Below are 144,179 nucleotides of genomic sequence, written 5' to 3'. Positions count from 1 at the left end.
TCTTTTTAGCTGCATTGAGCACCCTGTCGCGTGCTGACCTGCTTGCAAACTTGACCACGACATTCGGCTTGCCTTTATTTTTAGAGCGAACTCTATACACAATGTCAATATCGGTTTCGGCAATCTCAAGGCCCAGGGAAGTAGCCAGTTTCTGTACAGCATTTCGAAGGTTCTCACCCTGAATAACTGGGAGCCCCCTGATATCGAGGCTTGAGTTCCGACTGAACTGTTTCAATTCGACGATTTCTTTCTTAGCTTCCTGCAGTTCTGTGCGGAGCAGTGCATTTGTGTTTTGACACTGAACATTTTGCGCTTTTACCTCAGCAAGCTCACGACGAAAGGTTTTAACATAAAGACCGTCAGGTGATACAAAAGCAGTCTTCTCGCGGTCGAGATTGTCCACGCAATGTGCCAGTAGCCGGAGCGAAGGTCAATAGAGGAGAAATAGCGAGCACTGTGAAGGCAGTCAAGGGCGTCATGAATCCGAGGTAGGGGATACACATACTTTTTGGTAACAGTGTTAAGGTGCCGATAGCCACGCAAAAGTGCCATGAGCCATCCTTCTCGTTTACCAGTACAACAGGTGACGCCCATGGACTAAATGACGGTTCAATAATGTTCTTGGCAAGCATTTTGCGAACTTCTGCGTGAATAACTTGACACTCAGCTGGTGACACTAGATACGGGCGGCGATGAATAGGAGGGGCATCGCCGGTATTAATGCGATGTTTAACAGCTGTAGTTTGGGCCAAAGGACGATCGTTAAAGTTAAAATTATCGTGGTAGGAAAACAGAACGCTGTAGAGCTCAAGAGCGTGCTCGGACGGCATGTCGGGCGCAATCATTTTCTGTAAGTCGGCGATGGTACAAGTTGCCAACTGCGATGGTAGAGGAGGATTGGTTGAGTTGTCGTCTACTGCAATAGATGCTACTGAGTCATCCTCGAATGAGCAAAGCTGCGCAAGAGACATTCCACCTGGCAGCACTTGTGTCGTCAAGCCAAAATTGACAACTGGCAGGCAGACGCAATTCGCCATAATAGATAAAACTGTATGAGATGCGGTGATCCCGTGTGTAAGTAGGACGTCTTGCATAGGAGCCGGGATGTAGTGACCGTCGGGCACTGGTGGGGATGACACTAAATCAACGTAAGTAGTGCCGAAGGTGGCAAGTGAACGAAGTTGACGGAACTGAGGCGAGTAGCGTCTGGTTCAGTGGGATCCAGAACAGGCAGGTCAAGGCGAAGAGTACTGGCAGAACAATCGACGAGAGCAGAATGTGCGGAGAGGAACTCTAAGCCGAGGATAATGTCGTAGGGACAGTGGGCGATGACTGTGAATAGCACGATAGTGGAGCAATCGGCGAAGGAGACGCGGGCGGCACACATACCAATTATGGGGCTGTTCTGCCATCGGCGACACGGCAAGCAGGCGTCGTGGCGGGCGTGATTATTTTCTTCGGGCGGTTACGAAAGTCAGCGCTCATTACCGACAATTGCGCCCCAGTGTCTATCAGAGCAGATGGAGAAACACCGTCGCCTTGCACGTCACGAAGGTTCAAATGAGTGGGCAACGTCAGTAGAGGATTTGGCGGCATAGGGAGCAATGCAGCGTCACCTCGAGGTGCTGCACCGTCTAGTTTTCTGGCTGGGAGCTGCGTCCGAAGGGAGTCGGCGAAAAGGAGCGACGGGGCTGGGGAGAGAGAGATTGTCGTCGTGCGGTCGAAGGCGAACGAGAATAGGGGTGGTTAAGCGCAGTAGAATCAATGGCGACATTATCGGAGCGTACGGCAGAGGGACGAGAAGGGCCACCTGGCGGGCGAGAGTAGGCAGTATAAGTAGACCGGGCCGGTAACTCCAGCGACTGCAACAGCGCCGAGAAATGTGCCCGATTCGACGGAAGGGAAAACAAATGGTCTTGTCGTCAGCAGTGCGCCATTCAGATGGGTCGTGGAAATGTGGTGGCTAATAAGATGCGGGACGGGGCGGAATCGAAGAAGCCGGGTGGGTATTAGGGCGATGGACCAAGCAGATGGTGTGAAGACCCACGTTTGCGAACTGCTGGCGGACAACTGCCTGGATCAGGGAAACCGTGATTGCAGGTGCGTTGGAGGAGCTGGAGTCGAAGACAGCCGGATAGGCGGCCTCGATCTCATGCCGGACGATCCTGGTAACATCGCCAGTGTTGTTGGGATGAGGAGCGTCGGTACAGGAAGATGTGGCTAGGGTGTTGGGCAGACGGACAAATTGCTGCTTGATACGTTGGCTTTTAGCGAGTTCCAGGCGGCGGCACTCTTCTCTAACTACATCCACCGTCACCACGTTATTGAAAATGAGCAAGTTGACGGCGTCATCGGCAATGCCTTTGAGTATGTAGGAAACCTTGTCGGACTCAGTCTTCTGTGCGTCAACTTTGCGGCATAGAGCCAAGACATCCTGAATGTACGTGATGTAGGGCTGTGTTCACGTCTGCACACAGCCGGATAACGCCTTCTGCGCGGCAAGTTGGTGACCGTAGGGGTTGCCGAACAAGTCTCGGAGCTTTTGCTTAAGTGGATCCCAACTGGTGAGCTCATCGTCGTGCGTCCGAAACCAAACTCGAGGTGTGCCACCGAGGTAAAAGACTACGTTGGCGAGCATGATAGTAGGGTCCCACCGGTTATTGCGGCTGACCTGTTCGTACAGGCTGATCCAGTCGTCGACGTTTTCCCTATTTTTGCCAGAGAATACGCCAGGATCACAGCGAGCGGAGAGAGCAATGTAGGTCGTCGATGTGGCAGCAGGTGTCGGAGGCGGCTTAGTCGAGTTGTCGTCGCCGGGAACCATGAAGGAAGGCTCGACGTACCGTCCACTGCGAAGCTCCCTGACGAAGTACAGAAAACGTCCACCTCCACCAGATATGTTACGTAGAAAGACGCAGACGAAAAGCTATATACAAGTCTATTTACAAAGAAATACACCGCACTTGGCCAAGAGGCAACAGCCCGCGGTAGCCTCCTGTCGTCGTCATTGTCTCCACACTGCTGGCCTCTTCGTCATCGCAAATACTGTTCCGTAGCAATATTAATGCATCTTTAACGCGTACACGTCACTTTGACGCGGTGAAATTTTGCGGTTTCCTGACGTCGCGTGACAGGCAGGTGATGTGGGTGCAGCCCGAAAACTTCTGGCCAATAGACGAGGGCTATTGCCGAAAAGGCGTCGAATCAGAAATAACCATTTTTCATTTGTTTGGTCATATCATATCAGATGGGGAGCTATCGCGGTTTTGTGACGTCGCGCGACAGGCAGTTGAAGTGGGGGGGGTGGCTCAAAAAAATGTTTTACCAATCGCAGAGCGCTGATTGCTGAACTGGAATAGAAAACTTTGGAATAGTTTTACGTTATAGCGCCCGAAGTCTCACAATGACAACTACAGATTATCATAAACGTGTTTTCCGCAATACGTTTTGTAGCTACGTTGCATGAGTGGTAATCACCTTACTGTCAAAAGTAATTTTTGTTATGCATTTTGCCGGAACGTTCAGTAATCTTAACATCCTTTATTAAAAGATAAGGAACAAAAAATAATTCAGTTAAGCCAAGGGCTCTGAACCTACTTTCGCAGAGGTAACTACACATGTTCTCTCTTAGTTTGCGTCAGAATTATTTTCTAAAAGGGAATAATACTCTATCCACGTTTTTTTATAACTACTTTCTCGGTTATTTGTTTGGAACTCAGAAATGCAGGCGCCTTTTGTAAAGCTCTTTGGACACCCAGAGATGAGAAAAGCGCACTTAACTTCTTATCAAGCGGTGTATTCTGACCGAAAGTTTTACGGGGGAAACATAAAAAGTCCACGTGGTATTTCGCAGAGAAGCAACTGTCAGTGTGGTAGACGAGAACACGTCCGACAGCACAATAGGGTTTGTCGTAAGAAAGGGTACATAAACAATAGGAAGTCATCCGAAAATACAGACGGTTTCACCCATTAGCGGCATTTACCTAACAGTCCACTCGTGACATGCTCTCCGCATGAACCACTAACGTTTCGTGACACGTGGGTCATAAACATCTTAACAATGTGAGATCTAAAATGTTAAGCTCACAGTTCGAAAAGCGCTGCCAGGCTTTGCCTTGGTTGTGTGTCTTGTGTGTACGTGTTGATGAAAAATGCGAAAATATATGTACTAGACGCTTTATAACTTACAATTTGAGTTACGCCTGCTCGGCAATATATATATATATATATATATATATATATATATATATATATATATATATATTGCATAAAATGCTCTGACGGCCTTCATCGTTATCGTCTGTTGACACGATGCTCTAATAAGGTGTGTTCAAATGCCATATATATATCCTTGGGTCATTCCGTCGAAACTGTACCAGGTGTGTTTTCGAGCATCTCATATTTTCCTGGAAGAAGCACGTCATGCTATGAAGGTGGTGCTTTCTGAAATTTATTTGATGATCGTGTGAGGGCGCTTAGAATTTTGCGTACTGAAATGAAACTAGGTGGTTCAAAAATATTTACGCAAAATTATTCCTGTATAGCAGTGAGTATATATTTTTCTTTCCTCCTAAAGAAAATTATGTATCACCTGTATAACTCGAGCCCTGAGGTGCAAGAACGCTTAAGAATGCTACAAATGGCTTCATTCCGAATGCGTCAAATACGTAAGTAGAGACTCCTTGGTGGCATTTTAATATAGTGATTGGAGTTATGAGGTGCCTGTAATCACCCCAATAACAATTCCTATTAATGCAAAAGCATTATATGGCCCATTCCGCGAAACTGCATCCGCGTGACCTAAAGACGCTACCAAAAATTGCCGACTCAGCAAAGAGCAACAACATGCCACAAAATGCTCTGATTAGTGTCACATTGCTACAGTAGGTTCTTATGACCAAAGCAAGTTATTGGCTTTGAAAAAAAAATTTTGTAAATTTCCATCTTGGTGGCAATCGCATCTGGACCTCCGGGATACGAGGTGAGCACGTTATCCCTACGCCACGGTGGCTGCACGGCTTGAGCGCGTTGAGGCGCTTGGTGCGTTTTGATTTGTCCTTACCGAGGCACAATTAGAATGCAAGTGAGAACTTGCGCGAATAAGGAAAGCGCAGGTAAAGAACATTTCACCAAAGGGACCATAATCTTTCGAATTCCCACACGTAAGCCCTCTTAAGCGTCTCTCTCAAATTTTTCTGTCTTTATCTTCCTCTCTCTTCGTATAACTAGGTCGCGGATCTATTGTTTTGTAAATAAGAGAGTAAAGAACTGAAATGACCTCTACTTCGAAATAGCGTATACATAGAAATACTGAAAAGTTACCGTGGTCCTTTGTGGAAATTAAGGAAGTGCTAAAACGCTTACGACCTCCTTCGTACATTAAAAGTACATTAAAGCCTCCTTGGTGCCTCAACATACATTCAGACAAGATTTTCCCAGTATATATGGCATGGGTTCAACTCCCTCCAGCCCCGGTCTAATTAAAACGTTCGGCAGTCATTCCGCTCTGTGAAAGTGGATTGCCAGCAAAGCTGTATAAATGGTTTATTGTACAACACACATATACATAAGTATTTTGTGATGTTCATTATTTTACGCAAGTCACTATAGCTTTGTGGTCGCTATAGTAGACGGCCTTCAAGCAGCAACTGCAAGGCTAATCCCACCAGCAGCCTACAACCACTCAACTCAACTCAATAGTAGACGTCCCAGGGTTCGGTGACGACGATTCACAGGTTTTTGGCGAAGGATAAGTCAAAAAACGAGCGCCTCGTGGTTATTGTCAACTTGCGATCGGTGTAGCACTGTAGCGCAAACCATTCCACCGTAAACGAGGGCAGCCAATAGCCATATGGCCGTGACACGTTAACTTTGAACTCGCCAACGATGAGAACTGGAGTTTGATCGTCATCGGCCGGATCGAACAGCCATCCAAATTAATCGCACATAAAGTCTTCTACATCGCTCTTGAAAGAGGCAAGTCGAACGTACACGCTGGTAACGACCGTACTGTTGGCGTTCTTCACCGCAAAGACGTCGGCACAAAACGCCGTGCCTTCTAGTTCTTCCATGGTGGTCGAAACGTGGTACGGCCCGACAGCGCCGGCTACGCCGTTCTTCACGCATATAGCAACAATACCAGCAGAGTCGATTCGACGAGCGCACGCGACGCCGGTGTAGCCGTCGACTTGAACGAATAAATCGGACCATGCCTCGGAGAGACACAAGAGGGATACCCGTCGGAGTAGGGCGTCGTGGACCCCCGTCCGCCGCGTGCGGGCGTAGTAGCCTGACGTTGAGAGTCGCCAGGTATATTGCGGGTCGTCTAGCCTAGGCGCACACACATTGGTGACGGTGGAAAGGTGGTGATTGTCCAGTCACCGAAACACGTCCAGCAGGTCGCGGTCTAGGTTCGCGCGTGTTGTTGTTGTTGATGATGATGATGATGATGATGATGATGATGATGATGATGATGATGATGACGACGACGACGACGACGACAATTTCCTCTAGCTAATGAATGGCTCAGACCCCCTTAAGCAATGAACGGCGACGCAGCCAGCTGTGGAAGGAGACGACGACGACGAACGCGTGAGCAGCGGCAGGAGCGGGTTCACGCGTTTGCGCCAACTTGCTAGTTCGCGGGTTGTTCGCGAACGATGGACGATGGAAATAACCTAAGCGTAGACAGCTTCTCTGTAATAAATCATTTTTTCTCATTGATGAGTGGCACATACTCAACGACACATACACAGTGGCCCAAGATAGCGTGAAACAGGCTCATTGAAGAGCGGTAAATACAGACTGGGTACATACGCGGTGACCCAAGTTGGCGTTAAGGAGGTTCATTGAAGAGCGGCCCATAACCTGTGAAAAATACCCAGCGACACAGGTTTGCCTCAAAGAACTACATTGAGGAGTGATACATACCTTGTGACCCAAGTTTATCCGACGGGCGATTTCGAGGCTGGTTTCCTCGGTGTAGGAGCCCCAATACAACAGCACTACACCATAACAATCTAGTGAAACAAGTAAGCGTGAAAGAGTATACGGACAAATGGGCAAACTGTCAGGCAGCCAAACATATCGCAAAGTAGGTGAAGTTCCAGTATAATGCTAACTGCATTATTCTTAAATAAATCTTACGATGGGACACACGCGAAACAAACCATGTGAAGAAATGTTCGGATAAAAAAGATCACACGGAATCTTGTCCGGTAGTTACTGCACACGGTCTTTTCTACCGCAAAGTGCGTGAACCAACTAGCCCAAAGAAACAAGCAATATCCCATAGAATATACCTATGCAAAAAAAATCTTGGCTGCCGTTGTGAATACGAAGTTCGTGAGAACGTGCACGCATGCGACATCATTTTAATCTGAGTAGCATCTCTTGGGATCTTCAATCAGGTTGTGGCATCTGTATCAGCCTGTCTACTCGTGTCTCACCTCTCTCACCGAAAATTTGGACAACTAGGTAGTGTATGGTCTAGTTGGCAGAACAATAGTTCTGAGAGAATCGAACTCAATATCAACTGTTCGACCAACTTGATTCACTTCAGTGACTCAGCTGAGTTGTCGTATCATGTACCTACAACGGCGGATTCGCAATGAATTGGGTGGGTTAATTAGGCGGTTTTAGTAGATTGAGTAGACGCCGCTCTTCAGTCGACCACTTTTACAGCAAAAAGGGCTTCTTTGTCCACTATTGTGTCCGCGTGTAGAAAAAAAATTCCAAAAATGGTCCGATCCCGGGCCTACCCGCGGCGGAGGTGAAGCATGCGTTAAGCCCTTTCTATACGTGGGCCGATAGTACAATGCCGGGCCGACCCACGGCGGAAGTGAAGCAGCTGCTGAATACTCCCCTGTGTGAGCCGATCCCAAAGATAATGCAACGCCGGACCTAACCACGACGGCGGTGAAGCACGCGTTAAGCACTCATCATGCGTGGGCCGAACGTGAAGGTACTACAATACTGGGCCGACCCACGGCAGGAGCGAAACAGGCGTTAAGCACTCCCCATACTTGTACCATTCCGAAAGATACTGCAATGCCGGGCCGACACGCGACGGAGGTGCTGTACGCCATGAAAGGGCCCACATACACAGCTTCGCTGCTCATCCTTCTTCAGGGAGTGGAAGGGCACTGAGGTTTTATTCCAACTCTGGTAAATGGCTACGCCCCACTGCATAGGTGCCAATCTTCAGTCAACCTGTTTCACGCCAAATGGCGTCACTAGGTATGTGCCACTATGTATGAACCACCTGTTCAATGACCAAATGACTTTTAAAGCAAAATGATAATGTGGCTCAGGAGTAGGGAAATTCGCCGTTGTCGGCGTTGGCATGACCACAGGATAGTCCAAGAAGGCTTCGAACACTCGACCTTCGGTTGCAGCCTAACCCACGACATTTGTTGTTAAGGCTATGGTAAGCGAGACACAGTTAACATAGAGTTAATTAGGCCATACTAACCCACGACCTGTGGTGTTAAAACGAATTAAGGCACAGGTAATAAGGATAGAGTTAATGCACACAAACCCAGGACCTTTCTTGCGGGTCACACCCATGACCTCCTGTAGTGTGCACTTTGGGACGCACACCATTGGGCACGCGACGTCGCTGCGCTACTGCTGATGTGGCCGCAATGCTTTCATATTGTAGTGTAGTAGTGACGGTGAAGACAGCAGCAAAACTGTAAATGAAGAAACTGGCGTGTTATTGGGCGAACCTGTGCCCTTAGTATAGGCTACACTCAAAGAACGATAGCGGCGAACACAGCCGCCGATCGTCGAAACCCCGATCAGTGCGTCAAGCGCATCGGCTTTTATGCAAGTCATCGACGGTTCGAGAACAATCACTAGTGCCCGCGTGTTTTCCAGAAAGCACTACAGAATTCTTGTTGCGCATACATGCTATCAGATTACACAAAGTTCGGTGACTACAGGTACCGGATACAAACATCGATAACGCTCGAGAAATTTCCGATACCTGCAGGCGCGCCCTGAGCTGAGCATTTGTTAACAGTGAGACGCGGTCACCAGATAAAGATAAACAAGTACACGTGTGAGCATACATCCACGTAGGGATAAGTGCCCCTTGATTTCCTTAAATTTTTACGTCACTGGCTGGACTCAAGCTCGCGACATGTACATTCGTACGATTCGAATGCGTTAGCATTGTTATCGCACGTCACGAACAAAGCAACAAATAAATTGAAAGAAGCAATTCACTGGGCAAACCGATGGGCATAGAGGAAGATACGGGGAGTAATCTGTCACTCCACGTGGAGTGATCTGTTGCTCCACGTGGAGATACGTGGAGTAATCTGTCACAGGGCCAGGTACTATCCTCTGACTAATATTTAGTAGTTCACTAGTGAAACGTACGTTTAGCCATAGCGCCCATTTGTCTTTCACGCACATACCCAGTGGGACTTACTCATTCACCCAAGTTGTCTGCAATGCGACAGAGGAGCAAGTTGTATATTCGCACACTGGTACAACTCCGCACTTGGCGGCGGCAACGTCGTGCCGGTAACAACGAGGTGGCAGTACCATAGAATGTCATACAATAATTCCTAGATAGTACTCTGGTGCTAGTGTACACGGGAGCTCCAATAGAGGTGTCTCCACCGGCATGGGTAATGTGATAATTACATGGATTTGCCTAAACTTCGTCCTTATGGCTTCACACGGCTTCGTGACTTTGTATCTCATAATTTTCAACAAAGCGCTGCGCAATAAATAATTAAAGACGCATTACTAAACTGAGGCGACAGCAGGATTCGAACACAGGTGCCTCATATTAGAACCATTGCGCCACAGACGCATGCACCGACAAGAGCAACAGAACGTCCTTATAAATTTCTAGCGGACAAGGCAGCGCGTTGAGACGCTTAGTGCGCTTCGGTTTGGCCACCTCGAAAGGCTTAACTACTGCAATCAGTAGTGATTGTGTGTGTTCGCCGAGTCTTCTGCACTTCGAAAAGTATTAGGTCATTGAGGGCAAATAAAGCGTAATAAACTAAGCTGCAAGAACCTCTGAAGACACAAGCAGGAAGATCAGACAAATCCGTATACTTCCAATCATTCCCATGGTGACAGAACGATCGCAGCGCCCGAGTTATCTCTATTAATTATGGTAGGAAGCTCTATGGGTGGCAGGATGCAGAAGATCCAAGCTCATTCACTCGAGCATTTATGGAAAATACAAAGGGGAGAGGTAGAAATAAGAAAAGAAAGGGCGAGTGCGTGCGTGCTTAATTGAGGTGTCAGCTGTGCCCGCGAACTCTGCATTGCAGAATTTCTTCACGCTTGGTAGCCTTAGCTCTCGACACGCTTCCTTGGTCGTGCGGAATGTCGTAGTTCTGGTACAGTACTTATCGTAGTACAGAGGGTGTGGGACACATCGGGGCTGCCGTTCCCTTATTAGTTGCGATACCGGTGCGCCGGGTTCGGTATAGGTCTTCAACTGATGTGGCACGATCTGGGCTCTGCTTGCACACTTGATCTAAATGTCGGTGTACAACCCGATCCGCTGTCATCACATCCATGAGACGAGCCTCAGAAGTTGCTTTGACATTACCTGGAGTCCACTTGACCCCAGCGTCACAATTTTGCACCCATACGACTTTACTGGGTGCAGAGCCCTAGGCCGAGGCGTCGCTAGATTTGGCAGGATCGGTCCCGGATGGATGAGGCAAGTCAAATAGGTTCGCAAGCGATAACCCAATAGCATCTTTGACGCGGAATGACCAGCTTGCAGTGGCGTGCTTCGATAGTTGCGGAAAACCCATGGCAACGACGTCGTTAGGCAAGCTCTTCGTGTCCGTACAGCCTTCTCTGCTGGTCTGTTACTATGCGGATGATACAGAGATGTTTGAAAATGTGCGATTTCGTTGCGCAGCACGAACTGCTCAATATCCCACGCCATGAATGACGTCCCGTTGTCGGACACCAGAGTGCGTGGTACACCAAAGCGGCTATTCATTATTCCATTAACATTGATTGTACTATGGAAGTTCACCTATGACAAAATAATCACCTCGATCTACAACGTATCGGAATCTACAGCTACTAATATCATCTTGCCTTTAATTGGTCCGGCATAATCAGTGTGTATGCGCAACCGTCTTTATCCGCGTTTCGGCCAATTTATCGGTTCTTGTACGTGGGACTTGAGGTATTGCTTATGCTTCCACTCATGCGTTGCATGTTTCCGCAATGCCCTTGATGTCCTACTCTTAGCCGGTCCATCCAAAGAAGGACCTTGCTTTTACCTTCATAGGGGATACCTCTTGGTGGGCTTCGTGCAGAAGCATGAGCAGACCCACCCCGGTTGCTTAGCGTTTATGGTGTTGGGCTGCTAGACATGACCTCGCAGGATCCGCATCGCGGCGACCACATTTCGATGGGAACGAAATGCGAAAACACTCGTGTACTTATATTTAGCGGCACGTTAAAGAACCGTAGGTGGTCCAAATTTCCGGAGTCCACCACTACGGTGTGCCTCATCATTAGATTGTGGTTTTCACTCGTAAAAACGCATAATTTAGTTTCAATTTTCCTCATGAGCACCTTCCCTTGCACACGTGTGGGCACCACCAAGTGGTGACCTCAGTACAGCAGTTAGTCCGTAACGGACAGCTCATTCCGCGTTTCCGTAGTCATCAGCCATTTTAATTTCATTGGTACCGAAATTGCGCGGCCAGCCATGGCGTGTGTACTTGCGTACCTGCGAGAGCTGCTCATCTGCCACAAGTTTCTCAAGTTCTTTAATCGGCTCGGTTGGCTGACCACACTGGTATAGGGTCAGTACGGATTGTGTCAGGTCTTTAATGTCCGTTTCTATGTCTGAAATGGTTGCGGCAAGATGCTTAAGCGCATTTTCATTGCACATAAATTTGTCAGGCTTATGTTCCAGACAATATCGGTATGCTCCAAGTATGATGACCCACTGCTTAATTCGGACAGCAGCTAGAGCCGGCGTTCCGGTCCGGTCTTAGTAGAACCAACAAAGGCTGATAATATGTTAGAATTATAAACTTTTTGCCCAGAAGGTAATCTTGCAACTGTGCAACGCCGCAAGCGGCACCAAGGTCTTTGGCTCGATCCGTGCATAGCTATTTTCTGCGGCAGAATTTTCCGAGCTCTGAATTCTAGTGGCCAATACTACTTTCATCTGTTCGTTAAAAAGAGCTCCTTCCACATCATAAGGGGAAGCGTTACATTCCAGAAATAGTTCTCTTGCAGGCTCGAAGTGAGTTAACGATGACGCGGAAAACAAAGCGTATTTAACCATATGGGGCGCTATAACGTAAAGCTATTCCAACCTTTTCTATTGCAATTCTGCAATCAGCCCTCTGCGATTCGTAAAACTTTCTTTGAGCCACCCCCCACTTAAACTGCCTGTCAGGCGACGTCACAAAACCGCGATAGCTCCCCATCTGATATGAAATAACCGAACAAATGAAAAATGGTTATTTCTGATTCGACGCCTGCAATTCGACTTTCCTGGACCACCCCCACTTCACCTGTCTGTCACGCGACGTCAGGAAAACCGCGATAGCTCTTCATCTGGTATGACGTGCCCACACTGATTATGCATGATTGGACCAAACAAAAGAAAAAGAATACTTATTTTTGATCCCACGCCTTTTCGTTATTTGACCTCGGCTATTGAAGAAAAGCTCCACGGCTGCACCGACTTCACCTGCCTGTCCCAAAACCGCAAAAACTCACCTCGTCAAAGTGACGTGCTAGCGTTAAAGATGCATTGATATGCCGAACAAAACTGAATATTTTTTTTTCTGAATAGCCGCAGGCAGCCCCGTTCCGAAGGGAATAAAATATGGCTGTCGCCAATGGCTCAGGCACTGGCTACCCGCACCTACCGGAGAGCATGGGTTTATTTGCCTACTATAAACTGTTTTGCGTGGCCGTATAACGTTTTCGAGGACTTTCAGCACGTTTATAAACTCGCTTTGCCAACTATTCTTTGCTGCGGTTCCGTTTTAGCGGCAAAGAGAACCAATCGTAGAGGCCGGCTCCACCCTCTTTATTCGGTCATTGACTTTCAGTACACTGGCTCGGCCCCATCGAACCCCTCTCCACATGAGCGCGCTCTTCGCCTCTTGTCAGCCAATTAGATCGGACAAGCCGCTCAATGTAGGGAATGTTATTCGTTTTTAAAACAAATATAAGTGACCTGCATAAATGAGGAGAACATTTGCTTGATCTATTCAGACATCGGGTGGCAATCCGCAGGGTTACCGCCCGTTCCTTGCGTTGGCGGTTACGCAAGTTTGACGTCCGGCGATCGGAATAGAAACATATTGGAATAGCTTTACGTTATAGGGCACCTGGAATGCGCCATATTCACGGCCCCTCCAGGACCATTTTCAGTTATTTTCTTGTAGATGACACAGGAGGTTCCGGAGTGTGAATACATTTGGCAAGAATTCGTTTAAAATGGCAACATGTTGAAGAAAGACCACAGCTCTGTGACATTCCGGGGAGCCAGAGCCAGTCTAATTGCTTCCACATTCTCTGTATGGTGCGAACCTGCCACGTCAGTTTTCTGACCTGTAGGGGTGGTGGTAAACTTTATTGAAAGGGGGAAGGGGAAAGTAGAATGTGGCTCAGGTATCGGTAATCAAGTAAGGTACTGGGCCTGCTTGGCCTTCTCCGCCTAGCCCATCAGCTCAAGCTGTCGGTCGACGTCCCTCGAACTGAGCCAGGCTGTCCAGTCAGTCATGCTGCTGACGGGGAGATGAGAAAACGGGAGCAAGTTGCATTCCCACATTACGTGTGTGAGTGTCCCTGTTTGTGAACAGAGCCTACATAGGTCGCTTTCCTTGCCCCCTGTGGTTTTGTTAATGTACTTTGTGTGTGGGAGGTATTTGTCTGGAGTCGCCTAAACGCGACCGCCTGCGTATTATCGAGTTGCTTGGTCGGTGGTGGGAGCTCGCGACGCCTAAGCGATACCTATGGGCTATTTCGTGCTGAGTCTCGCAGGGTTCCTCGTGTCGCTCCTCCTCGTTCGCACAGTCCGCATCCGCGGACGAGGCATGGCGCGCGAGATCTCGAGCCAAACTGTGGACCGACGCATTGCCGGCACAGCCGCGTGAGCGGGGGTCCACACTAGGGTTTTCAAGCTGGTTAGGGTGCGCCACGTGAGGACATGGTTCCTAGATACAGAACCAACGTAACCACTGCTTCGCCTAATCGGCCCTTTTCTGAGCGGAACTCTGGGCAGTTTTGCCTATAAAGCACCGCAGGACCACAAGCCGGTTAGCATCAGGCTTATCTTTCCTTTCATCTTTCAGCACTTTCAACAGCTTACGACACTGAAAGGCATTGCAGACGTACTCAATGCCTCCCGGAAAATCGGAGGTACCGACGCAAATCCGAACGGCAGTCGGTTATAAATGCATTTCCCCGTTCCCAGTTCAATTTCGAACACTGGGTTCAGGACTAGGATAAGGTCTCCACAGAAGCGAAATGGATCATCGCATTTTAACACTGGAACAACCGGTGTTGCCTGTTCTGCGTAGGAGACTGGCGATATATTTCCTGCGTGCACGTGTCTGTCTAACTCGACGGAGACCTTATCTATCAGTGCGAATGGCATATTCCTTTCCTGACGGAACCTTGGTGTTCCTCCGTATTTGATGTGCAGCGGTGTGGGCGGCCCCTTGATGAGCCTCAGGACATCCGCGAACTGAAGAAGGTACTGTTCCCTCACTGCTGCAACTCATCGATGCTACGAGCGCTCCATGAGTGACTGTGAAGCGATGTGGAGAAGTGGCGCTCCTTGAGTCGCAAGCATCTGCAACAGGCTAGTAGGGCGTCCACAGTCCAACACCGTGAGATTACAATCAGCATTTAACTACTTATCGGAAGCTTGTATTTGCAGAGCCTCAAGCACGGGTACCTTTCCAAGATAGCATGAAAGCTCTACGATAGCTTGAAAAGGTGGACTTAGAGAAATAAATTCAACAAGAGGGGACACTAGGCGAAAACTAGCAACAGGAAAGACGTCACGGCTACGTTAACTCTCATCCGTTAGTTGACGTGAGCGTCGCAAAAAGAAAAGAAAATGAACTTACAGACAACGTTTGCTTTTTTTTATTCTTTCCCGCTAAAGCTAAAGAGTTCTACGTATAAATGAACTTTGCGATTAAATATACTTTTCGACTTATTTTTCTTGTGCACCTAGCAACAAGCTAACGGCACGCAAGGCGCGACAGGTGCAAGCGTCATACGCCAGACACGCCACCGCCGCCGGTGAGGCCGGTTGCGCATGTGAAGTTCGCCTGTTCGGTGACCCGTCTCTTTTGGATGTAGCCTGTCGGACTCCCGGCTCATTCTTGCGTTTCTTCTGCACTTCGACACGGCACAACTGCACTATTGGACTACGGCAAGGTCAGAAATATTGTTTGACAGTCTGCGACGCACTTGAAGCAATCTTGGCTCTAATGGCGCGGAACCGATACTTGTCACGCAGTTAGCGAAAAAGAGCTCAGCCTTCCTGGTGTAGATAATCTGCGTTACTGACTCGTACTGTTTGCGAAGCTTTCTATGAGCCCCAACATTATTGTAACTTATTTCGCTAGTTTTTGGGCACGCTCGCCGCATACGACTTTGTGACGTAGTTAGGGAAAAGCAGCTCGGCAGTGTGACGTAGTTTCGCGGGTACTGCAACACACCGGGGCAAATTCTCGCACTTTTGCTGGCCCCGAACATTATTGTAACTAATTTCGTTGCTTTCTGGGGTACATGTTAAGAGCAGTGGCCATGCCCGGCGTTGTGACACAGTTAGCCAAATGCAGCTCTACTATGCGCCACATTTAGTTTTGCGTGTACTGAATCTTACTGGGACAAGTTCGTGACGTATTATCTGACTCCCAACGTTAATCTGAACAATTTTGTAACATTTACGACACTTTTGAGGCCTGTTCGCCACGCGTGGGGTTCTGAAGCAGTTGGCGAAAAAGCAAGCTGGCCGTGGTGACAGTTACTTTGGCTTGTACTGAAGCTTAGTGTGACAACATTGTGACCCTTTTTATGGCCCCGCAACGTATACCTTCTTGCGTTACTCCTATTTGTCGAGGACGCGACGAGCGATTGTCAAGAGTCATAACACTGGAGTGTGTTGCTTGCGCTGGCAGAACGCGCTAACGCCGAGGAGCTCCAAAACCAAGAACTCATAAGTTCTGTCTTTTGAAAAGAGGCTTTTCTCCCACGCAGTGCTCGTCATTGCGAGTGGGACACATTCTTCGAGTGTCTAGCATGGTCTGGCTCAGAACCTGTGTTGAGGCCACCTTTGTGTATATAGCGTACTTTCGCGTCGGTCGAGGCCAAGCTGTTTTGGAAACGCGAAGTCGCCCGTGCATTTCTGCTCTTGAAGTGCAAAAATGCTTGGAAATAAGATGTTTTCTTCATAATTTACAGTACGGCTTGGAATGACGCGGATATTTTTGATGCCACGTATGTAAAAGCGAATTGCTTTTGTTTGTAAAGTCGCCCATTCACCACTTTCGCAGGTTTCCACTTTGCACGCAGTATTCCCATAAAGGCTAAGTGCCAAAATAACACATGCTTGTAATTTACTTATTTAAGCTGATGCTGTCGGGTGAAGCTTCGTACGGGACCTACTCCTGCTTAACTGGTGCCACAAAGCTAGATGAACGCACAAAAATCCCGGAACTAGCATTTATGTAGAGCGAAATAAACAGACAGAGAGAGAGAGAGAGAGAACTCATTAATGAACGACAGATTTCACAGGCCGGCGTGCAGACATCGCTGACATGGTACTCTGTGTTGGGAAGGGAATAAGGAAGAGAAAGAGAGGAGAGAGGCGCAAAAAAAGGAATAAGTAAAAAAATGGGCAGTCAGCTTTTTTTACTCCTGGGCAACGGCGTGCTACGGTGAAGTCCTTCAATGTATGTACCGTCCCTCAATGAGGTGACAGAATTCGCTGCGTGAATGGTACATGAGGGTGACAGAGGAGAACTAAAGTTTGTCGAGTTGGTCAATGTGTTCTAAGCATGTGAATAAAAAGTTTGTCGCACGCCTCTGTTGTGTGAGGCAGTCAAAAGGGCCTAAGACACAGACAAATGACAAAGGTATCTGTGTAATCGAACGCACGCAATGTTCATAAAGCGCACGCTCGTCGGCATACACTCGACACTCAAACAGGATATGCTCCTCCGTTTCAATTGAGCCACAGTTGTTGCAGTGTGGACTTGTCACTGGACCGAAGCGGTACCGCAAGCCGTTTGCCTAGGATGTGTTAAGGCGAAGACGCTGACATAATTTCAAGATGGCAAAAAATGTTGGATTGGAGTCTATTATGCAAAAAAGAAGTGAGGCGTGCAGAGAGGACACAAGAGTAGAGAAGTGGACACTTCTCTACTTTCTACTCTATTTCTCTACGTGTTGTCCACTTCTCTACTCTTGTGTCCTGTCTGCACGCCTCACTTCTTTTTTTTTGCAATATGAATCCTTACCAACTAGCTCAGCTTTCTGTCATACGAGTCTAGATCTGAGATTTGGGCTGATTGAGTAAAGGAAAGGGTAATGATGGGTCGGCGAGCTCCACAGCCGGTCCTTTTCTTCAGAAGCAAATCTTTTAGCTAGTTGGAATGCATCAGATCCGGTGAAATAAATCCGCTCATGGTTTTTGCGTGCCGCTTCTTTGTGTGCCGCTTCATCTGCTTCTTTGTTGGCCAGAATACCACAATAAACAGGTATTCAATCAAGTTTGATACAGTGGCCTGATGCAATGGCCAACTGATGAAAGTACGCAATGTCGAAAGAGACAGGGTGATGATTGTTTTTTTAACAGTCTGTACAATGTTTGTGTGGCTCCTTTAGAGTCAGCGAAAATCGTCCATTTATCAGGCGATTGGCGCAGCAAATTTACAAGGTCTTCAGCGTCTACTTTATGAAATCGCACTTGGCACAGATTCGATAGAGGCTTGTAAAGCTCGTTCGCACTCATTTTAATTAAATAAACGATTGCGCATGAAGACCGCGCGCCGTTGAGCAGTAAAAGCAAGAAAAAAAAACGCTGAGTAGCGCAGCCGGCATAGCGCATGCGAACTAGCGTTCATAGCGCGCACGCCCAAAAGCGAAACCAGAAGAAGTTAATCCCAGCCGCTTGGTGCGCTACAGTCAATTCTGCCACTGGGCTCTACGGGAGTGTCCGCTCTTGCTGAATATCTTTGTCTATGGGGTGGCGGTCACTGATCACCACATGCCCTGTATGTCGCTCTTGGCACTACGCACACAGGTGTTGAACTTCTAGCGAGTGACAGTTCCACTTCAATTCCGTTCCACGTGACATCTTATTTTGTATCTGGAACAATGGGTTTATTCATTTACCGGCAATGCTTGAATGTGCGGCTGCCGATATCTTCCGCTTCATCTGACCAATCAGCTGCTTTGCGCTAAGGCTCGGTCGGTCATAGTGATCCGAGAATATACGCGTGCCAAGTATTCTGCCTCCCGCATTTGTAACACCGCCTCCTTCGCTGCGAGCAACTGAAAGATTTATGACCATGTCTACTACCGCAGTTCGATTGTTGCGCGAAGTGACTCTGTTCATTCCTGATATCACAGCGCTCATATTTCCACATGACCTTGAGGATACTCACTGCATGATTCTGTTTTTCATCTCTTGCTAACCAAGTTCCACCCGTTGTGTTGCCACGGCAAGTGTTTCGGCTTCCGAAATGGTCGCGTTCTTCTTGGCTAGCAGCTGTTACAGCAAATTTTTCGACACCACACAGCAAACGATGCCATCCCGGAGCATTATTCCTAACTTAGCAGTTAGGGGTTAGCCCTCGTACCTCGACCGTAAACACCGGCACAAATACTTCTTCCGGTTGGTTTTGACGAAAAAGCCCACAACTTTCGGACGTCTCGTTCAGTGATGGATCATATTGCTCATTCAGTAATGACATTCCTTCATGATACGTTAGCGAGTCGGTCTTTTTGGTGCAACTCTGCAGCATAGAACTTCAGCAGTCCTGCATCCTAAAACTACGACCGACAAGGACCTCTTCTAGGCATCATAAACGACATCGTTTCCTTCAAAATATGCGTCAACTTTTACGAGGTATGCTTACCACTTCAACATCATCACCAGCCAATTTTTAAGTCCACTGCAGGGCGAAGGCCTCTACCTGCGATCTCCAATTACCTCTGTCTTGCGCTAGCTGTTTCCGACTTGAATCAGCAAACCGAGATATATGTTATGCTCGATATTTACCCATCTCTCATTATAAATACCACGCAACCATGTCTTTTTAGTTAAAAGGTCATGACTCAAGGTGGGCCTCTGGGCAGATAATTCCCGTTACTGGCATCCAGAAGCAGCTGCATCTCGGTTGGAATACTCATCGTCACTGTTACAAACCTGGATTGGGGGTGGCAATGCCGTGCCAGTAGTAACTACACAATGGTACGATGCAGAAGATCCAGGTTTATTCACCGCGAAGGCTAGAGGGCACAGGGAATAAATAAGAAAAGAAAATGACAGTGTTCACGTGTGTACTTGGAATATTGACTGTTACAACAAACTCGCCGTTTCGACAGGCGCATACGCAGCGGCCCATATTTTTGTTGAGCACGACAGCAGCAGGTATTCACATAGTCACCAAGTTGACTCTCCTCCTGGTTTCTAAAACGAAGGTTTCTTTGGCTCTTCCTTTTTGTTTCCTACAGCTGGTGCTGGCTGCTATTTTGGCGAATGCGTCGGTTATACTGGAAGTAATGCTATCGTGATGCGGTTGTGAATAATGTGATCCCTGCTTGTTACTGACCACGTTCCTGAATAATTCGCCGGTGCAAGACATAGTGCAAACAAGCACCAGGTATGCCGCATAATCGAGGCAGCCAGCCGCGTCAGGTCATAAGTGCGGACGTGAGCTCCAAGACCGACACACCATTCTTGTGACGCCATCCTCACCATTCCTGCCATATCATTGTTAATCTTTCCTTTTCGCTCAGTCACTGTCACTGCATTTTCATATCGTCGTCTTCACACTAACATCTTCCAGCCTTTGTTGTCATACCGCAATCCTCATTTCGTCAGCTTCAGTTTGTCGTCGTCATTACATTGTCGCCATCGTGTTGTCAGCACAGAGTCGCAGTCATGCCGTCGTGGTTATTCCATCGTCGTCCTTTTTCCGTAGTGGCGCCACGTCGTAATGGCGTCATCTTTTCACAATCTTTTCACCTTGTCATCATGTCATTAACGACACGCCGTCCTCATGAGGTATGACCATACCACTGTAATCATTTTATCATTGGCATCCAATTGTCATCATACCGTCGTCATCATTCCAGCTCTATCATTCCCTTCGTCAAACCGCCGCTATTATGCCGTCATTGTCATACCATTATCATCATTTCACAGTAGGCAAAACGTTCTCGTCAGGCCTTCGTCGTGACGCCCAAGTTGTCAGACGTCATCGTCATGCCATAGTAATGGCTCCATCGTCGGTCTTCTATGGCCGTTATGCATTCGCCATCATGCCGTCATGCTCGTTCAATTGTCGTGATTTTGCGGCAGTGATGCCACGGTGCTCATGCCATCGTCGTCATTCATTCTTGTCCTCTGTCTTCGTCGCAGGGTCATCTTTGTGGCGTCGTGGTGATTCAATCATCGTCAATACTTTGTTGTCAAACGTGTCATGTGCATAACTGTCGTGAATGACGAAGAATGTGCGTTCTGCCAATACGACAACTTGTGGATGCATGGATCAAAGAAGAAAACGAGACAATTCAACGTACATACGAACGCGCGGGATTGGGTCCCTTGTGCGCGTACGTGCTCCAATGACGGACGTGAAAACGCAGGCAACAAAGTACAGCCACAGGGGCCACCGTGATTGGGCAACGTATGCGCTGGAGTGGTCTGGCTCAATAAGGGCCACTTCGTAGCACGTCAATGGCGCGTTGCGTAACGATTGGACCTCGTATGCAGAAAGTGTGCAAAGAAAGATAACTGATATTTGGGCAAGTTGAGTACGCTTATTCTTATGCACAGCACAAAAACACGGGCGGGAACAAAGATGAGAGGACGGGCGCTGTACCGTCATCTTCGCTTCAGTTCGTGTGTTCGGCGCTGCACATAAGTTGATGCCCTAAAGGAGGTTGTGGCGAGAAAAACAGGAGAGAAAGAAGTAGGTTGGAGAAGGAACTACGGAGAACCGACGTGGCGGACGTCCGTGGAGACCCAGCAGGCCGAAGCCAGTGACGAAGACAGCCAGTCGGGACCACTGAGCATGATGGGGGAACGAGGCTGCCTGGCGTTCCGGTGTTACAAGAGACCTACTGCTAAGACCGATGGTCGCTCCGCGATAGAAGAGTGCTATGCAATAGGCCCGGTCATGCGTGGCTTCCTGGGACAACCGCTAGGCTGTGCTGACCCGCGGCCCCGTACTAGTCGACGCCTCCCCTGTCTCCATCATCCGCTAGCATCACCACATCGACCCGTCTGAAGCCACTAACAAGCAGATCCTGCCGAACCAGACACGCCACATATACTGTAACCAGTCAACGTGACTGACTTATCCAGAGAGCGTCGCACTTTCCGTTGACTTGCAGTCGCGCCAACTAAACTAAATGCTACCGGTTTACGCAGGAACGCGTGGAACTCCTTAACATTGTACAACGCCCTCTAACACTTTCCTGGTAGCCGCGAGCTCTATTTGCTCCTTGTGATTTGTGTCTGCATGTTTTTCTTAGTTCTTGTCCCGGGTTCTTGTAAATACATTTAATTGTGTTTTACCATTAGTTCCCCGAACCTCTCTTCTGTCCTCTCCTCGATACAGCACAGGTCGGCCGGCGTGATGAACGTCGGCTTGAGTGTAACTTGCCTTACATTCATCTGGTGTCAGCGACACTTCGGAAATTTCATGTCGGAAAGACTTTTACTCTTGTTTCACTTGCCACCACCTCTTTTTGAGCAAATGGTCCACATTGTGGGCATAGGCCAGCGGCAGAAACAGCCTCCTAAACCCACGTTTCTCGTGTCGATCAAGATCATGTTGCTGGCGGTGCGCGGCTTGTCTTCCTTTATTTGTCAGTGAGTAGGCGCAGGATGATATACGCTTTCACCAATGATGTCTTTCACGGAAACCAAACAGCGCTGTCATCTCCGCTCGTCATAGTAGCCGTAGAAGCTGAGAAGTTGCGCAGGTTGCCTCAGCAGCTTCCTTCGTTGGATGCACCTGCGGCAACTGCTTGGCAATGTTCGATCATGGCACGTGAACTCTCGTTGGTGTGTGCCTCCTCCGGTGTTTCCCGGTTGATCGATAGTTCCATCAGTTCCCGCCAAGTACAGATGTTACAGAGATTCTTCGCGTGACTTCAGTATGCATGGCCGAGCGGCAGAAATGAAGTCTCCTAAAAAAGCCGTTCCTTTTGTTCATCCAGCTTGGTAATTCCGATTCCTGCTCTTGAAAAAAGTCGCAGAATGTATTGCTTCTGCGCGCCCCATGCCCCGCTACTCTGCATGTAATAACCAAAGAATGTTTCGATATGGCAAAATTGTTGCTAATTTGAGGTGATGTGGAGCGCCCTAGTACGATTGACAGTGCTACCAACCTACCTGAAGAACTCCTTAACGTTGTAAAAGCAAATAATGCGCATGCGGATGCGCGCCACAAAGTAATCAAATGAATGCTTGTAGATATCAAGTCAAGAGAGGCAGCGCGGGAAAAAACAGTTGCTGATATTAACACGATGCAAGCGGCAGTCGAGATCCGATTAAACATTCTGAATCAGAGTCAGGTAACTAAATTTCAACAAGTTGTGGCTGAGGCGTTTCGACAAGAAAAGGCTGAGCTACGAGCACGACCTAATGATTTCGAAGATAGGTCGCGACGCGACAATTGTATGTTTTATCCTCTAGCTGACGTCGAACAGGAATATTGGGCTCAGTCCGAAGAAAGAATCCGGTCGCTTGTCGCCACCTGACTTGGTGTTCATATATGAACAGATGAATCTTCTCGGGCACATAGGATAGGTAACTATGACATTAAGAAGTGTCGTCCTGTATTTCTTAAGTTTACCTCCTTCAAAATTAGAGACGGCATTCTTGCAGAAAAAGGCAAGCCTAAAGGCACTGTTGGGGCTGTAGGCGAAGACTTCCTCAACGAAACACGCAGTTCTCGCAAAAAGCCTCTTGATTTCCCAAAATCGAGTGGAGATCCCTATACCTTTGCGTCACAATAACCCTTTCATTAAGAAAAAGATTTATAAGTCGCACATCATTCGGAGCGCGCAACGAATTCTTGTGTATGAACCACACTTCTAATCTTTGGCTAAATGGTAACTAACGTTTCGTCAGTGAAATGGGACGGTGATTTCTCGCTGAACCGCTTATAGGCATTGTTCTGTTCATGACTTAACACAGCTAATAAAAGCACCTACACGGATACAAAATTGCAATCAATTTTTGATCTGTTTCTTTTAAGCCACAGTATGCTTGACTGCGACCCAAACGTTGATAAATGCCAAGGAATCTCAGACCATAAATTACTGTGTTTTAATCTGGAAGTCAAGTTCCAATTGAGGCTGGCAAAAAAAAAAGAATATGTTGATCTTGTGTCCTCGCTTGCTAGTGACACTCTGTAGAGTGGAGGCTTTAGACTATTCATTTTGTTTCTTTAACTCATTGTATAAATCGCATGCATATTGAGTTGAATATATGTCATGTCTTTTTATTAATATTGTCTTAACTTGTGCAAAAGCTTTGCTCCACACAAATGCAAATTACAGCTTACACATATTCCAGGGATGAGGAAAGAGATCCCGCGCCAACGACGCAAACTAAACAACGTAAGAACACAGTTCGGATTGCATCCGTGTTCCAGTGGTTCAGATAAGATGTCGGAGCTACGGGAGCAACTAAATGATACCAATGACAAGGCCAAAGACTCCAACAAAAACCAACGCCAAAAAATTTACTTATGTCGTCACCAGATAATTTTTGGCGGCACATTTCGCCAAAAAAGAAATCTGCCCTCCCTCATTCCGTCATTGGTATCCCACTAACGGCAAAGTAATTTCCGGCGCGCCTAATGCTTATTTTGCTTCTGTATTTTCTCTCGATGGCGGCCGCATGCCAAAATTTTGGAAGTTTTATGACGTAGAAGCTATCAATGATTTATATATCTCAGAAAAAGGCATGCTTGCGCTGTAGTTAAAAGTAGACGTCGAGAATTTGCCAGGTATGGTTGGCATACCTAATGTATTTCTAATGCGTTATGCAGAATGGTGCTCGAATTGCTCGAAATATTTACGTTTAATATTTAAGAAATCGCTGTGTAATGTGGAACTTCCAAGCGACTCGGAATGAGGGAAACTCACCCCAATTCGTAAAACAAGAGTGCCTTCACAGGCATCCTACAGAATCATTTCGTTATTATGCACATGTACAAAGCTCTTAGAGCGCATAGTTTTTAAACCCATATCCGCTTTTCTTGAACATGAAAGCCTAATAGGTTCCTTCCTGCATGGTTTTCGCCATGTTTATTTGACAATAACTCAGCCCATCGAGACTGTCCATGATACAGCAGGTGCCTGAGAGCGGCACAGCCAAGTTGACATTATGTTACTAGGTCTTCCACCTAAATTACGTTGGGACACCAGGACCCCAACGTGATAAATGTCTAGATATGTACATGTCACAAAGTTCGTGTACCGAGCTCGGACGCCCGAGTCGACACGCCGCAGGGAAGCCTTCGTGTCCAGCAGCTCTCAGAAATCCCGTCGGGACTCTTTTTTTTTTATCGCGTTTAATCTTTCATTTATTTTTTCATCCCGTGTTCGTTTTTCTCCGTTCTGTTAGTGTAGAGTTTGGGGCGTTTATTTTCGTGTGTATTTTTCATTTGTGTCGGGAACATTTTTATTTTTTCGCGAGTAATGGAGGTTGCCACGTGGTGGGCTTTGTTGTGCGAGTTGCGCCAGAGTTTTGTTGTAGTGACTTTCATTGCAGTTTGTGTCGGGTGCAGTACTGGGTTTATTTTTTACTTGTCACGTAGTATCTTTATATTAATAATTCTTAACGGCCGTACTTCCACGAGGTCGGCCTATATGGGTCCCGGAAAATTTAACGTAGTGGAGGCTAACCCCTCTCCGACCGACTAAGCTTGCCTCGTTGGTGTATACTGACTGAATTGTGTCTTCATATTCGCTGGTTCGATTTTGGGTTTAATTAAACACTTTGTTCTTCCCCGGCCACCTCTCGACTTGTGTCCGCGGTCGATGGGGCGTGGGCGTTATCGCCGGTCAGCCAGTCGAACCACCTGTAAACACACGCGGTGTGGGACGGTTGTAACCCTGTTCCATCCGGAACAGTGAGTGCGGCAGTTTAACCGCCAAACCTTCACAGTACGTCAACGCTGTGCAACGTGATATCGTCGAGTTGCACAAGACCCGTGTTCCTTGCCGACCAAATCTGACGAAGGCAGAAAAAGCAGCGCTAGAACAATTAGGCAATAAGCATGACATCGTTATTAAACCTGCTCACACAGGGAAAGGAAATGTTCTCCTTAATAAGCAGGGTTATATAGAGGAAGCTACCGTGCAACTCTCGGGCTGCCAGTTCCTTCGAAGCACTTCCGAACAACCCAACCGATATGTTTAAGGCCATTTCGAAGCACACGCTTATGGCACTAGTAAAAGACAAAAAGCTAGATTTAAAAAGTTGTTCGGTTACTTATATCACTCAGTCCTGCGGCTAGATTGTACTTGCTCCCGAAGATTGAGAAACCAGGTAACCCAGTCCACCCAATTATTTCCGGCGTAAGCACGGCTACTAAGAAATTATCACCCGACGTAGACTTTTTTTCTCAACCAGTTTCCCGGAACGTTTCCGTCATTTATAAAGGATACGAATATTTTCTTCACGATATATGAAATCTTGCCACTGCACATAACGCACGCATTTTAACGCTCGACGTCACCTCACTCCATACTATCATACCACATGCGGATAGAATCGCAGGAGTCCTTAAGACCTATGAACATTCTCGTTTACAGAAACCTGTTGATAAAGAAACCCTGGGATTGCTGTTAAAGCTTATTCTTAAGCTAAAGTGTTACGTCAATGGGGACTCAACTAGGCCCGAAATAGGTTAATATCTTCATGAGTTTTCTGCAAAATGATTTTCTATCCATAACTAACCTACATTCTTTCTTTTGTAGGTTCTTTATGGACGATATCTTCTTTATTTGTCTGGGGAGGCTAGCCTGGTAATGTTCATAGAAAGGTATAATTACTTTAACCCTTCAATCAAATTTCCGCGCAATTACTAGTTATCTTCGACCAACTTTCTGGACGTCACAGTTACGCAATGCAAGGCAGACTGCTGCCAAAACTTTATCGCAAGGCTACTAATAAAAACGAGCTCTGAATTTTCAGTTGTCAAGTGCGATATCGCGAAACTGGTAGCGATTGTGTTCCGATCGCAAAGATGTTATTTCTAATTGCGAACAACTTAAAGGTATATCGTTAAAAGGCAATATCTATACAAATTAATTCACGACTCTATATGCCGAGCAAACCTAATAGAGGCTATATTCTTAGCGGAAACCCGTTATTCGAAACATGCATCAATACCAATCTTGTACTAATGTTCTTAGCATCAGCGCAAAATGTTTTTTTTTTCTATATAGAAACGCAAGCACAATATTCTTGCCCAAAGTGAATATCTTATCGATATCTTTCCGGAACCGCCTCGCGTCGTGTACCGACGGGGTAAAAACATTCGCGTTATGTTAATATCCTCAAAATAAATGAGTGCAACAAAACATCTTCTGGCTGCGTCTCATGCAGAAAAGCACGTTGCAACGTGTATGTGCATATGAAATGTACACAGAAACTGATAAGGACGTTTTCAGGCTTTGCCTTAAATATTCGCGGATCCTTTAATTGCTAGACCTCGAACGTTATATACATGCTTCAATGCACGGCACGGTCTGCAGAAAACAATATATTGCCCAAACGGAAACCTCGTTCGAATACGCTTTGATAACCACAGATCGCATGCTAATACGCTTGCAATCTACATATACGCTTCGATTCAACAGGAGATATTCGCTTACCAGATATTCTTTAATAATACCCATGGCCACTATACTTGCAATCAGGCTCTCATTCCCATCACGATCGAGAAGTTCGCAAGTCTTACCTAATCTACAAGTTTAACACCTTGTCATCTGGCATTAACGAAAGCACATACACACTAACTAGCGTCCCTACTAAACATCCTTGGCATCAGCCATGACTCCCTCGGTACGGCATCAGACGCTTTATTTTCAAGAACCTTCCCCATTTAGAGTAGTTACGTCAGTTATATGTCACTAATGTCCATAGCCTCTGCACGATACAGCATTTATTCCACCGCACAGATGCCAATAAATACCCGTATCATTCATCCTGCTCACTATGGCGGTTACTGAGCAGTGCGTATCACTTGTATTGTGGCTGTACTGTCGCGTGGCGCTTTATTATCCTCACGTTTTTTTATTGGTATTGAATGGTTTGCATTGCAATGGTTAGTACAGTAATGATTCATTCTATGATTTCTGCCACATAGGTACTGTGCTGCCACTCCAGCTTATATTACTTGGTTAGCTCTGGCCGGAACGTGTCTATATATAGTGTAGTTGAAAAGGTATTTCTGTTTTTGTCACGTGCAATCTTGCTATATGTCGCGAGTGTGTCATTATTTCGCATGTATATGTCTGAATGTATGTGAACTGTCTGTAATCTTCAATTTACCGATAACGTACACCGACCAAATAAAACTTATTAAAATACAAGACGGAGACGCCATGCCGAGTTTACGCACGAAGTCAAACTTCTCAGACTCTTGGGCACAGCCAAACCCCATCGTCCGCAAGGGGTGACTGCAGCGGTACATAATCTGTCTTCCCACAAACTTGATCCTGCTGGGGCCTCCGTTCTTGAGCTAGGCAGCATCAACTTCAATGTTGGTCCTGCCCTGAACGTGAGAAAGTGGTTTGCGCTGTGGAGCACGCCGTTAGTCAAGTTCATCAGTCCCACCGGGATGAGGCCCGCACCCGCGTTACCCGTGTCCTCTCTTTGCTGCATCAGCGAAAATTCGCTTCACTGCTTTCTGCTAAGGAACGCAGGTTTACGGCCATGTACAAAAGAAAAATGCTGAACCTGCTTGATGACCAGGACAGTAACGTTCGCCTCACCCATGACCCTGCTTTGAAGGTACAGAAAAAAAGTACGGAAACTCCTAGCAGAGGTGGTCCACTTTGTTTCTCCTGAGAACAAGTACTTATACTACTCGCTTCTTTTCCATAATTGGGCGCCCTCGGCGCTTTATGGCTTACCGAACATTCATAAACCAAATGTCCCTTTGAGACCCACTGTGTATTTTAACCGTTCCCCCTTTGTACAAGCTATCCGGCTATGTGTACAAAGTTTCGTCCCCTCTCGTTTGAAAAAATATAGCGTATGTGTGGAACTCCCAGAATTTCGTTGACAAAGTTCGGCATCTCATCCTCGACGTCTACAAGGTGATGCTTTCTTTTGACGTTGTGTCTCTGTTTACTTCCACATCTAATGACATGGCCGTTCAAGTGTGCTCTGCTATTCAAACGGCAACTGGAAAGCTCGCCGTTTGGTGTCTCCTACTCGAAGAGTCTCCTCAATTTTTGCCTGGGCAACACCTGCTTCTGTTTTAATAAAATCATCAACAAGCAAGTCAACGGCACACAAATGGGTGCCTCCGTCTCGGTGACCGCTGCGAATCTGACAATGAAATGGCTGGAGATGCACGTGCTCGCTTCTTTCAGCCCATTTCCAATAATCTGTCTACGCTACGCTGACTGTTGGGTTTGTGTAGTAAAGCGCTGTGCTTTGAAAGTTTTCACCACGTGTCGAAAGAATCAAGCAGATTACATCCAGTTCACGGTGGAGATGGAAACAAACCAGAAACTGTTTTCTTTTTCGATGTGTTGGTGAAAAGACCCAATAGTGCATTTTTAGCGTATTCAAAAAGAGTACGCACAGAGGCCGCTACCTGAATTTCTTCTCTGTGCACCCTGAGGCTCAAAAAAGGTCATTGGTTGCCTCCCTGTTGGGCCGTGCGAGGCGCATTTGCATGACACCCGAAGACCTAAATTCCAATGTGCAGAAAACCCGGAGAGATCTTTCGACGAGCGGTTAGCCACCTGCATTCGTGCACGCTGTAGAACACCGTTTGTTGAAGCTGGGAAGCTGGCTTTCCAAGCTGGCAGTGCCCATCCCAATAAACGCGCTTTCATTCTTTGCGTGCCCTCAATAAGCGATACCTTATCACAAGTGCTGCGCAAATGGGTAGGTGGCTCACGTTCCTGTACGCTAACTGAGGCATGCACTCGTTAGCGGGAAGGACAAGCTGTCGAAGGCAGCCTTTCCTGGCGTTGTTTACAAGATCCCCTGTGTGGATTGCTATTGTGCCTTCAAGGGGGAGAAGGGAAAGTTTAAACAGCGTCTGCGCCAACTTCAAAACCATGTAGATAAGAAAAGAGTGGCTGCAAATGCAGCGGCTCAGCACGCAGCAACGACTATGCACAATATTGACTGGACGAAGTCAAGTCTAACCAGCCAGGAATGAAACGAAGTCACGGCTGTGCCTGGAGACCCTCCAGATACAATCAAGAGCACACACGCTCAATCGAAACGAACGAATTCTCCCTCCATCTTACGCGTGGTGCTTACGCCCACATGCTGAAACCTATCTAAAAAGTCACTTCCACCTTTTTCGCCCCATGGTCCACAAAGCTTTCGTAAGGAAGTGGAAACGTCTTCTCTTTTAATAAGTTTCACTCGATGGGTGTACGTGTTTCTTGGCCATCTCTCATCCCGGGTAGACGGGCTTCCGTCGAAATCTCGACTACACAATCTCATGTATAGCGTATTTATAGGGAAACCCAATGGAATGTGCTTGCTACTTGGCAAGGACTGGTTCACCAGGCGAAACGTTGCAGAATACACTGTGAAAATCTTGTGCACTCTTTTTCTTCATTATTATACTACACTCTAAAAACTGTTTGCACCCTTTGGGGTGCATATTTGTCCCACAACAATAATCGTCATCTGCGTTGCTTGCGTTTCCTTTCTTGAAAACTCGGCGCTCGCTACTTTCCTGTCGAGAAAGCTGCGTAACACTGATAACGCGCATGCCGTTCGTGACTGGGGAGTACCGGGCTCGCAGCTTTAAAGAAAGGAAACGCGGGCAAGACAGATGACGATTATTGTTGTGGGACAAAAAAAAACACCCCAAAGGGTGCAACTGTTTTTAGAGTGTACCGGGGCCAGCGTGATTTCCTTCGCCACAATAATAAAGGGTACTCCAGCGAACATTTGCCAGAGTTTAAAAATATTGTCACAGTCGATAATGTGGGAAAAGGAGGACGATGATGGTAGCCTTGGAGACGACGAAGAAGTAGACAAGAACGAGAAGCGTTCAGCGTTCCACTTGCTCGCTGACGAAGCTCTCACTGTCGGTATTGGCCAAGGATTGAGTGGCTGTTTTCTTTTTTATCTATTTTGTCGCTTATCAACAGTTTTTCTGGTCTCACTATTGTTTGGCTAGTCGGACCACGCAGATGTCCTTTTCTTCGCCGGGGCCGGGGGCCTTCCCCTGGTCCGCTTCTGTTGCTCCGCAGGAGTTACCTGTGGATCTGTTTCTACGCAACGGCATCACATCAGTTCCTGTGGCTCTAGTTCCAATCAATAACGCAGTCATACGGATGAAGAATCCGAAAGCGATTCAGGCGGAATTGCGATCGGCGACGGCCCAGTTCCAGACCATCACTGAGGTCCGCCAGTTTGGCAGAGGTGGAATCCTCTGCTTTTCGGCAGACCAGTCCTGTGTACAAGACCTGTTAAAGTGTTCGCTGTTTGCCGCCAATCCGGTGAGCGCATTTATTCCTCCCCACTTGGCATGTGTGAAAGGGCTTGTCCGCGGCGTCGACGTGAACATGACACCGACAGAGGTATTAGAGATGCTTTGACCCGCGGGTGTAATTTCAGTTTATCGATGTGGACGTGTGGTCGAGAAAAACAGGGTCCCTACTGAGTCGATCATAGCCACATTCGCAGGGATAATTCGACCCTCAGAGATAAAGGCATGGCCTCTAATCTACAGAGTGGAACCTCTGTCCCCTCGTCCCCTGCAATGTGTGAAATGCTGGCGCTACGGACACACGTTAAAAGGATGTAGATCTGCTTCCAGATGCCGAATTTGTGGTGAAGAGCACAATGCTAGCGAATGCAAAAGCAAGGAAGAAAGATGCTGCCTCTGCAATGACGCGCACTCTGCAGATTATTCTAATTGCTCAGCAAAGACACGGGAAATTGAAATTCTGGAAATAGTTGAACGAAGACGTTGTTCGCGTAGAGAAGCCGTAGCGGAAATTCATTCTAGGACACAGGGATACGCCGGCGTCACAGCCCGCCAGGTGACAGCAACGGATGCGTCTCTTTCAATTTCTATTGCTAATGCCATCGAAAGGGCAATGGAAAAGTCTATGGAGCGTCTAGCTGGAAACCTTTGTGAGTCCCTGACACAAATTCTAACTAGCCAGATGGCCCAGATATTCGCAACAACAACAGCAGTTGGTATAACTTCGCGAACTACTGAGTGTCCACGTACTTCAAATGAGGAAGTAACCGCCAATTGCACGTCGCAAGATGCCCAAATTGTAATCCCACCAGTCGATGCTAACCAGACCCAATGCACAGGCTCCAACGATAACACAGAGGGCGCAGATGAAATGGACATGGATCCTCGATCATTAAAACGATGTAGGTCCCCTTTGTCTAGTAAAGCTACGACTCTAACTCAGGCAAAGACAAAAAAGTATCAGAAAGACAGCCTTACAAAGGAAGATTTCTTAAAGGAAAACATTTTAGGTAAAGCAGTTACTGAGTCCATACATACGCAACCATAGGTCTCCTTAAAGTTATTCATTGGAATTGCCGATCAATTTACTCTGCAGCAACAGATTTATTGTATCTATCCTCGAAATTCTCCCCGGATATCATTGCTTTGCTAACATGGTTGCTAACATGGTTGCTATCATTGCTAACATGGCTTTCAGTACATCAATGTTTTCAATTGACGAACTATCGATCTTTCCGACTGGACCGTCCATCGAAGGGCGGAGGTTTAGCTTTCTTTATCAATAACAGAATCAGCCTTAAGGCAAAGATTTCATATAAACTTATGTCCCCCGAAAATGAAATTCTCGCATTAGATATAACTATACCAGGATGTCCACCTTTCTCGTTAGTAAACGTATACTTTCCGGCGGGTGTACAGAACACTCGATGTTTGAATTCTGCAGTGACTTCATGGTGTAAGGACAAAATTGTGGTTGGAGATTTCAACTCACATCACACGGGCTGGGGCTTTCGGACTGACCAATGTGGAAAACGCTTGTGGGATTGGACAATAGATAATAATCTGACTTGCCTGAACTCTAGAATTCCCACATATATTCCCACACAGTCCCGCTCCGCATTGGATTTAAGTTTCGTAAGTTCGTCCTTCACTAACTCATCCTGGACAGCCTTGGACTGTGCAACCAACAGTGACCACTTAACAATAATGGTTGAAATTGCTTGCCCGATTAGGCCATCGTGCTGCCAGGTACACGTATTTGTAGATTATAATAAATTTAAATCCGATCTTAAGGTACATTTGGCTTCTCATTCCGAAGAGCAGGAAGACACCAAGGCTATGAAACTTTGTGCGGTAATTAAAAGAACATACAAAAAGGCTGAATTCAGTGTTACATCTGCAAAGCAATCATCTTATAACCCTTGGTGGAATACAGACTGCACGCGAGACCACCGACGCCGACAGGCAGCTTGGAAGCAGCTCCTCTACAACCAGTGCCCCAAAAATTGGTCTGATTACAAGTTTCATGCTGCTGTCTTTAAACATACAGTTGCTAAAGCCAAAGAGGATTATGATAGGAAACACTATGATTTCCTTTCCAAATCTAAAAACAAAAAACCGTTGTTTAGATATATGAGATATCGGAAAATTCTGCCATCGCCAGCTAATATTGATTATGTCAATCTGTCTCCCGATGAAATGAGAAAATCTCTTGAACTCCTTGCTAAAGGCTTGGAGAGTAGATTCTCGTCATCGATGTCGTATAATTTGCAAAAAGTTGCCCCATCCTTAGTGTACACTGAAGTTACATTGCCTGAATTATCTGAAGTGATTCGAAACTTACCTTTGTCAGCCCCTGGTCCTGATGGAATTACCGTTCACATGATAACTAGGCGTAACTAGGCTGATGATGATGATGATGATGATGATGATGATGATGATGATGATGATGATGATGATGGTGATGATGATGATAAAAATTTTATTTTATCTATCTCCTGGAGATCTTCTAAACATTATAAACTATTCCTTACACAAAGCCTGGATACCTTACGATTGGAAAGTAGCAAAAGTAATCCCGATACCTAAAAAACAAGGACTAGGTTATAACATAGAAAACATCAGACCTATTGCTCTTACTTCTAATATGGTCAAACTCATAGAGAGGGTATTACACTGCCGAATTACTGTCTGGATGACAGATAATTTAATATTAAGTCCAAATCAAATAGGCTTTAGAGCTAATTGCTCAATATGGTGTGCCCATGCTGATTTAGAGAGCCGCATCCAACTTGCCCGGAAAAGGAGAGAATATTCTGCTTTGATGAAATTAGATATAGCTAAAGCTTATGACAGCGTCGAACATCCAATTCTACTGGATATTCTGCAGCGTCGTAATTTCCCCAATTATATAACCGCGTGGGTGGCAGAATTTTTGCGATCAAGAGAATTTTATTGCTTCAAGGACGGATGTTCTTCGTCTAAATTCAGACAAACTCGCGGAGTTCCCCAAGGATCTGTCCTATCCCCAATATTATTTAATATATTAATGAGCTCTATCCCAACTTGTCAGGACGTGCACGTTTACGTGTATGCAGATGACATTGCATTCTTTTCTGCCGACACTGACATTAACACATTATACCAAAAATTACAAAGATACATGAGCATGCTAGAGGTATGGCTTCAGACAATTTGTATGTCCTTAAACGTAAGCAAAAGCGCCCTTTTAGTGTTCTCGGTCATGGACCCGGTTTCAATTTCTCTAACTTATAAGCAAGAACCCATCCCACAGGTTGAGTCTCTAAAATATTTGGGAATCACATATAATGGCAAACTCAACTGGAGTCCGCACATAGAGAGTGTAGCGGGTAAGGCACAACGTGCTTTAGGTATTCTGCGCAGAATGAGTAACCGAAAATATGGACTACGTAGGGATTCACTGTTGATGATTTATAAAATGTATATGCGCCCCATATTGGAATTTGGGTGTGTCTTGTTCTCAGGCGGCCCTGCTTATAAAATAAAGCCTCTGGTTCTTTTGGAGCGTGAGGCCCTACGCCTGTGTCTGGGACTCCCCAGGTTTCTGGCTATTAATGTTATCTACCAAGAAGCACGCCTTCCAACATTGCCCTGCAGATTTCGCATCTTGACAGTTCAAACATTTCTGAAATTTTACAGCTTGCAGCTTAGACGATCTGAATACGCATTCATTAATGATCCAAATTCCTTCTTCCTTGCTCACTGGCCTCGATTTCACACTCCACAGATCATATTTGTTCAAAAACAATTAGATAGCCTGAATGTGAACATTCGAGAGGTAATTCCGTCAACCGAATCACATCAGAATATTAAGATAGATTTTGATGACATTTTCCCCCCCAACTCCAAGTTTCAATCTGCCACTTTTTTAAATAACCTGTTGCAAGATTACCTAGCACACGTGCAAACAAATAACATAATAGCTACAGACGCTTCAGTGAACAACGAAAAGGCGGGCGTAGGCATCTTCTCGCTTCCGCTTGGCTGGTCATTCTCCTTGAGACTGCCAGACTTCACACCTGTCTTTGAAGCCGAGCTCTTAGCAATTCTTTTAGCGCTTCGGAAACTCCCGTCGAACTCAATAAGTGCGGTTATTATGACAGATTCCCTTTCGGTCTGTACTTCGCTTACGGCTTCACCCAATTCGCCACCACTAAAGACGTTTCTAACATTAGTTCCTCCACAGTTGAATTCTCTAAAACTATTATGGGTACCTGGACATTGTGGCTTACATTCAAATGAAATGGCAGACGCATTAGCGCGAGCATCCCTGAGTGGACCTGTAATGCCCGTTCTTCCTTTGGTGGCTCACATAACAGCAATCAGATATAGAAAATATTCATTTCATAGAGATATCATTGAATCAATAACAACATGGACAGAATATCAGCACCTCAAATTTCCGTGGAAAATCCAGTGGTGTCCATCAAGACAATCAGAAGTAGCAATCACGAGATTACGCTGCCGTGTCCCTCCATTAAACCTATATTTACACAGGACTGGTCTGACGCTATCACCTCTGTGTCCATACTGCCAAGAAACAGAATCACTAGATCATTATTTTTTGGTATGTCGACGATACAAATTGTTAAGAAAAAGACATCTAGAACTTCCGTTCGCAAAATTAGGGTTAATATTATCAACAGAAATTATACTATCTTTCGGTGCGTCAGTTATAGGGGGCAGCCACAGGGACGTTTTTGATGCCGTTTGCAGTTACATCCAGTCAACAAAACGAATAACTTTTTAACTTTGTCTTGTATTTTGTTTGTTTTTGTATGTTTTCTTCTCTCTTTCGTTAAATTTTTTTTTCTCATCGAATAAGTGGCACTTCAAAAGAATAGGTGAACGTTTCAGCACCCAATTCTTGGCCAATCCCCCAGTGTGGGTATGAGCCATAACATGAGGCCATCATCATCATCATCATCATCATCGCTGCTCTACGCTTGCTGGCTCAGCCATTAAAAGCCATCTGTAAATAGACGCACGCTTCTTCTTTCCCGTAACATCGTTGGTGGGCGTGCGGGTTAATCACTTGCGCAATACGGAGCTCCGCAGCCGACGTAACCTGGCCGCCATGTCATCCGAAGGAGAGAGTTCAACCACGGCCCCATCGTCGCCACCGACAGTCATCTTGGCCCAGCTACACGACCCTGGCATGTTTTCCGGGATCGACAACGTTGACGTCGATGAGTGGTTGCAGAATTACGAACGGGTCAGCGTACACAGCAGGTAGGATAACACGCTTATGCTGGCCAATATAATGTTCTACCTCAAGAAAACGGCACGGGTCTGGTTCGAAACACACGAAGGAGAGATTACGAGTTGGGACCAGTGCAAGCAGAAGCTTAGAGATTTGTTCGGCAAGCCCGTCGGCCGCCAGCGTGCTGCGGAGAAGGACCTTGGTACCCGTGTACCGACGTCCACTGAATCTTACGTGGCGTATATCCAGGACGTCCTCGCCCTTCGCCGCAAAGTGGATAACAATATGGCAGAGGCAGACAAGGTCATCCACGTTTTAAAAGGCATCGCGAACGAGGTGTTTAACCTGATTGTTTACAAGAACGTAACAACGGTCAATGAAATCATTAACGAATGTCACCGCTTTGAAGACGCGAAGAGTCGCCGCATAGTTCAACAGTTTGCGCATCTACCTAATGCCGCAGCTTCATCGACGTGCGAAGACGTTTGTCCACCGCGTGAGCCCACCTCCTGCGAGAACGTCGTACGTATCGTTCGGCGATAAATCGAAGTAGCGTCTCCTGCCACGCCAGTGACGCAGTGCTTTGACGATTCCCGGCCTCTTGTGTCTCTCATTCAGTCGGTAATTCGCCCGGAACATGCCAATGTGGGCCTTCCGTCCACCTCCTCCGCCAGCCGTCCTGACTTTGCTTCATCTGCTGCCTCTGCCCCTGTTCATCGGTGCCAATACGGTCCATATTCGCGCTATCGCAACCCCGCCGAATGGCGCACACATGACGATAGACCCATCTGCTTTTACTGTGGACGTGTGGGCCACATCTCTCGCCACTGTCGAAGTTCCTGGCCATACCACTCTCGACCAAGCTTTCCCGCCTACCGCCGCTCCCCACTGAATCCTCGCCCGCCATCGCCCTCCACCGAGGTTGAAGACGCTCCTGACAACGCTCGAGTCACCGCGACCAGCCGCTCGCCATCACCACATAGTCGCCGCTCCCGTTCACCCCAGCTGCGTCGCTCTCCATCCCCAGCTTACCGTCGCCGCTCTCCAACGGAAAACTAAATGGGCTAAACGCTGCTCTAGAACCCCGGCCTGAAATTCCTCTGCTGACCCTGCCTACTAATCGAAACCTTCTGGACGTGGACGTGGATGGTTTGCCCATTACAGCACTCATCGACACTAGAGCCCAAATTTCCAACATGAGTGCGGAGCTTCGAACGCGCTTGAAGAAAGTACTGACTCCTGCTCCGACTCGACTGCTCCAGGTCGCCGACGCTAGAACTCCGGCTGTACTTGGAATGTGTATTGTTCGTGTCAGTGTCGCCGGTCACCACACGTCCATTTTGTTTAGTGTGATCGAACGTCGCCCTCACAAGGTAATCCTCGGACTCGACTTTTTGGCCGCCTATTCTGCTCTGATTGACTGTCCCGCCGGCGTTGTACAACTTGACCTACCACTACCTGTCCCCGTTGACCTTCCTGCTCAAGCTCTAACTCAGCTTTGTTCCCCGGATTTTATACGCCGGTCATCTCTTGCCGCAACCTGCATCCCAGTCTTAGCCTGCCCACCTGTACCTGACGGAGACTATGTCCTTACTCCTGCGACTTCAGTCCTGCTTTCCCACAATGTCTTCTTCCCGCACGCCATCGTTTCTGCTGCGGACAATCAGACATGTCTTGCCATCCTAAATTTCGGACAGTGCCCACAAGTGCTTCCTCGAGGCATGTCTCTAGCCACATTGTCACCGACGCACGAGTGCCACAAATCCGCTCTATCTCTTGCGCCGTCTGCGACCAATGCTCATTCTGCGCCTTCTGCATCAGCCCCGACCGACGACTTTACAAAGATGATTGCACCAGACCTCTCAACCCAACAAGCCGCAGAGCTCGGTGGCCTCCTCGAGTCCTACTCCGACATTTTCGACCTGAACGATCGCCCTTTGCGTCAAACTACGGTCGTGGAGCATCGTAGAAATACCGGTGATGAAGCACCTGTTCGCCGACGCCCATACCGGGTGTCGCCTTCTGAACGACAAGTTATCCAAAGCGAGGTTGACAAGATGCTTGCCAAAGGGATTATTGAACACCCTTCAAGCACGTGTGTGTCCCCTCTTGTTCTCGTCAAAAAAAGGATAACAGCTGGCGATTCTGCGTTCACTATCGTCATCTAAACACGACCAATTAGAAAGATGTATATCCACTTCCCCGCATGGACGATGCTCTGGATTGTCTCCACGGTGCCACTTATTTTTCGTCTATAGACCTTCGCTCTGGATATTGACATATTGCCGTGGATGAAACGGACCGTGAGAAGACCGCACTCATCACACCAGACGGCCTATATCAGTTCCGCGTAATGCTTTTGGCTTGTGCAATGCCCCGGCAACCTTTGAACGGATGATGGACATGCTCTTACGTGGTTTGAAATGGTCCATCTGTTTGTACTACTTTGAATAACATCATCGTATTCTCTTCAGCTTTTGGACGCATCTTGAAAGACTTTCATCTATTCTTTCTGTTTTTTGCACCGCTGCCTTACAGCTCAACTTGTCCAAGTGCCACTTCGGTCACCGCCAAATAACCATGCTCGGACACCTCGTCGATTTGTCAGGCATTCGCCCCGACCCCGCTACAGTTCATGCTGTGCAGAATTTCCCCGTACCAACTTGTGCTAAAGATGTTCGCAGCATTATTGGCCTTTGCTCGTACTTCCAGAGGTTTGTGGAAAATTTCGCCCATGTTGCCCGTCCCCTGACTGACCTGAAGAAAGATGTTCCTTTCTCATGGGACTCTGAACAGGCGTCTCCTTTCTCGCAGCTCATCACGCTGCTCACCACACCTCCTGCTTTCGCCCATTTTGACGCCACTGCTCTGACAGAAATCCCCACTGACGCCAGTGGCTACGGCATCGGCGCAGTTTTAGCTCAACGCCAATGTGGGCACGACCGCGTCATCGCCTACGCCAGCCGCCTCCTCTCTCCCGCAGAGCGCAATTACTCGATTACTGAGCGCGAGTGTCTCGCCCTCATTTGGGTGGTGGGCAAGTTCCGACCTTACATATATGGTCGACCATTTACAGTTACAACCGACCACCACGCCCATTGTTGGCTTTCCTCCCTCAAGGATCCCACAGGTCGCCTCGGTCGCTGGGCCCTACGGCTACAGGAATACACATACACTATGGTCTACAAGTCGGGTCGTCTACATCAGGACGTCGACTGCCTGTCTCGTCATCCCGCCGATGTACCGGACTATTTAGTGGATGTCGCACCGATCTGCGTTCTTTCGCTCTCTGCCTAGCAAGACATTGGCGCTGAATAACGACGCGATGAGTCGTTACGCCCCATTATCGAACGTCTGCTCTCTGATCTGTCTGACCCATCCCTTCACATGTTCGTACTACAAAATGGCGTCCTGTATCGACGCAAGATGCACCCCGATGGGCCCGAGCTCATAACCATCATTCCGTCTCATCTGCGACAGATTGTACTGCAGCAATTGCACGACATTCCAACCGCTGGACACCTTGGCGTCACGCGGACGTATGACCGATTTCGGCGACGGATTTTCTGGCCCCGTCTCAACCACTCCGTCCGGCGCTATGTTGCCGCGTGTGAGTCATGTCAACGCCGGAAAAGACCAGCTGTGCCTCCCGCCGGACTGCTGCAGCCTTTGGATATACTGGCCGACCTTTTTTTTCGCGTTGGCGTTGATCTTCTCGGACCGCAAATGGGACATTGCTCTACCATTTGTCACGTTCGCCTACAATTCCTTGCGCCACGACACAGCTGCATATTCACCCTTCTATCTCCTCTTCGGCCATGAGCCGACTTTGCCTTTCGAGACTCTCCTTTCGACCACACTCGACTCGCCGACAGAGTACACTCGGTATGTCATAGCCACAGCGACCCAAGCACGCCAGATTGCCCGCATTCGTCTTTCTGCTTCGCAGACACGCCAGAAGTGCCGTTACGACCAGCGCCATCACGACGTGCACTACGAACCAGGTGCTCTGGTTCTAGTTTGGTATCCAACTCGGCGTGTTGGTCTTTCGGAGAAATTCCTCGCGCGGTACTATGGCCCTTACCGCATCCTTCGCCAGGTGACCCCTGTCACATATGAAGTGTCTCCGCTGGATGCCACGGTGCCTTCAGATCTCTCTGACAACATCCACGTCAGCTGCCTTAAACCCTACCTTTCTCAGACCGATGAGCCGCACCAATACGGTGCTTTTTCCGACGGGGGTGATGTCACAGTCGGTAATGTGAGAAAAGGAGGACGATGATGGTGGCGTTGGAGACGTTGAAGAAGAGTGTAGCATTATCGCTGCTCTACGCATGCTGGCCCAGCCATTAAAAGCCATCTGTAAATAGACGCACGCTTCTTCCTTCTCGTAACAATATGCAAATGCCACGTAGCTGGACAAACCAAAGGTAATGTTGTTTGCCGTCGTTTGGCGATACTCATACTATTTTCTTCATTCCCCCTACTAAATCATTATTCTGAAATAATTATTCAGCTTCTCAAATATAATAATTACATGAGAAATGTTAATGAGAAAATTCTAGTGCAACATGAAAAACCACCAAACACCTTTTGTTGCCTAATACGTGCTACATAAATGTGCATTTCCGAAACTGAAAGTAAAACCGCGAACACACGCAAAGTGCCTCGAGCGACCAGTCGCGCAGCAATGTTTCTTGCATTTGCGGTGCTCTTTCACGCTCGGAAAAACACTTTTATGTAGCAGCACGTATTGAGCAACAGAAAGCTGTATTTGGAGTTTTTCATGTCATTATACAATTATTTAATTGTAGGTTAAGTGAGCGACCACCTTTCCCCTGGCACGTTATGAGGACGAGGAGAGAGGGAGGGCGAGCCAGAAGCGCAGCGCGCGTCACCGTCACCTGGCATTTGGCACCTGGCGTCGCCGTCACGACTTATCTGAAACAGCCTCTGTCGTTGTTAGCTGTAATTTTTTATGATGCCCCATGAATTATTTCGGTACCCTATTCGCATTTTATCTACTGCAGTTAATTCAGGAAGGTGACAATGATCTGATGGTGTAAAAAGCTTAGCGGCATGAATAGAAAGCTCATATGTCACCAATTCAAGGGTGTGAAAACAAAATGTTCAAGATATTTTTTCCTTCCTATCTCAGAATCATCCTGAATAACTGCTTTTAATAACATCTGGTGCATTGTCTGTGAGAATCAACAGCTCATAAATTAAGAATTTCATCAGAAATTCATCATCATCGTCATCATCATTATCATCATCAGCCTATTCTTTGTCCACTGAAGGACAAAGGCATTTCTCTAGGATCTTCAATTACCCCTGTCCTGCGCCAACCGATTCCAACTTAGCACACTCAAATTTCCTAATTTCGTCTCCCCCCCCTATTCTTCTGCCGACTTCTACTGCGCTTCCCTTCTCTTAGTAACTATTGTGTCACCCTAATGGTCCAACGGTGATATTGTTACGTGTAGCTGAAGCTGAACGCTACTTACTATTAATTTACAAGGAAGCTAACGGAGGCCAAAATGTCGACGCTATATCAAGCCGGCACACACGTCGTCTTCTTTCTCCTCAGTGCAGCCACACTGTGGCGGCTGTTCCGTAGCAATATAATCCGCGCATTCCATGATCCGCCCAATGCCATTTTTTTCTCTTAATAACAATTACTATATCGTCTATGCCCGTTTGCTCTCTGATCCAAACCGCTCTTTCTGTCTTTTAATGCTGTGCTTAGCATTATTCCTACCATCGCTCTTTGCGCGGTCCATAACTTGTTCTCAAGCTTCTTTGTCAGTCTCCAAGTCTCTGCCCCATGTGTCAGCACCGGTAAAACACACTAATTGTATTGCTTTTTTTTCAATGGTAACGTTGAGCTTCTAGTCAGGAGCTCACGATGTCTGTCGTATGCGATCCAACCCATTCTTATTCTTCTTTGAATTTTCTCCTCATGGTCAGGGTTCCCTGTGATTAGTTGATCTAGGTAAACATACTCCATTATACAGTCTAGAGACTTACTTGCGATCCTGAACTCTGGTTCTCTTGCCCGGTTATTCATTATTATCTTTGCCTTCTGCATATTAATCTTCAACCCCGCTCTTACACTCTCCCTGTTCAAGTCCTCAATCATTTGTTGTAACTCGCTTGCACTTTTACTGAATAAAACAATGTCATCGGCAAACCAAACGTTGCTGAAGTGTTCGCCGTTGAGCCTTACTCTTAAACATTCCCAGTTTAATAGCTTGGATACTCCTTCCAAGGACGTACTAAATAGCATTCGAGAGATTGTCTCCTTGTCTGACCCCTTTCTTTATGGGTATCTTCCTACTTTTATAGTGTAGAATTAAGCTGGCTGTGGAATCTCTGCAGATATATTCCAGGGCATTTACCAAAGCGGTCTGTACTCCTTGATTACGTGATGCCTCTGTGATTGCTGGTATCTCTACTGCATGTAATGCTTTTTCCTAATCTATGAAAGCCATATAGAGAAGCTTATTGTACTCTGTCGATTTCTCGGTAACCTCATTAATGACGTGTAAGTGATCATCCCTTCCTGAAGCCAGCCTGTTCCCTTGGCTGACTAAAGTCCAGTGTTGCTCCTATTCTTTTGGAGATTATTTTGGTAAGTACTTTAAATAATAATGGGAGTAAGCTAATGGGCCTATATTTCTTTCAGTTCTTTAACGTCTCCCTTTCTGTGCATTAGTATAAAGTTTGCATTCTTCCAGTTTTCTGGGATCCTTGCAGTTGATAGACACTACGTATAGAGAGCCGCCAGTTTTTCTAGCATTATGTCTCTTCCATCTTTGAATAAATCGACTGTTCTTCCATCTTCTGCCTTTTTTCCCCGTTTCATGTCTTGCAAAGCCCTCCTGACTTCAACTCATGTTATAGCCGGAGTTTGTTTATCCTGTTCATTATTGTATCGAATGGAGTACTCGTGAGTCCTCTGGGTACAGTACAGGTCATTATAGAGTTTTTTTTTGCTGCTTTTATTATATCTTCGAAAATGCTGATGATATTACCCTGCTTATCCTTCAGTGCATACATCTTAGTTTGTCCTATGCCAAGTCTCCTTCTCACTGATTTCATGCTGCGTCCATTTTTTACGGCTTTTTCAGTCTTTCTCGTGTTATAATTTTGAATATCACTTATTTTCGTCTTGTTGATCAGCTTTGACAGTTCCGCAAATTCTATCTTATCTATTCAGTTGCAGACTTTCATTCTTTGTCGTTTCTTTATTAGGTCCTTTGTAACTTGGGAGAGCTTTCCAATCGGTTGCCTTTGTGTCTTACCTCCCACTTCAATTTCTGCCTCTGAAGCCAGCCTCGTTAGGGTTTCATTCATTACCTCGATGTCATCATCATCATCACTCTGTTGTAAGGCTGCACATTTAATATTACATTTCCCCAAGGCTGTGCGTTTCAGTGGCCAATGATGAAGGAACTTATCTAGCGTGCTCCGCAGAGAAGTCCGAGCTCCTGAGAGTTTGGAGAGGAAAGCAAAACCGCACAGTCCCCACCAGCGATGAGTTAAAGCTCAACGCCTACCTTGAGGGGAAGCTGATATCGGAAAAGACGCTCATCAGAATCCTGGGGATGTGGATACACTCAGACCAACGCTGCACCCACACCGTCGCCCTACTCAAGGCATCCACCTTACAAGTGGCCCACATGATCACGCGCGTCTCACACAGACGCCACGGCATGCGAGAGGACACACTCAAGCTGGTCAGAAGCCTGGTGGTCAGCCGAGTTCCATACAGCCTCCCATACTACAATCCCATCAAGAGTGAGGTACAACAGGCGGACCCGATTCTACGCAAATCCTACAAAACCGCACCTGCCCCTCCACCTGCCCCACAACACCTCAACCGAAAAGCTCCTTAGGGCTACATAACACCTTCGAGGAATTGAAAGAGGCGCAACTAGTCTCCCAACAGTGCAGACTATAGCAGACCCCATCTGGCAGGGAGCTCCTGAAGAAACTAGGCTGCGCCGATCAACTTCAAGAGATACAGAGGACCGAAACAATTCAGGACGAGTATCGCAACACACTAAAGTAGCACCCATAGCCCGGAACATGGATCCCAACCTACACAAAGCACACACAGAGGCGAGGGCTGAATACCTACAAAAGACACCAGCACCTAAAGAAACGACGGTATATGTGGACGCAGCCACATACGCCAGAGCAGCGCGGCAGAGCAGCAGTAACGGGGTAGCAACGGTGATTGATTCGAACCTACGCGAGTTCACCAGCGCATCACTACAAGGTTGTACGATAGTCGACGCTGAAGAAGCGGCCGTCGCTCTAGCGGCAGCGGAGCGATATCGGTCTAAACGGTCTCTAACAATCCTTACAAACTCACAAGCGGCGTGCCGCAACTACCTACGCTGCAGAATAGGGCACGACGCGCTCCGCATACTCCGCTCCGGAGACCACATAACACAACGACAACCAAAAGAAGAACCAATTAGGGATATGATAGTATGGACGCCGTGACACACGGGAGTGAAAGGGAACCAAGAGGTGGACAGGATAGCTCGAGGGTACACTTATTACCGAGCATCCAACGTAGGCGACCTCGAGGGGACTGAGACTAACACAATTCGGCGATGCTAAATCACTACAAGGACTGCAGAAAGCGGTATCCACCACCGCGCAACTCCCTTAGCAGAGAGAACTTTGTCGCGTGGAGGCAGCTACAAGCTGGCTCGTACCCGAACCTAAACGTACTCAACAAAATGTATCCCATACAATACAATGACAAATGCCCCTGGTGCCACGAAACACCCACGCTGTATCACATGACGTGCGCATGCCAGAAGATGGACGTGGTACCCGTTATACCAAACCCGAGTGCGGAGCAATGGGAGGGAGTGCTCTCCAGCGATCGCCGGGTCGACCAAGAAGGTCTCATTCGGCGAGCACAACTGGCAGCAGCATCCAACGGACCCCTGGACTAAGGGCAACCGGTAATTGCGCAAGAAGATGGACGAAGCCATCTGAAGACCGCAGAAGACCAGCGAATCTAGAGCTAATAAAGTTTTTCACTCACTCACTCACTCACTCACTAAGTGAATATCGAGCTGTCCTAATTGTCATCCGTCGAGGCCGTAGCGCGTACGTTCTTACTAAGGTATGCTCATCATCTATGTATAGAGAATGTGGTCAGCTCTTGTATATCATTGCATCAAGTATTTAGCAGCCAGTGCATTCCACAGCGCTTATGGGATGAAGACTTGGGCGTAGGCTACCATGGTAGAAATATATCGCCGCTAAGCAAGGCTTGCTCATTGAAGAAAGTTAAAGGACCATGTTTATATTTCGGAGAAAGTGCAATGTCAGTCATCAGGGCAATCACGGCACAAGGAAAAGGATGCATCTTTAGCCATCATTGACTCAGCTGTCCCAAAAGGGGTGGCCAGCGAATGCAATACTAGTGGATTCTCTAGGGGCGCATCATATATATTTTCGGTCAACAGCGGCATAACAAAAATTTCTTGGTTGTCAAATGCCCATAATTCCGTACGAAAACTTTCATTGGGGCCCGTATTCACAGGAAGCTTCTATGCAGTAATTGTTCTCATGCTGGACATGATAACAAATGCAGCAGACCAATGGCAATAAGCACTTACAAACGAACAACTTTGTGAGTACGGCCCCAGATGCCTGTGGCATAACGCCTACAAGAGGGAAGACTTAGCGTGAGGCTTAGGCTTGCAGATGAAGCAACCTAAACTCGAGAATTCGACAATATACGTATTTAATTAGGGAGCGACCCCCAGATAACACAATGAATTTATTTTTGTAAATTATAGAAGACATCATAGCGCACTCTTTCCACGTACTTCGTTCCATGTTCATTTTATTCAAATTATTTAGAATTCAATGTCGACAACTACTCCTTGACGCTGGCCTGAGGCGCTAGTTGGGGCAGTTGTAGAGGATGTTAACGCTGAGGATATCAGTGTCGCTTAGCCCTGTTTTGTCGTAGACGGGAATCAACACCGTTCCGTCTTTTGCCGTCATAGTGGTTAGTCCTTGTTCACGGGCGAACGCATGTCCACCATATAACATGACCGAATTGGTGTCGAAAGGAACAAAGTTGTCGTGTTTGCCAGGGTGCAACTTTTGAAACTGGGATTCGTACTCTGCATGAAGAGAAAATACACACATATCAGGAAGCGAAAACACGCTCGAAACGACGTACTGCCATCTCGTACAGCCAGTGAAATGTTACCATTGTTTCAAAAATAATCACAACTGTAATAAACTCTTAATTGCAGCCAGAGTTTAAGATGGCAAGCATTACACAAAATCTAAATTCTAACTCTCAACTTACACAGGAGAAGTTTCGCTTATTCGACACTTGTAACAGACCAAACGAAAGCGCACGCAACAACGTACGTCTTCATTGTCACCAATTTAGGATGCAAATCATGTTGAAGTGATCGCACAATTTGATTGTGAAGCATGAGAATTAAATTTTGTCTAAACAATATTCTTTAAGGTGAAGCCTAGTTGGTCTACACCCTAGTGTATGTGTACGTCACGTACGTATGAGTAACGTCTCTCGTCCAATTGACATTATGGTCCACTGGTTACGCACGCATTCTGAGCCAACACTCCAGAACGTGTAACTGTCACCCAACGGATTTAGTGTAAGCAAGAAACGCATTAAGATATGTGCCCTACTTTCCCCTGCGAAAATTATACATCACATCCGTTCTTCTGACCCAGAGATCAAACAGATGGAGGAATTCATGTCATGCTCGTTTTATCCGCTCCTGCAGCTTCCGCGCCAACTCAAGCAATTTTGACGTCCTTTGGATTCAAGTAACGCGTTGGATCTGAGTGTTTTCTTTAGTGTTGATCCATGTGACCCAGTTGACAGAGTATTCTGAGAAACTTTTTGTCCACTCGAACTTACCGGGGTCAATATTTTCCGTGATGATGGTGATGTACTGGTCCCTGTCTGGCCGCATCTGCTCGTGGAAGAATCCGACTACGTGGAGAAGCTCGTGCTCTATAGTGCTCAGATCAAGGCAGCCACGTCCGAGCGACACTGGCTGTACTCCGCGGCGCTGACCAACCCCAGCATAGCAACTGCAAGACATCACTCAAATAAACCACCGAGAAATGAACAGGGGCTTGGGGCATGTCGGGGGGAAAATCTTTGTGTAGAATTAGCAGTTCACGATCGCCATTCGGATAATTTTTCTAATGCAAATGTTTTTAACAATTGTTATTGCGTCGGTAGTCCTCAGCGTATCTGCTCATGCTGTACTTGTCGCACACATGACACATGAAGAGCCGCTTCCCTGAACGCTCTCGAATGAGACATTTTCTCACGTAAGGACATTTTTTCGACACGGACCAGGCAGCATAAATTATGAGCGAAGTACATATAAAACTGAGAGCCCATGTTCAGAAAAGTCTTCGTAGGCTGTTCGTAAGAGGAACTCCTGGCCGATCATGCGATTGGACATATCATAAGGAACAGAGAAGCGCAAGCAGAAAACTGATCTTACCATCGAAAATATTTTTGAGTTGGGCATCAGGGTCCTCACTAAGAAACTAGTGCTACACTTGAAGTGTTTGTAAGAGTAAACGCCAGATATTTGGGATGTTTGACGTAATATTATTGAATGCAGTCAGCACTGGCAAGCAGAATTTACAAAGGAACAGCATTGTACATTCGGCCTCGCTCCTACTAACAACAACACCCGAACGTGAGACCGGTACGGCATTCGCGATTCTTCTGGGATAGCAATTTATGCTAAAATTGAGGAAACAAAATTTTACGCCACAGCGAACGAACTACCAGGGCAATGATGGGCATAGATAGACATTCTTACGATTTCGCATGGTGTCGCTCGGAAACGACACTTATGTTATTGATTCTTGTCGTTCAACTTTGTTGTTTGCCATTCGCACTACGTTTCTTTAGGAAAGCGGAGCCCTCTAGTCTGACGATTAATTCTTTCACTACTACGTTATTCTGAAAGCATAATAGTGTCTCAGCTATATAAATGCATGTCACTGAATTCAGATTACATTTGTAGCTTAACGTTTGCCGTGTATGATTGTTTTTCATTCTTAATTCGAAAGCGTTAAGAGGAAGCTTTAGCTCGGGCCCAACTCCGATGCGGCCTATTCAAATAGATGTAAAACGCAAAAACGTTTTTCTGAGATAACCCTGGGACCGATTTTAATGAAATCTGTTGCATTTGAGAGAGAATGTTAAATTCTAGTGACTGTTGGAAGCGTAATTTCGATTTAGGGCCTGAATTTCGCTTAAAAGATTTTCAAATATTCAACAGTTTGAAAAAGGTAGAAGTACAAAGTTTACGAATTCATAGCTCTGCATCAAGAAAAGATATCGCGGTTATGTAAACGGCAACCGTTAGATCATTCAAAGCGGACAAATTCGATACGTCATTTTACATCTTACGTGAACTTGTTAGGTTGTTTACAGGGGTTCTCCAAAAGCTGTATTTACATATTACTAAATGTTTTCAAATTCATGTGTAACACATCAGTGTTGCCCGCATTGGATGTACTATTAGATGCAATTCACAGAATTGTCTTGTCATTTTCGGTTGCTGAGTTAAATAGTTGAAAAGTTGATAGTTTCATTTTTTGAGAATTATCGATGTTTGACCATTTTTAATAAAAAATTAACGATCTAAATCGAAAAGTCAAAACGAATAGTCACTAGATTTTACGTTTTTCTTTTAAATGCAACAAACGTTGTTAAATTTGTTGCATTGGTTGCCGAGAAAAACGAATTCTCCTTTTACATGTAATTAGATAGGAGCACCCGAGCTAAAGCTTCCTCTCAAGGACTACGTGTGATGAAAAATCCGGCGTCGACGTCCAGCGCCGGATGTCTCCTCGACAAAAAGATTTACGAACCACGCATAACCGGGCCTTCCATGTGGTGCAAGGAAGTTACTGAACTAATTTAATTTCACAAGCTAAAATACGCAGAAAAATCGTAAAGTACGACTTACACGCAACCTACGGACATGATAGCGTCGAATTGTAACTTTAATATATGAGAAAACATAATTTTGTTTCGCAAAAGTTGAAAGAAACCTTTTTTCCAGCGTTTCTACCATATATGTATACCGGCCACGGCGTCCGCCATTTGCGCGCGCCGGTGCGCGAATATCTTGGAGGCCATGGAGCGGCACGGCCGGTTCCTTCCGACACCTCCAGAAGGCGCTCGCCTTCGTCGCATCGCGGCACACGCTTGAGGCCACGTTTCTACCAGAAAGCGCGCGTTCGTGCATAGCGTTCGCCACCAGCTTTTCCCAGTAAATATTAAGTTTATATACTCTGCAGTTGCCGGGAAGCGTTAGAAGCAGTAAGGGATCTTTGAATGCTGTCGCGTTCTACTCTTAATGGGGAAGCTTAGGCGTCCTCTAAATGTTTAAACAGTTCCTTGAACAGGTATTGGTAAAAAGCTTGAGCAGAAAATTGAGGCTTCGTGAATGAGAATAATCAGTGCCACACAACATATTTTCTCTTGTCAAATTCTATTTTCTGAAGTCAAATTCACGTAACCACCGACGCAAGCATCGGGTGGTAACCCCCTAGCGTTGCTTGAAGAACCCAATTAAACGCGCTGCTCGTTTATAGGAGGTCGCGTGTTTCTTTCTTTCAAAGCGAATATCATTGCCTACTAAGAACAGCTTTTATAGTCTACTTGGCTGAGAAAAGTCAAAGACGACTCTCAAGTGGAGAGCATAGTGAAAGTAGAAAACCGGATGAGGAGGGCGATGCCAGCGTGTGCGATTGATCTGATTCCCTTTACTAAGCTGGCTGTGACTGGTCCAATATTGCGCCGGCGTGCAACGGAAGGTTAAAAATGTCGCTAAAACGGATTCTAAGCAAAGAAGAGTTGGCAGAAGGATGTTTTAAATATGCCGAAAGCGCTCGATAATGTTTTTGTGCCGCAAAAACGTTTATTAAACGCACATAAATCCATGCTCCACGGCAGATTAGAGTAGCCAGTGCCAGAATGATCGGCTGACAGCCATCTTCTATTCCTTTCGGTTTAGGGCAGTCTCCGGCTATTTAGGAAAAATTAGGTTTTGATCGGCATATTAATGTGTATTTAAAGCGTACACGTCATTTTGACGAGGTGAGTTTTCGTGGTGTAGTGACATCGCGTGACAGACAGGCGAACTGAGGAAGCCCGAAATTTTTGACCAACAGAAGTGGGCTAATACCGAAAAAGGCGTTGAACCAGAAATAATAATTTTTGTTTCTTTTGGTCTGATCATGCTTAATCAAGGTCACATATATGATATCAACCATGGCGTTTTGCAGTTTTCGTGATGCCGCGTGACAGACAAGCGAATTGGGGATGGTGCGAAAATTTTCTGGCCCTTCGTGGAGGGCAGATTGCAGAATTGAAATAGAAAAGTTTGGAAAAAGCCCTGCGTTATAGTGCCCATCGTCTGCGCAAAGGCAGTGTCTCATTCAATGAAGCTACGACGCAAGAACGATCATTGCTAGTACCATAGACACTCGATGAAGAAATCCTGCGTAGTATTCGCAACAAAATCCAGCGGCATAGCCACCTGTCGCACTGCAGAGTACAGGGGTGCCCGGTTTTTCACGAATATGTCGCAACTGTAGTTTATAATAAGGGTAATGTTCGCCCTTGTCGAGTGCGACCTGCGTAATTATAAGAACCTCCATTTAGGTTTTGCAGCCACTTGTCATTTCAACCATTAAACGTAAGGTATTTTATGGCGCTGTCAACAGATATAGTGGTTGCTGCAGGACGTCTGTGAAGCGTTCAAAACACCCTTTGCTCGAGAGAAGTCACACGTTTCCATCATATGCATGGTATCCGCGATGATTGACCCACCGCATTTCATACAACTAAGCACAATGCTGTTGTGTCATCATGGTTCACCAGCGGCATCCGGCCTGAGCCCGACCAGTAAGTAACTCTTGAAGAGGCAAATACTGCCTATATAGGGCTCCTGAATAAAATCTGAATACATTAGCACAGCCACTGTTCTGAGAGAATCTTGTTTGTGGTTGCGCTTTCCTCGGCGCTGTTGGGTTGTTTCCTTGCCGTCCTGATGACACTGTCTCATGTTTGCTACTGCGCGTACTAAGGACATAGAAATAAAAACAACAAATACGGCATGTGGGGTTGCGCACACCATTGAATATTGTCAGTTCCTAAACGCAAGCAGGTAAAGAACAATGTGTGCATGATTACTATTAGTTAAAACCTATGCGCGCAACTCTTTGTAGCATTGTGGGAGGGTATCTTTCTTCATAGAAGAAGGCCATTCAGCCCCTGTGACATGCCCTGGCTTCGCGCTTGGACAAATGTTTGTCATCGTCAACTATATCGTGTTAACTGCAAGGAACATTTCTTATGTGATCTATAGGCACAATTGTTAGCGAACGAACTATAACAAAAATGAGTTTTGATTGTCGACAGAATGTCTTTCGACTTCTTGTAGACGACGTTGCCTTTCCACAAATTCCTTCGTTCGGGGATACTAAAGCTACAGACTGTCTGTTGAAAAAGGTGATAAGGCTTCTATTTGTCTTTATCTACTCCCAATCTATAGTCGGTGTATGCAAAAAATTCAATAAGACGTAGGTAACTGTTGTCTACTTCGGTACCTATAGACTGCCTGTAGAGAAGAGTCAAAGCCCTATCCATTTATTATGGTTCATTCTTGCTCTATAGATAACAGTCCATAAGCTGTTGATTATTTTTGTCTGCTTCCAGTCTATAGATTGTCTATATAAAAAAGTTGGCAAAGTTTCTAATTTTGTCTACTCCCATTCTATAGTAGGTCTATAGGAAAAACTCATGAGGTGCTTGTTTCTTTTTGTCTACTTCTCTATACACTACCTATAGACAAAAGACTATACAGTCTCTTTATACTTGTTCAATCCTTGCCTATTGGATTTCTATGGATGACAGTAGCTATAGTGTCGATTATTTTTGTCTACTTTCGGTTTACAGATTGTCGATAGATAAAAGTTTCTAAACCGCATATTTTTTGTCTCTTCGCCGTTTATAAGTTTGCCTTTCACCAAAGCCGTTAAATTGTCTCTTTCTTTTTGCATATTTTAAGCCTATAAGCCATCTATGTACAAAGCTTATTCGGTTGCCTATTTCTTTAGGCAATGTCCACTTTATAAGATGTCTGCAGGCAAAAGCTAGAAACGTTACCCTTTCATCTTTGTCATTCAATTACGTTGTCCTTAATTATTATATTACCAGATGATTTGGTGTTTTAGGGCCTGCTTGCAGATTTTCATCCAGGATTGTACTGCTTTTCAACATGGAAGCTCTGGGGCATCCTAGTCTGGAATGCATCACCGATGATGATTTTTAATTGCGAACCCCACAGAAGGGGAATATAAAAGGTGCGTCACGTAACTTGAACCAAATTTTAAATATATGCAAATGCCGCCTATCGGGACCGAGCCAAGGTAATGTTTGCCGTCGCTTCGAGATACTCAAATTATTTTTACATACGGCTTAATCAGATAATTAGTCCTAATGATTATTCAACTTCTGGGTTGTTATAATTACATCGAAATTGTCAGAGAGAATTCTACAGCAATATGCGAAACTCCCGACACAGCAGTGTCTTGTTCAATACATGCTACATAAAATGGTTTCTCGACGTGAAACAAAATCGCGAATACACGCAAAATGCCCGCGCCACTGGCCGCTCGAGGCGCTTTGGGTGTCAAGCCAATCCGATCGGAATGTTATTAATGGCAACTTTAGCGACAAGCGGATTCAAAAACGGCATCAAGCTAAAAGCATCGAGACTCGCTTGTAGCTGGCTATGAAGAACTTATGACTGTGCGATGAACCGATGTCGCGCATTTGGTGTGCGCGTTATGTGTCGTCTGATTCTCAGCTACTTTTTATGTTGTCCTTATATATCCGCTGTGTCACTAACATCGGGTGGTTTTTCGAAGACTGATGTTCTTAACTACAAACTCATCAAAAGTTCTCGTTCACTTAAAATGTACGCCAAATCATCTGAGTTCACCTAGATCTTCGCAGGTGGTATGGCAGTGCGGCCGAGCATATGTGTAAGTCATTACTATATTGATTGCTTTGAGATATCACCAGAATAGACAAATGTGCACTAGCATATGTGCAGGTATACCATTTGGCAGTGCGCTGTATGATATTCTGCAAATATAATGTATTACTCATCGTCGCTGGCGATAATAAAAGCGCCTTACCTTGCTCCTAACGGGTCTTACAAACAGTGCATTCATCCAAGTGTGCGTTCAAGCTCCATACGATAACCCACATCGTTTCTAATACAGCGCGACAAACCGTTTCCTTCCTCCGTGACATATACTGATAAATGGAAAAGCCACCCGTTTCGCGTGCACGTCACGCAGATAAAGAGAGAAGGAAAAAATAGAAAAGGTAAAAGGTCATCGGACTTCTCGGAGCGCGCATGCGCTCTTCGTCCTGAGCGCTTGTGCATGCGCAATGGCATCAACGGGGCGCGCCATCTGTCCGCGTCAATTTGAATTCTAGAAAAAAAATACGGGGTATTACGTACCAAAACCACTATCTGCTTATGAGGCACGCCGTAGTGGGTGACTCCGGAAATTTGGACCAACCGGGGTTCTTTGACGTGTCCTTAAATCTGAGTACACGGGTGTTTTCGCCCCCATCTTAATGCGACCGCCGGGATTTGATCCCGCGAATTCGAATTCTCAGTGACGGCGTCAGGCACGTCTACGCTTGTTGCAGCGATGTTTGGTGTCTGCCTGCACCTTAGTGTCTGTGTATTCACGTCTCTTTCCTGGCATCACACGTCAACTACACTGAACGGTATGATTTAGCAAAGGTAGTTGCCGTCAAGAGCTCAGGATTCGGTGAACGCATTTCTTAGAGCCAACCGGCTGCCTGTAGTGTAGGCGACTCGGGCATAGTCTCGATTTGTCGTTTACATGTTTTGAGTACACGCTCTTCTTCTCGCTTCTACTATATGCAACGTCTTGCGCCAAGCGATCGCTCACGCTCGTTGATTCTACCGTCACACTGGATGTCCGGAAAAAAAAGAAAATACACCATTATTTTACCTGGATGCTGTGGAGCCACTAAGTGGATTGTGTGTGTTGAGCAGCCTACTGTGCGTACAACTCGTTTCGTGGCGCTCTATCGGGTCACCATAAACGATGCGCTGCCTGAGCAGCAAAATCACAGTGACTCGCTTTGCGTATATGCCTCGCAATGGTGTTAGCGTGACGAATCTTCAAAAAGAGTGGCATAGTTGAATAAATGCTAGCGAACTCAGATGACAAGTCGTGTTTGCGGGAATCTATCAGCAGTGTGTGCGCTGGCCTTTTCGTAGGGCAAAAGTAGCAGCGTTTATGCGGATCCAGGCAGCCAATCTAAATATTCGCAACCGCCAAAGCTTTCGGAGTACGAAACGCACGATAGGCTCAGTAACTCCCAGCTTCGCAGCTAAGCCGAAAGAAATAGAGAACAAATCAGTCGAATTTGGAAAGAACAGCGCCAACTAAGACGAGCACGAGAAGGAAAACGGCGCAGGACAAGCGCCAACTTCATCTCTCTTTATTCGCCGGAAAGTCAGCAAATATAAGGAAAATCACAGACATGCGCACAAGGACCATAGTGCATCATCTGCCAAACCATTCAAGATATGACATCTCGTTTTTAAAGAGGGTCACGGAAATATCACTAAAACAGTTTTTTCTCTCTCTTCTTGATATGGAATGCCTCCAAAACCACGCCTGCCTTTGTACCTCTGCTTCTGCCAAGAATATCTAACTCTTGGAACCGTGGTTCACACTTCTTGCAGTAGATGCATTGTTTCCGTGCCGAATGTTCTGCCGCCCGGTCACACGCAGTGCAAGTTGCGCAATGTTGCGAAAGATGTGCACCGCCTTCTTTCAGCGATCGCACATGTTCAGCTGCACGGTCATTCACGCATCTTGGTGCGCATCATGAGTGCCCATCTTGCACGACATTGGCCAACTTGCACTGCGTGTGACAGGGCGGCAGAACATTCGCCACGGAAGCAATGCCTCTACTGCGAGAAGTGTGGACCACGGTTCCGAGAGATTAAGATTCATGGCAGAAGCAGAGATACAAAGATACGTGAGGTTTTAGAGGCATTCCATATAATGAAGAGAGAAAAAAAACTGTTAGTGATACTTCAGTGACCGTCTTTAAAAAGGAGATGTCATATCTTGAACGGTTTGGCACATGATGCATTATGGTTCTTCTGTGCATGCCTGTAGTTTTTTTATATATTCGTTGATTTTTCGTTGAAAAAAAGATAGATGAAGTCGGCGCTTGTCCTGTGTCGTTCTCCCTCTAGGGATCGTCTTAGTTGGCGCTGTTCCTTCCTAATTCAAGTATGCACCATCTAGCCCAAATGAATGTTGTTCTGAATAAATTAGTCACTCGCGGAAGCACCGTTTACACGTTTCAAATCAAGACATTGAGTTCGACGATACTCTGATGATGTTTTTTTAGGGCGGGCGGGGGAGAGTCTCTTTTTGAACAGTTTGGCAGCAGGAATTATTTTCCTGACAACCTGAAAAGCGTTAACACCTTCGGATGCTTCGCCTTTCTGCAGTTTACCAGCTATTATTCCCTGTTTATCAACTGGTTTTATAGGTAGCTGCTGGAGCAGAATCGCATTCTGGTAGTCGTGCATGGTATCAAGTCCTTTCTGTGCGTCATAAGGGTTGCGATTTTCCTTATTCTTTTATCAAGTGCCATCGTCTCGCACAGACTGTATACTACATGAGCTGTTCTAATAAAGGGCCAGATTATCCATTTGGTGCCCTTGTCTTAATGTATAATGCCCAAATTATCCAAATAATTTAGGGTGAATTCAACTTGTTCTTACAGTATCAGCACACTGAAGAGATTGCAACATGTTTTAGTTGATATGTAACCTTACGAACACACCCCACTCCTTAGCATTCAACTGAAAGTGTAGCAAATATTGCATTCATCTTATAGTGTGAGAAAGAAAGACGCTGCAGTCTGTTCTAAGCAGAAACAAATTGCAAATCTCTACGTGATCGTTCAAAACTGCAATTCCTATTCTGAGCATCTTCCTTCTGCACTGGCGTATTTTATTACCAGCCGAAAAGTGTACAGCTCGTCCAGACGTGTACCTTTGTTTCAGCAATTATTATAGGAATCATTTGGCATTCTCGTATTTTTTCTTATTTTGAAAAGTACGCTATATGTCATATAAGCATGTCTTGAAACGTATCGTTGCTGGCACCAGCGGCCACTACTGTTGTCTAACAGCTCATCGTAGTGTAACAAGAATAAACATTATAATTCTAGTGATTCTTATCAGCATGAAGTCTTTAGTCAGAGGTAAACTAAATTTACTAGAGACATAAGTGATGGCGGCAAATCGTATATAAAGCTACTGATGAACCGCAAAAAAGAATACTCATTGAATATTTTCCCTCGCTATGTTGCACTTGCTTTGCGTCCGAGTCTTTTTGTGCCCTTGTCCTCCAGGCTGCGTTCGTGCTGCCATGAATTACGAACTTGCCGAAGCCCTTGTCAGCTTTCTTAAACAATGGATTCAATTCAGTTTAATCTGATAGTGCAACTCAAGTTACTGACGCGTTATTCGTTTCTCTAAAGCATATGGAAGGGCACTAACTTGGCAAGCATTAAGCCACAATATTCTTTTATTCAACTAAAACTGCTGGTGCCATAGACTACCAGTGAATTTCCATGAAAACAGCCAGGGAAGGCTTGGAAAGAAATCAGGGAATTTGAAGACGTCAACATAGGTATGCCGTTATGGTATATTCCATACAAGGTTTCCAGATAACCTCCCAATTAAATATATTTTTAAAACATTTCACCTGATAACAAATTCAGACAAATTGGTACCATTTTCTCCAAAAAAATTAAAGTGAAGCATACTGACTAAGCATTTCTTAATAAATTAGTTTGCGTTATCTTCAATGCGGGCAACTAAAGCGTTGTTGAAGTTTCTGCAGGACAACAACCTAGACGAGCGGTTGCAGCACGGCCACTGTCTTACATACAAAAGCAATCACCATTTTACTTATCGTCAGCACCCATTCGTGTACTTTCACTCCCCTTCCCTCTTCCCCAGTGCAGAGTAGCAGACTAGAGCGCACTAGCTCAGGTCGACCTCTCTGTTTTTCCTGTCAATAAGTTCTATCTATCCATCGTTAGCTAAAAGCCTGGAACCTCGAAACCTCAGGAAAAATACTCGTGTTTGAGAGCACCTCAAATAATTTACTGTGATAGCATTCATTTGAACAGCAGTTCCAGTTTTGTTTCTCTTGAGGTGCATATGCGTCTTGCTATGACACAGAAAGTGCTCACGTGGTATTTCTGGTGTTCATGTGGTATACCTAACTAGCAACCGTGTCAGCATGTCCTAGAGGCCTCATTATCTATAAGAAACTAGGAAATTACCATATCAATACAATTAATCCATGTTCCTTCTGTTCAAGTTTTGACCAATGATGTTTTCGTTTAAGAATATGGCAAAGAAATTTTAATGTGTAATAATGGAAATAAATTACAAAATTCAGCATGATACTATCAATACTTCATTAACTCTTCTTAGCATATCATTCTACGCGGGCACATTTAATTACTAGCCAACAAGACGTGCAGGATGTCCAACAGGGTAACCTTGTTTTCGCAATTCGTATAAAAATCAGTTGGGATAAGTACATTATTGTGTCATACATGAAACTGTAATAAAAGGAACATACTGTTGCTTCAGCATCAGCAGCAGTTCTGACTGTGTAATTGTTTATCGCACCATAAATGACGCATTGTGTAATGGTACAGATTTGTATTGATAAACAGCCATGAGTCATAATTAACTTAAATTAAGCATTTCCCTACGTTGTTATAGCAAACATATTAAGCTGCCTAATGAACGTAGAAAGCACACACAGATGCTAGATTTGCCTCACATTGTTGCATCTACTCATTTGCAGCATTGACTTGCAGCGCCTTTGGAACGAATGACGTGAAAATCAAGGCCAGCCTGGCGATCAAGCTTGCAAAGTCTTTAAATAGCCTCTATCGATCGTAGCACAAGACATGCATTTTAATAAATTCGTATGTTATATCGTGCAATAAACAGTTATTTCAATATTGGTGTACTTGTTTCTGTTATCGCAGTGCATGAGTCATTACTATTGGAATCGATACTATTTTAATCTGTTTATGCAACATATGAGAGTGCAGCTGGATGAGGAGCACTATTAATCTATTAGCATTAATCCATAAGTACAGATGAGAAGCAACAGGTACACATGCATAACATACACAGAAAAATTTTTGCCACCATATATAAATAAATTTTAACTAACTTGTAGATACATTGCAGACTTCACTCAAGATCATGTATTGTATGTAATTCTAATATTTCTTTAATGTGCATATGCAGGAATCCTTATACAGCTTTAAATCAAGATTCACGGCTACATGCATTTCGCATTTTTTGGCTTCTTGCATCCGCATGCATTTTTTTTCTTTGAACAGTTTGCTACCTATGCTCCCATACGCATAGTCGATACAATAAATGTTATAGACATTTCTAGCAAACTCCTTATTAACAAGCCCCAGCAGTGATGTTTATATATCATCAAAATAAAATTACCTGACGAATCATAGTTGTCGAAATGTGGGCTATATAGCTATTATATAAGGTGTCCCAGCTATATCAGCCAAGCTGGTCTATGAAAATAAAAAATAAAAATATGGTTCATGATACACTGTTATGGAAAAGACCTATAGGCCTGACCTCTTATACCTGAAAACCATAGGTCGTAATATCGCATCTCATTGCACTGTCTTCCTTTAATATCATTCTTCGTTGAACAGCTTCGCTAAATTTGTGTTAGCTGAGGCACCCTGTATAGACAATAGTGGACAAAAAGTGTAAGTCTAAAATCTGTATATGAGCTATAGGCTGGTCTATACTAATTGTCTATACGCAGTCTATAGATCACAATCTGCAATAAGTGTAAGGCCACAAGTCCATATACAGATCATAGCTTGGTCTATAGGAATAGTCCATAGATAGTTTGTGGATATTTACCTATACACGTTTCATAGACCTTAGCCTACGTAAGTAGAACTACCCTTTTGTCTATAGACATTCTGCAAACATTAGTGAACAAAAGCGAATTTTCAATAATCTATATACAGTCCATATTCGGTCTATTCTCAGACATTTTGTAGACTGGTCTACAAAAAGTGTAAGGCCATAAATTCTAGACTGCCTATAGACTACTGTAAAGAAGTATCATTGAAAGCCTGTTGACTTCGGGGGGAAAGATTTATAAACTTTATATGGACTTTCTACGAATACTTTCGTGAGAGGTTTTAGCGGCTCCTAGCTAAAAAAGCTAAAATTCGACTAAACGAGTCCCTGATGTGGATGTTATCTGTAGATTTCTTTAATGGGGTGTCGCGCATCTGCACTCACTGGCAGAAGACGCGACCAAGCACCAAACGCTTCACCACAACTACTCACCCTTGGCCGCTGAATATTCTGATGTAGTTTTTCTCGTTGGTGCGTTCAACAAAGCGAACGCATGTTACGTTCTCTATCGAGTCCATGGCTTTCCTAATTAACTCATATTGATTTTTCAACTCTGCAATAAACAACAGTACAAAAAATTACGGAACCATTGAAACTTGGTAGGTTTGGTACGTTAAGAATACATTGAATGGCCTAGTTCACCAGATACTAATGTTCGACCATAGCCTTAAGGAGGAATAAATAGCTCGCTAGGGAACTTTAAATGCTAATGCGTCTGATTACAGAAGCCGGTCTCAAGCCGGGTAGGCTCTTCTAAACACTGATATCTTCTAGGAATTCGCAATCGCAGGAAGAGTTGGTGTGATATTTGTCGTCGTGCTGATCCTGTCCGCACTATACGCGGCCACTGTAATAAAAAGGCGGTTTCGCCAATTAGTAAATGACTTAACTACACGACTATTGCATAAGTACGCGTTTTGTAGAAATCTGTTTTTCTTACCAAGTACGCGTACAAACAGAGGACTCTACGCATCGAAGGCAGTTGCGAGAACATTATATCGCGCGAAAGTAGATGGCATTATGGTATCTTGCAACCACTGCACAAGCGCGCTGGTTAAGCGAAATTCCATGGAGATTTAACGATAACTGCAAAACAAATACTTCAGCACTACGTCGCCACTATTCGAGGCACCATATCCATGATTTAAACCGCTTTTACCTCAATTCAAAGCGCTTTTCAAGAGCTCAATTGACGCACGTGCTATATATATATATATATATAAACGAGCAGAAGGGAAACCGATGGGACCAATTATTATTAGTCACGGCACACGCCTACAACACACAGTGCCACCAAGAACAGAATCGGGGAAATTATCAGCAGGTCATAGTTCAATTAAAGAAATGATAAGTCATTGGACATGGGTGTGTATGGAAAAGCAACTGGCTGCCGGTGGTATACAATCCCACGTCTTCGCATTACGCGTGCAATGCTTTTACCGTTTTCCCATCCACTTTCTGGGGTATTGATATTTGTCTACTAAAACTATTCCTTGAAGTGTTATACGTGGTGATTATTTTCCAACCAGTCATGAATATCGTCGCCGTGGAGACCAGCGAACATTCAGGGATCCTTCTGAGTGCTAGTAATGGTCCAAGAAGGTGTCCCGCCAGCAGCACGCACAATGGAAGTTGCCGTGTTGGGCTAGCGTTTATGCGACATGGCCGACGGCAGTTGATACAAGTAGCGAGCCGAGCGGAGCTCCAAGGCTACACTGAAGAGGAATATCGAGAGACGAGAGCACTGAGAACGTGGAAAGCAACCATCATGACCGCAGAGGTTACGGTACAGGTCGTCCTTTTCCATCAGCAAGCGAGCCACACACCATTACGGTCCCAAGTGAATGCAATCACTATGTACGGGTGGGGAAGACGAAATGCACTTGGAGTGCTCAAAACATATATATATATATATATATATATATATATATATATATATATATATATATATATTGAAACGTGTACTTGTTTACCTTTCTCGGCTGACAGCTTTTCTCACCGGCTAAGAAAGGCTTAACGTTGCCGCGCCGAGCAGGACGCGGCATGTATCGAAAGTTTTTTTAATGCTATCAATGGTTCTATCCGTTGCCTGTTGTCACCGCACCTTGCGTAATCTGATTCTGTGCGGGGCGCGAATTGTGCCGTACTTTTTGGAAGACGCGCGCTCACGAGCGTTTATTGTGGAACCTTCGAAGACTCTTGCATAAAACTGACGCGCTTGCCCCGCCAATCAGATTTCGACGATCGCCAACTGTGTTCGCCGCTGTTGTGCTTTGAGTGTAACTTGATTTTCTGGGCACGAGTTCACCCAATAAAAAGTTAGTTTCGTTATTCACAGTTCAGCGGCTGTTTTCTTCGTCATTACAATGTGACATCTCATGAAGATGTTTCTGTGTGCATGTACGGAATGCCCCCGTCAACACCATACGCAGAAGGCAGTACCAGCGTCGCCCCAGAATATCGAGCAAGCGTCAGGCTACAAAACCTGCCCCCGGAGCATGTACTTGTACCTGAGACAACCAGAAAGATCGTGGCCATGTCAACAACCACACGAAGCCCCAGCGTCACCCACCATGCTGTAAAAGGCCAGAGAGCCACCAAACTTCCGTGGATCATCGTTTGAAGACCTGGAAAACTGGCTGGAAACGTTCAAAAGCGTCGCCACATTTCACGATGGAAACTGCAATGACAAGCCGCGCCATGTCTTCTCCTCATTGAAAGACGCCGCCAGGATGCGGTTCTTGAATCGAGAAACCACCCTAACAACGTGGCACCTACTTCGCCGCGACTTTCTGCTCACCTTCATGAGTGTGGTGCGCAAAGAGCGAGCTCAAGCCCTGCTGAAAACCCGAGGACAACTGTCCAATGAAACCATCGCTATCTTCCCAGAAGAGATGACCCGTCTTTTCCTAAATGCCGACCCGGGAGTGTCCGAGGAGAAAAAAGACCGCTACCTGATGCGGAACGTAAAGCAAGAACTTTTCGCCGTACTGATCCGTAACCCGCCGAAGACCGTAACTGAGCTTTTCATAGAGGCAGCTACAATGAAGAAGACGGTGGAAATGCGAACCCGTCAATACAACCGCCAAGTGCTTTCGCCTAAGAGCGATATTCAAGCCCTAGGTCCTCATGAGCTCCGAGAGACCATTAGAACCGCCGCACGCAAAGAACTGCGCAGGATGTTCCCTTTGACGCAGCCTCAAGTAGCATCTATTTCTTATATCGTCCGAGGGGAGATTCAGCCGTAACTTGGAGTCTCCGAATCACCGCAGCCTCGGCCGGAAGCGATGACCTGCGCCGCCGTAGCCCGCCGCCACGCTCCCTCTCCACGCCAGGACCCGGTAACGCCGCCGTTGCGTCGGTCGTCGCCGCAGCAGCCAGCCCTCTCGTCGCCCAGCACTGCTACCCAACGCAGACATAAATGTATGTATGGTCTGCTCCACACCACCACTAGCTCTGCTACCGCCGCGAAGAAACGGGCCATGTCTACCGTTAGTGCAATTGTTGTGTTTTGGGACTGCGAGACTTCGTTGTCAACGTGCCTCGTTAACAGCTTGGCGAACCGCCTCGTGGAGCCGCCCACCACATCGCCGCAACACAGAGGAGACCCTGACGTTCCTTGCGTTCCCTGTCACCAGAACGCTACCTGTCACCGCAGCAGTAACCGCACACAGGGACCAGTACGTGGTCGGCCCGTAAGCCTGTATTCGGAAAACTAAAAGACGCAGCCGATGGAGATGCGGTTGTTGTCCGCCTAAATATCGAAGATCCTCCGCCGCCGACGACGACGACGCTTCATGTTATATCTTGACGACGTAGGAATGCGAGGCCGCCAACGTGACGGAGTCTCGAAGCCAAGGATACGCCGAAAAAGAGACTTGACTGCCAACGTACCAGCTACAGAACGTTATGTAGCCGTCATGCGACACCACGACCCTATTGCAATGCAAGACGGAGAACCACCAACCTCGATGTGCTTTTCGAGGGCCACACCATCACCGCTCAAATGTGACACGGTAGCAGACTACTCCGTCACCAGAGGACGTTTCGTCGCCAAGCTGAAGAAAGTCAAGATTACATGGGACGGCCCTGATATCCGGACAGCAGGAGGACACCTTGCAATGTCGACTGGACGCTGCACAAGAAGAGTTCCAGCGCATGACCGGACGTACACTGGGAGTCCAAGTCGAAGTCTAACGCTGTCCAAAGACGAAGCGATACTGCTGGAAAGGGCCTTAAGAGTGCTTGAAAACGAAGTCAGCATCCCACCTCGGTCCAACATGGCCATTTCCGTCGGCACCGGAACACCCGCAGGCGTAGAAGGCGTCATTGAGGGTTACCAACGTCTACTGCTCGACCGCGAACTTGGTGTCGCTATAGGGGTTGCTCAACTGCACGGAGGAAAAGCGAAAGTGATATTAAGAAACTCCAACAAGGGCACGGCGATCGCATACATCCAGAAAATTGTGGAAACCAGCAATGTGTTTATCCTCTCGTACTCCGTCGTACCTTCCTCGGCTGTCAAAGTTCAGGAACGAGCCTTGGACCTAAATCGAAGTCTTCTCTTGAGTAAGCAGCAGCGATTTAAAAGTCTCCTCCAATGATACAAAGACTGCTTTTTTGACGTGATCGTGTATTCGAGAAACACCAGTTGCAAGACATCGCATAATAATGGAAGAATCCGCTCGACCACTTCGCCATAGCTCTTACAGAATTTCGACACGAGAACGTGAAGCTAAGGCAACAAGTCGATGAAATTCTGCACGAAAACATCATCCCGCCATCGAAAAGACCGTGGGCACTTCCTGTAGTCTTAGTGAAGAAAGGACGGAACCCTGCGTTTCAGCGCCGATCATCGTTGGTTAAATAAGATCGCACAAAAAAGTATGTATACCCTCACCCAGGCATAGACAACGCATTAGATCTGATCTAAAACGCTAAGGACCTTTCGTCGATGGGTCGCAGGACTGGGTACTGGCAAAAAAATTCCACGATAAGGATCGAGAACACCGCCTTCATCAAGCAACCAAAGTAAGTGGTGCATCTTCACCTATCTCTACTTCATCACTTAGCTTGCAATTCGATGTTGTATCATCATACTTGCTGTCTTCTAGGAAAGGTTTCTTGCTCTCGGTTTTACCGTCAGCCATTATTCCTGAATTCGCCGAAGTTGATTCCGAGTTGTGGAGAACCAAACGTGCCGGCTTTATGAAGCTCTGTGATGCCTGCAAGGCCCCAGGATTTTCATTACGGCCCGTAGCATCATTCACATGGCTTGCTACACTTGGACGAGTATAAGGCTCGTGATGATGTTCTCGGCTTCCGACCACTGTAGTGGCAAAGTAAAAGCCAGGTCCTCAAGAAAGGAACGACGAACCTGTAAGGTGCCTGGCTCGCTGAATCTTCACCGACGTCTTGTTAGTCCGATCGCATACATCCTTCTACGTCTTCGATGATAACCGTAAATGTCCAAAAAACAGAAAAATCACTGCACACAAAGACAGCGATCGAACAGATACAATTCTTCTTGTTTAGTCTTCATCCACTTTCACTTCCATTCGCTTGCCTTCCTTTGTTTCATTTATTAGGCACAACTAACTTCCCCTATGTTGTCCTTGGTGTGAGTGTTTGTTGGCTTCTTGTGATATTCATGTGAAAACGGGCCCCTCGGTTAACCCCCTTTCTTCTCGTTCATTACATAACTGGAGTATCGAATCCAGCAACATTGACGCCTTCAGGTAGCATGTGTGGGTTTATTCAGCGGTTGCTTTCACCCAAAAATATCCCGTTCTAGTGACCCCTGCGGCAGAAAGAACGTTCCTTATCCGCGGCGAAGGTCTGCGAGCGGTGGTATTGGCTAACTCTCCCAGGGTTTTAGAAGGAAACATAAATACCCAAGAAAGTGGATGGGGAAACGGTGCCGCGATAGCTCAATTGGTAGACCGTCGCACCCGAAATGCGAAGGTTCTCAGATCGTTCCCCACCTGCGGCACGTTTTTTCATCCACTTTCATTTGCAATAATGTACCGTTCATTTATTTCATTTATAAAGCACGACTAATTTCCCCTGTGGTGTCCTTGGTTTCCAGTGTTTGTTGGCTTCTTATGATATGACTATATATATATATATATATATATATATATATATATATATATATATATATATATATATATATACATACATATATATGTGTGTGTGTGTGTGTGTGTAGTAACTGGACACAGAGATTCGAACCCGCTACCAACACCTTTCCGGGGCGGTCGCCCTACCGCTTGAGCTAATCCTGGTTACCCGAAGTCGTAGACCACACTGGACAGGCGTTGGTCCCACGCTTGAATGCCGTACCAGGACTGTTTTTTTCTCAGCTGCCAAACTTTCTTTCTGAGAAACCTGTCTTCGTTTCATTTGTTGTTACGGGCTCCATTCGGATACATGATAATTTTTCCCTCCACAAAACGTAATCTATCAGACAGCGCAATTAAGCTGGGCTGTTTCTCTCGTCTCTCATCCTCGTGTCGCTGTTTTATAAATGAGGGTTAACCAAGTCGCACAACTATCTACCTTGCTTGAACTCATTGCATTCAGTATAGGCATATCCTCTACTTACCGGATGGAATAGTGAGACTCTCCACCAAAATACCTTATTGCGGAGGCTGCACTGAGATTCAATGTGAGGGAAAGTGAGCGAGGTTGTCTTAAGTCGTGCTGAATGCTCTTTGGGACTTTCTGTTTAGTTCTATGTGAGAGTTCTGCTTGCGCATGAACATCATGTTGGCAATTTGCAATGTGAGAGAAGGCCCACATTCATTTCAATGTTGAGTTCTTTCACGAGCGACAGTAGCTTGCGCGAGAAGATTAAATACTCTCAGCTTTGCATTTATGAGCTCACATATGACAAATAATACGATGTCACTGAATTTTCGAGACATGTGTACTGATTCTCACACAACTGTGTTTTGCATGTCAGCTACCAAGAGAATTCGGACCTATGTAACAGCTCTGTAAATACCTCGGATGACACCACGACAGGAAGGGGCACTTGCTCTTCCTTGTGCTCGTTCCTGTTCTAGGCATTCCTAGCGCTAGCCAATTACCCCCACTTCTGTATTACGGACCAACAAGTAAAACATTATCCTGTACGTGTGCTAGCTCGTAGTGCTGAAAGGATGGAGTTGCAGTCAGGGTGGCAAGGCGACGTTTGGATGCCTTGAGTCCTTGTGTCATATCTTCTAATAAAGTTTTAGAAAACAAAAAAAAGTGAAAACTATAAAAGCAGTATTTGCGCACCCGTGACAAAAAAGTAGATATACGAATGTCGGAACCGTTTAACCAACGCCTACAACAGCCTATATACACACACTGAAATGTCTGACAACACACAAGAGGGCGGCTGCGTTAGTTTGCAGGTAGTCACGGTGTAGGAGCTCTTAGATATCCGATATTCTTGTTATTGGATACTGAGACACAAGAAGCGTTTATTACAACATGTTTATTTTATTTATTCAAAGGCAAAGAGGAGGCAAGCAAAAACTAGGTAAAATAGAGGCATCTCATGAATGCAATACCTACAAGACAAAAATTCGCGGTCTAATAACGATAGTGATGTACGCCTTCCGCACGCTTCGCGCTTTTTAATGAAATAAGGCTTCGGAGATTTCGGCGCTTCTAGCATATTTACTGGCACAACGAAATTTATTGGCATTAACTGATGGCAAGCAATGCTATGAGAAATCACTCAAGATTCCTTTAAAGTATAACAATTCTCAGGCATACGGTCATTCGGTAGTGGCTAGTATGCCCAATGTATGCTTTGTTACGGACTGCAGAAATGTAAGAATTTACATTTCATCTGCAGTGGCCAATCTTGAAGCTCTATTTCAGAACTCAGACATGCTGAGGAGCGCGATTTCCGTGGCATTTCATGTGCTGCTTTTACTTTTTCATACTTTCGAACTTGAGAAGAACTGGAAAAGAAAGTTGAACGATATTGGACGTCCAGCATTTGTCCTTTACAGTGGGCGGCGTTCCATTTAAAAGAATTCCAAGCCCACTATCCGGCCGTGCATTAAGTCAATGTCAAGCAAAAGAATCTATGTTCTTTAGCGGTGGAAGCGAAGCATTAGCCTTGCCGGGAGGTTGCAAGTAACTTGCGCCTTAATCCTTCGTTTGAAAGAACTGCAACGGTTGAAATGAAATTGTTAACGTAATAGTGACCCATTGCGACCGGCGGTACATCCACAATACATTCTGCAACGAACAATATACAGTAAAATAAAAAAAGACACCAATGAATTGTTACGCAGGAAGAATCATATTTAAGCTAGTTGACCTGATAGCAACAACGAAAATGAAATTTCTTGACACGAATGACATTGAAAATACACTATAAATCATCTTTCGCACTCAACACGCTTCAGATAATGTCAGTGTTCAGTTTTGTGCCCGTGTACTCCACAGGAGCCTCAGTGCCGTTGTCCCGAACCGAGGGGTCGCCGCGGCGCGCCAGAATCAGAGGACCAGCGTAGCGGGCTCTTAGAACGTACTGACACGTGCCGCGTTTGCACCGTCAGCACGTGCTGGCCAACTTTATTTTCCTCATCTTCTCTCATTGCCGACCGAGAGCGCCTACCTTTCGTGTCCGCGCGTAGCAGCGTCTGTGGGCGCTACACCGCCTTTCATACGTCTATCAAACTAGCATATATACACTTTTGTGCACTCTTGAGCGGTTCCAACTTACCAGAGGATATCATGTAAGGAATGGTTGCTCCGGGCCACAACAACTGCTTTATAGTAATGGCGTTCACCTGCACGAAACACAGCAAATGTATACACGGAGTGCTCCATGTTCTATTTTGATATCAAGATTGTTTCTTGTCTCACATTTGAAATGCAAAACTCTGAAAGAATACACGTGGCTTTGTCGATGAACGGGGGGCTTGATACCTCTGGTACACGAGTACTCATAAGACCATCGGTCTAGGAGACATCTACTGAAATGTCGCTCGTGTTGGGTGACACACGTAAAAGAAGTATCTCTTTTTGATAAGGGTCCCTTGTGAAAAGGGAGATATTCGAGCTCCTTCATGGTATAGCCCCTTCAAGACTACAAAATCTGACAAAACTCAATGAAAGGTTTAGAATAATTCTAGTGCTTGCAAAGACGATCTTATACCTGGAAATGACGCAATTGTTTAGCTGTGATCTGTTACCGCAGCTATGCTCTCAAACCATCGCAGCACTTGTCACAATTATAATCGGCGCCTTTATGTCATATTGGCCTTTGTCAGCTTTAGCTATCGGTGGCATTTTCACCATATGTCTTAAACGACGTAGCTTGATTCGCATGGCTCTTGTTTGACAGCGCTTGAAAGCATCACACAGTTGTTGAGCCCGATATTTTTTTCTCCATTGAGACCGATTTGTATTAAATACTTGCGTACAGCTGCCCAGCGGGAACGCTATGGCCCTTTTGCACAAAGATGCTGTTCTCTCATGATGCAGATGTTGACATGCTTACAGAGACGTGGTTGAGCAGTGAAATATTTGACAGTGAGTTTGTTCCTAAGGGCTATAAGGTCTTTCGGGGTGACCGCGACAGAAGAGGTGGGGGAGTGGCCATTTTGTACAAATCATCAATGCAACTTTTTAGTATGCCCGATGCGCAAGATATTGCAGCTGCCTTTTGCAAAGCATACATCAACAAGGTCCTCTTCATCCTTGGTGTTTTCTATAGGCCTCCAAACTCGTCTGCTGCGGTACTTGAAAACTTAAGGGAATATATGCACTGCCATGTAAAATCAGATGACAGCAATACTACTGGCAGGGGACTTTAGTTTACCAAACATTGATTGGCACACCTTTCATTGCATTCTACTCACAGTATTGATAACACAATCCCTGATATTGTACTCACGTTTCACTTACTGCTAATGGTAAATAATTTCACGAGAGTATACAGGGAGCCGTAGGCTCAATTCTGGACTTATTTGTTGTAAGTGGCACCAAACGAAATGCCATAACCTGTGAAGTCACAAACGGGATTTCTGATCGCAAAGCTGTCTTGTCGTGCTTGTCAAATGTCTACTCAGATCGCAAAAATGGTGTTCATTTGTTTTCCAATTTTTCTCGTGCTCTAGAGGCTTTCAGCTCTACTTGCCCCGACTGTGGGGCTGTTAGCAATCTCGCACACATGCTCTGGCGATGCCCCTCGTTACAGGGACCCAATCGCATCACAGAACAAGAATGGAGCTCTGCCATCCGGAGCTCAGAATATGCACGTCAAACTTGGGCGGTCCAGAGAACCCACGATGCGGCGGTTAGGCTCGGCCTCCCAGTCCCCACGTGGGAGCGTCCCGCAGCTCTGCCCTAGGGCAAAGCTTCTCAGGACCTTGTTATTAAAGTTCTTTGTCTGTCTGTCGTGCTGATGATGAATCTATTCTGGATATGCTTGCATTCTACTTCGATGACTTCACAAATAGCACTTGCAATGTATATGACTTATATCTTTCTTTTAGGGGAATTGTCTCTGAATGTATCCAAAGTTTCATTCCCACAATTGCAAAATCTTCTGTGCACCGTAATCCATGGATTTCTCGCGAGACGTTACGCTTACAGCGAAGGCTTAAAAGCTTAAAAGTGAAAGCAAGAACAAATGTAACCTTAAAATCCATTGTAGAAGGCACTTCAGAACAACTAAAACAGAAAAGAATTTGCGACAAAGAAAAATATTACGGAACGATCCTGCCTTCGTTTATTAAAACGTCTCCCGAGAGATTCTCGCGCCAAATCACACCTAAATCTTCTTCTACCAGTGGGTTCAGGATAGACGGCAAATGTGTAAGTGATGACACTGTCGTTTGTTCTGCTTTTAACAAATTCTTCCAGTCGGTATTTACCAAAGATAATGGTTGCCTTCCCAACTTTTCTATATCGCTTCCCGTTATATCTGACGTTGTCATTTCTGAGAGCGGCGTTTTTAATTTGCTATTGAATGTTGATACTAAAAAGTCACCAGGACCAGATAAAATACCAAACGCGTTTTTAAAGCGTTATGCGGAATGGTGTGCTAAGTACCTATATGTCGTATTCACCAGATCTTTACGCGATGGTTGCCTGCCGGATGACTGGAGGATGGCAGAAATCAAACCTTTACATAAATCCGGGAAAAAAACACACAGACAATTACCGACCAGTATCTCTTACATCTACATCATGCAAAATTTTAGAGCATATAATTCATAAACATATAGTAGGTTTCTTTCAAGAGCACAAGGTACTTACATATGTCCAACATGGTTTCAGGCATAGGTTTTCTACATGTACTCAATTAGTTGAGACTGCTCACTATCTCGCACAGGCAATTAATGAAGGGAAGCAAACAGATATTGTGTTCATGGATTTTCGTAAAGCATTTGACCCCCAAGGTATCATATAACACATTAATCCATAAATTAGGGTATTATATAAAAATGAACAGATACTTCAATGGATCAGAGCCTATCTTACTAACAGACACCAATTTTTCACCTTAAACAATACTTCTTCTAACAATACAGGGGTTTCGTCTGGTGTCCCCCTGGGATCCGTTTTGGGACCATTTTTTTTCTATTATTTATAAATGACGTAGTCGCAGAACTTTCAGTTTCCGTGAAACTTTACGCAGATGACTGTATTTTGTATGAAAAGATATCTTCTGTTGATGATCAGGTGCGTCTAAATAATGACCTAGCAAAGGTCACTGCTTAGTGCGAAGAATGGCAAATGTCTGTTAATTTTGAAAAAACTGTTTTTATGAGAATCACACATAAGAAAGAACCTCTTCAATTTGCATATAATGTTAACAACGTATCTCTAACAGAGGTAGGAGAGTACAAAGATTTGGGCCTATGGATAACCAATGAGCTTTCCTGGACGAAGCACATAGATACTGTTGTTGCAAATTCTTTGCGTAAACTGTTTTTCTTGAGGCGCTCAATGAAATCATCTACGTCTGGTGTTCGTTTACTGGCGTACAATTCCTACGTTCGTCCGTTGTTGGAATATGCCGTAATTATTTGGGACCCATTCACTTTAACCAATATTAAAAAAGTGGAACGTGTACAGCGTAAGGTAGTTAGGTTTGTTTTTAATTCATACGGCCGCGCGTCTGCTTGTGAGCTCATAAGGCGCTGTTACGTTTCGCCTACGACGCGCGGTATAGCCGGCGCGGATGCAACGGACGCCGGGGCTTCGTTCAAAGTGGCGGACATTTTGGCCCGTTCGGCGCCGCCGATACGCCTCCCCGCCAAGCCCGTCCAGGCATGTTCCAATGCCACGTGTCTTCGTGTGCGCGCGTGTGTGTGTGTGCATGTTGGTGCCCACGCTTGTCAAAGCGCGGCAGCCGGGGAGAGGAGCTCCCCCTACTGTGAAGCGAGGAGGTCTGACTGGCGCCGGCCCGGCGGATGCGTCACCTTCTAGTCTCAACGTGCCCGAGCACCGCCATCACGTGGCCTCATCCCGAGGCGTTCCTTCTTCCCCTCGACTCCGAGAGTATAAGAGCAGCTGCTCCCAGTCGCCGAGAGAGGCTCCGATTTCTTCTGTTGAGTTACGTGCTCTCCCGTCTCTCCACTTCGGTCGACCTGACCGCCCGCTCTTATGCGATGATAGAATAAACAACTTGTTCTGTTAGCAGTCGACTCGTGCTTTGCTCGGACCTTCGGATGCTTCCAGTTGTGCCCCAGGCCGCCAGGCCAACGCTACCCTTGGGGCTTGCGACCCATATGCAACAACGGGCGTCAGCGCTGAGGTTCCAACAGCGCAGTTGATTACCCCCGGTGACTGTGCGCAACCGTATCTGTCGAATAAAGTTCCTCTTTCATCTTGTAAACGGCCATTATAAGGTTAACGCTTCCAAGTTCTTTACTTACTCGTCAGGTTATAACACGAGACAAAGGCATGCTTTATCAATAACCCCCATCAACGCACGGAATAACTGTTTCAAATATTCGTTTTTTCCTAGGACAATAACAGACTGCAATAATGTTAATTCTGATATTGTTACCCAGAATTCCTTATCAATGTTTGAAAAATGCTTCCAAATGTTATTAATTCGTGTGCTTTATCTGCTTGTATGTTTGTTTTTTCTTGTATGTTATGTATTCTTCACCAATGTATGAAAATGCCTGCATACGTGATGAATTTTGTATGTGTTTACATGCTTGTATATTTCTATGTATACCCACCCTGCTATGATATGCTTTCAGATCGCAGTATCTATAAATAAATAAATAAATCATGCCTGAAGTATTCCTGAAAGAAGAAGCGTCCTAACGAAACGCTGTCATCGATGTGACGCCAAACAGATTGAGCCTTTACCGTGAAGCTAACTGCGCGCCTGTGGGGCTTGAGAAACGTGCTTATAGAAATACAAGATAAACGGCAGTTCTCCGCAACCTCTGAACAAGTGAGCGGATGGAAATATTCGACGCGCGCCTCAAAGCTGTCAATGCTGTGACAGGATTAAGCCCTGTATTATAGTATTTTCCTCCACCCAGTACTCTACCTCAACTCAGGAAAGTGTATGGCAGTGGTGCTCCTGTATAGAAGTGGTCACTAAACTTCACTGACGCGTTTTTATGAGTCCCTGAGGCTGGCAGTGGCAGGAAAGCATCTCATATCCCCGATATCGACGTTCGCGATCACGTGGTAAAATGGGGAACACCACTTGCGTTCATCTAATAAAGACGTCCGGAGCCACGGAAGCCTTAGCAGTTGCTTTGCGCAACATAACCTGAGCTGCACTGGGCAGAGAAATGATTTTTTTAGCGCTAAAAGATGCGGACAAAGACAGGAGGTACAGGTCACACGAAGTGCTTCGTGCGTACCGTAATCCTTTTCGTTGTCTGCGTATTCTCGTGTAAAATAAATCGCTGGCTCTCCCATAAAACTTCAGCGTACTACATGTTACAGCTCGAGTGATGTTGCGAACAAGTATTAGGAAGAGCTTGGAAAGAATATTTTTTGTAACTTGCTAGGGACATATCTAGAGTATGTAATGCTGTCCTGTACAAAGGGTTGTGGGTCAGAGACCATATTTTCTTATGTTTTGACTGGTTTCCCGGATGATCTTGTTTTGCTCTGGCAACTTGACGGAGTGTTCTCGTTTGAGAGCCCGGAACTGCTCTGGCTTTCGGCTCAAGGTCACTTGAAGTTCGGCGAAAACTGGTGTTAAAACGTCTCATGATTAATACATTTCGCAATGTATAACTAACTTACCCAAATCACCACTTGGCTATGTGCACATGTAGGCCAGTGGGAATGCCGGGGCGGATGCTGGGAATCAACGTCTGTAGTAGAGCCTTTCTCTCCTACTTCAATCGAGCAAGTACGCTAGACTTCTCAAGGTGCCGTCATACGATGACTGGGCCGCACCGCAAGGAGACGCAACAATTAACGCTTTGTTTGCTTTTGCAGGAGGAGACGTTCTTGCCTTTACCGGGTACCCTATTCAGACTTAGGCCAAATGAAAGGTTTAATATATATACTCTTTCTCTGGTCTATCGCGTCTCGCAAGCAAGCCGATAAGTTTCCCAAACTAAAGAGTATCTATCTTACACAATGGCAAAAGGTCACCCTTTGAAACAAAGGCTTCTCAAACTCAGTGATATGTGGAGTACGAGCGGGCGAATGTCGGGTTTCTCGAGAATAAGGGAAAGTAGACATTTAAGACTTCGTGCGCGGACGTAAGAGAGGTGCTAGAGAGGAGACAGCGACGAAGAGCTAAAAACAAGAGGGCATGCGGCGAGAGAAAGAAATAAAAAAAACAGGAACCACTCGGTTAATTCCGAGCAGCTCAAGTGGGCCAATCGGTGAAAATCACGGAGTTCTCAGGCAGACCGATCGTTCGTAAAACACGAAGGAAAGGGTGAAACGCGTTGTAGAACACGGGTGAGTTACATGAAACGGCGTAATAAGGTCGGTCTCCGAACGGGGAGTTGAAGATGGACCGTTGGGCTCAGGACTCGAGCCACAGGGACTTCAGCACGGCGCATCCAGTCGAGCGCCGGCCACTGCCTCGCTATGCTTCGGGATTTCACCAGGCCAAGGACTCCCACCTCGAGGCCTGTGAACGTCTGGGCCCATGGACAGAATGCCCGCAAACGCCCTGTGGGCCGAAGCTTGCGATTAGTTGTTATCTCCGGGATTCCCGGTCTTTTACCGCTGCCTTCTGATGGTTGCCGGTAGGGCGTCTGCTTCTACCGAGCCTGCTGGACACAACATGGATACGTCCATGCATGACCTGTGGCTCCGCCCCATTACTGCCTTACTGCCGCGCACGTTATGCAATGGGAACTGCTTTGTTTCAGCGAACTGCTCGTTCTTAAAAGCCAACTGCAACAAAATTCTGAACTGCGTAAATAGCCCATTTTCAGACAATTTACACATATGATATTGCCTCTCTGGAGAATTTTACGCATTAAATGCGAGTAGGCGCTTCAGAAAACGCCTGCAAAAATTGAAGTTCTTCATACCAAAACTACTGTTATTCTAGGTCACTCTGCCCAAACTAATAAACACGTCACTGTTACCGGTCGCCCGAAATGACGGACATTGAAGACTGCAGAGAAACAGCCCCCGGTCGCCTGCTTCCCTTGATTGTACACCACTTGTTGTTGTTGTTTAGCCTGTCACACGTGTGGCTCCTACCCACGATGGGGGATTGGCCAAGAAATGGTTAGATTATTCCAGATTAATATGGAGCATAAATTTCCTAATATCAATAAGAGTAGCATTGAATAGTGTAGAATTACCTGTTAAAATAAAATCAGGAAGGCCATATTGAATTAATAATATTAATTTAAAAGTAAAAACAAAAAAAAAGGAATTTAGCAGGGCATTCGTTTCAATTCTGTAAGGAATGTTTGGACAGCGAAGCATGCATCCCAGTGGCTGAATCCCAAAATGGACGCCCCGAACGAAAGAATTGCAGGTTCTGTCAAGCCCAGGCCTTTTCTTCTAAAAGGAATTTCCAACAATTAATCTTTTTCTTAACGCAGTAAAGCGGCGACAAGATAGAAGAAAGTGCTGTATCGTCTCCTCCTCATCCCAAAAAGAACAGAGGGGGTAGGGAACCAAACCCGACCTGTGTAAATAGAAATTTAGGGAGGGAATGCGGCAGCGTAATTTCGTGAGGCAGACCTCAAGCATATTTGTGTAACAGGATTCGCTATGCCAGGGAAATGCCAGATGCTTATACTGTGGAGAAGCAGTGAAATGTGGGTTTGATAAGGCTAATCTAATTGATCGCATCCGAAATCTTGCCGCCGTGATCTGTGCTGTCACTGGTAGAACAGGAAGAACAGGGCCGGGTAGTGATGCATTTACCAGTGAATTGGCAGTTTCATTAAAAAACAAGCCTTTATGACCACGCACTCAAATCAAATGAACGCATTGCACATGGGCAGGAACTAGTAAGTGGAAGAGTTTTCGCATGGGTGACTCATTAGCAGCAGTAAGGCAAGAGCATACAGGAAGTGAGTCAGTAAGAATAGCAGCCATTCTAATCATTTGGTGTAATTTACGTAAAGCTAGGGTTACTGCTAACAACTTAGCCAGAAAAATAGGCACAAAATCAGGCAAGCTTAAAGAAAAAGGGCAGTCGAGTGCAGGATAAAATATTCCAATGCCAGCTTTTTCCTCGCACTGTGAGGTATCTGTTGCAATGATATTGCTTGTTTCTAGAGTGCTTAGGTAATCTTGCAATATGGGGTTTAAGATGCCGTATGGGAGCAGTTTCGTCTGGTTTGGGAAAATGTCATCGAACCTGATCCATGGGTAATTTCAATGCGTATTATTAGGAAGCACGTCGCGAATTTGCACATTTAGTGGTTCAAGTAATGTTTGCACAAATACAATCTGTGGTCTATGAAACCTGGGCCAAAGAAGAGGAAAAAAGAATTCTGGATCGGAGATGAAAATAATTTGAGGACGGTTTAATAGTGATTCATATAGCCTTAAGAAGATCTGAACGGTCAGAAGGTGAAATCGGCATAATATGGGTTGGATTCTTGCTTCCAGGTATAATGCGGCATTTGCAATGTATTTTGGGAGGCCTAAGCACGGATGTAGCGCCTCTCGTTCTGACAAAACTAGCGGCCGAAGCTTGTATGATGGAACACCTGAGAATAAAACACATCCAAATTCTAACACCGGACGAACGTACATTTTATATACCATCAAGAGGGATTTTCTTCGCATACCTGTTCTTTGATTGCTCAACTTGCGCAAAATGTCCATTGTACGAGCTCCTTGTGTCGCAATATATTGAATATGCGGCCGCCAGTTAAGATTTCCGTTGTAAACAACTCCAAGGTACCTTAGTCACTCTACTTGTGGGATATCTTCGAGATGATAGTTAAGCGATATGTATACTGGGTCTTTAACGGGAAAAACAAATATAGCACACTTATTAGCATTCAGGTTTAAGTATACGCTATCCATCCAGCGTTCCAGTTCCCTTAGATACGACTGCAAAGTTTCGTAAAGAGAGTATATGTCACTAGCCATACCAAAAAAGGCAATCTCATCAGCATTAACGTAGGAACTGACACCTGGGTGAACGGGGATTCCCTGCTCAGTAAAATAGTAAATAAAACTGGTGAGAGTACCGATCCCTGAGGCACACCTCTTGTTTGTTTATGTTTACTAGAAGAATAGCCGCTTCGAAAACAATAGAATTCCCTGTCTTTTAAAAATTCATGCACCCATGCTACAATATAGACTGGAAAACAATGGTTCTGTAACCGATTTGTTAAAAGTGCATGTTCAATGCTGTCATAGGCTTTACATATATCTCAGGTAACTAAAGCCACTTCCGCGCATCAGTCAACATGGGCGCTATAACGTAAAGCTATTCCAAACTTTTCTTATCCAAGGGTGCTATGCAGGATGCGCCGAGTTCTGGCGACACCCCAAGATAAAAGCACAAATGGTACCGAGACACAGTTTATCTTTCGACAAGCCTCCAGTTTCATTGGTTTATCTAGATTCACTCTGGGTGGCTATCATTCCTTGGGCGTTGCCTTCTGGGCGGTCGACAAACTGGGGCTCACGTGATCATACCGTCGGTGCATGGTCGCGCCTTCTTTCACTTGTTTGTCGTTCCACCGAGTGCATTACACGCACAAGCGAATTATAAAACAAATGCATTTAGTACAATATTATTAGTTAGTTTAACGTGGTTTAAAAGCATTTTAAAGCTTACAAGATGTACACTGAGTGTATATTCGACTAATTTGTAATTTAGTACGCTTCGCATTACACCACGAGGGAACGCTATGGTGGCGTCATCACATACATTCATCGGGCGAGCATGGCGGCTAAGCATCGGAGAGGCCCAGTGTAAACAAACTCGTACAACGAGCTTGCAGTGCGCGACGTAGTGATCAGGCTCCACGATGACCACTATTTCTTGTATAGTTCTGTTCCTCCGTGAGCAATATTTCCGGGCACCCCGAAAGACTGCGAATAGCTTAGGCGATTTTACAGATCGCAACGCGCACCTACTGTTCATGGCACAATCCTGAACAAAACCCTTATCCGGTGCTGCTTCTGTGAGTGCGCTGAGTTCCTCCACTCTGCGTGACTGCGAGCGTCACGGATATTGCATAGTGTGTGCAAAAGGAAGACAGCTGATATAGCTACGATGCGACAAGGAGGTGGTGCCGACGATGGATCTCGCAACCAACACAGTGAAGGAGGCATTGAGAAACTGCAGATAAGTATATTTCTACTGTTTCATATTTATCATAATAATAGTGTACGGATTAAGTCACTTTCGTAGTAACGAACTGAATGTCCAGCAGTTTAAAAAGGCATTGAGAACCAATGAGTGTTCGTGCTTTCACATGCACGTGGGCCCGCGAAAATATGGAAAAGATAAAGGTAACATTCACTAACTTAGTGATATAACAGAAATTCATCAGTGACATTCAGCCCGCAGAATCTATGAAGGAGTATCTTTATCCAAGTGAAATATCAATAGCAGGTACTGATATAAAGCAGGAAACTTATACAAAAATTTCGTGGGTTGAACAGCCCTCATTTCTTTCCAGTCGAACCCCCAGAACACACCTTATAAAGGAGCTGTCAGTTTATTATTTTGTTTATTATTCAAGAGCATGAATAAAATTATTGCAGTAAACATTGCGCTGTGCATATTGGGACACTTGTAACATGCACTTGATGTCTCTTCAAAATGGGCAAAAACGTAAGACAACCTGTGCCACTATCGGACCGTGTAAATGAAAAGGACACTAATGCAGCATATACCTGATTGTGCTGTTTGTTCTTTCTATGTGCAAGAATACAGTGGGTGTTGGTTAGCGACAAGATGAACGGTGTGTGTATTTCACAATGAAAAGACAGGAAACGGCATGACCTTAATAATGCTATCACCTATAGACTGTGCACATGAATGCAACACTCCCCGATTTAAACGTGCCATTACATGCATGTTCGATACCACATATTCTTTGACAATGTCATATATTTGCATGTACTAATTTTCACACAGGTTAAGCCCATGCATAGCTCACTTGTGATGTATCCATTTCATAGGCCAAATAATTGTACACTTTGTCCTTTTGTGTTGTATGAAAAGCAGCATCCTCTAGTCGGATATAACTTCACAAGACAGGAGAGGCCCCGCCCACATGACCAAAGTGCAGCAGCCGATTGCCTCCACGTCTAAAGAAATAGTCCCTCTGCAATGAGCGGGTATTAGTGCGTCCAGCGGCACGACGTCAGTGTAGAGTGTGTGCCCGTTGGTGCAGGCTTGTGTTCACTTGCCGTTGAAGTGTAGGTTCTGCGGCCTCCTAAAGTTTTATCCCACTATAGAATCACGCAGTGCCTTGCACTGGTCGCATAGACTTTAGCAACTTCAATCAATCAATCAAGTTTTATTTTGGCCGCAGACAATACATTGTTACTGCGAAAATAGGGGGCCAGAGAAAAAAGCTGCATCTGTGCAGCTTGACTATGCTCTAGCCACCCGTACAACAGCAGTGACACGACGATTTATTATCTTGATTCAGTTATATAAACACATCAGCAAATAAACGATCAGGCAGCCCGATCACAAATGTCAATTACAAGAACAATTAGAAGCCTTGATAGCACACAATTATCAGGAACAGAAATCTATAAAGGCACCCAAGCAAAGCTGGCTGGCCACACTTCCATTATGAGGGGCTCTAAACAGTTCTCGCCAAATATTCCCATGACATCCTTGAAAAAGAGGCGGTGTTTGGCACTTTAGAATCAAAAACAGATTACAGTGAATGTTGTGTACCACGTTAAAACAAACTGACCTTGGTTATCTGCACAGCATGTAATGGAAGCTTGTGCTTCTTATAGGAAACAAAGTGCTCTGTCCAGTACAATTGTCGAGTTCGCTGTGGCACCTATTATGTCGTTAGTGCCAACATACAAATTTTCAAAGGCCATTCATTTCACCATTATTTTTGTATGACGGTTCTTTGAATCAGTGCTTGTATTACATAAGCAGGTGGATTTGAAAGCAAAGCTTTGTTTGCAAACCTTCAGACTTCCATAATTATGTGGCAAGGCACTGGCATGGTGTCGAATAGCTCACACTTCCTCGGTCCTGCACCAAAGAGGCCCGATGCTCTATTTGAAGTTGGATCGCGCAACAATTCGACGGCACACAAAGAAGAGTAACACCCACAGCAGAGCGTTCTGCTGTGTGCATTTCTCTTCCTCGGTCCTGTACCAAAGAGGCCCAATGCTCTATTTGAAGTTGGATCGCGCAATTCGACGGCACACAAAGAAGAGCAAGACACACAGCAGAGCGTTCTGCTGTGTGTATTTCTCTTCTTTGTGTCCCGTCGAATTGTTGTGCAATTCAGCTTCAAGCTCCTATACCTATACAACGAGTCTTCAACCTCACCAATGATCTAGTTAATAAGCCACAATGGCGCACGTCTTTGAAAAGTCCCAACGCGAATTTGCTCTCCAACAAATCACCACAAGCATAAAATTTTGCTGCACAGGTGTATGCACGTGCCATATTCTGCACCACTAAACTCGCAGGAACCAAAAGGGCAAGCATTAACCGGCCTTACTGCTGCCGTTACCATCATCATCATGACAATAGAAAGACAGTGCTGCGTTTCAGTAAAGGGAGTACCGGAGGGAAAGGCGTGACAGCGAGGCTTACAATAAAAATAGCATTTACAAGACATGTTCAATGCCAAAATATGCTGCATATCGCTCATCCTACTTTGGCATTGCGGCAAGCTTTTACACGTTTGAGCATGTCACAGTTTGTGTAATTATTGCTCTAGAGCTGTACGAAAGGTCTATTCGCTCTGCTATCTTTATTTTTATCATGGCGGGTTAAAGGCCCACTTTTCACTGGTATCTGCACCACATTTCTCCCGATATGTATTTTTCCCTTATTGGTTCACGACATCTTCACGCACACCGAGTTCTGCAGAGCATTGGATCTGCATTGTTCTACTGCTGAAGAATTAGAGCCCCATTATGAGAGGAAAATATATGATTTGTCCATACAGAATAACGCTGCCCCCCCCCAAAGAAAATACACTGAACCACTGGCACATGCACCAACAGTGAACACAGCAAACACTCTGAAGTATTTTCTTCATGCAAGCCAGCACACTAAGATTCTCAATGCATTTTCATTTTGCCATAAATGCATAGGCACAACCGGCTTGGCGTGACATCCGCATCTCGCACTGCAATGAATTGTGCAATGCCTAGCTGTTTCATAGTGTGGCTGATAGATGACGCATGACCAAAATTCTAAGTAATCTCATAAAAAACCCAAAGTTCTTTATGAGATTAGCATTCACAGGGTACTTCACACAATTTGCGATATCCATTTATCTATTTATACTTCATTAACCTCTTTCCCCAAAAAGTGAGCCATTTGGAAGGCACCCTGATAGACAAGTAGAACAATAGGTAAAAAGTCAGAAAATAGCGAAAAAGTAAGTATCATAGGCTGCCGCATGTGTGATTTCGGTAACACAAAAATTAAGTCGGCTACACAGAAGTGACAAATTTGGCAATATGGTGCGTCTAGACATTGCTTCAATGCCAATCACAGTAACGCTGACATTGAAGGCACCTTAATTCCTGCGTACGTTCCGTCGACACACCACACTACGTTCGTAATGTTTCCGCGAAGTAAGAAGCGTTCTTTTATAAATGCCCGCTCAGCCGCAGTCTTCGGGAAAGCGAGCCACCGCTTCCGCACTGCCGCATCAATAAGCGCATCAGACATCTCTCACACAGAGGCTCACAGTAGTTTGATGACGTCCAATGTAGCGCTTGGCGCCGACGCTTCCCTGAAAACTCCCAGTCCCGTAGAAACGGAGGGCGCAGAGGACTTGCTCTTCGACGGTGAGCGAATGAAGCCCGCCAAGCTGTCTCCACAGACGAGTGTCTTCGCCTAGCTTGTCACACAGCCAGCGCACTGATGTCTTCGACAGGCCAAAATGACGCTAAAACTCCACGGCGGACATGTACGTGAACGGGTCCAGACGGTCATACTGACGCTTGCTGCCGCTGGCTGCAATAACACAGGCTGCTGCTGCCGCCGCCATGTTCCGGAGTTGAACTCGGAGGGGGTTTCGCAATATACGAGTTTAGCACGAGTTCGCCCGTCAATCAAAGCCAGAGGTCACGCCCCGCGCGAGGCACGTAACTCTTGTGCGCGCACCCACCACGGTTGGGCCACGCCCAACTTATCTTTCGGCAACGGCGACGCGGTGCCGAGCTGAGAGGCATAAACAATATTCACCACCGACATAAAACACGCACAACGCACTGTCATCGGTCATGTACTGCGCACTACTATCAAAAACAAAGCGTTGACTGTCGCTGGCTTATGCATATATCTTCTCGAGCTGAGATGGCCCCACAGCACGACTTCATTGCCTGCATTGTGGCGACGTAGCGCACAGTAAATAATTATCGGCACGTCACTGTAGCTGCTTGCAAGGCGTCGATGCGCCGAGGGGGACGACGATGCTGAGCAGTGCGTATCGCAGCAGTCGTTTGAGATGGCTGCTCTGTCATCGGTGAAGTATCGGAGCCACAACACCGTAAACACGACCAGCGTCCGAGAATCGCTCGGTCTTCTAGACCCAGTGCAATGGCATTTCTTCATCACAAGCACTGCGCACTCAACAGTTCCAGCACCTTCCTCAGTTCAAAGTCTCATTTCATAACCGCACACAAGAGCCCGCACCTGCCAAAACGCGATTGCTGCGGTGTCGTTACATCCTTCCGTGATCGCTGCTGGCTCCAGCATAAGTGATCCGCAAGCAACCTGGTGCGCACCGGTGCGCACAAAACACTCAAATACTGCGTACATGCGCTCAGAGGCAGTTTCAGTGGGCAAGCGATGACACGCGATGAATTGTGTCGATGGGAAGCACGCACTTCTTCGCAATGCATCGCCGAGGCTTCGCGCACAAAGATAAACTGGTACATTTTCACTAAACCGCGTGACTACGGGCACTACGGACCCCATTTTGCAGCGACAGCCGTCGCTCCCGTTGCTCCCGACTAGTGCATCTTTTTTAGTCGGTGAAGTGGGGGCCTTAAGGCGCCTGCGATGAACAGCCGTACCGCGGCGCTGCGTTTCTATTTCCCGAATAGAGAAAGAGTGGTGATCATTGACATTATTGAGAATAGCACTGTAGCGCCCCTACGCGACTTCTCACAGTATGAACTGCCTCGTGCATGCGACCCGCTTCAATGTATTCGCTTCTAAGCTTTCGCCTCACTGTCGCCACTCGCGGCAAGAAGTGCAAAATTTAATAATTTGCTCGATCTCCGTTTGTCATCAGAAATTTCTAGCATTCAAAACGAAAAACAGACACTTAAAGAAATAAAAATGTTCGTTATTTTATTTGTTGTATTTTAACGTATTCGTTTGAGCGAAAGCGTAGGTGCAAGAATACGCCCCATGTGCCCTGTTCGCATTCGATGGAGGATAGAAAGATAGTTGCCGAACGAGGAAGCACGCCTTTGACGCGCCCGGGAAAGGCGTGGCAAGCGGCTCACGGCAAGTGTGCAAACAGCGGGACAGTCACGGTTGCTAAGTTGCGATAATCCGTTGATAACTATACGCGGCGCTGGCGCGTTTCGTTGTGCAGCCGTCTGCGCTTGAAACGTGGAAGCAGCGTGCCGCGCAGGGTGCGCTCATGCTGTCATACGCGGCTTCTTGTCTACATATTTTTTTGTCTGCAGCCTTTGCGCGTTTCACGCTATCTCCATTCACTGACTGCCGTCGAGCAAACTCGGGTAAAACTCGGGTGAACGAGAAACTCGGCGCACCCTGCATAGCACCCCAATTCTGGAATCAGCCATCCACAATTGGTCAAAAACTTTTTGGGACCACCCCCACTTCGCCTTTCCGTCACGCAACGTCATGAAAACGGCGATAGCTCATCATCTGATATGACGTGTATACACTGATTATGCGTGATTGTATCGAACAAAAGAAAAATAGTTATTTCTGATTTAACGCCTTTTCGTCATTAGCCTTCGGCTATTGGTCAAAAATTTTCGGGCTGCACCCACTTCACCTGCCTGTCATGCCACGTCACAAAACCGCGAAAACTCAACGCTTCAAAGTGACGTGTACGCCTTAAAGATGCAATAATATGCCGAGCAAAAAGGAATTTCTTTATCAATAGCAGCAGGCTGCTCCGTTCCGAAAGGAATAAAAGATAGCTACCACCAATCGCTCAGGCACTGGCTACTCGCATTGCCGGAGAGCATGGGTTTATTTGCGTATAATAAAGGTTTTTGCGTCCGCGTAACGTTTTCGAGCGTTTTGGCACGTTTACGACCTCGTTCTTCCAACTTTTCTTTGCTGAGGATTGGTTTTACCGTAATTCTTAAGCTTCCGTTGCATGCCGCCGCAAGTTTCGAGCAGCCGCCGCAAGTTTCGAGCAGCCACCGCAAGCTAAGTCAGGGAAACTGAACCAATCGCATACACCGGCACCACCCTCTTCATCCGGTCAACTTCAGTGCACTGGCTCCACCCCATCGAAGCCCTCTCCACTTGAGCGTGCTGCTCGCCTCTTGCAAGATAAAACAGGCCGCTCAGTGTAAGCAATGTTATTCGTTTTTCAAGCAAATAAGTGTGACCTCCTATGAACGAGAAGAGCGTTTGATTAGTCTGTTCAGACAACCCTGCGGGTGACCGCCCGATTCTTGCGTCGGCCGTTACGACAAGTTTGACGTCAAGACATTGGAACAAAAGCTTATTGGAATAGTTTTACGTTATAAGCCCCGTTTACATGAATGCGACAGTGGCGCATCGCATTTCCAAGCGCATTTGGGAAAGGCGATGCGACGCTGTCTACATGTAGCGCCTTAACTCTCGCGACAACGTAGCGCCACATGGTGGTGTATAAGGGAAGTGCAACAGACTTCCGGTGTAACTGGTTTCCGGTAGTAGGCCGAGTGCACGTTGGTGGTTGAGTGCCGAGAAATAGACAGTTTTAGTTTAGCGTACGCAACTTATAGCGTACGCTATACGCTGTAGTGTAGTGGACGCAAAGCCGCGCACGTGTTTTGCAGCTTTAGTTGCCCAGCGAGATTTTCGGATCTCAGAGGCCATATGCCGTCGTTGCGGCTATTTTCCAACTCTAGCGATAGGTAGCGCCGACATCTCGAATGTTTCTTTCGTTAGGCTTCGACTCGTTCGAAACGAGAAGCGATCTCAAAAACACCACAAGGGTATCCATAATACTCTGTCGTCGAAGCGGCCTGACACTAAGCGAAAGCCGTTTACACAATCATTTGCTGCGAACGAAGTGCATTTTACAAAAGCAACGCCAAATTCAATTCGAAGCGGGCAGCCGGGACCGCCGCCATGTTGATGGCTAATTCCTTCCCATCATTCCTAATGCGACGATCTTGTGTTTACATGCTCCCCGAGAGTCGACTCGCGCCCGTAAATCTACCCTCGCCTGGCGCATTAATGCGATGCGCCTTCCTAGCGCATTAGTGCTGTTTACATGAATGCGATGCGCTAGAAATGCGATGAGATGCGACGCTGTCGCATTCATGTAAACGCGGCTATAGAGCCCTATGTTTCGCGTGTTAGCCACAAAGTTATTAAACTTTGGTAGCTGCTTCGTGCGCTGTGACAACGCCGTTGTGCGCGCCATTATTCCTTTAATGCGGTGTATTGCCCGAGTCGTGCCGCTTTTCTCTCTGGTTGCATACGTTCAACAAGCAAAGCATTTTTTATGCGTTCTACCTCCGCTCGAAGAAGAGCGCATTGAGATGGCCAAGGTAAAGGCGCAGATATAGTCCGGTTTAAAGCGGACGCGATCTGCGCGACATCGGCAAAAATTGGACGCTCAGTCGTGTGGCTGGCGCAGCAATAGATGTCCTATAGCACGCCGGAGCATTTGGAACAGGGTAAATCTCCCGCTAGCTTGGTTGACCACCAGCGTGCTGACCTATACACAGTTCGGGTTCACAGACGCCAGTGTGCTGAGTTTCCGTCTTCGACAAACCACAATGCGCTCGCCCTGCACGCACTTCAGCGCTTGCGCTGCAGCTACAACTGATCGCCGCGCTACTGCGGATCACGTTTGAAGCACAAGGTGAATTTTTAGCGATCTTAGCGTCCCCGGAATCACATAATCTACTTCACCAGCCGCTGCCGGGCACGCTCGAAACGCTGAGCTCGTCGACCAATGAGACAACTGCCGCCATATGTAGTAACGGATGATAAGTAACCGAGACTCGGCACGGCCGGGCTGGAGGGGTCTACCCTCTAGCCCAGCCGTGGCCTCAGCGCAAAGTGCGCGTAAAATCGCGACCGAACGGGACGCACTCTCACTCTGACAAAGTTTCGCCCACTTCACTCTGTCGGCATCGCATTCCTGCATGGCTTACCGCCCGCTCTCAACCATGACCGCGGCGTCGCATTCTCCGTCGTGACAAATGCAGCTTGCGACTTCTGCACACAGCGTTTCTGGCGCTGTGTCAGAAAGGCTCTCGTTCGTCTACGTCGACGCGTCCCATGTAGGCACGCGCGAAATGTCTCGAAGAAAGATGCACTACCGAAAATGTTCGCTGAAGAATATCGCCTCTGAATGCAACTTTTCAGGCGCTATCGCGGCTTATGGAATTTATAACCATCCCTAGAAAATGTTTCTCATGTATATCTTGCATGGCTAAGTGAGTGGGTCGCTGAAATTTAGCTAGTGCAGCTATACGCCAACTGCTGTTTGCATGCTTTCTAAGCATTGAGTGGTCCGCGTCGCACTTGCCTGCTGCGCCGCTGTGCACGCTTGCGCTCTGAAAGCTGGGGCAGCAAAGATATGTTCCGACTTCCTCTACTCAGCCTTGGGTACTTCGCAGCCGTCACTCGTACTCGTGTACGTGTTCGAGCACCCGACTGCCGTGCGCAACGTGTAGGCGTTCTTGAAACAGCTCAAACAATATGCGTAACGAGAAAGAACGCTCAGACACGCATCAACTTACACATGTTGAGCGAGCGACGCGCCTGGACGCCTAGACGCAAGTCAGAGATCAGCAGTCGCCTACAGTTCTCTTTCGCCAGTTCCGCATCGTTACCGCTTACCGCCAGAACCACGTCTCCCCTGCTTAGGATGATCAGTAGGATGATAATACGAAAACTAGACAATCAGCAGCCCCGAGGCTTTGCCAAGATTATATGGATAGTATATGCTTAGCATTTATAGGCTTTTCAGGTTAACCCATTGGCGCGTTAAATGCGCATAAGCATTGTCATTTACAAAACTCCTGAAACTAACTATGGGCTTCAGACTTTCGAACATACAATTATAACTTTCTTGAATGACAACAAAGATATCAAAACGCTAATACACGAGTTTCCGAATGAAATTCTTTACAAAAAAGAGTTATGGATCTGTTGCTTAGGTCATAACACACAACTTAGACATACTGTAGTCTTAACGTGGCAGATTATTTAAAACATTGCTAGATAACGGTGGTTTACTTATTTATTGATTTTTGGACGCACTCTTTCCTGTTTCTTTTCACAGCTGTAATTTCAAAAATTACTATGTCGAAACATTTATATACTGTGCAGAATTGTGGATGTTCGTTTTTTGTGCGATTTTAATGTTACATTAGAAGAAAGCTTGTTGTCGTCTCAAATGCACTGTTTCTCACCACGAGGAGGATAGGCCTCGTCAGGCATATACAGCTCTTAGCCTCCCTTCTGATGTGGCGATGTACGTTTGGATGCTGTATATGACATTGAAAAAGAAACAATAAACTTTACTTACTTTAGATAAAAAAATACAAATGAAGACAAAACACATAGTATTCCTTGGTACGCCATTTCGTCAAGAAGGGTCCTGCGAAGACGACTGCATCGGAGTTTTTTGTCAGCTGCATGATGTGTTTGATCTATCCATCGCCAACTTGGAAAAGTGCTGAACATAGCAGGTGCTGTTCTACATGCAGCTTCTTTATTTTCTGTCAAGCATAGCATATATACGCTTCTGGAAGCTGAAGTTTTGGGTACGTTTTAAAAAAAACTGTGTAAGCGATGAACGCATGACATTCCCTATAAAATACATATGATACCCTCGCAAGAAAATGAATGCAGGTCTGCTTTGTAAAGTATGCTGGGCCTATGGGTATGCTAGAGGGGTGGGCTTGATCTCGAAGCACACACGATGATTTCTTTACCTGTGTTTCGTCAAAATATTCTTGGTGCCTACAAGAACTTCAGAGACTGTTGCAGGAAAAATATGTGTTTAGAAAAAGACCGACACTGTTATTATTCGTTCTGGTTCTTTTCTTGCTGCTGACAAAGATGACGATGCTCTTGTCTTTTCAGTCAAGAAAATATGGAGCAGTGTTACAGTAAATTTGGATAAATAGAAACCATTTAAAAATCATATGAAGAATATTTAAAAAGAAAGATCATTTATGCATCCTTTGTTATAAATTGGAAAATGAGTGGGAGGGAACAGAAAGCATCAAAGACTATCTATATTGATATGCCAATCGAGATGAGTTATGCATTCAAGTAGGGAAACCCATGATGGTGAACGAGACGCAACCCCCACCTCATGAAAAGACAGAAAATTCTAACGAAAATGACACCTAGCAATCATACAACAGGATTGTAATGCATGAACAGACTGGCACTGGAGTAGACGTCACCAGTCTCTTCACTGAACCAAATTCAGAATCCTTTAGTTTTTAATGCATGCATTCATCGCTAATTATAGCTTTTAGATCTGCGTCAATAATAAATCTGCGTTGCACGCGCCACTGCAAGCAACAGCAATTTCATTCATTGATTGATTGATTGATTGATTGATTGATTGATTGATTGATTGATTGATTGATTGATTGATTGATTGATTGATTGATTGAACACTTTATTTTCCCAGCGAGCTGGGGCGCCCGCCTCATAGGTAGGAGGGGACCACGAAGCAGTCCCCGCGCGTTGAGGACGGTGAGTCTTCACGGCCTCAACGGCCAGGCAAGCCTGGGAGACCTTGCTCCAGACCGACTCTGAAGACGACCAGCAACAGCAAAGCCCTTCCTTGTTACTTGGTGAACTCATGTTATACACTTCATAAGTAAGAACATCTCAATAACAAACCATATTTTCCACAAATAATGCTAATTTTGCTGCCAGAAGGTTATGCGGGCTTGATCCAAATTTTGTTTCACTCTTCGCTGCAAGCTTTTTTGCTTTTGGAAGCTCCAATATATCAGCATCATCATCATCATCCTCAGTCTATTTTATGTCCACTACAGCACGAAGACCTGTCCTGCGCCAACGAATTGCCACTAGCGCCCGCGAATTTTCTCATTTCATCGTTCCATCTAGTCTTCTGTCGTCCTCGATTGCGTTTTCCTGCTCTTTGTACCCGTTCTGTAACCATAATTGTCCAATGGTTATCTAACCGGCGCATTACATGACCTGCCCAGCTTCATTTTTTCTCTTGATGTCAATTGGAATATCGTCTATACTCGTTGGCTCTCTCATCTAAACCGTTCTCTTTCTGTCTCTTAACGTTATGCCTTGCAATCTGCGTTCCATCGCTCTTTGCGCGATCTTTAACTTGTTCTCAAGCTTTTTCGTCAATCTCCAAGTCTCTGCCCCATATGTCAGCACCGGTAAAATGCACTGATTGTACACCTTCCTTTTCAATGATAATGGCAAGCTTCCAGTCAGGAGCTGACAATGTCTGCCGTATGCAATCCAAGCCATTTTTATTCTTCTATGAATTTTCTTCTCATGATCAGGGTTCCCTCTGATCTATTGACCTAGGTCAGCGTACTCCTTCACAGACTCTGGAGGCTGCCTGACGATCCTGAATTCTTTCTTGTTCTCTTGCCCGGTCATTAATCATTATCTTAACTTCTGCATATTGTTACGAATGATGTTTATTTACAGGGTGAAACGAGGTCCGAGAGGAAGCTACAGGCGAAGCCCAGGCGGCTCAGAATACCCCGGGATTACGCGCGCACACTCTACTTCTCCTTTCTCTGCCTCAGTTGCGCAGTGCTGCGACATTTTCCCCGGGGGCAGACGAAGATCGCTGAGCGAGTTAAAGGGACCTGTGATGATACTGCTTGAGTCTGGCCACGTGAACAACTTGCGTCGCACGTGAACGCCGATTACTTGCCGTCACTTTGGCGACGACATAGTTCACATGACTCAAGCGGCTGAGTATAACGAATGGTCCGGTGTTAGTGGCGAGAAACTTGCGGTACAATCCCATTTTGCGAACAGGTGTCCACAACCAAACTTAATCACCGGGAGTAAAGCTGACGGGGATATGCCGCGCATCATAGCGAATCTTGCTGTTGCCTTGTGAGGAGAACGTCCTAAGATGCGCCAGTCGATGTGCTTCCTCAGCACGACACAGAGTTTGGGCGATGGAAGTATCTTGTTGGCACGATAAAGGTAGAATAGTGTCCAGACAGCTCTGGGGAGCGCGTGCGTACAGCAAGAAGAACGGCGCATATGCAGTAACTTCGTGCTTGGCACTATTGTATGCGTACGTTACAAAAGGTAAGACGGCGTACCAATTCTTGTGGTCAGCAGCGACATACATTGATAACATGTTGGTAAGTGTTCGATTCGTCCACTCCGTGAGGCCATTGGTTTGCGCGTGGTAAGGAGTGGAATGACGACATGCAGAAACACAGAGCCGTAACAGTTTTTCAACGACGTCGGCGGTGAATTGCCGCACACGGTCACTGATGACAGCTCGGGAAGCCCCATGACGGAGTATGACGTGGTGCAACAAAAATGAAGAGATATCTGTTGCAGTGGCAGATGGAAGTGCAGCCGTTTGCGTGTAGCGAGTAAGGTAATCTACGCATAAGATAATCCAGCGGTACCAAGATGACGTCTTTGGGAGTGGGCCAAGCAAGCCGATGCCGATTTTTCAAAGGGTAACATCGGTGGCCTAACTGGTTACAAATTTCCTGCTGGAGCCGTCGTCGTTTGCTTCTGGCGCTGGCAAATTGTACAGCTGGCGACATACTCTTTCGTTGTTTTCCACAGCTTGTGCCTGCAACATCTCTGTTGAAATCGGTGTAGTGTGAGTGCCAAGCCAAGGTGCCCGGACGTGATATCCCCATGCATGGAACGAAGGACAGCAGGCCGCAGGTTTTTGGCCACACCTAGAAGCAATGCAGGACCATCAGCTGAGTAATTTTTTTGTACAACAAACCATTACGAAAAGTACACGGTATTGTTGCTGCTGGCTCACATGCAGCTAGCTTCCCGTAGCGATTTCAAGGTAGGGTCGCAAAGTTGCTCTCTCTCGAAGGTACTCAGGTCTGGAAAGTCGGAAGAGATGTAAATTAGGTAGTCATAGAAGTCATCATCCTCAGCTTTAGTGTGTGGCGAAGGGAGATGGGATAGGCAATCAGCATCCATGTGACATCCGCTCTTGTACTTAACGCAAAAGCTGTACGCTTGAAGGCACAAAGCCCAGCGGGCTAACCGGCCAGACGGGTCACACAGCCCAACGAGCCAAAGAGTGAATGATGGTCAGTCACTATCGTGAACGCGCAGCCATGTAGATATGCACGGAACAGCTGAATGGCGAAGACGACTCCTAGACACTCGAGTTCAGTTACGGTGTAGTTTCCGCTTTTGTAAATGTCCGAATAGCGTAGGCAATGACGTGGTCACGGCCACCGCAGTGCTGAACAACACAGCGCCAACACCCGCACCGCTGGCGTAAGTATGCAGCTCAGTTGACGCCTCCGGATTGAAATGCCGCAGAAACGGTCCAGAAGTCAACAAAAATTTCAGCTGTTGAAACGCCGATTCGCAGTCAGCAGTCCACAAGTATGGGTGTCTTTCTGAAGGAGAGACGTGACGGGAGAGGCAAGCTGTGTGAAAAGGCGGAAAAAGCTTCGCAGATCTTTCACCATGTGTGGCTGTTGGAAGTCTCGAACTGCTGCTCTCTTTTCAGGGTCTGGTCATATCTCGTCTCTGTCGACCAGAAAGCCTAGTACGAGGGCTTGACGCTCACGGAAATGATATTTCGAGTTTAAAATAAGGCCAGCTTGCTGGATACAGTCATGAACGACCGACAGGCGCTGATTGTGCTCGTGAAATGTCCGGCCGTAGATAATGACGTCCTCTAAATAGCACATGCAAATTTCCCATTTGAGTCCGCGGAGCACGGTATCCATAAATTGCTCGAATGTCGCTGGAGCGTTGCATAAGCCAAAGGGCATAACGTTGAACTCAAAGATACCGTCACGTGTCGCGAAGGCTGTCTCCTCCTTGTCTGAGGGGTGCATGGGAATTTGCGATATCCTGACCGTAAATCAACAGAAGAGAAATACGACGCGGAGTGGAGGCAGTCGACGGCGTCGTCTATTCGCGGTAGCGGGTACACGTCTTTCCATGTTACGGTGTTTAGGCGGCGATAGTCCACACAGAATCTCCATGAGTTGTCTTTTTTCTTGACTAGGATCACAGGAGCAGACCAAGGTCTACATGATTCCTGGATCACTCTTTTCTGTAACATTTATGCGACCTGCTCGGCGATGGCTTTTCTCTCTGAAGGTGAAACGCGATAGGGCTCCTGACGAATTGGCGTCGCTTGCCCTGTATGGAGGCGGTGTTGCATACGAGACGCCGGCGGTGTATGGGACGCTCGTTGGCCATGAGCAAAATCAAACACTGTGGCGTAGCGAGCGATCACTCCTTCAAGCAGGCACTGCTCACTAGAAGGCAGCGACCTGTTAATCATACGCTTAAAGTCAGCAGAATTATCATGGTTGGAATCGAGGTTGGATTTTTTTTCGGCAGTTGCCATTTCGACCATTCCGACGCTGACAATGGCTTGTTCATGAAAATTTGCCAGTTTAAATCCTAGTGGCAATGTTATGGATTGGGTTGAAACGTTCACTGTCCACAAACGAGTACAACTATCAGTGGTGACAATGAAGGAGCGAGGGACTATTGCATTTTTCTCGAGCGCATTCTTCTAATCGGGCTCGGCTAAACAAGAACCTGCACGAGGGCGAGAAGTATTGACAGGTACAAACATTGCAGTCTGAGGGGGCAAACACACACCTTGCTACACGGAGAGAACGTCGGCGCATCACTGGTGTTATCTCTTATCTGTTATCGAGAGGTACTGGAATCGATACCCAGCACCTCCACCAAAGATGTTACGAATGATGTTTATTTATAGGGTGAAACGGAGGTCCGAGAGGAAGCTGCAGGCCAGGCCCAGCCACCGCAGAGTACCCCAAAATCATGCGCGCACACTCTACTTCTTTCTCTGCCTCAGTCGCGCATTGCTACGACAATATTAAACTTCCAGCCCCACTCTTACACTCTCTCCGCTAAGGCCCTCAATCATTTGTTGTAACTCGTATGCAGTGTTGCTGAATAGAACAATGCCATCAGCAAACCGAAGATTGCTTAGATATTCGCCGCCGATCCTTACTACTAAGCCTTCCCAGTTTAATAGCTTGAATGCTTCTTCCAAGCACGCAATGAATCGCATTGGAGATATTGTGTTTTGCTCCCGTAAAGGTCCAGCGTACTTTATCAAGTACCCTATCGTAGAGTTTCAGAGAATAAAGCGCCACTCATAAAACTTTCAGAATGTATTTACAGCGCAAAAATTAGTCTAACACGAAAAATCAACGAAATGTAAATGTTGATACAGGCACGTATCTGCTATCGTTAAATATGTCGCGTCATCTTCGTAGCCTCCCTATCAGACGGTGTCAGCATATTTTAGTTCCACACTAAAGCTGTCGTAGCGCCTCCTGGCCAGCGCTGGTTCCCTACAACACGCGGTCAGTGTCAGTTTAAGATTTTTTGTGCCGTTCGCTGTTTGTTTAATCAATTGCTATAGCATTTTTATCCTACGTGCATTAAATGTATTGTGTACCACTGTGAACAAACGCCTTTGTTCTCATTTTTGGTGCCCTGAGGTTCTGCCTCAGTGACCTACTTAATAAAGCAAACTTTACCACAGCCGAACGCAACACCCGAACGCCGACAGAGGGCCGGTGCTTCTGTTAACCTGATTGAGTTGAGGAGGGGCTTCTCACCGGGGATCGTTCGAGAATGCGGGCGTAAATGCATTTCACACTATCTTCTTTTTACTTTTCATTCACCACATACACAATTTTTCTAGCGTTTTATCAATTTCAGTTTTTCAAGCATTTGGCATTTCCACGAATGAGGGACGAGGAAATGAAAGCGATAGCAAGGCTTAGCGTTGCGCTGAAGCTCCTCGGATGCGGCTTTAAGAATACGCCAAGGCTACGCGTTGGCATAGCAAACTCATCGAAGCAATTTCTGCTGCTCTGCTGAAAGAGCTGCCCTGACAGTGGTTGGACATCTCACAATGCTGGCATCATTGGGATCACCACCATCAGCATTGCAGGCACCGCAACACAATTTGGTGCATGAAATGAGAGGGAAGTTCGGAGCTCGCAGTGCGCTGTTCATTCCGCTCGGACCACTGCATACCACTGCTCAGCAGGAACGCCCTTTAGCCAGGCGTGGTAGGGAGAACGCTGCCTTGGCTCTCCTGCGCAGTCGATTGATCGTAGAAGGGGGGTACGTCCCTTTACCTTCCTCGTTGTTGCAGCCAAACACACCCCGTGCCTATAGTGTCTCTGTTGCCTGTCACAGCCTGTCACAACATGTTGCCTGGCACCGATGCTTGTCACAGCATGATAACGGCAGCGCCAGCGGCAAATGCCCCTCGGGCGTGCGAATGATTGCTCTCGGACGCCGTAAAATCAAGGCAATGTGTTTTGCTGCATCGTTTCTAGAAGACCGTGCTGCACAGTTTGTTAGCTTTCAAACTTCTTTTTGCAAGCCGTCATAATGCGTAATGGAAATGGCTTTAGTTCAAGGGAACTTGAGTTGCCCGTCTGTTACAGGTATAGATCGGGCACGGCGTGGAATGCTGCAGAAGAAGCAGAAGAAAATACCCACTTGCAAGGAGCGGCCTTCGGGTGAAATATTGTCCCCTTCAATGTGTCCGGCTCTTTCCACTGCCCACTCAACTGAAATCGAAAAAGGAAAAAAAAAGCATGAAGTACGAGAGTGTTCACAAAACAAGCACTGCATCAGATCATCGTCGCCATTTTAGCAATCTCGTCGCTAGATTTAATCACTTGTTGGTCTGCTTTGCTACCGGCACCTTTTTTTCGTGATGTGACCGAAATATTTCTTCACTTTCTAGAATGGCGCTTTAATGCTTATTCAAAAACTACAAGAAGGCCACCATGATTTACGACGAAGATGCTACCTGACCACGATTAAGAAACGCTACGGTTAGCACTTTTGAGACGCTATTCGCTGTGGTTAAAAGCATTGAAGGAAATAGGTTTCACGTTTCCCTCTAGGTAGCGGTTTTCGTTTTTGTTTGTTTGTTTTCGTTCAAATCAAACATTTAAAAGGGGTGCCAATGGCGCGGATGCTGCAGTCGCACCAAATACGTTCAATTGGTGCCCATTCGAAATGCAGCAGTTTAATGAATTACTAATGCGTATGCCATTAAATGTTTAGAGCACAGGAGGTGAATATAGGGCCACACTGTGTATTAAGGTGTCTGCATATTTGAGCTGTTGGGCTCGTTTACGTTACCATCAATGCACCGCCTCCTTATGTCACGGCTTTCGGGCCAGTTAATACTACACAGAGCCGAGTTTTCAGGCGGATCTAGGAATGACCACGTAGTATTTGACTTGCACGAAGTTCGGGAAATTGTAATTCGATTGAAATTCTTATTTAAGTTTAGCCAGCACTTTAGTGATGTTAGAGGGTGCAGACAGAAAGCTATATAAATATGTTGGTATATATACATTCAAAATTATTGATTTAATTTAAAGAATTCACAGAGATCCAGTCCGACTCCTGCACTGAAATCGCGTCTTCGTCGTTTTCGACAGCCAGCTCACTTTGTAGTCCTTAGCTTCTACATAAGCGGCAAACCACCAAAACAGCCAACTGCTATGCACGTGGCAGTACCCTTCTTTCCAGAAAGCATCGTCTCGATGCTTCAAATGCGACAACGACAAATAAACATGTAAAGCCCACACGCTTTAACACTGATGAAGTTTGTGAAGAGGAAAGCATCACTCAAGCGGGAAAAGGCGAATGAAAATGAAGATGACCTAGCCAGCGTGAGTGGCACGTTTTAATCCTAGAAACATTCACAATGCCCGTCTGTTGCACACAGCGGGAATGCCGAGTCGTGTCTTCAAGAAGGATAACTTCATAGTTGACCTCGCTGAGGCAGCGCAGGACTATGTAGGGACTAAAGTAGCGGTGCAGTAACTTTTCCGACCAACCCTGTTGGCGAATAGGGGCCCACACCCAAACATGATCACCGGGTTGGTTCATAACCTCGCGATGTCGAACGTTATACATCTCGGAGTCTATTTAATATTGATTCTAAATTCCCTAGCGTGCAAGCTCGCCAGGTGCGTCTGCGAGCAGGGGAAATTCATCTGCGTTACTGCTAATGTCGTATTGCTGGGTAGGAGCATGGCACGGTGGTAGCCTCAAGGCCGTGGAGCAACCGGAAAGGAGTGAACCGAGAAGTTTCTTGAACATCAGCCTTGTATACGAATATAACGTAAGGCGAAACACCGTCCCAATTATTGTGGTCGCTGTCGACATACATGGAAAGCATGTGAACAATTTCTTGTTTAACCTCTCCGTAAGGCCGTTCGTCTGAGGATGGTCTGCAGTGGCTCGACGATGAGCTGTTCCACTACGCGTCATGAAGTATTTCACCACCTGGGTTGTGCAAGGCGTACCACAATCTGTTATGACTATTGCTGCTGCGCCATTTAGGAGAACGAAGTTGAGGATGAAAAAGTGCGCGACATCACCGGCAATGGCTCGCTGAGGGAACCAGTTTCGCAGTATCGCGTCAAATGATCAGCTGCAACCAGAATCCAGCGGCTGGCAGCAAAGAACTTAGGGAATGGCCCGAGTACGTCCATGCCGATTTGTTGAAATGGTTGTGGTAGCCGTGTAACAGGGTTCACAAAACCGGCTAGGGGCTGAGTTGCAACCTTTCGGCGCTGGCAGTCACGACACGTTTTCACGTAATGCTTGACTTCCTGGGCGAGCTTAGGCCACTAGTATTCTTGACGAATACGGGCCAAGGTACTCACGAATTCCAAATGGTCTGAAGAGGGTACACCGTGGCAATCGGACAGAACATCTGCACACAGCGCGAGTGGATCGACAAGGAGATGTCCACTCGCTGATGGGTAGAAATTCTTTTTTGTACAACACATTGCTGCGGAGACAGAAAGAAGGTGGTGAACCCGCGAATGTTCGTGGTGGACGCGAGCTTCAGACTCCACCGTAGTCGATAGGTTGGCCGAGGTCTAAATTGTACCGCTGTTGCCGAACCGAGTCGGATATATTGACAGCCCAAAAGAAGTGGCTGCCGTCATCTGTATCACTTCACACCCTTGCGACTAGAGCGCGGCAAAGGCAGTCAGCATCAACGCGCCTCCATCAAGACTTAAAGACGATTGTTACGTGGAATTCTTGAAGATGGAGGCTCCACCTGGCCAGACGCTCTAAAGGGTGTTTGACACTTCCTAGCCAAGAAAGGGCGTGATGGTCGGTAACCACTCTAAAGGGCAAGCCGTAGAGATAGGGCCGGAATATAGCTATCACCCAGACGACAGCCAAGCATTCTTTTTTCAGTGTAAAGCAGTTGGTTTCTTCAGAAGTTAAAGTGTGGCTAGCGTAAGCTGTAGCATGTTCAAAATTCATCTTTCTACTGCACGAGGATTGCACGAAGGTCGATGTTGCTAGCGTCGGTGTCCAGATTAGTGTCGGCTTCTTCAAAAAAGTATGAAAGTGAGGGCAGTATCTGGCCGCTGACGCTCGGAGAAGGCGTCTCTCTGCTCCGAAGCACAAGATCACTGGATATCCTTCTTTTGTAAAACGACTAAGGTGTTCCGCGATTTGGGGAAAATTCTACACAACAGCGTCTGTAGCCTACGCAGAGGTCCAAGAATCGGCGCACATTGCGATTGAAGACTAGTGGTGGAAATTCAGCAGCTGCCATACTCTTTTCTGCATCTGGCCGAGCACCATCGTGACTGACAATATCACATAGGAACTTTAGCTCCTGATAACCGAAACGACATTTCTAGAGTTATAATGATAAGCCTGCTGAGGTAATTCCAGGGAAGACGGAATGAAGAAGCTGCAGATCTTGCTCAAACGTCCGAAAAAAACAACGACGTTGTCTAAATAGACGAGGCATGACTCCCACTTAAACTTGAAAGCACGGTGTTCATCATCCTTGGAGAGGTGGCGCGAGCTGAGCATAATCCAAAGGGCAGCACCTTAAGTTCGTACAGGCTGTCAGGAGTTGCCAACGCAGACTTTTCGCGATCATGTTCATAATCTTCGCATAGGCTCTTACTGTGTGGCTGAAAGCTCAGAATTTACTTCGACTGTTCCGACAATCGCGGCTTCACTCTTGACCGATGTGAAGCGCTCAGCAAGCGTAGAACATTTTGCATCCCCGCTATCGTCAACGTGAGCAATGGCCGTTCGTTTTGCGATGCGTTGGTAATGGCCGCTGAGGATCGTAACTAAACGCTCAGTCATCCTGCCATTCAGTTGAATAATTTCGAAGAACTACTGATCCAACAGCACCATTGCTTTCTTTCAGTGATGCCGCTACCGTCATGGTCGCAGTCGCCTTCAAGAGTTGCGAACACACTAATTCGCGGCGGGAGAGTAACATTGTTATTAACACGCAGTGCTCTCTTGAGCATGTTACTATGTTGCAGTACGGACCCGCCGTGGTTACTTAGTGGCTATGGTGTTAGGCTGCTGAGTTCGAGGTCGCGGGATCGAATCCCGGCCACGGCGGCCGCATTTAGATGGGGGCGAAATGCGAAAACAGCCGTGTACTTAGATTTAGGTGCACGTTAAAGAACCCCAGGTGGTCGAAATTTCTGGAGTCCTCCACTACGGCGTGCCTCATAATCAGAAAGTGGTTTTGGAACGTAAAACCCCATAATTTAAGATTTATGTTGCAGTACGGAGTTGTAGTCAACTAAGGGGAAATGAGATCCACCCAATTGTAGCAATTTCTAGAAATAAATCAATACGGGTCCCTCGAAAGAAGAACCTCGCAGTTGAAGTACGTCCTCGTGCGGGACTAGACCCTGGGACCACCGCCTTTCGGGGCCAGCCACTCTACCATCTCAGCTAACCAGGTGGCTGGCAGATGACAGGATGAAGTCGAACTTGCCAACCACTCGAAGCAAAAGCAAGAGTTTGAGGTAATGGTTATGCTGAAACCCGCAAGGTGGAGAGAAGTAATTAATCAAGGAAAAACGAGACATCCACCCAATCGTTGCAATTCCTACAAAGGAAACCCATACGGGTTCCTCAAAAGAAAAGACTCGCAGTTGAAAATTCGTCGCGGTCAAGCATTCGAGCCCAGGATCACTGCCTTTTTTCAGGGCAGCCGCTCTACCATTTGAGCTAACCAGCGGCTAGCAGATGGCAGGGTGAAGTCAAACTTGTCAGCAGCTTGAAGCAACGGCAAAAGTTTGACGTAATAGGTCTGCGGAAACCCGCAAGGTGGAGAGAAGTAATCGATTAGGGGAAAATGAGATATCCACCCAAACTTATCTAAGTTCTACAAAGGCAACCCATGCGGGCTCCTTGAAAGAAAAGCTTCGCAGTTAAGAACAATTCATCCTGCTTCGGCATTCGAACCCAGGACCCATATGAGTTTCGAAGAACACGTATGGATTTCCTTTATAGCAATTGCTACGATTGGGTGGATGTCTGATTGTCGCTTAATTAATTACTTCTCCCCGCCTTGCAGGTTTCCGCAGAACCTTTACACCAGAGTTGTAGTTGTCGGAAAACGCTATAAGCATATTGTGAATATTGATAACAGCTCAGAGGTAGCGAAGAAACTCCATGCCAAGAATGACTTTCCCGAAGCAGCCATGGAATACGATGAAGGAGGCAACGCACCTTGACAGACTAATTTTGAGTCAGGCTGCGCATCTTCGAATCGGCGTCAAGCGATGACCACATGTTGTCCTAAGGCTTTGTCATGGTCATGGTGTCGTGATTTTTCTCAGTTCAGCATCTAGTTCAACACGCCTAACTCAATAATCGCCGCCAGTGTCCACGAAGGTAGTAACCGCACAGCTGTCGAAATGAATGGGGATGTCAGCACAAACACTTTTATTGTCGATGGCATGCGGTTTTCAAAGGGAATCTTCGGCGGGCGGCTGGCGTGTAGGGGGAATGAAGACATTGTACAGTTGATTCAACAGCAGCCCTACCCGCGGAAGTCGCTGCTCCTAGATCCCGCGGCTTGGGCTTGGAGACCTAGTGGATCTGCCTCCAACGAAATGAGCGAACGCCTAGCATTTGCCAGGTCACGCAGAGTGTCGAGGAGACGGAGAACGGGACTAACGCCATGGAAAAGTCGGCGACTGGTGGCTCGCCAAGTACTTGGCAATAGCACGTGGATGCTCACCATGCCGCCGTAGACGTGCGTCTAAGCCGAACCCATGAAGGCCATCTGCCGGTATGTTCGCTTTCGATATAAATGACCTGCTTTGTCGCATTGGCGGCTGAACGTTGCCGGGAGCGCACCACAGATTGCATTTCTGCACGTTGAGACTTGGGCTTGCGAAAGGAATAAGGCTCGGGAAGTACTCTGTCGTCTGTTGGGTGGATGGACGGGACGGTTAGGCAACTGCCGGCATAGGAGCTCTTAAGGTTTCGGCGTATGTCAGAAGAGGGACCGCGGCTGGCGGCGCGACCACGGGTTGTACCAGCTGTTTCACCTCTTCGAGAACTAGATCGCTTAGAGCAGAGATGTGGAGTTTAGTAGACACTGCATCAATTCGCACCTCCTCACGTACAATACTGCGCACGAGTTGCTAGGGCGCGCGTACTGCGACGACCGCTGCCGTACCATACTCTCCATCGGTGATGCTTCATTGAGGAATTCGGCTGCGGTACGCGGCAAGTTACACACTATACCTGCAAACAACTGCGCTTGCCCCACATCAACAAACGTATTTGTTTTCTTCGGTCATTCCGGGATCAACTTGTCGGAGCAACCGTGGCATGACCTCAATGAACATGGTGACACTCACTTTGTGTGTATTTCTTGGAACTGAGAGCCCGTTCTGCTTCCTGTTTCCGCTCCGAATTTCCATTGGTATCTCGTAGCTGGCTATAATATTCTTGCCAGGTAGCCAAGCTCGCTTCATCATCCTCAAACAAGGTACACGCCGACTCCTCGAAGCCGAAGTAAACGTACCGGAGCTTCCAATGATCGTCCCATTCATTGACGCTGGCAACTGGATTGTATGGATTATATGAATACAACAATTAAACCTCGGCCCTCAGTCCCCAGCGGCTGCGAAGCAACTGACCACGGCGGCGGCCAGAGCTGTGACGCAGCAGAGTGTGCTAAGAATACCTGGGTCCGAACAGGCCGCCATTGGAATCTGAACCTGGCAAAGTTTAATGCTGGAGTGTTATGTAGTGAGGCGAGTTTAGCAGTGCTATTGGAGGAATTCGAGGGCAGTAAATGGGATATAATAGGGCTACGTGAAGTTATGAAGACATAAGAACCATATACAGTGTTAAAAAGCGGGCACGTTCTGTGCTACCAGGGCTTAGCGGAGAGATGAGAACTAGAAGCCGGATTCCTGATTAATAAGGGTATAGCTGGTAACACACAGGAATTCTATAGCATTAACGAGAGGGTGGCAGGTCTTGTTGTGAAACATAATAAGAGGTACAAATTGAAGGTAGTACAGGTCTACGCCCTTACATCCGATCTTGATGACCAGGAAGTCGAAAGTTTCTATGAAGACGTGGAAACTGTGATGGGTAAAGTCAAAAGAAAATACACTATACTGATGGGCGACTTCAATGAAAGGGTAGGCAAGAAGCAGGCTGGAGGCAAGTCAATGGGGGAATATGGCATAGGCTCTAGGAATAGCAGGGCAGAGTTATTAGTAGAGTTTGCTGAACAGAATAATATGCGGATAATGAATACCGTCTTCCGCAAGCGGTATAGCCGAAAGTGGACGTGGAGGAGCCCGAATAGCGAGACTAAAAATGAAATAGACTTCATACTCTGCGCCAACCCTGGCATCATACAAGATGTGGACGTGCTCAGCAAGGTGCGCTGCAGTGACCATAGGATGGTAAGAACTCGAATTAGCCCCGACCTGAGGAGGGAACGGAAGAAACTGGTGCATAAGAAGCCGATCAATGAGTTAGCGGTAAGAGGGAAAATAGAGGAGCTCCAAATCAAGCTACAGAACAGGTATTCGGATTTAACTCAGGAAGAGGACCTTAGTGTTGAAGCAATGAACAATAGTCTTATGCGCAGCATTAAGGAGTGTGCAATAGAAATCGGTGGTAACTCCGTTAGACAGGATAACAGTAAGCTATCGCCGGAAACGAAAGATATTCTCAAGAAGTGCCAATGTATGAAAGCCTCTAACCCTACAGCTAGAACCGAACTGCCAGAACTTTCGAAGTTAATCAACAAGCGTAAGACAGCTGACATAAGGAAGTATAATATGGATTGAATTGAACATGCTCTCAGGAACGGAGGAAGCCTAAAAGCAGTGATGAAGGAACTAGGAATAGGCAAGAAACAGATGTATGCGTTAAGTGACAAAGCCGGCAATATATATAGATTGTAAGGCGTGTGTTGGAGGTGTTGGGTAAGCTGTTCCATGCACTGGGACCAACAGGAAACTCTCAGTATCGATCGCGACACCCTCGACGCTGAACTTGGGCACAACTGTGGACAAGTAGGTCTACCACCAGAAGTGGAACCCCTCTGAGTCCATTTAAGAAAAATGACAACCAATTCAACGGCTAACCAGGCTGGCAAGACCACAATAACGCCTTCTCCATGAATTTTCAACACGCTACGAACACGAAGGTCGTTTCATGGTGACGCTTTCCAGGATATTTGGAAGTGGCTAGACTATTACTGCTGTTCTCTTCCGAGACTGTTAAACAGTATTATAGTTTCCTGCAGATTAATTTTTAGACCCACCCTTCTGCTTTACCTCTCTAGGTCAGTGAGCATGCATTGCAATTGGCCCCCTGAGTTACTAAGCAAGGCAATATCGTCAGCGAATCGCAAGTTAACAAGGTGTTCTCCATTAACACTTATCCCCAATTCTTCCCACCCCAGGTCTCTGAATACCTCCTGTAAACACGCTGTGAATAGTGTGAATAGCACTGGAGAGATCGTGAAAGCAAATGTTAAAATATCACACTTATGATTTATAATAAATATATATATATATATATATATATATATATATATATATATATATATATATATATTATAAATCAGAAGCGTGATATTTTAAAATTTGCTTTCATAAGTGCCCCGCAAACGCGTCCTCATCTAAGAGTTGAACAAGCGACGAAGTAGGCGTGCTCTGACGTGCTGGCGAAGTTGGCGTGCTACGTTAGCGTGCTGGGCTACGAAATATGGGGCCGAACGCAGGCTTTGACGTTCGCATATCGCCTTACATTAAAAACTGTCTTCCAATATCTCTGCACAGTTTTTGCCGCCCTTTACAGCGAAGGTTGGTATCAGCTGGCGATAATGATGACCTTGCACTAGGTCGGCCAATGACGACGAACAAATAGGAAAGAAAGGTAAAGGAATCGTTAAATATCACTGCTTCTCGTTCCAAATCACCGTGATGAGGAAAAACTGCGAAATTTATTCCCTTGATGAAACAGAAAGCTTCATGAGCGACATGCTTGCAAATATCTACATGAGCGTCCCAATAAACCCAAAAATCATATGCATGTCAACACACAACCACACCAGCCAGCAGAAAACTGCTCCGAAATGTCCATTTATGTGTTCGGAAAATTCTGTAACTATCGCTATTATTTACCTGCATTAGACGTTATATGAATAAATGTTTCATGTAGCTTACGTTCTGTTTGTAGCCCCCCCCCCTCCCGACCAAACTTTAACGGCTATTTAGCGCTGTAGCTGGTAAATAAATAAAAACATAAATAATATATGCAGTAGGTGTGGGCAAAAGTTGTGACTGAGCTTCTACCAGATTTGCTCTTTCTTAAAGTAGTGGGAATGTGGGGGTAGTTCTGACCGCATGAATGACTCAGCTATATCAAGATGAGTTCCGCCTACTTCAAGCACATATAATCAATGCTGCGTTCAATATTTTACGGTAGTTCATTCGTAAGTTGTCATTTTCTTGTGAGGATGTCATGCCTTGCGTGACGTTTCTTGATTGTAAAGTTGAATTCATTTTCATGATACTTCGATGGATGCGAATGGAACGATGCATTTTTTTTAGCACGTGCCATTTTCTTTTTTTTTCTTCTATCCACAGATATGCGCGAAAAGCATATCTGAACGCACTATAGCAGCCTGCGGCCTTGAGGTGCGCTCGTTGCTGAAGCCTTGTTTCGTATCCTTCTTCGTAGACGATAGGAAAACTTGAATAGCAGGATTTGTTTCTTGTGCGATATTTGTTATCTTAATTCTAGCTGAATACACTGCGCCTTTCTTTCGATAGGTGTGATGCACTATACGCAAAGGCAGAACCGGTGCAATAAAAGAATTTGACAAAGAAACTATTGTCTAAAGCTTCACAAGTAGTGCATACCTTCGAGCCACGTTCGATCTTCATCATCACCAGTGGGAGGGCCTAGTGGTATGGCTGCTCCTGACGCCATCAGAACGACCGCGAATATTGACATTCTTGCCAGACTCATTGAAGCGAAAATCAGCAGCGGCAGTCGTGGCATTTACCTTAATGACTCCCTACGGGAAAACAGCAGAGTGCCGAAAGGTTTTCTTTACAAGAATGCAGCGCCTCGTCAAAGAATGTGTTTTTATAGAGAAAGCGCACGGGCTTGTTCTCGGGGCTTATCGGCATTCTATCAAAACGTTCCCCACATGTCTGACTGAAATTATCCCAGGTCAAAATATGCAACGTGCCTCGTGCTGCGAATAATCTGGAGTGCAGCTGGTTGTTCCTGCGGCCCTGCCTTTTGTGTTTTCAGAACAGCACAGGAATTTACTATTTTTCAAACGATAGTCGCGGGGTTAGCTTACTAACCTTGATAATAAATGGACGCTTAGCAACATTCAAACTGATGGTAATGAGAAAACGCTTGCGACAGAACTTATCATGATAAACCAACCCAGCGTGCTATTCAAGAATGCGTTCAGCATGCATTTGGAGGTGGTAATATGTTGAACTGGTTGTTATCAAATCTTCCTCAACAGTTGGCAACCACATGCAGCGTCTCAACAACGCCCCTTCAAAGCGCGAGCTATCCCGAAGGAACATTTGAGAGCGTTTTCCTTACCACCGGGACCACCGGTATCAACGCGGTGTTTTCACTAGTCTGTTAGAGTGCGCAGTGTTAGGAATGGGTGGGCAATATCTGCTAGACAAGGACAAGATATCGCGGTAATTTCCTCATTCTAGCTAAACGAGTTAAAAAGATACATCGTGCTACGTGTGAAAATTTAATATAAAGTGAGCCTGCTCTTCATCAGAAATGGTTTCTTGACAACACTACACCTTCGAAATTCCACGTATCAATGGGCACCTTTCGAAAGGCTTAGCGAAGCTCTTATGCATAGGCCTGTTCTTCACGACGTCAGTTCTAGACGAACTGACGTCGTCCCGAAGAAACATTCCCTCGAGGACCACCACATGCGCGGGTCCCTGATGACGTACGACTGAAACCAGAGGCGGTCGCAGACGCTACACCCTGCCACAAATCCGTATTCGACAGGGTGCTGTTGAAAGTACCCTTCTACGTCCAGCAAGTACGCAGTCCTCCCATCGCCGCGGCTTGTCTGCAGCCGGCTTGTTAGCGGCTGTTTCCTTGGCGTGCCGCTGATCTTCGGCCGTGCGTCCTCTTTCTTGGTGCCCCGCTACATGGCTGCGTGTATGTCGCCGTACCTCCTACGTCGCTGCTTCGGTACGCGTAGCATACCTCTGTAGTCTCTGCAGTCTTTGCAATTTTACCCTCCTCTTCCGCTTGATTCTTTCGAGGGCCCATTGTTGTATCTCTGTGTTGAAGCCCACGAGCAACATTGTGCAGATAGCGCAACCGAGCCTCGTCTATGTCTGCGCGCACACCAGTATCGGCGATTGGAGGGAGATAGAGAGAGGAAAGAGCGACTGCGGAGACGATGATGATAGTGATCGAAAGAAGGAAAGACGCTTGATTCTGCCATTGCGAAGAGGAAGAGGCGCAAGAAGAAGCGCCAAGCGAGTAGAGGCGTGAGAGAGGGCACGTGGCAGAGCGCGCGCATGGGCGTTGAGCAAAGAGAAACCGATCACCGAACCAATAGCGGACAGTGAGCGAACGCGTGGGGGTGGGTGCGCATAGGCCTCGAACTGTATGACCTCGGACGGCCTCGCATTTGACCCTGGCCCCGACTAGCAACAAAAAGAAATTCTTCGCATTTAGCATTGTAGGACTTGCTTACTTGATGACACCGAGAGATAAAGGCTCCTGTGTACCCCGGAAATTTTTCTTCATTCTTTTCCAATCACTCGCCACCCACAGGCGCACTATGGGTGCTATAACATAACCCTAGCAAAATCTGTTGTTATTCTAATTCTGCCGCTAGCTCTCCGCGATTGGTGAAACATATCTTGGGCCAACATCGCCTGTCTGTCGCAGGATGCCACTAAAGCCTCGATAACTCCCCATCTGATATGAGGGGCACGCAGCAAATATTCATGCTTAGGTGGAACAAAAGAAACATAATTATTTCCACCTACGCGCCTTTCTCGCCATTAGCAATCCGCTATTGGTCAAAATATATCGGGCTTCACCCACTTCACTTTTCCTTCACTGGAAAGCAGATGGAAGGCAGAAAACCGCGAGAACTTACCACGTCGAACTGTCGTGCACGTACTCATTGATATATCGAACAACACGGAGCGGAATTCAATAAGCTACCTTATGAACAACCTTTGACGTAAGAAAAAAAAAACTCGCAGTTTTGCCCGAAAGACAAAGCACAGACTGCGATAGCAAATTAGTAGATAGCTATACGAAGTAAGGATAGTTGTTTTATCTGCCATATAAGCTTGTAAACATTCGTTAACTAAATTAACGATGATGTTATGTGTAAGCGCGACTTAATGAGTACGTAGAAAGGAGCACACACATACAGCGCTGTCTCTTTGTGCCTGATCCTTTCTGCGTCATCGTTCAGTCCCGCTTTCAAATTATATGATAGATTCAAACCAAGAAGCCCGCCAACTTGTTGAAATTAACAAGCATGGTGTCACACGCGCAGGCAAACATGAACACTTGTCTCTCGATGAGCGCGGAACCTCGCTGTCAAAATGCTGGAGTGGGGAATCACGACTGCACAAGGCGATCGAATTACCTTCGTGCATCTCTTGCTTCAATGCGTAGGAAACGTCCAAAGCACAGCGCATACGATACTGCCTGCACTACGCGTACTCTTCAAACATGGCAGAACGCTTTGAAGATGGGGCCGACGCGGGCACGCAGTTTGGCCCCTTTGGGCACGTCGCAGATCGCTGTCAAGATACGCCACCGGCGTCCGCACTGCCGCGCCGTAAGCAATCGCTGGAGAAGAAGCCCTTTCCCTCGCCTGACCCCTATGCCTAGCGCGCGACCGCAGAGGGTACGCTTCCGGCCTGCCTTCCTAGCTCGCACACGCGAGATTGAGCCGGCGACTTCGGATGCTTTCATTCGCACATACACCATACGGCGCGGTGACGATTTTATACCCCTTGGACTTGATAAGGAACCTCACGGTGGCGGCGGCAGAAATGCGCTTGAATTGTCCATATAATTGCTGTCGCAGTAAATGTCGCAGTTTCGCCCCAAAGGCGAGACATCGATTGCGATAGCAAATTAGTATGCAGCTATGCGAAGTAAGGAGAGTGGTTTTATGGGCCGTATAAACTTGGAAACACTCGCTTACTAACTGAATCGACCAGCATGGTGCCAGCGCGCACAAGCATACATGAGTACATCACACTCGATGAGCGCGGACAATCAGTCTCAAAGCGCTGGTGTGAGCAACGGCGGCAGCAGCAGTGAGCGAAGTTACCTTGCCGTCTATCGCTTCAAGGCGAAAGCGGCGAGTACACAGCGCGCCCAAAGGTGTGAGCCGTCTGCAGATTCCTTTCAAGATACGGCGAGCGCGGCCGGGCGCGGCCGTGCAAGCTACGCATTTTTATCAGAGACAAAGCCGCCCCCCACCTCCCATTCGCGCTTCCTCCCCGCTTTCTTCCAATATGGCGCGCGAGATTCAGCCGCTATCGTTAGTTCCCCTTGCGCCCGGCTGACTCTGCACATGTCGCAGATGGTTTTCAAGACAACGGCCCGGGCGGGGCACGCCGCCTTAAGTAAAACACGCCCCTCCAACCCACGCGGACTTTCTCGCAGATGACGTTCAAGCTACAGCAGTCCGAGCGGGCGCACGGGCCTCGCGGAGGTGAACACACCCCTCCACCCCCTTCCCCCCGTAGTATAGTGTACTAGAATACGTCTAGTGCACTCTACCAGGAGCTTTGTGCGCGAGGGCAAACGGCGCGCTTCCTATCTCTCAAGCCTCAGATTGAGCCGCGAGCACCGGCTCACCATCGCAAGCTTTCAGTCATACATACGGCGCGCGGTGGCGATTTTATCGCACTTGTACTTTATGCGGAACCTCACGGCGACGGCGACGCCCACAGCAGAAATGCGCCTGGAATGTTCGTATATATAGTGCCGCAATAAAAATCATACCACGCAAGTTTGCTCCCAACGCCGGAACCACTCGCAAGATCGACGCTCTTGCGATGCCCATGTGCACCGCTTCAAAGATGAGCGCTGCAATCTACAAAAAGCGTGTATGTAGTGGTAGCGCAGTTGCAATATTCAGTACTTGCGCTAATAGTAAATGCAAGTCGATCAAAAAACTGAAACCGCCGTTGCAGATGCCAACATAAGAAGGATTCCTGGGACACGGAGGTGGTCTTAGGAACATAATTATTTCTACCTGTTCCGCACGACATGACGCGGTTAAGCGATGGAATATGATGTTGCGGCTAAGTTGTCATGCACCACAATTGATAGCCGAGGATGACGCATAATTTTATCATGTAGTACGCTTTGGTTTGTCATCTGAAAGTGCATTGAGCAGTCTTAGTGCATAATCGCATTGGACATGTGCTGATGTGGAAGATATTAACACTAATGTTGGGCTGCGAACCTGCGCCTCAGGTCTGATAGGTTGTGTTTCTATAGCTTGATTTTTCATGGTCGTCATGACACTCTACTGGATAGAAGCAGAATGAAGTGCGGTGTCTGTCCCTGACAACCATCAAGTTTTTCGTTGATGTGTTTCAAGGTCTTCCATTATATCTGTCTAGTTCAAGCTTTCCCTCAGTAATAGAGGTGTGGATAGTTATATTTCCAGGCGCTACAAAGTCTCGAAGTATCCATGTGCCATGAAACAACGAAAAAAAAAACGCCTCGCCGTCTCTAACTATCGTAAATTGCTGCTCTGGGACAATTCACAACCACGTTCAACGCTGTAGTTCCCGCTTTGTATTGTTCATAATGTCAATTCCGCACTGAGTGGAAGTGACGAAATACTTGTGCCCACAGTATCGCATACCCCGCAGCTTACGGTGTAAGCAAGCGTATCCGCATGACGGAAGGCAAGCCTGTCAATGATACGAAGCGATGAAACATAGAGAAAAAAAGATATGACGATTAACATCACGTACCGCCACTCATACGAAAATGCGGCTACGGTGTTGCGCTACTAAGCACGAGATCGCGGCATCAAATACGGACCGCGGTGGCTGCATTTCTATTGGTGCGAAATGCAAAAACGCGCGTGTCCTGGTGCATCGGAGGAATCTTAAAGATCGCCTGGTGGTCAAAATAATCCGGAGTCCCCCACTATGGCGTGCCTCATAATATAATCGGGGTTTTGGCACCTAAAACCCCAGAATTCAATTCATACGAAAATAACGTGGACTGTTCAAACAAGCGTGATGCTTTGAAATGAAATACACATCTATGAATAACACCAACAACAATCTAATCTGTCTTCCTGTAACAGGTCGTGTCGGAGGAAAGCTAACGAATGCGCCGTGTGTTCGTAACATATTTTTGAGCGGACAACGTCTGTCAGGTTGATCTACGTCTTTTGATTCCAATGTACTGTAGAGGTACCTGCCACCCTGAACCTTCGTTTAATAGGTAATCAGGGTTGCGACATAAAGCGATTTGCCATTCAATATATAGAATGGGATATGACACCAACCTTTCCTTTAGGCTTCGAACTCTTATGTCGTTCAGTGTAAAAAGAACTACACGTAATAGGGTATCACCTGATAGTGCAGTATTTATGCATGCTTTTAGGAAACTTGCACTGTGCAAAACTAAAGTTTTTTGTTTTGCTTGCACAAAGCCAGTAACGAGAAAGAGGCCGTAAAAAGGCAGCACGACGAAAAAATGCGGCGCTATACGACCGCCACCGTCGTCTCATGATTAGCAGATGTTAGTCTGGCCAAAGTAACATCACTCCTAAGAAAGATGACGTCACTGACATCTTTCAGTCACTTCTTGAGATGGTATATTCATCTTTTCATCCTGTCACTTAAGAAAGCCTTCGTAAGCGATTGTGAATTCGATGTAAGAATAATCTAGCAAGTGACAGTCTTACGGTGCTCCGCGCCCGATGCGAAGTACACTGTTAAAAAGATGTACACCCTCTGGGGCTTACCTTCCCACACAATAATAATCGACATCTGTCGCGTCCCCATTTTCTTTTATTAACGCTGCGAGTCCGCTACTTCCAAGTCACGAACGCGATGCGCGTTATTAACATGGTAGAGCATTCTCGACAGGAGAGTAGCCAGCGCAGCGTTTTCAATAAAAGAAAAGCAAGCAACACAGATGACGATTATCGTTGTGCGTCAAGATAAGCCTCAAAGGGTGTAAATTTGTCTAAGAGTGTAGGCAGGACAACATGACGGCGTGAATAAGCCGGACACACATAGCCTGACACGTACTTCACATACCGCAGACTTCACATAACTATGTGAAGTGCGCACGACGCTGAGCGTAGTAACTAATGCGCACCGTATCAGCAAGATAGATCAGCATTTGCGTATCTCGAGTTATGCTTTCTCGTGTGCTCTCCCGACGGCGCACAGTTCCATGACTGGTTCAGTGCGTATGGATGACACTGCGACGTTTCGTGGATTCGGCGATGTAAGTGCGTATTGTAAAGGTAACGAAGTACGCCGCAAGAGAAAGAAGAGGAAGAGAAGGGGGTAGCAGGGGCCGTGCGTGGCCGTAGTTCAACCGTGCGCTGACGTGGACTGGTTCCTGAGCTCCCGAACACTGGTTCTGGTCAAGTAGCTGGCGGTTTTCTTTTAATCTGTCTTTTACGTACTTGTTTTTTACCTTTTCTTTCAATATCTGCTAACCTTCCAGAATAATTTCCTGTTTCTTTGCAATTTCACTCTCATCGCCAGGACAGGAGGGTTCTTCCTGGTCGGCTTCTGTTCCTAACTCTGATTTGCCGGTGGAGCTTTTCTTACGCAGTGGGAAGAGCAGCGTACATGTGGCTTTGTTTCCGAGTGATGGCGGTGTGATTCGCATGAAGAATCCCAAAGCAATTCAAACCGAACTCCGGATGGCCTCTGCCAATTTTCAACAAATCACCGAGGTTCGACAGTTCGGCCGAGGGGGGATTCTTTGCTGCTGAACACCAGGCTTGTGTTCAACATTTACTGAAGTGCGATGTTTTCGCGACACATCCGGTGAGCCGTTTCATTCTTCAACACCTTGATGTACCAAAGGCCTAGTGCGCGGTGTCGACGTAAGTCTATGTCCGGCAGAAATTTTGGAAATGTTTTCAGCGGCAGGCGTGATTTCTGTGTATCGTTGCAGCCGTGTCGTTGATAATAAGCGCCTGTCCACTGAAACAGAAATTGCTAATTTCGATGGAATGAACCGCCCATGGGAAATCAAGGCATGGCCACTGATATACCGAGTTGAGCCTCTATCACCTCGCGTCCTTCAGTGTCTAAAGTGCTGGCGGTTCGGGCACTCCATAAAAGGTTGCAGATCCAACACACGATGCCGTATTTGTGGAGAAGGCCATCACTCAAATGACTGTTCTTCCCGAAATGAGTCCTGCTGCCTTTGCAGTGGTCCCCACCCCGCAGATAAGCCTAATTGTGCTGAAAGGTCAAAAGAAGTCCAAATCCTTGAAATAATTGATAGACGTCGATGCTCTCGTCGTGAGGCCATTGGAGAAATTCAGAGTAGGACTCATGGGTATGCGGGTATAACGGCCCGTCAAAGATGTGTATGGAAAACTCAATCTCTGAGGCTGTGGCAGCTTCCGTAGAAAAGGCGCTGGAGAAAGCAATGGAGCCCATCATGACAAATCTCACCGACTCTCTTGTTCAGGTGCTGTCCTCACAACTAGCTCCGTGGCTTCAACTAAGTAATAAAGCCAATGTTGAAGATCCCGTGCCGGATCTACCGCGGAGTGCACCAATTGAAATATCGACCGGGCAGACATCCACAAATGACGAGTCATCAAAGCCATCAACTTCTTAGAAAATCGACCAAATCTGTCTTTCTGACACAAATGGGATGGAAAACCAAGATGTAGGTATGGACCCCCGATCTCGTAAACGAACAAGGTCACCGACAGAGAAAAAACCCAGCTCTCCCACCAAGTCCAACGCAAAAAAGTACAATAGAGAGATTCCCACTAAGAAGGACTTCTTAAAAGAGAGCATTTTAGACCAAGCAGTTTCTACTGCTCGGATTTATGCACCATAGGAACTTTAACAGTAATTCAGTGGAACTTTCGTTCCATACTTTCCGCTGGAACAGATTTATTATATCTTATTTCTAAATATTCTCCAGATATTATTATTATACAGGAAACTTGGCTTGTTGCTGGTCAGGCTTTCCATCTCAAAAATTTCCGCTGTTTTTGATTGGATCGTCTATCCCGAGGAGGTGGTTTGGTTTTGTTTGCCTCATCAAAAAGTTGTCATACAGCTACTGTAACATACCAGATAATGTCCCCAGACTGTGAAATCTTAGCACTGGATATAACACTCCTTGGTTGCACACCTTTTTCTATAATTAACACGTACTTTCCCGCTGGAGTGCAAGATACCCTATTGTGCAAGATACCTCTATTGCACGCAGTCAGAAGAACATCCTACTGGTGGGAAATTTTAATTCTCATCATGTATCGTGGGGTTTCCGAACGGACACTTGCGGCAAACGCTCGTGGGATGGGGTCTTAACGAATCAGTTCCCTTGCTTAAATTCGAGAGGACATACTTTCGTACGGGGTCAGTCGTGATCTGCCCTAGATCTTACGTTTGCTCCCTCGATCATGTCTGTCACCTCCTGGAAGACTGTAGACTCCGGAACTAACAATGATCACGTCCCTATAATTTTTGAACTCCTTACCCCGTTAAGTAGTTCAGATAGAAATGTGCGCACTTTTGTTAATTACGAAATATTTAAAAATGCATTAAAATCAGTTTTACACGCTCTGGAGGGCATGGAGAGGGATATTAAAGCGATGAGCCTATGTTCCATTCTGAAACAGTCATTAAAACAAGCTCATTTTGTTGTGCAATCTACTAAGGGTGGATCATATTGTCCCTGATGGAATTCGGACTGCGAGCGAGATTTTAGACGTAGAAAAGCAGCGGGGAAGAAACTTTTATTCTACCAAAGTCCTGTTGATTGGGCTGATTATACATATATAGCTACTAGATTTAAACGAACAGTCTCAAAAGCAAAGGAGGATTATGATTCCAAACACTACACGTACCTCTCGAAGTCTTGCAATAAAAATGCCCTGTTTAAATTTCTTACATCTCGTAAAGTTATACCGGCGCCCGTGAATGTCGATTCTGTCGTTCTATCAACAAAAGAAGTATCGGAATCACTTGAGAAAATTGCTCAAGGACTTGCGCGACGTTTCAAACATAAATTGCCCTTAGGCCTAAAGAAACCTCCCTTGGCGGACGACTTTGAAACAGTAACAGCGACAGAGATCGAACGCATTATTAGTTCGTTGCCAGCGTCAGCCCCCGGTCCAGATGGAATTACAACAGGAATGCTAAAATTTTATTTGATTATGCGCCTCAGGACCTCCTAAACATAATAAATTCCTCTCTCAAGAATGCATGGGTTCCAAGAGAGTGGAGAGTAGCGAAAATTATTCCATTATTAAAGAAATAATCAGCTGGACTAGACTTAGACAACATAAGACCAATTTTGGTTACTTCCAATGTCGTCAAATTAATAGAAAGAGTTCTTCACGGCCGTATAACAAATTTTATGCAGGATGACACCCTTCTCAGTCCTTGCCAGATTGGATTTCGTCCTGGCCACTCCATATGGTGCGCCCATGTAGACTTAGAGAGCCGCGTTAAACTTGCTCGCCGCAAACGAGAGTACGCAGCTTTGGTGACGCTAGATGCATCAAAAGCATACGACTCTGTACAACATTGTATTCTATTCGATAAACTTCAGTCTACGAATTTCTCAAAATATATAACCGCTTGGATCTATGAAATTATAAGAGAGTTATAGAGAGTTTTATTGTTACTAACACGGTATTTCGACATCCAAACACAAGCAGACAAGAGATGTACCCCAGTTTCCGTTCTTTCCCCTATATTATTTAACATTTTGCTAAGCACAATTCCTTTGTGTCCGGAAGTACATGTTTATGTTTACGCGGACGATATCGCATTTTTTACGTCCGCAAATAATATACATGCACTACAACAGTCGTTGTGAATTACTTAGGAATGCTGGAGACATGGCTACAGGGGTTGTGCATGTCGTTAAATATTAGCAAAAGTGCGGTATTAGTATTCCCATTAACTGCACAGGTGCATACATCTTTACTATACCGACAGGAAATCATTGCTCAAGTTGACGAAGTCAAGTACCTTGGTGTCATTTACAATGGCAAACTCACCCAGCGCAGTCACATTGAACATATTAAAACAAAGGCAGAACGAGCCGTAGGTATGCTCCGCCGGCTTAGCCACCGTCGCTCTGGACTGCGCAGGGATACCTTACTGATGACCTATAAAATGTATGTGCGGCCAATATTAGAATTCGGCTGCCTGATATTTTCCGGTGGCCCCGCCTACAAAAGTAAACCTCTCATACTTTTAGAAAGAGAAGCTCTACGGTCATGCCTTGGGCTACCTAGATTTGTTGCCAACGCTGTTTTATATCAGGAAGCTCATATACCCACCCTAGACTGCAGATTCCGCATGCCTTCGGTTAAGATATTTTTAAAAATTTATGACTATTTAAAAAAACGTACGCATTATGCTTTTATTACTGAACCTGCTCAGTTTGTCCAAGTATCGTGGTCGAGATTCCACAGTCCACAGATAGCACAGTTACAAAAATTGAATGTATCCATACGCCAAGTTTAACATAAAAATGATGCCTTTACAGACCTCAAAATTGAGTTCGAGGACATATTTCCTAATCGTGCTAAACTATTACCAAGGTGAGATTTAATTAATATCTTACACGGCCACCTACACCAGCTAACCACTGACAACGTAATAGCTACTGATGCTTCTGTTTGCAATGAGAAGGCAGGAGTGTGGATCTTCTCTGAACCTCTTCAATGGCCCTACTCCCTTCGCCTTCCCGACTTCACACCTATATTTCAGGCAGAATTATTAGCCATTATATTAGCATTACGAAAACTCCCCCAAAAAGACCCATTAGCTGTTATCGTGACCGACTCGCTATCTGTATGCACAGCACTAACTGCATCTTTAAATTCAGCAATTCAAAGAACATTTCGTTCGATGGTACCTCCATACTTACGAAAAGTATGTTGGCTTTGGGTACCGGACATCATGGGTCGCACTTGAATGAAATGGCCGATTCACTCGCACGAGCATTCCTGAACGGCCCTATCATATCTGTTTTGCCGGCATCAGCTTATGTCACCGCGGCTACGTACAGAAATTTCGCTATATCTCAAAATTCTGCAATATCCATGCTAACACCGTGTTTTGGATTCCACCATCTTGGCTTCCCATGGAATATTAATTGGTGTCCTTCAAGGCAATTGGAAGTATCTTTTACAAAATTGAGATGTCGTATACCTCCTCTAAATTTTTACTTACAGAGGTCTGGTCTCGCTATGTCCCCTCTATGTTCTTTTTGCAGCGCACCTGAAACTATCGAGCAGTAGTTTCTCTCATGCCGCCGCTTTCTAAGACAAAGAAAAAACATTCGAATACTCATTTATCAAACTTGGCCTATTGCTAACCTCGACAACCATTCTTTCTTTTGGGGCGACTTCACTGGGATCCAGCCAGAAGGATGCTTTTCTTGCAGTTTACAATTTTATTAGAGAGACAAAAACAGTACCTTGCTTATTTTCTGCAATTATCCATAGTTTCTATTATTTCATTTCTTTACGTTAAATTATTTTATAATAATTCTTAACAATATTTTCATTGCAAGTCTAAATTACAGTTCTATCGTCCCACGCTCCACTATTCAAATCTAGTTTCTCTCTACTTCTCACCTTACGGAAAACCGCCTGCTTCTTGGCCAATCCCTCATAGTGGTCACGCGCCACTGGCTGGGACACAAGACAAGACAAGCAGGGGCGCAATCCCCCATAGTGGGTATGTGCCACTGTTTAGGATACAAGCCAAGACAAGCATTGGGTCAGGTGAACAGTTGGTTTTTGGAATGGCTGAGATTTCGGTGTGTCATCTACCGCTGGGAGCCATTCAAGGCGCTGGACTCCCGTCACGTTTTGGTGGTAGTGATCATATTAACCCATATCAAGAAATCCCCCCGTACGATGCCTTCACTCGTATCTGTGCCGCAATCTATGCCGCCACCGTCGTCGTACACGCCTGTTTCGACCACGCCCTTTCGGCGACCATCGCCGCCATCTCAGCCTTCAGGCTCTGGTACGGTATCTTCAAACATTCACCCTACCGATTGAAATTCCACTCGCCGTTAGCACGTGCCCTACTTAGCGGCTTTCCTGCACTATTTTGAAGTATGGTTTCACACGCAACTGCTTCACGTTGAGAACTGTTTAGTCGAGCTTATGTCCTCCACGGATAGTCAAATCGCCAACCTTACCACCACGTGTTTCGAGGCTCGTTTCGCCTGCTTGCACAAATCAAGTTCCATCTGTCTCGGCACCTTAGTCTCGCTTCTCCAATTCCGTCAAGCAGCGATGTCAGGGACTCTTCCCAAGTCCACCTACTTTTGACGGTAGCATGTCATGGTGTGCTTTTCGTATGCAGTTTGAGTCTGTCGCTCCTCTCTACTTCTGGCGACCTCACCACAAAGCTCATATCCTCGTGACTCAGCTTCGTTCTGCTGCCACTGAATTTCTGGGGTTCCTGCCGGCATTTAACTATTGCAGGTACACAAGTCTCTTCTTAGCATTCGAGTCCCGCTATAGTGGTGCCTATCATCAGCACTTACATCTTACACAATTGCAGCACGTGCAACAGTGCCGCTACAGCCTGCAAGAGCTCGTTGCGCATGTCGAGCGCCTGCCGTGGAAGGCGCAAGCGGTTTGTCCGAACTCCACTGCCGACTTCTTTGGTACCAGTCTTCATCAATGCCTTCACTGACCTCAACGTTAAACGCTTGGTCCGCCTCGCCGTGCCCGTGTACAGTTCATGCTCCTTTAGCTCTTGCCTTGAAGGCTGACATAGTGGAATGCTCCACTGTAGTGGCCAGCCCCCACCCTTTTCCAAATCAACAAGCGTTAGCAGGCCAAGCCAATCGCTCCGACGTATACCGTCAGCGCTCTCCAACAATGCACTGCTAATAATGCAACGAGGTCGACCATTACATTCGAGGCTGTGTGCGTCCTACAGCTTCGTCGGAAACCTTCACGGCGGGCCAGTGGGCTAGGGCAGGACACCGCGCAAGTCAAGTCCCTCGCTTGTCACTGGGCTCGCCTACAGGTATGCCCACGTTGCAAGACCACCTGGGTGAGCCATCGGTAAACGTTGAAGCCCTGGTAGACATGGGTGGAGCTTTTGATTTCATTTCAAACACTAAATTTGCTCCCCATTCAATGCCATCTGAAGACAGCAACGTTCGCACCATCCAGCTTCCTAGCTGACAGAACTCATCTACGATCCCCTGACGAAATCTCGATGACTGTGGCTGCTTTGCGAAAAAGTGTAGATGTCCCATTAATTGCAGTGCAAAATCTCTGCGCACGCTTCATTTTGGCCTGGTGGTGCTCAACACTGGACCTACGCTTGGACTTTAACCACGCAGGGTGCATAATAGAATTGCTTCCTCAGTATACGGCGCCTCACCTGGCAACCAATGCAGTCACAGTAACAGTGGTTTGCTCGTGTGTGCGCTATGTTTTTCAGTCGGCCAGCCACGCGACCGCAGCAGCTCGCTCCGGATACGGATGTATTTGTTGACTGCGCTACCTGCTCGCTACGGAGCAATGAATATTTGGCGACCCGCGATCTTTACTGCGCATCTCTGCTTCTACGTTTGCTGTCCAAGTGTTCTATCTATGAGACAGCCGCTGCGCCTACACTCTAGAATTCTGTCGGCATTCGGGTATCCGGCGCAGCCCTTCAGCCCTGCTACGTCATGGCAACAGTGCAACACTGTCTTCTCCAAAGAGTGGTGATGACACCGTAGACTGGAATGTGTGGCATTTCCGCCGAAGTGTAACGTCATCCGACAAGTCCGATATCCAAGCATGGTGGTGAAGCTTCAAAGGCGCTCGGCATTATCAGCAACTGAACTTGGCTGTGCTACGCTTGTTCGCCTCACTATCAACACTGCCTCCCATGCACCCGTTCGACACAACCCTCGCCATGTTTCTGCTTGCGAACGCACTCAAATGAGAACACACGTGTAAGATATGTTAGAGCGTGGCATCATATCTTGCTCGTTCAGCCCTTGGTCGTCTCCAGTAATTCTCGTGATGAAGAAGGACGGCAATGCGCGATTACACGTAGGCTATCCCGGCCTAAACAGCATTATCAAGCCAGATGTCTACCCTTTTCTCCGCATCGATGGCGCCTTACATCAGTTTCACGGAGCCAAGTTTCTCACTACACTCGACCTCCTGCCTCGTTACTTTCAGTTCGAGTTAGACGAGAATGACGCGAAGACCCCTTTTATCCCAGCAGACGGCCTGTACCATTTCAACCGTAGTTCTTTTGGACTCTCAAATGCAGTTGCAACTTGGACTCTTGGACTGTGCGTTAGTTTTTGTGTCGCGACTTCTGAATCACTTGTGCGAGCTCGTTTTTGTGTACTGCTGCAAGTTTCTTGTGCTATGTGTGTATGTCAGTCCAGAGAAGCAGGCGCCTCTCAATATCTTCATACATATATCAGAAAATTATGCTCTTTTCTTTTTTTTACCTTACAGTAAGGGGAACTTCGTTTTACTCATGTATATGTTGCGGGGATGTTGGGAATATGTAAAGACTGTATATACAGTATATTGTCACGTGGTAGTGACGGTGAAGAAAGCAGCCAAACTGAAATAGACGAAACTACCGTTTTATTGGGAGAACTTGTTCCCTAAAGACAGGTTACACCCAAAGAACAACGGTAGCGGCGAACACGATTGGCGGTCGTCGAAATCTGGTCAGCAGGTCAAGCGCGTCGGCTTTTATAGATCAGTCGTCGAATGTTCCAGACTAATCGCTGGGACCCGCGCGCCATCCACAAAGTTCTACATTATTCGCGTCGCGCACACATGACACCAGATTACGCAAGGCTCGGTCACAGACAGTGGATGGAACCATCGATAACATTCCAGAAACTTCCGAGATATGCAAGCGCGTCCTGCGCTGTGCGATAACATTTGTTAGGCAGTAAAACGTGTCGCCCGATGAAGACAAGAACACGTGTCAATATTACAGGACGAGTCAGAGTAGATAAGATAGCTGTCCACCAAGAACACGCAACAGCCAGCGTCTCGCGATATTCTTCTTCCTCTGTCTTCTTTCATCCTACCGTAACAGTACGCCCGGGTAGTGAATCGTAGTATCGGCACGTGATAGGCCAAGAATTGCGAGCGAAGTATGGCATCAGCCGCGAAACGTGCACGACGTCAACAGGCGTCGGACTTGAGAATGCATCAAACTGTAGTGGCGAAATCTCATAATTTACGTTGTTAACTTGACGTAGGACTTCATGAGGCCCTGTATAGCGAGAGAGAAGCTTCAGGGAGAGGCCAACCCGATGACATGGTGACCAAAGGAGCACCCAAGCAACTGGCGCAAACTTAACATCGCGATGGTTATTGCATATAACAACGCAGTTATTGTGTATGCTGCGAGGCTAATAAACGAGATAGGGCGACTTGACGTACCATGTGAGAGCGATCGATGACTTCACGAGCGTATTCAGTTGCAACATAGCGCACGAAAGGGAGGATGGTGTCAAACGGCAACCTGGGGTCGCGACCATAAAAAAGATAAAAAGATTAATATCCTGCGGTGTCATGTCGGGACGAGTTACATGCGAACGTCACGTAGGCCAGCATGGCGTCCCAGTCACGGTGATCGCTGGAGACGCACTCGACAGCATCCCTGTGATTGTCCGGTTGAGAAGTTCCGTGAGACCGTTCGTTTGTGGGTGATAGGCGGTGGACAGCTTGAGTGGCAAAGGAGCGTAGGAGGTCGTCCACAACTCGAGCCAAGAATGAGCGGCCGCATTTTGTAAGTAACTGTCATGAAGGAGAAAATCGGCGACTTCGGTTGCGCAACTAGTCGGCAGCGCCATTGTTATCGCGTGGCGTGTCGCGTAATTAGCAGCGACTTATTCCCTGTAGTCGTCGTCCGAAAAGGGCCAAGCAGTTCAAGGCCTACGGGAAGAACGGTTCACAGGGAAGTTCAATTAGATGCAGTCTTCCGAGACGTGGCAGGGGAGGTTTCTTCCGGCGCTGACACAATTCGCAAGTTGCGACATAGTGACGCACGGAGCAGTTGAGACCCGGCCAAAAGAACCGGAGTCGTGCGCGCTCCTATGTACGCAAAACTTCAAGGTACCCTGCCGTCGGTGCATCGTCAAGTTGTTCGAGAGCGATGGATCGCAGATGACGAAGAAGGACAAGGAGCAACTCAGGGCCGGCAGGGTTCATATTACGTTAATAGAGGGTGCCGTCTTGCATAAACGAACATGCGGCACGTGCGGTTGGTGCGGCCAGATTGCACTCCGGCGATGATGAACTGTAAGGATTCGTCGCGTTGTTGTTCAGAGCGCATGTCGGTCATGTCGGTCGGAACTACTCGATCATATACCGGGTAGTTGCGATACGATTTTACTTCCAATAGAGCACTCATGTGCATATTTTGTGAGCATGATTCAGTATTACCACTTCCCCTAGTTGCAGTCCCGATTCAATCCAGCTTTTTCGGTCTACCCGCTAGTTTCAGGGGAGGTCACTTTGGCTCGGTGGCCGACTAGGACACCGTGTCCCATTCACAGTTAAACCACTGCTTGTGCATAAGTGTGATACTTCATAGGAAGGGTAGCAAGTTATTATTGTGCGCTAAGGACACGTACAAGAAAGAAGCACATGACATATGCGCTTGTGTTATGCTTCTTTCTTGCACACACCTTTTTTGTGCTTAAATAATATGCGCACTTCGTCAGGATGGTATTGTGCACAAACTTCTGCAGCCATTGGGTCATTTGTTGAAAGAAGAACCCGGTTTCATTGAATGGGTACCTAATGTAGAACATGTTTCCGTGCCAAAAATATTTTTTTCAGAAGAGTATAGGCTTGGGCTGGTTGGTAAAACATAGTAACACTGGAAGCATAGCGCGCAAAGCACGATCCACGAAGACTAGACAGGGCAAAGCGCTATCCTGTCAGCGCTTGTCCTGTCTAGTCTTTGTGGATCGTTCTTTGCGCGCTATGTTTCCAGTGTAAAAATGTTATACCAGACTGGAGAACATAGCAAACCGTAGTCGCAGCCTGATGCTCTCGGGAGGAAGCCTTGACTTGGATTGCTGGACGTTGACGTGATAAGTCAGCAATAAATTCAGAGTGGCTAATGAGCACACAGCAACAGTATATTGGTGAACTTTGGCATACCGACAGTATTCGTTTCGCTTTATTTTCCCACCTGTGACGAAAACGAAAAACTAACATACCAAACAGTTGCAGCATTACACTGGCTGCTACCGATGATGTCGCAGCAGGCGGCGAAGTACCCTCAAGAGGTGGCCAGCATGCACGCCCCGTGGTCCTTGAAAAAATTGGAGGAAGCTTAAGCTTCGCCTTCAAGAGTGGAACGTGACAGCGTTCCCGTCGAACCGCCAAGGGGTGTAAGACAATGCGCTACGGCGCAGCGATCACTTACGAGGCGCCCCTCATTGGACTTTGCACCCACCAATCACGCGGTGAGCGTCGAGCAACGCAGCGTTCGGCGCGGCAACGAAACGTGCGCCTGAGCAAGCGGAACGAACCAAAGAACTCGGTGTCATGGAGGGGGAAACGATCTACGCCAGCCAAACGTCGTAATCGGCACGGGCAGAGAGATAGATAGCTAGTGATCTAAAGAAAGAAAGGACGCTTGATTCTGCAACCCGTGAGGAAGCACGGCGAAGCGTCGTCAGGGGAGAGGGAGTCCGGACCGCGACGTGCCTCGCACCAGTCCCCGCACAGCCCCAATGCGCGCGTGGCGCGTCAACTGTCGGGGCAGCGCCGTACATTGAGAGGAGAGGGGGTTCTGTGTTTGCCGCAAGATGGCTCTGCGTGTGCGGAAAGCGCAGAAGAAATGTAGCGGATACGTACTTCGCTACGCGTTGAACTGAGACTTCTGTTTTTACGTGCTCATAATTACCGATATGCACAGCAGTATAGCTTTCTACGGCACGTTTGTAAGGCAAAACCGCATTCACTAGAGGCGTTTTTGTCCCACTTTGAATGATCGTAGTCATGGCTGAGTGGTAGCGTCTCCGCTTCACACTCCGGAGACCCTGGTTAGATTCCCACGCAGCCCACCTTGCAAGTTGGTTTTTATTTATGAATTGCTTTCCGGGATTTTTCGCTCACGGCCAACGACGCCGACGATACCGGCTTTTCTGCGACACGAGCTCCTTAACGCTGTCGCGTTAAAAGGTTAACTCCACTGGTGCGCTGCTGCGGGCCCCTCAGGTACGCCTCGTGCAGTGGTGGCGGCGAGTCTACACCGGCAGTCTGCTGGACAGCTAACGTTACCTCACTGTCGTCGTCCTCCTCTTCGGGGGCAGGCTGACGTGCACCCGAGACAACGTTGTGCAGAGTTGCGCAAGCAGCAGTGATGGTGGCAAGCTCGATCGGGGTTGTAGAGTAGGGTCCGATAATGCTGCCAGCAGCGCAACCTGCTCTTGAGGACCCCGACGCAGCCCTCCACAACACTGCGCATGGTGGTGTGCTCCTTCTTGTAGTCGCCCTCGGGGGTGCTTCCAGCTGGATGCCAGGGCACTGGTGTGAAGAGCCATGGCTCCAAGGAATATCCGGTGTTTCCTGCGAAAGGCCAGGGTGACAGTTTTAGCGATATAATAATTATATATTTTTATTCACTTCAATTCATACAACATGTTCCAGCCTGCATAAGCGTTGCCGCTTGTGTGCTGACCTGGGCAGCCAGGTTAAGCACATGAAACAGCAGCGAGTAAATTATAGTTGAAAAGAAAAGAAAATAAGATCAACCAAATACTCAGCAACTGCTTGTGAGACATAAGAACAAACAAACAAACAAGAACCAACAGAACAAATGACAGCAAATCCACCGTGCACACTTTCGTACACAAAAAGAAAACATTAGTAAGAACGTGGCAAACAGTAAATTATTGGCGTTGTTTTCCACACATCCCATAATTCCTGCTCAGAGACAGTAGGCATGTAAGCTGAATGAATGCTCGAAGCAACTGCAGTACCGTTCGCCATTTTCCTTCCCTGTCTACTCAAGAAAGTACCAGATTCTAAAAAGTGTTTATTGAACTCAGTGGCCAATCCTACCTTGTTTTTATCTGGAAAGGCCTATTCTAATGTATCGTCAATGCTTTTCTTCAATTGTTTTCCTAGGGTGGTTTGCACTAATTCCAACGCTTTTCTCTTTACATCCCTACTGCATGCCACGAATTGATTAAGCTGGTACTGTTCTTTTGCCAGTCGTATTTTTGCTGTAATCTTATTTCGCAGTTGCCTGAATTCTTCTCTGTGTACAAAGTCATGAGGGTTCTCATTGCGCCTTCTTAAAGGTTTACTCTTGATGCAGGATAGCTCAATAATTTCCTTGTTTATTCAAGGACTTTCCTGATTTAGCCATTTCATCCTCACCTTAGTTTTCGAGTTATTGTAAATTGATTTTATTTGCTCTACGAGCAGTTCGTAAGCATATAGGTGATTGTGCTGAAACAGACAATTCCAGCCATACAACTTAATTAGCTTATCTACTTTTTAATTGTTAATTACAAGCATTTGTATAGATCTCTCCTGTGTCACCATTTTACTATCTTTTAACAACGTAAGCGCAACAAAATAATGATCAGCAACTTTCTCGTTAATAATACAGCCGAACGTTCCCTGTTGTGCGGTTGTACTGATACGGTCAATGCATGTGTGTGTAAATTTCCTTCCTAGAAATTCTTCTCGCGGATAGCCCTGAATTTTATTCTCCAAGCCATAACTGGCCAACAACGTTAAGTACTCACTTACACCTACCCTATTAGTTACCGAAATGTCAATGTTTAAGTCACCTGCGAGAATCACACGTTTATTTACTCCATAATTTTTCATGAATCTAGCGAGCTCCTCTAAAGAAACTGCAATATTCTTGCTAGGAGGTCCGTAAATCGCACAAACTAACAACTCCTCTTGATTGTTGGAAAGATAAAGCGCTATAACTTCCAATTCATCAAATTCAATTTTCAAGCATTCACAAAGCCAGCAATTTTTCACAAATGCTAACACCTCCACCACGTTTGCCCTCTCTCTCTACACAAGGCATACGATTGATAGTTCCGTGTATTATAAAGAGAGCAATCAAACTCACTGACATTGATCTCAGTAAATATTCTGACCTCCACAAAAGGTAAAACATTCTCCAAGTACATTAGTAATAACTTCCAGTCCTTGTGAAGACTTCTCACATTCACATGGATAAGATCAAAACTTATAGAAGATTCAGCTGACACGAATTCCCAGCGTATCTTCATCCATTCAGAAAATGAAAGTACAATCTCTGTCATCACGTTATGTTGTGCAGGTCCGCTTCGTTCTCAACAAGAATAACAGGGGCACCTTCAATTTTCTTCACAAGTATACGCCCATTTCGCACCCAAACATATTTGTAGCGTTTTTCAGTTGCTTGGCGCTTTGCCATCCACCGAAAATTCTTGGCTAGATGTGTCAGATTTTCATTTATGTAAATGTTCTGATGTCTCAGCATGTTTCGTTTTGCCAGCCACTTCATTGTGGCATATATTTGCAGCATTTACCAAGTAAATATTCTCCAAGGCGCAGTTTTGCATGCAAGTAGCCATGGACAGGGTTCTTACACTACACCGATGAATCGTGACACGAACCCGGCAAGCAGGGGTGGGTGTCCTGGATCCACAGGTCTGCATCGGATGTCAACAGATTGAAAAGTAGGGCAAATAGTTGTCGTACAAGTCCTTTAAAACCCTATGTTCTATGAAGCTGACTGAATCTCTACACAATCTGACAGACTGTTCGAATACTGCTATGAACGAATCACAGACATGGAAGGACTTTTAGTCAGAGTTTCTACACGCGGACTTGTTTTCTTCAGGGCATTGTCAAACTCTAGCACACCTATTGACTGCTCGGAAAGTCCGAACTTCCTAGTACCCCCGCTTTTTACCCGCAGAAAGTACTACGGTACAATTCAGGAGCGGTATTTTTAATCTATCTACTCGAGAATCAAGTTTCGCGGTACTCGGCTATCGAGCAACGGCAACGGCGCAGTGGAGCCCGCCGAACCGCAGTGTGTCCCTCACCGCACGAGTTCATCACTTTTCCATCACGATGTACACTCCAAACGAATCAATTCGCGTTGTGGATAGATCGAGAATACCGCTCCTACTAGATTCTGGTGTAACGGTACGAGTGACATGGGAAATTTCAGCGATGCAAACGGAAAAAAATGGCTATGGATACAATTCAAGAACAATACTTACCATCGTGGTGTTCATAGCGTAGAAACTCTTCCTCAACATATTGTTTTGTTGTCTATTCCCGGTGCTCAGGCCGCTGTGCAGAGCCAGGACAAGCCGCAGTACAAACCGCAGCTCGCTGTCGACGCAGATTGAAGAGTGCAAATTGGTCTTGCAAAAACGACGCAAAGAGACTTCGCCGCGATGACCCTGTAATGCGTCGTTTTGGAAATGGAGCTCCTACGGAGCCACTCCTCCATCTTAGGCTGGGACTGCGCTGCGTGTGTCTCGCAGGCATCTCCCTTTGTTCGCCTGTTTTTAGATGGGGGGCACATCGGCGCAAAGGATATTCAAGTGAAAGCGAGTGCGTGGCGCATGCTGTGGAATTCCGCAAGGATAAAGTTGCACATTTCAGTCATAGGGAGCGCATGGAATGCACATCAATTAAATAGCTCAGCCATACTTCGCAAGAACATGGCTAAACAACATTGCTCACAACCTGATAGCTTACGCGTTGGAACTTTGATTTAGGCAAAATAGGCCTTTTGCTCATATGAGCTCCGTCAATCTTTCTAGATCTAGCGCGCACCACACGTGAATACCCATATGCATTGGAGATAGCATACATTCAGCTTCACATTTAGCTTTGCGATCTTTAAAACACATAGAGTCACATGTGTGATAATGACTCGCTAACTCAAAGCCCTACATTCAAAAAATCTTTATTTCACAGGATCCATACGTTCACAAGCACTCCGCACCTTCATACTCACCTTCACTTTTTCAGTTAAGCACAGTGAAGGAAAATTTGATTCAGTCTGACTAGAAAAGTGCATGTACGAGGAAGTACGTAGAACTGTTGGTGAGTGTGACTGCATCAGAATGTCTGCGTGAGGCGAGGCTGACAAGTGTCAGTGTGAACGTAGTTTATGGTGTTCCGTTTAAATGTATGTATATCATTTTGAAGTTTTAGGGCGTGGAAGTGATTCCAAACCGAAAACCGTGCTAGAATCAGTTTTCTCCGCAAGGAAACCCCAAGCCGAACCGATGTTCTTAGAAAGTGCACTAACAGGGAACCGGACCTGAATCGAAAAAAATAACGGTTGCCGATTTCGCACGGCATGGCTTAAGCATATAGAGCGACAATATGAGTGCGGAAAATTTCATGATTTTCTTGCATCAATTATTCAGGCGGTCCATCCCATTAGAATATTCTTACGACTCCCTAGTTGCCTTGTGTGCTGGAATGGGTATAGACAATGTCTACATGCCAGTACCTATGACCTCCTCAACGGATACGCTCGCACATTTGAACTCGTTCGTGGAAGTGGGGTTTCGAGACCGAAACATTGCGTCTCGGGTTCAGCTGAATCATGATTTCTGTTAAGGCACTCCATTCAGCCGTTGGGTGGGACAACCTAAACGCTAGACGTAAAGAGAAAAATATAAACTCGTTACTGTAATTAGATAAGTCGCAAGACATGCCCGCCAGGAAACCAAAGAGAGTAAACAAGACGGTGTTCTCTATGGGCGGAAATCGGAAAACCAACTAGCGCAGCATCACGGCAGCTTGCATAAGTTACGCTGCATCGCTAATTATTAGCGTCACTTCCGGATTGCGCGGTGGTCACCGCTGTAAACGGTGCTAGATTCGCGTTTGTTACACGTCAAAGCTGCTGTCCTAGACGGCGTCTCAGCTCGCTTTCTCATCATTCTGGCAACTGCGACATTTACTGCTAGCAAAAAGGGCTTTGCGAGGGTGGGCCAAAATTACCGTTTATTTCTTCTCACAGTACTGTATCTGACGCTGGTATTGCTACTTTCAGGCGATGTTGAGCTTATTCCTGGCCATCGTAACACCGAAACCTTGCTAAAAGGCATCCAGAATAGCCAAGCGGTCGTTCTAAGTAAATTTGATTTCATCGATGCAAGATCTACCAGACACGAAACTTCAATTGCACGTATGAGCGAGTATCTAATCGACGCTCAAGGACCGGTGAAAGAAATTTGTAAGTAGGTCTTGGAGCAGGCAATCGTTGATAAATATCTCCTACATTAAGCAAAAAGAAAGTTGTCCTACAAAAAAAATAAAGAAAGAAAGCCGTAAAGAAAACGTTTTTCTTTTCCACGGTGTTGAGGACAATGACCAGTCTGAAACATCGAACAAGTCGGACCATCTATTTAAAGATAAATGTAATTGGGGTATTGAGTTGAAATCTGTTGAAAGGACAGACGTGTTTGATGTTACAAGACTAAAGCAATACGGCCAATAATTGTAAATCTTTCGTGGTGCAACAAAAAACAAATGATCCTGTCGGATGCCATGAAGTTTAAAGAGACAGCGTATAGCGCCGATCGAGACTACTCAGATGAAACGCGCGCAATCAGGAATAAATTGTGGGAATATGCAAAAGTGAAAAGGGTCCATAAAGAAAAAGTTAAACTCAGTTTGGATAGGGTTATCGTAAATCGTAGGGCTTTTCAGTAGGATCAAGAAAAAAGGAGGTGGCCCACTTTTGAAGCCGTGACCTGCAAATAAAAGTAAAAACCAAGAAAACAAAGATCTACTTGCTTTATTGGTTAACTGGAGGAATATAGTGACTAAAGCAGAGGAGCTTCTCGGTTTGGTAGAGTCAAAAAGGTAGATATTGTAGTGGGCAATGAATTTTGGCTCAATCCGAGAATTAATTAATAATGGATCCTATGTCTGAACACTAGATGGTTCGTTTATATGTGCCTCACAAAGAAAACCAATCATAATTAACTACAGTCTTACCTGGGATGTGGTTATCACTGTCGATCTTTACAAATACTTCGGTGTCATGCTTGCTTATTGCTCATGGAATGCACATTTCAACGAAATAGTAGCGAAAGCACTCAGGCCGTTTACCTTTGTTCGGTGAAACCTAAAATGTCGCGAGCCTGAGCTAAAACGGAATGCGTTTATAACTTCTGTGAGACCAATATTAGAGTATGCCTTTCCTGTATTGGATACATCGGAAACAACTCTGATTTCTCAAATAGAATGTATTCAAAGCAGAGCGGCTAGGTTTCTCCTCTGAAGGTATATCAGAACGGAAAGTGTTACCATGATGAAGCAAGAATTGAGTTGGGAATCGCGGTCATTACGCTAAAGCCCAATAATGCGAAATCTATTTTTTCAAATATTCCAAGATATGGTTGGAATTAATAAGGAATCTTAACTGCAGAAACTGTTCTTATTTCCAGGAGCAACGATCATACACTAAATATACGTGAATACCTTTCCGCTAATTGCTTTTTTTTTCAAAGTGCATAGTTCAATGTAACAAGTTGTCTGAAGAGTAGGTACGTTGCCAAAATGAACAGTTTTTTATATCTATGCTTCAAAGCCCCTGCTGTACCGCCCGAGGACAAGGCGGTGTCATTCTTGAATAAAGAATAAAAAATGATTCTACGCACGCTTGGCGCCTCTAAGCAGAGTACAACACTCAAATACTTGTGTAAATAACTCCCGGAGCACAATGTGCGTGCCTTTCACTTTGTTTTCTTTTCTGTCTGTCATTTGAAAGCACAGTACTCCATGAGACGTGCAGATGCGCAAGATAAGTCTACGTGAGTTTTAGCACGAATAAACCATCCTTGGTCATCGTTCGCACGCTTTACCCTAAGATTTAAATAAGGTTGACCATTTTGAATCGATAAGTTCAAAGAAAGTAGACAATTACGCATGCAGCATTGTGGAATGTGCTCTCCTATGGCGACATAGGGTAGAAATATTGAAACCTGGTGTTCATTTAAAAATAGTCGGTATCGTGATCATATATAGGAATAGAATCATTTGACCGAAATTAGTTCAAGTATTATTAATTACGGATAGAGTTTTTCTTCAGAGCGAAATCATGTTTTTGCGTCACATGAACACTAAACATGTGTTGCGGTATACATAAGCCCGGAAAAATGTCCCCCTTAACAATCGGCAATGCGTACAATGCGCTGAAGCCCACTATATGGGAGGGCTACGGGCTACGCACTATCGCGGAGGCAGACCACACGAAGGTCACTTAAAGATCGTTTTAGTTCCAAGTCAGCGTTGCCTGACAGCTAACCTTAACTGTCAAGCCTTTTCCCATGCGTCCTCGACACGCGCTTTACAGCATACGTAACGTAACCGAGCAAAGCCAAGTGACCTACCGACACAGCCGCGGGAACGCCCAACGTATACATGTTCAAAAAGGACAACGGAATGCCTAGAATGGAGCATGTTGTTCTCGCTATGCAATGGCCAGCCTACAGATAAGCGATCGGCCCGCAAATTAATCATCATCTCTGGTTTGCATGAGCCGTTCGTGCGTAAGATAGCATTTGCGCTTGCTGCTCAAGTTCCGTCGCCTGCAGAGGTGTACATCCGCTATTTAAAATCTACTGCGTGTTTTACGTGTTTCTGGTGTCTATGGTTGGTTCTGTGCGTTGTGATGCCGCGTCGTTCGCTAGCACTCTTTAGAAAAGGTAGTGAACGACGTTTAATATTCAAGAATCGGCCGTGCCAGCAAATAAGTCATGACCCCCTAGCGATGCCCTACGTCTTCTGTACATTGAAGTTGTGTAACGTGAGCACTAGTAAGAGAGAAAAAGAAATAAACTGATTTTCTGAAACGGCAATCCGGATCAGGACGCATTTCACTCTAGGTGGGAAAATAGCTTATTCCAGGAACCCTCTTGCTTTAGCTACCTCCTTGACCCGGGCGACAAGAGTGTATTAGTCATCCAGATAGTCAGAGGAAAGCTTGGCCTCCCACGTTCCAGTGGTGGCATATACCTGCGTGGAGTTGGAATGCTCTTCTTGTGTTCCAAGAGGCGCCATTGTTTGTAGTCTTTTGTTGACCTTTAGATATGTCACGTAGCGGGCAATCATGGACCATGTGTTCCAGGCTGTCTGAGGCGTCGCTGTAGGTGAATGTGCACAATTTCTGCGAGCGCTGCGTGTACTGTGCACGAGTTTGTCTGTAGGTCCGTGCTGTCTCTTTGCTGAGATTCTTCTGTGGTGAAGGCTATGTTCTTTTGCTGAGTCGGTGGTGTCGTAGACGGTCGGAGTCTTTTGCGCCATGTCATAAACGTTGGTGGCTGGCCTACTGTGGGATGGCAGCAAAGCTCGGCTGGTATGCTCGCGGGCAGCGGCGTATGCCGCCTGATTTCCTGACCGCCGCCCCCTCCCCCATGCCCCGATAGCCTGGAATCCATTTGATGTGGATATCGGGGGCGAGGGGCGTGCGATGTGATTTCCACGTAACTTGAGTGTGGTTTCTGTTATGCATGCTTTTTGATAGTTGAGAGCTCCGGCTTGGGAATCTGCTAGGATTACTGCTACTTCAGGGCGAGTTGTTATTCCCAGAGCGATTGCCAATTCTTTGGCAGTCTCGGCGGCTCTTGCTCCAATGGTGACAGCTGTGAGTTCTTTGCTTTCATGATCCATGACACTTAGGGAAAATACGTTTTGTTTAATACACAGGGCATCATCGCTGTACACCGTATCAGGGTCTCTCGAATCTTTCTTGCTGAGTGCGCGGATTCTGCTTTCCGCTTCTTATGGTAACTTGAATGCATATTGCGTGTGATGCTTGCAACACGCAATATGCCAGTGAGATTCTTGATTTCTGGTCTGCGTCGGCAAGGCAGCTTCCGTTTTAGTTTATGTATTTCAAAAATGCGCGTCCGGTGGGTGGAAGCTTCAGCAGCTTTGATTGGCTGATATTATGAGCCTCGGCAAGCTCTTTTCACGCACTGTGGACGCCGAGCTTGAGTAGTTTCTCTGTTTATGCCTTGGGCGGGAGGGTCAACGATACTTTGACTCCCTTGAGCCGGTTTTAGTGTCAAGTAGAGAGTTCCATAGGTGATACGGCCAGTTAGGAGGGCTTGGGTTATCATTAGGGTGTCTTGCTCCTTGAGTCCGTTTCTTTAGTTTGTGATTCTCTTGACGAGGTGCATAACTGGTGACAGTGCGCGCTCAAGATGCGGAAGAGTGGCCGCGCATGATCCGTCCTTGTGGATGTGAAGTCCGAGTACGTGAAGGGTGCCGACTGTAGGGATCTTGGTTCCGTTGAGGGAGACACTAGGATCGAGTTCGATATAGTTGGGGGGTCTTCCTGGTGGCCATGCTTTCGGGACGAAAGCTCTGACTTTTCAGGTGCGTATTGGAAACCGCAGACTCGGAGGAGTCTTTCGATAGCATATACGTAATCTTGTAGATTGCGTTCTTGTACATTAATATGTGCTTTGGTCAACAGCGTGATGTCGGGGCATGGCATAGCTTTGGGAATGCGTTGAGTTGTTTTGGTAACTTGATTATTGCGATGTTGAAAAGGAGGGCGAAAATAACAGATCATTGTGGGGTTTCATTGTTGGGCAGCCGAAATTTCTCGCTGCGGAGGTTGCGGGCGCCTACTATTGCTGTTGGGTGTGTCAAAAAGCTGCTGATATGGTTATAGATCCGGGCTCTGCAGCCTGCAGCTTCGAGGTAGCGGAGAATGGCTTTGTGGCTTATGTTGTTGAATGCGCCCTCTACGTAGACTGCCAGGATTGATGATCTGCGCCTGTGATCAAGCAGGTCTTCTTTGAGCAGCAGGAGTACGTTCTACGTGGACAGATGCTGTAGGAATCCAAACACCGTGTGTGGCAAGTTTCTATTGCCCTCGAGTTATGGTGTTAACCGGTCGTGCACGATGTGCTCAATGAGTTCGCCCTATGTTGGACGTGAGGGACATGGGATGGAGGTTTTCAATGCGAAGGGATTTGTAGGATTTAGACATCATGGTGAGCTCTGAATGCTTCCAGGCCGTTGTAGTACTGGCGCAATGCTGTGGTGGCCGATTGTGGTAGTTTGTGTACGAGCTTATTAGTGATCCTCTCCTTGCATGGGCTGGTGTTTCTGGTGAATTTGGCTAAGCCTGCCAATATTTTCTGCTAAGTTGTTCTGCGTAATCTTAGGCCTGTATGGTGAGAAAGGCTATTCATTGATTAACTTTTGTATTGCAGTTTCTTCTCTTCCCGCTCTTCGGGATTCTTTCTGGCGTCCCCGAGATGAAGGAGATGCGGGTCAACTTCGTGGGTGTTGGTGCTTACTTAGATGCTCTTGATGTGCTGTTCTGCAGTGATGAGAAGGCCCTTGAGCCAATGGTCGATGTCGTCGGTTGTTTTGATCCTGCTGAGGGTGTCACTGAAGCACTTCCAGTCTGTTAATCGGGCAAATCCTGTCTTGGGCGCTTTCCGATTGTCGGCGATGTCAAGTTGGATAACCTTGGGGTCGCTTCCGCGCCTCTCCGAGAGCCTAATTCTCTCTGGCCAAGGTACATTCGCTGTGAAGGTAGGATCCGGGTTTGTGTGCCTGGAAACACTGCTTCTGACTCGCGGCCTGTATCGGGTCAGTGCAGAAGGGCAGCCTGTGTTGTTGTGCAGTGTCGTGTACTAGGGCTCCTTTCTTAGTGGTGTTTGTATAAGTCCATGCTGTATGTGGGGTGTTGATATCTACCATAGTGACAACTTTATCGCCTTTCGTGCGTTTCCTGAGTTCACGGATAAACTGGTAGAATAATGGAAGTTAGCAACGAGGAGAGCTGTAGTGCTGGTGATAAAAAGGCTTCGCTATGTTTTTCTGTCTGGTAGGATCTCCACTATGGTGCGCTCTATGGGGATGTCTTTTATGTTGTGTTCTTGCGTTGTGAGAGTTTTATTGGTAAAGGTGGCTGTGCACTGGGTTTGCATATGAAAGGCGTATCATTGAAGTGAAACGTTGTGGGTGTTGGTTTCTTATAGCACAATGACATCTGAGTGGTCCAGTTTGACAAGTTTGACGAGGCGGAAGAACCGACAATTCCAGTCCCGGATGCGCTGGGTCTTTTGGTGTTGTTTTAGGTGTCGCCATCATGAGGCTCTTCAATTTCACAGGTAATTTCACGATTGGGTGAGATCGAACGGGAGGCATATCGACTGTTCGTGCGAGCCTTCTTTCTAGCCTGATCGGTGGTGCTGAGAAGGCTGCCAAGGCAGGACTTGGTGACGTAATTGTTCTTTACGTACGCTATGAAGTCGTTTACCTGGGCTGCCGGTAACCTGCCTTGTGAGATTGGCAATTTCATTTGCGAGGGTGCTGATTTGGGAGGCAAGGGTCACAGTCTTCTTGACGATAGGCTTGGTGATGTTTTCAATCATGACGGCGAAGGCCAGGAGGTACTTTTCAACTGTACCTTCGATCGCGGCATCAGCTGCCTCCATGGTTAGGGTTTTAGATGGTTCCTTGCTTCCATATTCATGTCCTTTGCACCTTTGGAGTAGTCTGTCTGTGAGGCTTTGTTGCTTTTAGAGTTTGCTCTCGGGGGCTCTCACGGCTACTGTTTCTGCCCACCACTTCGCCGTAATTCATGCGTTTTGAGGAACGCAATCTTGATCGTGATCTTGACGTGGATCTGCTGCCACTTGTAGAGCTATTGGTGGGGTTAATTGAATTGGCGGAGTATCCACTGGCAGCGCCTAGTTCAGGGAACTCGTCGCGGTTGGAGCTCCATCGGCTTTCTTGTTCTTGGATTTTCTTTTGCCATTGCTGCCTTACATGAGAAGGTGGTGTGTTAGGCTTGAGCTTTTTCATGCATTCTTTCCCGGCCGTGTCGTGTCCTTCTCCGCAAATATTGCACGTTGGTTATCAGTCGTTGTTTTAGGGCTGCTTTGTTTTGCCACATTTGTAACAGAAATTTGGGGTTGGTTTTGGGCAAATGTCTTGACGATGTATGAGGTTGCCACAGGTTCCGCAGTACTGAACTGAATTGCGGTAGTTTGCATAGGTAGTTACTGCTCTGAGAAAGGATGCTGTGCAGAACATATGGGTCCTCATAGTAGGTTACTGCCGCCGTGGATGTCCGACCATGACGCGCTGAGGACTGTATAGCGCGTTGGCATTTGGATTATATACATCAGCTCCGCACGGCAGGTCCTAGGCGTGATGTCGTAGATAACGCCTTTCCCAACATGTTCTGGTAGACGCGAGTTGCCTATTCCGTTGTAAATGTTGCCTCCAAGCTGTTTGTGATCTTGACTAAGTTTTGAGTTTAGCTCTTCTTGTCTGTACCTGCAAAACTACGGTTTGCTTCTTTTTGCATTTCTACTCGTACGTTGTTGTGGAATTCTTTTTGCAACATACCGTTCTTCCGACTGCGTGAGTGACTGTGACGAGTGACCATTTGGCTAGTTCAAGGCCAGCTTGTAGGAGGTGGACGATCTTGTTGTTGTCCATAGGTAGCGGTGGCATTCTGGACTTGCGCAGCGGTGGCGGCATGCTTCTTCTGAATCGGGTCGCTGCGCCGGCCTTGTGGGAGCGTGATTTCCTTCTTGCCCTTCCTTTCCCATGTTAGCCATTGGTTTTTGGGGTCTATAGTTGTGCCGCTGTTTTTATCATAGGTGCAAGATTGCGTGACGTTGGCGTCTTTAGCTCAGTCTCTAGGAATTCCGCTGATTTACTCTTGTTCGCATGACGTCACTCCCATCGCAGGTGTTTCTTGGGTCATCTTAAAGTCTGCCTCATATCCGCAGCAGCAGCGAGCGCCGAGCCTCCTCTCCGGCTCACAGTGCACGTGCGACGCCTGTTCGACGTGCGGCAGCGAGCGCTGTCGGCCTCCTCTCACGCGCACCGTGGGTCTGTTGCACGCGCGACGGCGGTTCCCCCGGCGGGCCGGTATGGCCTCGCGCGGCGGTAGGCTTACCAAGGCGCGGGGTGGTCGCTGAAGATGAAGCTCGAAATATTGACCAAAAAGGCACTCAATTTTAAAGTATGTGGAATCCACACATAGCAGCTTGTAGCTTGTCGATTTCGGTGCAAAATGAAAAAGGTGAGGAGCCTTTCCCGTAGAATTGAGCGTAAGACGTAGGAGCCCATGTGAGGCACGTCAGTACACCGCGGCGCCCTAGCGGAGAGCCCCAACACTAGTAAGAAGAATAATAAAAAAACGACTCTGGTGTCCGATGAATATGTCACAAAACACAGTCACAAAACCACGAAGCATTTTTACATTTGCTAGTAGGTACAGCGGGGCGTGGCGTTTTTCACGGCCCTCGACGTTTCTGCACAGGCGCGAGCAAGAGCGAGAGCGAGAGAAAAATTCTAGGGGCCTTTGCTCTTGAATATGTGACTTTGCCTAGACACTTCGGTGGAGAAGTTTCTTTGCGCGTGTAGCTTGTGTTTGTCCCTAGGCGGGCCGGCATGGCGGAGTGAGGGCGAGTTTGTTAACGCTCGGGCGCTGGCTGCCGGCGCGGTGGGACAGGTGAACTGGCGCGCACTGACACCCCATTTGGAGATTGCTGCGTCTAAAGGTACGACGGAGAGACTTTCTCGCGCGTGCGGCACTGGTGCTGAATCAGTCGTGCCGCATTATAATGTTGACGCGCCTTACGCACTCTACCTTCAAAAAAAAGGCAAAATGATTTCTCCGGTGGATCAATAGGGGCGGTAGTAGAGGCCGGGCCTGCTTTCCTGGACTTTTAATGAGCATTTTTGAGTGGTCCCCTTTGAGTGAAATAAACGCACAGCGCCTTAGCAACCACGGTTGAACGCAATTGCCTGAGGTCACGCCGTGAGGAATACTGGCTATGCGTCTCGCCCACATTAGGTTACGTTAGGTTATGTTTAGATTAGGCTTACGTTAGCTTAGGTTACGTTAGGTTAGCGTAAGAAGCGTTAGGACGCCGGGCGTCACAGCGGTTATGCCATGCGGGTTATTGTCTTTGCGTCTCGGCCACGTTATGTTACGTTTGTTTAGGTTAATGTTACCTTAGATTGGGTCGGCGCTAGGTTAGCGTAAACGCCGGCGTGTTCGCGGCGTGTTCTCACAACAGTTTCGTCGTGAGCATTGTTGTCTTCTTCTCTCGGCCTCGTTAGGTTGTGTTACCGTTTGGTGAGGTTAGCGTTAGAATAGGTTATCGTAAAACGCGTTTGGGGTATGCGGCGTATTCTAATAGCGGTTGCGGGGCCGTCAAGTCGCACCGGCACCCTTTCAGCTACTCGCGTTCAACTGCGGTTGCTAAGGTGCTGTGCTCTACATATTCAATATATGCGGATCGGCCTCTTCCACGGTCCCTATTGCTGGCACGGAAAGATCTGCGATGTATCACCTATTTCACCGCGCCGGCAGCCAGCGTCCGAGCGTAAGCACGGATACTGCCGGCACGCCTAGAGACAAACGCGCACAACACGCGCTAAGAAACTCCTCCGTAGTGCCTAGGCACAATCATACATTAAAGGAGCAAAAGACCCCATATTTTCTCTCTCGCACCCGCTCTTACTCACGCATGCGCGCAAACGACCGGCGCCTGCGCAAGTGTCACGCCCCGCTGTAGCTACTAGCAACGATCGACTACTAGGTTTGCGTAATAAGAACATAATGATAACTGGTGATTTTAATTTACCAACGATTGATTGGGAGAACCTACGTTATGGCTGTTCTTCTACTGGTGATTCCATTCTTGACATCATGTTCTTGCTCAACCTTGAGCAAGCGGTGACTGACTATGCTCGAGGCAGCTCAATTTGAGATTTACTGTTTCTCAGGGAAATATTCATTGACGGCACCGTTGTAATTGAGCCTGGTATTTCTGACCATAAGCTAATCTTCTTTTCCTGGGATAACGTTTTAGGTCGAACTCAAAGCACTCAGCCACTGTTGTAAAGGAATTTTCTAAGGCTGATGGTGTCGCTATAATTGATTACCTTGACGCGCATATCGAAACCTTGTCACAGGATGTTGAGACCTCATGGCAACTCTTTGTTAAAACCATATATTATTGTCTTGATAATTTCGTGCCCAGCAGAAAAATGTGTAAGCACCATTTAAACCCGTGGATTAGCCGAGAAATGAGCCACATGAAGCGTAAAATTAAAAGACTACGCAAGAAGCGTGCAACAATGACTCCCCAGTTTACAGAATTAAAAGTTAAGCTACAAACAAGCTTGGCAAAAGCAAGGAAATATTTTAATACTAATACCAATGATAGATTTTCTTCAAACTAACCCCCAAAAGGTTTGGCGGTACTTAAGTGAATCGAAAACCGGGATTAGCAAAATGAATGTTGATGTTTTGGTGATAACTGACTCATGTACTATTGCTGAACATTTTAATGCATATTTCCAGAGGGTTTTTCCTAAAACCGATGATTATGAACAGAATTCAGTCGTTCAAACTGATACTGACATAGAAGTAACGAGGGAAGGTGTAAAACATATGCTGTTAAAACTTGATCCTAAAAAATCCGCTGGGCCTGACGGTATCCCTAATGCCTTTCTTAACCGGTACGCTGAGTATTTATCCGAGTTTCTAACTGCTCTTTTTAACTGCTCACTGCCTTCAGGGGAAATACCGGCTGACTGGGGCATAGCACGCATTGAGCCGATTTATAAAAAAGGTGACCAGTTGTCATTTGAGAATTATCGTGCTATCTCTATTACAAGCAGTTGTAAACTTCTCGAGCAACTTCACGTACTATCAAAATTTCAACATGGATTTAGAAAAGGGTTATCTACTGTTACACAACTAGTTACAACTGTCCATGAATTTTCACGAGTGCTTGATGCATCAGGACAAATTCATGTTCTTTTCTAGATTTCTGTAAAGCGTTTGATAAAGTGCCACATCGGAAATCGTTGTACAAATTACAGTGCTCGGGGTTACCAGGAAAATAGTTCAATGAATTTGCGCTTATCTTTACAATAGACAACAGTATGTGGTAATCAATAATTCATCATCTGCTATTCTTCATGTTACGTCTGGAGCCCCACAGGGAAGTGTATTGTGACCACTTTTCTTTTTAATTTATGTTAATGACTTGGGTGATGTTATTCCCGAAAATGTGTCAGTACGTTTGTTCACGGATGATTGTATCATTTTGAAACAAATCGTATCACCCAGAGATCACGTTGAATTGCAACATGCACTGAATATTATTTACGACTGGTGTGAAAAATGGGGCATGCAACTAACTACTCAGAAAACAGTACTACTGCGTATCACCAGGAAACGAAATCCTAGCCAGTTCTGTTATTCCCTTAGAAACAATAGTATCTCGATTGTAGGCAAATATAAGTACTTAGGTGTCACCCTCACAAGCAACCTAACTTGGTCAACCCACATTTCTGATATCTGCACATCTGCACTATGTAAGTTATGCTTCCTTAAAAGAAAGCTGAAATTCGCACCTTCGCAAACAAAGCTTTTAGCCTATAATACCTGTGTTCGTTCTAAGCTTGTGTATGCTTCTATCATTTGGGATCCCTATTTAAAGAAAGATATCATGCAACTTGAACGTATTAAGAGAAAGGCTGTTAGGTTTATATTTGCCAAATATCGTAGACTTGATTCCCCATCCAACCTAATGCAATTAACGTGTATTTCTACTCTAGAAGCCCGCAGAAAGTATAGTCGCCTTTCATTTCTTGATAATTGTATGTTTGGTAACATAAAAATAGATCTCCCTGATAGTATAAAACCCCTAACAACACGACGCGCACGCCATGGCCATGAATTTGTACTAACCCCAATCTTTTCCCGATCAAAATCTTTCAAATTCAGTTATTTTCCTAGAACTCTGGAAGATTGGAATTCATTACCGTCTGATATTTTTGGTTCCAACAATCTTCTCGCTGAGTTGGAGTGCAAAAAGAGGAACAATGGGTTATGCTTTGTCACTTGCAGGCAGCTTTGTCTTCACTTCACAGTGACATCAGCATTTCACAAACATAATAATAATATTTGGGGTTTTACGTGCCAAAACCACTTTCTGATTATGAGGCACGCCGTAGTGGAGGACTCCGGAAATTCTGACCACCTGGGGTTCTTTAACGTGCACCTAAATTTAAGCACACGGGTGTTTTCGCATTTCGCCCCCATCGAAATGCGGCCGCCGTGGCCGGGATTCCATCCCGCGACCTCGTGCCCAGCAGCCCAACACCATAGCCACTGGGCAACCACGGCGGGTTCACAAACATGGCGTTAGTTAACGAGATACTTATGGAGCTCACTAAAATCAACTGAAGAAAATCGCAAAATAACGTTCCACTGGATACCTGGCCACTGCAGTATCCCTGGAAACGTTGCAGCAGATAAGGCAGCTGGACAAGCGCATGTAAATAACGCCGCACATGGTCTCCCTCTAACACAAGGCGAATTGCGCCACATACTAAGACAGATATCAGCCCGTGGTTGCAAAGTGACATGGTTTGATCAGAACACCAAATCTTGCAGTTTATTTCCCATTGACACATCACTTCAATTTCAAATCTCGGCCACAGTAAATACAACCAGAGCCTTTGAAACGCTAATTCACCGTCTGCGTCTCGGTACCGTGTACACAGAACAGTTTCGACATAAAATTTCAAGAGCTGATAGTGCGGAATGCACTTCTGGCCACGCTGATGAAGATGTACAGCATTTTCTACTAGAATGTCCGCGACACGACGCACACATACAACACTTAGCACTTGATTTAGTGGCATTAGATCGCAGGCCCTTCAGCCACAGGAAGATCTTAGGTCCTTGGCCAACATACTCATTGAAAAGACGAGCGTTACTGGCCCTTCGAAGATTTCTAGAAATGAGCGATATTCTCGGAAAATATTCATTAGAGTGTAAAAATGTCATAGCGCATTCTATGTTTTTCTTTTAGATAACTTGGGCCAGTCCAGTGCCTGGTTTCTTTTTGTGACTTCTTAAAACATTAATCCGTGATTTCCTATGTGCCCTTATTTTAGTCTAGCTAAGTGAACGGAGTTTATGTTAACTAAAGTGCACATATGTGTCTGGAGTCTGTGTTGCTGTGCTACTGAGTTGACTTTTGCTTTAGTGTGGCATTAGTCTAATTACGTGATTGGATTTTGTATGTTTCTATTAGGAGTTGTCTTCCTTTTAAAGTGAGACATTAGCGTACTTATGTTACTGGAATTAGCGTTGTTGTGATTTCACTATTTTTGTTACGATTTATGCGTAATTTATGCCAGGTCTAGATCGACCTCGGCTACCGGGACCTCTCGATCCCGCCAGCACAGCCGGTCGAGGAGCAGTGCTCGCAGTCATACCCCGGGACCGGGCCGAGCCAGGTCCAGATCCATTCAAGCCCTTCCAGAAAAGGTGAGCTGGGCAGACGCGGTCAAGGGTGCGCAAAGGCGCGGGGTCTACGGAGTAACTGCCTCAGAACCGCAAGTCACAAAGAACATAGACAATGAGATTATTTCAGAAATAAAACGTGACAACGCCATGCTCAGGAGCCTAGTACAACAGCTAACCCAAGAGGTACACGAACTGAGAAAGGTCGCGCCTCCCACGCAACCCCCTAGACCCATTCCCGTGAGCACTCCTGCTCCGAGCAACAATGGCGACGAACAGGACCAAAGCAATCCCACCTGCGAAAAAGCGAGCCGTACAAAGCCAAGACACCAGCCGCGCCGAACAGGCGAGATCGCAAATAAAAGCCATACTTACCGAAGTACAAAGTGCAATCGGCAATCTGTCTTCCGCCATATCCGGCCTCACAACTAGGGTGGTCAAGCTCGAAGAATGTGCGATGTGGGCACCGTTTTGTCGCAATCACCACAGCCGAACACGGGAACTCATAATATAAATCCCGTAAGCTCAGACGTTCCCATGGTGGCACCGCCCCCAGCGCACCGCTCCAGTTTCTCAACAGGTCCTTATTCAAGACTCCAGGGTGGCCAGACACGATAAAGAGCTATTGGTCTGGCAGTGGAACTGCAGAGGTATAGCCGGGAAAAAACCTGCCCTACAACAATACGTAAGAAACATCCAACCCAAATCCGATGTGATACTGCTACAAGAAACCGTGGGCGCGTCGGGCAACATCCCAGGCTACCGCGCCCTCGTCCCTAAATTCCAAAACGATAGGGGCATCGCCACACTAATCAGAAAGGGCCTAGTGCCCATAGAACATGAGATTAAAGGCCCGCAGGCCGAGCATATAATGATAGAAATTAATTCTAACAGAACGCGAAAGAATAGCATCTTTATACTGAACATATACAGTAACCCATCCAAAAAAACGGCAGCGTTTTCTCTCCCTGCTCAAAAAGGCAGCCGAGCTCGCTGGCCTGAACCCGCTAATAGTGGGTGGGGACTTCAACGCGCCGTGCCATGCCTGGGTATACGGCCACAGCACAACCAAGGGCAAACAGTTATGGCAGGACTCGCAAGGCTTGGAATACACGCTCATCACGGATTGCAGCGCCCCAACGCGTATGGGCAATTCGGTTGCAAGAGATACCACACCGGACTTAACAATGATCAAAAACATCGAGAGGGCTACCTGGAGAAACACCCTAGAAGACCTACGTAGCGACAACATGATCATCGACATCACAATCCCCCGAGCGGGAACCACCCTCCCTGTCAAGAGCTTCAAATGGACAGACTGGGACAAGTTCCGCAAGCACCGGGATATCAGGCAAGACGGCGAGCAAATCGGTGATATTGACAGATGGATCGCGGACCTGACCAGGGATGTCGGTGAGGCCACGCAAACCATCACTCCCGATTTCCTGACGGAGAAGATGCACAGTCGCCTCACCCACCTCTGGGAAGCCAAGAAATTCATACAAACCCGATGACAAGGCCAGCGGCTCAATCGAAAGCTGAGAAAAAAGATTGCCGACTTAAACAAACAAATCGAAGAGCACTGAAAAACCTTGAACAAGCAACAGTGGGGCGACCTCTGCAACGCCGCGGATGGCCAACCCCACAACGGAAGTACGTAGCGACTGTTGAGGCACCCGCTGGGTGAAACCCAATGCAAATCCAAGCAAAGAGCCGACATGCAAGACTTCTGCACAAAGAAAAAGGGGCGGTGAGCGAGAAGCAAATCGTCATGAAACTCTGCAACAAGTACCTCCCGCAACGACCGACGGTCAAGCACGGCCGGTACACTGGCAGTCCTAGTCCCAAGTTAGATGAAGACTCCAGTGAGGCGGAAATCAGAACGGCACTCCAAGGACTCAACGGCAAGCCAGCCCCAGGACCGGACAGGGTTAACAACAAAACGCTCAAAAACCTGGACGACAAATATGTCACCAAACTCGCGGGCTATATGAACAAGTGCTGGAGAGAAGGCCGCCTCCCGGAGCAGTGGAAGAGGTCCAAGGCTATCCTCATACCCAAGTACGGAAAGCCGTTGTGTTTGGAGAACCTACGCCCAATCTCTCTCACGTCGTGCGTCGGTAAGGTCTTAGAACACGCTTTCCTCAACCGTATCAACAGCCATCTAGAAAAGACGGAAGCCTACCCCCCCACCATGATAGGCTTCCGCTCGAGCCTGTCCACGCAGGACGTCATGTTACAACTAAAGAACCAGATCCTAGACGACAAGACAAGAAACACCAGAGCCATCCTAGGAATAGACCTGGAGAAAGCCTTCGACAACGTCGCTCATGAGTCGATCCTTAGACAAGTGTCTAATCTGAACCTGGCGGAAAGGGCCTACAACTGCATGAGGGACTTTGTGAACGATCGCAAGGCCACCGTGACGGTTGGTGACCTCGAGTCCGAAGAACGAACCCAGGGAAGTGCAGGTACCCCCCAGGGCTCAGTTATATCTCTGCTCCTTTTCAACTTAGATATGCTGTCTCTCCCCAGCAAACTACGGCAAATCTAAGGAATCTACCACGCTATATACGCAGAGGATATAACGATTTTGGTGGACCGTGGCAGTGACGGGCAAATTGAGCACGCACTACAAACGGCCATTCACAAAGTCGAAAAGTACCTCCAAGGAACGGGCCTCAAATGCTCCCCGAGCAAGTCCAAACTACTGCTTTACCGGCCCACGCGCAGAGGTATGCCACCAAAGAGCTGCACAGGACCCCGGGAGTACGAGGAAATCGGCCTGTACACCCAAGACGGAAGCGCAATCGCCAAGTAAACAAGATCAAAATCCTGGGAATCATC

At 46.4% G+C, this 144,179-nt stretch overlaps 2 protein-coding genes across 2 annotated transcripts; one reads left to right on the top strand and one right to left on the bottom strand.

Annotated features, from left to right (window-relative positions):
* Positions 1-45,982: 45,982 nt before the first annotated feature.
* LOC142574258 (astacin-like metalloprotease toxin 5) lies at positions 45,983-104,946 on the bottom strand. Its single transcript, XM_075683387.1, has 6 exons — positions 104,628-104,946; positions 94,894-94,964; positions 68,104-68,170; positions 59,799-59,919; positions 47,147-47,322; positions 45,983-46,367 (listed from the first exon to the last, which is right to left on the bottom strand). The coding sequence occupies exons 1-6, from the start codon at positions 104,767-104,769 to the stop codon at positions 46,141-46,143; spliced, it is 804 nt and encodes a 267-aa protein (XP_075539502.1). The 5' UTR covers positions 104,770-104,946; the 3' UTR covers positions 45,983-46,140.
* Positions 104,947-143,103: 38,157 nt separating this feature from the next.
* Positions 143,104-144,153, top strand: LOC142574806 (uncharacterized). The gene is made up of 2 exons (XM_075683816.1): positions 143,104-143,393; positions 144,066-144,153. Exons 1-2 carry the CDS (start codon positions 143,104-143,106, stop codon positions 144,151-144,153), a joined length of 378 nt encoding a protein of 125 aa, XP_075539931.1.
* Positions 144,154-144,179: the final 26 nt, after the last annotated feature.

This window comes from Dermacentor variabilis, chromosome 3 (genome assembly GCF_050947875.1).
Source record: "Dermacentor variabilis isolate Ectoservices chromosome 3, ASM5094787v1, whole genome shotgun sequence".
Taxonomy (NCBI): Eukaryota; Metazoa; Arthropoda; class Arachnida; order Ixodida; family Ixodidae; genus Dermacentor; species Dermacentor variabilis.
Note: the sequence above shows the minus strand (reverse complement) of the source record. Positions and strands in the feature narration are given on the sequence as shown.

Coding starts and splice junctions, on each gene's coding strand:
- LOC142574258 (XM_075683387.1), bottom strand. CDS start 104,769: ATGCCACGACTGCCGCTGCTGATTTTCGCTTCAATGAGTCTGGCAAGA. Junction 68,171..94,893: donor CCGAAGGCCGCTCCTTGCAA/GTGGGTATTTTC, acceptor TGTTTCGTGCAG/GTGAACGCCATTACTATAAA. Junction 59,920..68,103: donor TCCTTACATGATATCCTCTG/GTAAGTTGGAAC, acceptor TGTTTATTGCAG/AGTTGAAAAATCAATATGAG.
- LOC142574806 (XM_075683816.1), top strand. CDS start 143,104: ATGAAACTCTGCAACAAGTACCTCCCGCAACGACCGACGGTCAAGCAC. Junction 143,394..144,065: donor AAGGCTATCCTCATACCCAA/GTACGGAAAGCC, acceptor GCCCACGCGCAG/AGGTATGCCACCAAAGAGCT.